General features: G+C 43.8%; 2 protein-coding genes across 2 annotated transcripts; one reads left to right on the top strand and one right to left on the bottom strand.

Moving 5' to 3' along the window:
* Window positions 1–6,801: 6,801 nt before the first annotated feature.
* On the bottom strand, window positions 6,802–75,716 carry LOC128946099 (ubiquitin-associated protein 1-like). The gene is made up of 7 exons (XM_054290002.1): window positions 75,683–75,716; window positions 39,031–39,155; window positions 19,806–20,732; window positions 11,547–11,582; window positions 10,917–11,114; window positions 9,374–9,475; window positions 6,802–6,942 (listed from the first exon to the last, which is right to left on the bottom strand). The coding sequence occupies exons 1-7, from the start codon at window positions 75,714–75,716 to the stop codon at window positions 6,802–6,804; spliced, it is 1,563 nt and encodes a 520-aa protein (XP_054145977.1).
* A 19,042-nt stretch (window positions 75,717–94,758) lies between these two features.
* On the top strand, window positions 94,759–134,648 carry LOC128946105 (DDB1- and CUL4-associated factor 12-like). Its single transcript, XM_054290009.1, has 9 exons — window positions 94,759–94,830; window positions 95,561–95,815; window positions 110,244–110,450; window positions 111,638–111,698; window positions 113,360–113,553; window positions 114,196–114,261; window positions 120,909–121,071; window positions 133,552–133,736; window positions 134,490–134,648. Exons 1-9 carry the CDS (start codon window positions 94,759–94,761, stop codon window positions 134,646–134,648), a joined length of 1,362 nt encoding a protein of 453 aa, XP_054145984.1.
* The last annotated feature ends 9,531 nt before the right edge of the window (window positions 134,649–144,179 follow it).

Here is a 144,179-nt window from a genome sequence, read left to right on the forward strand (position 1 = left end):
AAGATGCCCAAGGATGATCATCACCCTACTGATACCATCGATCAAGATAACAGAAGTCGCCAGAAAAATACATCTGAATACGCTACTTCCCCTGACACGATTAACACCGGCTACTGCTCAGGAAACAGCGATTGTCCAGCTCTGCACAGTGAAAGAAACTGTCTTGAATATGTAGAATTACAAAAGAAATTGGGACTCCTCTGCGTCAGTCATAAAAAATTGCATAAAATAGCCCCGCAAGAAGTGGTACTGGTGAACAGGGGAAGGTCTGATGTGATAGAGGTCAGAGCTAGGTTCACCCAGCACCAATCCCAGGCTCGACGCTGTCTCTTTGTCTGTGGGGTTTTTGAGGACTGTATTTTGGTCGTGGGAAAACAAAAAATATCTTTTTCGCATTTTGGTAAATTTGGATTTTCGATTGATCATTTATAACACCCCTGCCCAATGGTTGTGGGCAAATTCCACTGGGGTAAAAATCCCAGTGTCGTCCCGGCGGGTTCGGCTGGGCCCCACGCTGAGGGGGGGAGGGGTGTAGAAAGCAGCTACATGTTAGTAATGCCAGCTCTATTAGGCCCTGGAGCACCCTCCTTTTACTGCCCAGCAGCTGATGGGGAAGCAGGGGGCAGCAGGCAGGCCGGGGGGAAGGGGACCCAGCCCAGTAAGGCTGGCTGGCCCAGCCCTGTGGCAGGGACCGCTCAGCTGTGTTACTTCGCTCCTGGCTGGAAGTAGAAGAGGAAGTTCCCAGGTTTCTTTCATCTTTTAACATGTGTTTTTTCACAGAGGTGTGTTCAGCCTTCCAGTGGCTGGAAGTTTTGTATCACTTCTTTAAATGTTTCTCATGTAAAACTATGACAGGGATCTAAAATAAGATACAACAAAAGTGGGACAAAGAAGCCCTTGGATCAACTCCAAGGGGTTTACCCAGGGGTGAGTTACTGGAGCAACTGACTCTCCTATTGCTTGTACCTGTTAGATATTCTAATTAATTAACCTTATAAAATTGTAGAAATCTTGTGCCAGGTGTGCCCATCACTACCAGAATACCTGGAAGCTTCCAAATAAAGGTCTGCTTTTTACTTTACTATTCTAACGCTGTTGCAAGGGTTTTTTCTCTTTTGATTATAGGCAACAACAGGACAAGGGAGAATGGCTTCAAACTGAAAGAGTAGGTTTAGATTAAATGTTAGGAAGAAATTCTTTACTGTGAGGATGATGAGATACTGGCACAGGTTGACCAGAGAAGCTGTGTCTGCCCCATTCCTGAAAGTGTTGAAGGCCAGGTTGGACAGTGCTTTGAGCAACCTGGTCTCGTGGAAGGTGATCCTGCCTGTTGGTGAGGATGGAACAGGAAAGCCTTATAAATATGATTGCTTGGCAAAAGATTTTGAGAATGTCGAAACTATAAGCGAGATTGAAATGAAAGCAAGTTTTGAGATCCCTTAGTTACTGAACAACTGGAAAACAATGGTGTGGCCAGACGAAGGTAATCCCCTCTTGATGAAACAATACCCTCTGCAAGCAGGCAGGTCCAAGGGTCAGAGCAGACCCTGCAGCTTGGCAGAAGGGGCCCAAAGAGTAAGATTTAGGGTTTAAAATGTAACACAGTATGGTAATGTAGTGATTCTTATAAATTGTATGGAAATGTTATAGGATATGCATGCTGTAGTAGATTGGTTAGTAAGAATCTGAATATTCAACACTGAAGATGATTTATTGTATTGTAACGGGAACTTCGCTCTCTTCCACTTCTTTCCACTTCCCTCTTTCCTCGCTCTTCCACTGCCCTTCCTCCACTCTTCCTCTTCCTCTTCCTCTTCCTCTTCTCTTCTCTTCTCTTCTCTTCTCTTCTCTTCTCTTTTCACGCTCACCTCTGCACTTCTTCACCTCCTCCTTTCTACATGCTCTCTGCTCTTAAACCTTTAATTCTGTTACACTTTAAGCCTCTCTTCTCTCGGGCCTGCTCCGAGCTGCGGCTGGCAGCTCGCAACAGGGCCCTGCACCCACACCCTTTGTAATAAACCGATAGTTTCACGACTTCGCTGCAGAGATCTCTCGTCTCCGTCCATCCCGACCATGCGTGACCCCCGTCACTCCTACAGACACTCCCGCAGACGTTCTTACACCTGCCCATGGCAGGGGGGCTGGAACTAGATGGTGTTCAAGGTCCTTTTCAACCCAAACCATTCTATGATTCTATGATTAGAAAAAAGTTATTCACCCCAAGGGTGGTTGGGCACTGTAACAGGCTTCCCAGGGAAGTGGTCAAAGCACCAAGCCTGACAGAGTTCAAGAAGCATTTGGACAATACTCTCCAGCACATGGTGTGATTCTTGGAGATGGTGCTATGCAGGGCCAGGACTTGGACTTCAGTGATCCCTGTGGGTCCCTTCAAACTCAGGATATTCTATGAATATAATTAACATATACTCTTTTGCAAATCTTAATGTTTCCTGATCCTCATATGCAGGTTTCATATTGACTTCTAGAATTTGAGCAGTATGGTGTGAAATTTCTGCATCAGCCCATTTCTTATAAATCACTAGAAATCTGGAAAGTTATTAGCCTTCAACTTCTGAACTTACTAGAGAAGCATAAATTCATAAAATGAAATTGGAATAGAGAAAATTCTAATATTAATTAAACAAGTCATATTTTGTAGTAAAAGATAAGTGCAACTGTGTCCTGGGTTGTAAGATATGTTTTGGGGGTGTTTATTCTATTTCCCGTTAGAAGTAAGGCAGTTATCTTCTGTTAATTGGGCAGTTTACTTTATCTCTTCCACAACCAATCCTCTCTCCTGGAAAATATCCTCTGTTAATGGGCCATTGAGTCTCACTGCATGACTGATAAAATTACATCATCCCATTGTATGATGCTGTGTTCAGGGGGAAAAGCCAAGCATTCCTACCTGGATATAATCTGAGATTTGGAACACCACAGGAAGCCATTTCCTACTGGATTCCCAGAGGAAGACCAGGCCCATCTACACCACCACTGGATCTCCAGAGGAAAACTACACCCTTCTCCAAGATCACTGCTTCAACAGAACCACATCTGTCACTCCAAGAGGGCTGCAGCCACCACTTAATTGGACTGCTACCAACACCCTGACCAACAGGGTGTCAGGTCATATTCTGACTCTGTCAGTATTGTTTCGTATTACTGCATTTTTATTTTATTTTATTTTTATTTTAATTTTCTTTCCTAATGAAGAACTGTTATTCCTACGCCCATATCTTTGCCTGAGAGCTTCCTAATTTCAAAATTATAATAATTCAGAGGGAGGGGGTTTACATTTTCCATTTCAGGGGAGTCTCCTGCCTTCCTTAGCAGATGCCTGTCTTTTCAAACCAAGACAAACTGAAAAACATAAGTAGTGCTAGGTACATAAATCAATCTGGTCCAAGAACCTAAGGAAAAGCTCTAAGGCTTCAAGTGTCACTGGGGATGCAGTCATCATCTGTGATTCTGTGATCTCACGAGCTAGCAGCAGGGCAGAGTCCAGTCTCACACCAGTTATCAGCAGGACCTCCCCACATCCAGGCTGAATTTTGTTCATAACTTGGCAGGAGAGAACAATAGTACCCAAGTAACCAATGATGCATAGTGCCCAGAACAACATTCAAGTCTCATTACATTGTGTCATTTGTTACATGTTTCTTCAGAACTGCCTCTCCCCTAATCCACCAGGATAATCACCCCCAAGCTGCTCTATCATTACCACTCTTCAATGGAACAGGGCAGGAGAAAATACAACAAAAGTCTCAAGGGAATAAATAAGGACTGTGAGATCACTCAGCAATTACAGTCACAGGCAAAACAGACTTCACTTGAAGAGATTATTTAATTTATTGCCAATCAAATCATAGTAGACTAGTGATAAATAAAAAACAACCCTTAAAACACCCTTTCCTTTTTCTCAGGCTCAATTTCACTCTCAAATTCTCTACCTCCTCCCCTCCAATCAGCTCAGGGAGGATGGGAGTTCATCACATCATCTCTGCTGCTCCTTTCTCTTCACTCTTCCCCTGCTCCAGCATGGGGTCCCACTCATGGGAGACAGTCCTCCACAAACTTCTCCAGCATGGGGTCCTTTCCACAGGGTGTAGTCCTTCAGGAACAGGCTGCTCCAGCCTGGGTCCCCCATAGGGTCAAAATCCTGCCAGAAAACCTGATCCAGTGTGAAGTCCTCTCCATGGGGCCACAGGTCCTGCCAGGAGCCAGCTCCAGCATGGGCTTCCCACAGGGTCCCAGCCTCCTTGGGGCACCTGCTCTGGCATGGGGTATTCCACAGGCTGCAGGGTGGATATCTCCTTCACTGTGGCTGCAGGGGGACAACCTGCTTCACCATGGTCTTCACCACAGGCTGAAGCAGGCTCTTTGCTCCAGTCCCTAGTGGACCTCCTCCCCCACCTTCTTTACTGACCTTGGTGTCTGCAGTTTGCACAAATATTCTCAACTCTTTTTTGGCTGTTGTTCCAGTTTTTTCCCCTTTCCAAATATGTTATCACAGGTTATCACCATTCCAAATTGACTTAGCTTTGGACAGTAATGGGCACATCTTGGAACCAGCTGTCATTGGCTCTATGGGACATGAGGTAAGATTCTGGCATCTTCTCACAGAAGCCATGCTCATAGCCCCTCTACTACCAAAAGCTGGCCATGCAAACCTAATACAGATGTAAATAAAAAAATCTCACTGACAAAGGAAGAGCTGTGTCACCAGGGAAGACACAGAGGGGTACATCTTTTTGGAAGGAGACCACCAGCTTTACAGGTATCAGTTTCCATCTTCACCTCTCTGCTCTCACCTCTACAACAGTCTCCATAAGCAGAGTGGTTACTGTAGTGGGAAGACCAGAAAAACAACACACATTAACACAACTGAAGAGATGATTTTATTCAGAAGTTTGGTCTAAATAATTGTTTCTTTGCTGGCAACACTTCTTGCCCTTTCAAGATTGTCTAGTACCAGACAGATTTGTTTGGATATTAATTGTGAGAAAATTGAAACAAGCAACACAACTGAATGCTCTCAGCAGTGACAGTAAAGAAGTTCAAGTTTTGTTTTCCAGCTTTTCTGATTAATCAGGAACCCCATTTCTTCATTTCAAACTGTCACATTTCTCACCTGGGAAGGAAAGCTGGACAACTGCTTTACCTGCACCCACAGAGGCAGCAGCTGCTGATCCACCAGCCGATGAATGTCCTTCTTAGATAAGTTTTAATTTCAGTCCCACTAATAGAAGCTGGTGAAGCTCAATACTATGGGATACGTGCAAGGCAATCTGTCCTGGTCCTATTCATCATTCATCTCCACACTTCCTAGATACTTACCAGGTACATATTTTCTTAGCATCATTTTGTTTTAAGAAAAGGTAATTAATGTAGTTGAGAACTACACTGACAACTCCAGGCGTTAACACTGGACCCAAATTACATGTTTTGGTCATATAAAGTTAACAACATAATAGAGACAAATGTCATCTCCTTCAGGGTCCTGATGAGCTAAAACCTCCTACTGAAAAACTTAAACTGAGGAAATGAGGCAAGTCATTTTTCCCTGCCTAAGTTCTCAATGCTCCCAGCTCCATGCCGTAACACTAGTTTGGATCCCTAGATGTGGTTTTTGTACCACTGCAGCTGTCTGCCTGGAGACCTCTAGTTGTTCTGCCCAACACACAGTGCGCATGTGTGCCTACAGGACCAGGCAGGATCCATCAAATTGTTCATTTTTTGAAGCTAAAGAGCATGAGAGATGGGAACCATGACACTGGGAGTTATATTGAGGATTTTGTTAGTTTTTCTTCAACAGAATCAAAATATTTAGTGAATTACTTTAAAGATTCCTCAAGACTGTTGATATTTTAAGGATTTAGAACTTAAACTATCAAAACCAACCAAAAACCTGATTTCTAGTACTAGATGCTATTATGCAATTCTATAGCAGTGTGAGAAATGGAACTAATGCAGTGAGTATATATCTTTTAAAGAAAGTGCTTGAAAGGAACCTCCTGCATCACACTGAGTATTATTTAAAGCAAAAAGAGAACTGATTTCCTAGCAGAGCTTTGCCTTAAATATCCTACAAACATGGAGGCTTAAGAATACTAAGCTCCAGCTCTCTGCCTTCAGGTTCAAAAACCAACATAAGTTGCAGGTCCAGACAGAATTCCCAATTTACCCGTTTCAAGGGAATTTACAGACCACTCAGCATTGAACGCTCATGTCTGGCAGAAGTGTTGGATGCATGGGTAAAAAAACCCAAGAGGAACAGGCTCTCTCTTTATGCATAGCAACAGTTTCTGAAACAGTATTTTACTAAGTTGCCGACTAATTTTTGCCCCCCAAAAATAAAACTCCATTGCACTAAAGGTCAAATGTAACCAGTTAATCTGGACTATGACACAATCGAGTAATTCAGTACAAGTAGACACCATGAAAGCAGCTTCAAAGAACCAAAGAATCCTAATTTCAGAACCAAAAGTGTTCTGTTCAACTCCTGTGCAAAGGTGAGTGGGAGAAACCACCCCATCTCTACCTACGTACAATTCCAGTAGAGACTGGATGGTCTAAACTCTCTGTGGCCAAGCTGGAAAAAAGGAAACTTAGGAAATGACACTTTAAAATTTTAATTTAAGAAAGAAAGTTGGCTTTCAGTGGAAAGAGAAATGCTGGAGTGATGCACATGGGTGGGCTTGCTCAGACATTCTCCCTTATATGCAAAAAGCCAAACTCCTTGCTGAGATTAGGTCCCCCTGGTCTTGCTCTGCTGCATGATGAGAATCCCGGACTATGTTTTCAGCTGGCTCCTGCACGGGCCATCAAATCTTCCAAAGCCTTCTGTTGGTCATTGTTATGTAGTAATAAGACCTCATTAATGTCTTTTAGTTCAAAGCCCATTTCTTTAAATCGACTCATTAGTTGGAGAAGTTCTGTCATCTGAAAGACACAGACAGTCCATTATTTGCAAGAGAAAAGAGGATCAGTGTTCAGTGGAAGTTTAGCACACAGCCAGTCTTCAGTGACTGGGCACCCCATAGGGTGGATTTCTACACCCCAAGTACAACCCATTCCAATGGTTGGAGAAAGTCTGCTCACACCACAGTTGGCCGAGCTCTGGGTGCAGTAGCCCAAGGAGCCTCACCTTCACTTCCCTGGGTTTGCAGGCCTGCATTTCCAAACGCCTCTTCATCAAAGGGCACCAAAGTTCAGTCTGCGGGGGTGTCTCTCCCAGTAGGAAATTTATCAGCCTGGCTTAACAGACTCATATTAATGTCACCATGCTCCCCCACATCTACTAACTACTGTTGCATCTGAATTTTTTTAAAGTTACGTTGACTTTGAGAACAGCACAGTAGCCCTTGATATCAAAAGGCTCTTCAGATCTAGGACAAACTTGTGGGATTAGCACAAATCCTATTGGACACACTGTTTACAATACTACCAACACAAACCACATAGCCTCCCTGAATTAAAAAAAAAAATAAAGTAGCAAGAAGTGAATGACTGATCAGACTTTTATGAATCCTCTGTGATTTACAGGACCTCTGTTCCACTTTGGGGGAAAGGATGCCAAATGATGACAAAATCAAACCAAAATCAAATTGGTTGAGATGGACGATCAGGAGATTAGCCATTTCCAGTTTTGGGGTTAAGCCAGTAGCAAATTCATTTACTGAACTACATCACTGCTCCCGTCTTCACACTGTTGTTCCTTTGTTTGCAAGCACATCACAAAGTCCAAGAAAGGCAAGAAGGCATATATATGACATCAGTAGCAGCTGACATCATCTACCTGGACTTGTGCAAAGCATTTGACACTGTCCCACATGACATCCTTGTCTCTAAACTGGAGACATGGATTTAAAGGGTGCACCACACGGTGCATAAGGAATTGGCTGGACGGTTGCACTCAAAGAGTTGCAGTCAAGGGCTCAATGTCCAAGTGGAGACCAGTGATGAGTGGTGTTCTTCAGGGGTTGATATTGGGACCGGTGATGTTTAACATCTTTTTTGGTGGCATGGACAGGGATTGAGCGCACCCTCAGTAGATGAGACCAAGCTATGTGGTGCAGTTGACACACTAGAGAGAAGGGATGCCATCTAGAGTGACCTTGACAGGTAGGCCTGTACAAACTTCATGAAATTCAACAAGTCCAAGTGCAAGGTCTTGAACCTGGGTCAGGGTAAACACTGGGATCAATACAGGCTGGGGGATAAATATATTGAGAGCTGCTCTGCTGAGAAGGACTTGGGGGTGCTAGTATATGAGAGGCTGGACATAACCCAGCTGTGCGCACTTGCACCCCAGAAAGCCAAGTGTATCCTGGGTTGCATCAAAAGCAGTGTGAGCAGCAGGTTAAGGGAGGTGATTCTCCCGCTCTGCTCTGGTGAGACTCCATCCAGAGTACTGCATTCAGATCTAGGGTCCCAAGCACAAGAAAGATGTGGACCTGTTGGAACGAGTCCAGAGGAGGCCATGAAAATAATCAGAGCGGTGGAGCATCTCTCCAATGAAGACAGGCTGAGAGAGTTGGGATTGCTCAGCATTGAAAAGACAAGGCTCTGGGAAGACTTTGTAGCAGCCTTCAAATACCTAAAGGGGCTACAAGAGAGCTGGAAAATTATTATTTACAAGGGCATGGAGTGATAGGACAAGGGGGGATGGCTTTCAGCTGAAAGAGGGTAGATTTGTGTTAGATATTAGGAAGAAATGTTTTACTGTGCAGGTGGTCAGACACTGGAACAGGTTGCCAAGAAAAGTTAGGGCTTTGAGCACCTTTCATATGTCCCTGCCTATGGGGGAAGGGGGAGTGGTTTGAACTAGATGATCTTTATGGTCCCTTCCAACTCAAACCATTCTATGTCTAGGGGGTTGGGTTGCACATCTAAAGATTTCATAAAATAACTGGGCACATAACAGACAGCCAAACTTTAAAAGATCCTGCTGTCTTCTGAGCTGGCTACTTGCTCCTGTCTCTGTACTTTTGGTGTTTGTAAAACAGCCAAACAATTAAAAAATTTCACAGCCAAGGGAGGCTGGCAGGTTTTAAAAGATAATTTGCTGCTTCTGAAATTGACCGTTTCTGTACCAAGCACCTCGCTCACAAGAGAACTCTGGGTTCAAAACATTGCAACCAGAAGAAGCAGGGTCTTGAAAAAATCCTGTCTCCATAAAAATGCACACAAGTGAGAATGATAAAGGAACATGGTATAATTCTAATGCTTTAACACATAGTCACTTTATCACATCCGGAATGCCCTTCAGCAGTCAGTTTTGGAAGCAAGGTGGCATTACCACAAAAGCCAGAATTACATCAGCCAGAGGAACTGCACATTGTCTCTATTCCTGTACACATTGTGTCCTCACCTTCTCTTCTGAACACTGGTACATTTCCAAAGCTGCTTCAACAAGAAGTGGATCAAAGCCCTTCTCACAAAGCTGTCCATGTACAAACAGGTAATCCAAAACCTGTGGGAATGAAGAGAAGAAACTAAGCTTGCAGAGCAGCATCTGCAACACGTGGCTGAATACCGTCTTTGTACATGCAGAGGTGCTCAGCATGACTTTACCCCAGGCTTTACCAGGAACTCAGATAAAATTCTTCCTAGTAGATCTGAGACAGTCTTTATGCAAGAACTTGTTCAGAGAAAGCAGATGAGCTCTTTTGTCCTCCTGTATTCTCCCACCAGCTCTGAACATCATCTGCTCTAGTCAAAACAGTCTCACAAGCCAATTTTTAGAAGTTTAACTGTGCTTTTTATACTACAAGTTTTTAAGATGAAACTGTAGATTCAACAGTCAAGATGTCTCAGCTTTTAGCTTTCTCTCAGTCAGTCACAAGAGCTAATGCAATATGAAAACATTCAGTCTTTAAAGATCAACTCAGCATACTAGTGAGTGAGCTGCAAATCCCAGCTCACATGCACAGAAACCACTGCCAAATTTCTTATCTGTCCTCAATTTTGAGAGGTGGGGGAAATGTCTGATAGGTAATGCTAGGTCCAAAAAATAACACAGCTTGCAAATACAGCAGGATTTAAAACCACCATCCTAAGGGACATTTTTTAAATTTGATACTACAGTTCACTCCAGCACACAGCTTAAATCACTTTTGATATGTAGGTGGTGGGCAAGCAGATCAGCTCCGCAAGGAGTCACTGGGACGCTCCTCCTCCCCAGGCAACTGGCACAGTCCTGCCAGGCAATGCTCTGCACACAGTTTACCAAGGGTTTCCCACACAGAAAGTTTGGCCACACTCTTCCTGCTTTAAAATGTTTGAAGCAGATCCAAGACACAGAGCCACACTTCACCCTGTTGCACTTAATGTTCAATGACCTGGTTTTAGCAAGTGTTTGAGGCAACACAATGAGGCAGGAAGCAACACAGCACACTTAAAGAAAGTTGGTCAGTCGTGCCTTGCAAGAGGCTTTCAGGGATGTAAGCCTGCAGGGGCAAAATCCCTCTCTACAAGTATAGACATCAGCATTGCAACCCATGCTCAGAACAAGGGAAGTTGGCTGTTTTTTGTCACATGGCACAAAGCATGGCATAGAGCCATGCTAAGCTTCCTTTGGATGGTTTTGTGGCTTCTGGGAAGGCCCAGTACCTCTCCCAGCTTAACATGGAGCAAAGGGCCCATCCCAAGCTCAGTGCAGCTCTTACCCAGCACCCACAGGTGTGGTTGACTCAGTTTCTCATCAGAAACAAGTGTGGACACTCTTTTCTTTGGTTTTGGGAGCCTTTATTACTAGCTGACAACTTCTCTAGTGGTTAACACCATGGCAGTTACAGGCTGCAACCCTTTGTTAGAATAAATATATTCCCCCTATACATTTTGTAAACCTAGGTTTGTTTCTCAGCAGAATCAGCATCCAATCAAGGGTTTCTTCCCACTGCACAAGCTCTTACCTGGTCTATGTTCTGCCCCTTCTTCTTCATGGCTTTCAGGACGTCCTCAGGTGCATATCCCATGTTGACAACAGTCTCTATGCACTGCCTCTCACTAGCAGAGAGGGCCTGCTGTAGTTCAGGAGCAGGGTCACCTGACAGTTTTGTGCAGCTGATATTATTGGGCACTTTAGACACTGGGAAATTTTGGTGTGTTACCTAAAGGGGAAAATCCAGAGGCTGAGGTGATGGCCATCTGCATCCCTTCATCCTGTTTCTGGCTAGTGCAGAACCAGGATACCCCATATAATTAATCCAAGAGGCTTTCTAGACTGCCCTTGGGAAGTTACTCACTGTTTGGATGAAACCAACAGTGCACAGTCTGATTCCCACCATACTTTTTTAACCCTCAAAACAGCAACCAGCAACTCAGATTCTTGCCAATTTATCCTTTCCCACCAGTGGATGAAAACCTTTCAGTGCCCAACCATATGATATAGTCAACCCTGTACCTCAGCAGAAGCATGCAGATTGCTTCCTTTACCCCCAGTTTACTCATCACCTATGATTTTCTGTACTCAAAGGCACACTACTTCTGGAGATTTTCAGAAACATGATCCAATGCAAGCACACAGGTATTTGGGAACTTACCATAAGTATTTTTGTTTCCTTGTAGTCTGGGTGCACCTGTTGGACAACACACAAATAAGATGAGTATGAGCATTATGCACCAGTGAACAGAATTTGCTACAGCTGTGGAGGAAGGGTTTTATGGGAGAGATCTGGGAATAAGTCTACTATACTAGGGAGACTTGTGGTCTGATCAGGTTTCCACATGTGAGATGCAGACATTACACAGTTATGTGAAGTTATAGAATAGACATCATAAGGATGATTTCTTCTTTCAGCACTCTATAAAAACAGATTATATGTCAAGAAGGATGTGTCCCCTCTCATAATAATTGTAAGCTTTTTTATTCTGTCACTGTGACTTCTACATGTTCACAAAGCTCAGTGTAACACGCTGGCTGAATGATAGTGATAATTTTAAAATCATTGCCTAGAGACTTTCCTTAATTTTTTTTTACCATGAGGAGTAAGAGAAACACGTACCTCTTTTCTACTCTCAAAGCACTTCATTTCATACACCTGTGATGGATGCACTCAACCCCCTTAACTAAACCTGCAGTAGTTTGATACAGGCTCCAAAGGAAGTAAAGGTCTGAGCTGCAGTTCTATGAAACACAGGAGCAGAGAGCATCGATGCATATGAGCTTGGAACATGATTTTGCAATTAATACATGAATTGTGTGTGACTTTTCAAAGATGCATTTATCAAGGACCAAAGAAAGTTGTGGGTTTAAGAAGTCTCATGCATGCTTTTCCCATCATATGCAATTTGACAACGAGCCAAACACTTTATCCCATATATATGACAGTCTAAGTGAGCCACCTTTGAGCTCTCCCTGTTAGGCAGTGTGGCTGCAGGGCAATTGTCTCTTCTTGAGCTGGGATGCCTCTCAAGGTTGCTCCTGGAGGCAAAGACACTTTTTATCAACAACAGATCTTTTGATGAGTCCAATTTGAGTTCTCTCTAAATTGCAACTGGACTGCACACCAATGACTTTCCCCTTGAGCTGGGATGTCTCTCAGTTTTTGATATTCTTTGCCTGACGTGGAGATACCCTTTATTTCACAACAGATCCTTGGCAAGTGACTTGTTAGCATGCTGAATTAATACTAATGAAATCCATGTAGCTAATTCCATTAGACATAAACCATTGTCCAAGCCTGATACTAAAATTGGACCTAGCTGCACCTAAGCTCTGTCAGGAGTTGAGAAACCAAGGGGGTCCACTATGAACCTTGTGATTCAACGGGAGGGTCTCTCTTACCCTTTTGCATCTTTGGTCTCTGTGTAAATGATTCTAAATCAATTTTAATTTGATTTTCTTTTGTATATTTCATCCATGTAGGAAGTAATAGAGCGAACCTTGCCATCAAACTTTGTTAAATCGCACTTTTATAAATTCATATTAAAACCACTTTTGCTAATACTTTTGATGGTGATTCTTTAAGTGACCTAAATCACTTATCCACACCACCACCATATACGAGCAAAATGGCACACTGGCTAAAAAGAATATGCAATTTTTCTACCAGTGCCCAAAACTTGGTCCCATTCTCAGTACACCAACAAGGCTGGATAATGTTCCTTGCTGTACACCTCCTCCATTTCTGCAGAACCAGGCTGCCAGAGGGCAGAATCAACCCTCCACTTTATATTACTTTACTCAAGATAACAGCAGTGCAAAATCAGAACTCTGCCCTTTTCAATTAATCCATTTCAAAGTCTTTCTGTATTTTAAATCAAATTTTAAAAGACTGCAAGAAATTACTTTGGACAAAGGGCCTATGTTTATTGCCTTTCCTTAATATCTTTTAAAGCCAACATAGATTGCTTGAAAGTTTGTCTACATCTTTCAGAAAGGCCTTCTTTGGGCCCAAACTGAAAAAAAGCAAACAAACAAAAACCCCAAACAAACCAAAAAACCACCACAACAAAAAAAACCCTATTCACAGAAAAACAATTTTGAGACTATATGTTAGGATTTTGGCAAATTCTATCTATTGGGGGAGGGAAGGAGAGAATAAAAAGAGGGGAGGGGGAAGCCTTGTTCTGCATTTCTACCCATTTTCATCTCCAGGGTAATAATTTATCTTCTAGGACACAAAGCCTGAGAAATCATGTTTGGTCTGATGGACTGGTTTGTGCAAGAAACTGTCCTCATGGTGGTAGAGGGGTTCAAAGCTCTTCACACACACCCTTCCTCCAGATACTTTTGCCAAAGCAAAAAGCACTAGAATATAGGATACACTGAAGTGAGGTTCTAGAGTAGCCCTGAAATCAGCTGGTTATCAAACTGAAGGATGATGCTTTGTTATAAATGCTGCAGCCAGGAAAACCAAGACTGCTTCTTAGACTAGACATTCAAGACTCCAGGACCAACTCCTCTTTCTCAATGTATTTGAGCTTAACAGCCTGTGTTTGAGGTCAGCAATTTCCAGTGGAGGAGGGAAACAGCTAAAGGAATTTTGGGGGACAAAGCTAGGACTGGTCATTCATCAGTCATGCCCCCTTACATCTCAAACTTGCATTTCAGTGCCTTTCAAGAAGCAAACATACATTGCTTTCAGTGTGAACTTGTACACTGTGCCTACTTTTAGGGACTTTATAGGCCAGGAGCCCTGTCTGCAACTGGTGTGACTGCATACATCATGCTACTGCAGCAATATATATTCTGAATGGTCTACCAGGAACGCCCCATTCTCCAGCAACCTGATTTCTTTAAATGCATCATACTAATCAGGTCTCTGATCAGCTTTGTTTAATTCCAATCTGCTGACTTCACTAATCATTTCTCCCCTCTGCCAATGCTGCAAAAAGCAAACTAGTGAGCTTCAAAAAAAAAAAAAACCCAAACAAAACCAAACAACCAAGACAAAAAAGAACCCACCATAAACACACTGAGGAGAAAGGACCACTCAGAACAGAATCAATGCAGTCTCAGAGAAATCACAAGTTTATTTCTATCCAAAGAACCCTAGATCAAATTCACTGGTAAAGTATAAACTCCAGTGGAAACTCCAAATCCAAAGTTACAATTTCTAGTCTTGTGAGAAAAAAAATAATTATATTTCAAAGCCACTGGGAAATACACTGGGACATATAATTGTTCTGAGGCTTTCTAAAAAGGACAGGCTTATTCTTGTGTAATCTTGAAGGGAAACATGCCCCTTCTACTCCCAGTAACAGAGATGACTGTGACTTCCTTCTATCATTTTCACATTCTGAGGAATTTTGTTACATTTACTTCAATTACAATTTCAAAATTTTGTTACATTTAAAAATCACGTCCAAGGAAGAACTGGACATGGCACTCAGTGCTCTGGTCTAGTTGACAAGGTGGTGATCAGGCAAAGGTTGGACTCAATGATCGTAAAGGTCTTTTCCAACCTAAATGATTCTGTGATTCAATTTCCTGCAACTCAGCTGTCCTTTTCCAGCCATTGGGACCATATTGTGGAAATATGAAACAAGTACATTCTGAAGTCTAGTTCTGTTGGCATACCTATTTCTTGGTTTGCTACTTCCAAAATAGAAACAGTTTCAAATTAAGATCTTGATTACTTCTCCTAATAAAACTATTTTTTGTTTATCAGTTTGTATCTTTCCTTACAGCATTCTTGAGAATATACCTTTGCTCCTAGTCTTTAATAAGTTCTAATCCAGCATAGAGATTGGAATAGTCAAGAGTGAAAATGTGGTCACCTAGTTGTAAGTGATCTTTCATATTAACCACTAGAGATGTGTCATACTTCAAGTTTTCACCTCTGAGCTACATACGAGGATAGTCACCTCTCAAACCTGTGATCTGTAACAGTGGGCAGTTGCTCAGCATGCTGCTGTTTCTGCCAAATTTTACTGTATTAAATTTGTTCTAGTAATCAATAAGCAGCTGTTCTCTTGTGCTGAAAAATACACTAGTTGTCAGAATACTGTAATTCACAATCAATAATGCATTCACCTAAGTCTGAAAAGAGATGAGAGAGCAGGAGAGTAGCAGTGTCACTTGTTTCAGAGCACATGGTGTCACAAAACCTTGTAGTGTGTCAGTAAGGCCACAGAACCACTGAAACATCATTTATATTGGAGAGAAATAGTCAGATTATTTTAGAGCCAGCTAGAGGATTTCACCATACAGCTTTCACTAGGCTTCATGAGTACTGGTGTTCAGATGTTAGGTTCTTTGGGGAAAAAAAAATAACAAGCTTACTGATGTGCTGGTTTTGGCTGGGGTTGTTAGCTTTCTTCACAGTACCTAGTATAAGGTTGTGTGCTGGAAAGACTGTTGATAACATAGAGGACATAGAGGGGGTTTTTATTATTACTGTTGAGCAGGGTTTGCACAGTGTCAAGGCCTTTTCTGCTTCTTGTACCGCCCTGCCAGTGTAAAGGATGGGGATGCACAAGAAGTTGTGAGGAGACACAGCTAGGACATCTAACCACAACCGACAAAAGGGATATTCCATACCCTATGACATCATACTCAGTATATAAAGACAGGGGAAGAAGGAGAAAAGGGGGAGACATTTGGAGTGATGGCATTTATATTCCCAAGTAACTGTTATGTGTCATTTCACAGCTGTAAAATAGCTGAACACATGGGAAATAGTGAATTAATTCCTTGTGTTGCTTGGCTTGTGCACACAGCTTTTGCTTTCCCTAGTAAACTGTCTTATCTCAACTCACAAGTTTTCGATCTTTTACCCTTCCAATTCTCCCCACAATTCCACTGGCAGGGGAATGAGCAAATGGCTGTGTGGGGCTTGGTTACTGGTTGGAGTTAAACCACAACAGTCCTTTTTGGCACTCAACATGGGGATCAAAGGGTTCAAGATAACAGATTTGATTGGAATGTGCTAGGACAAATTTATAGCTGTTAGTGCTGTTTATTAATTGGCAGGGTCCTGCGCTTGCCATGGGCTTGCTTGCCTGACTGTTTTAGAGTCTAGTGCTCACTAGTGGCTGGTTTTTGCTTCCTCTGCTTTCTGTAGTGCTGTGCTACTCATCACCTCAATGTATTGTGCCTGGGAGTGTTTAGATAACAGCAATGGTGATATGCCTGGGCTGGCAGATTGCCAGGGCACTGCTGCTGTAATGGACAGGCTGGAACTCCAGTGTGAACTCAAGTTGAAGGGACTGTGACCTATGGATGAGTCCACACAGGAGCAGAGATCCACCTGCAGCCTGTGGAGGAGCCTCACAGAGGAGCATGTGGATACCCAAAGGAGACTGATCCCATGAGAAGCCAGCACTGGAGCAGGCTCCTGGCAGGACCTGTGGAGAGAATAGCCCATACTGGAGCAGGTTTGCTGGCAGGATTTGTGAGCCCATGAGGGACCCACACTGGAGCAGTTTGTGAAGAACTGCAGCCCATGGGAAGGACCCATATTGGAGAAGTTTGTGGAGGACTGTCTGCCACGGGAGGGACCCCATGCTGGAGCAGGGGAAACAAGGATTCCTTGCAGTCTGTGGTGCAGACCATGGTGAGGAAGCTGTCTCCCTGCAGCCATAGAGGACTATGATGGGGACTAATAATGGTGGACTCTAGCAGGAAACCCCTTGTTGCAGCCAGGCTGGAAACAAGGGGAGTTCATTGCAGTGTTAAACGCTATAACCTGGCCCAAAAGGACCAGGGGTGGAGATTGTAATGGATATACCTTTAAATTGTTGCCAGACATTATTTGAATTGTATGTTACAGGAATTACTATAACAGTGTCATCGTTTAAGCCCAGCTGGAGATTAAACACCATACAGCCACTCGCTCAACCCCCCCTCTCCTGTTCCGCCCCCGTGGAATGGGGAAAAGAATCAAAGTAAAACTTGCAACTTGAGAAAAGAGCAGTTTAATTATTGAAAATAAAGTAAAATACAGCGATAATGGCAAATGATGATAATGATAATAAAAAGGGAAAAAACAAGTGATGCAAAATGCAATTACTCAACACCTGCTGACCAATGCCAGACACCCCCTTCCTCCTTCCTTCCTGAACCCAGATTGGCTGCCCTTCTGGGTAACTCCCAACAGTTTATATACTGAGCATGACATTCTAAGGTTTGGAATATCCCTTTGGTCAGTTTGAGTTACCTGTCCCAGCTATGCCCCCTCCCAGTTTCTTTTGCGAATCTCCTTATTGGCAGAGCATGAGACAAGGAAAAAAGAAGTCCTTGACTAAGGATAAACATGACTTAGCAAAAAACTGAAACACTGCTGTGTTATCAACACCATTCTCATTCTGAATCCAAAACACAGCACTGTAACAGCTACTGAGAAGAAATTTACTCCAGCTGAAACCAGGACAAACAGAAACCAAATGAACCAATGGAGGAGAGAAGCCTTAAAAGCAGCAGTGTCCTGATCTGCAGAATAAGGGAATGATATCTGTGTATTATATCAAAGAATGGGAAGGAGTGGGGTGGTTAATGAGCTTGTATTGGATAGTGTAGGACCTGCACATTATGTAAACACTGTGGAATTGTCTTAGGATAGAAATGGAAGATATGGCTGGGGGTATGTATTCTATTGCCTTCTGTTAGAGGTGGGGCAGTTATCTTCTGTTAATTGGGCCACCTGTTAACACCAGGTGGGGCAGTTTTCTTTATCTCTCCCACAACCAATCCTCTCTCTGGGAAAATATCCTCTGTTAATGGGCCATTGAGTCTCACTGCATGACTGATAAAATTACATCATCCCATTGTATGATGCTCTGTTCAGGGGGAAGAGCCAAGCATTCCTACCTGGATATAATCTGAGATTTGGAACACCACAGGAAGCCATTTCCTACTGGATTCCCAGAGGAAGACCAGGCCCATCTACACCACCACTGGATCTCCAGAGGAAAACTACACCCTTCTCCAAGATCACTGCTTCAACAGAACCACATCTGTCACTCCAAGAGGACTGCAGCCACCACTTAATTGGACTGCTACCAACATCCTGACCAACAGGGTGTCAGGTCATATTCTGACTCTGTCAGTATTGTTTTGTATTACTGCATTTTTATTTTATTTTATTTTAATTTTCTTTCCTAATGAAGAACTGTTATTCCTACGCCCATATCTTTGCCTGAGAGCTTCCTAATTTCAAAATTATAATAATTCGGAGGGAGGGGATTTACATTCTCTATTTTAAGGAAGTCTCCTGCCTTCCTTAACAGACACCTGTGTTTTCACACCAAAACAGGAATAAGGGGTGGAATGTACTGGTTTTGACTGTGGTAGAGTTAATTTTCTTCACAGGAGCTAGTATGGACTAGTATGTTTTGGATTTGTGCAGAAAACAATGTTGATAGCATAGAAATGTTTTTGTTATTGCTGAATAGCATTTGCACAGCATCAAGGCCTTTTTTGCTTGTCTGCTTCTGATTGTCTCTCCATTCCTGCTGGCAGGGGAATGATGCAAGTGGCTGCCTGGAGCTTTGTTGTTAGCTGGGGTCTAACCTCAAAACTTACTCAAATTTCTGCTCTTATTCCTAGACAATAACTGGTGTGAAGTTGTGTCCCCAAAATAATTTTGGAACTTGCTACCAGTTTGAAGAAATGAAACATAAAATTCCTGTCTCAGAGCTGTACAGCAACCAACTGTAATGTAAGTGATCCAAGATTTTCCTCCAGACTGCTTTTAGTATTCAGAAAGCAATCCTTGCCCCCTCCTTTACAAGGAAGACGGTAAATTAAAAAAATTATCTCACAAAGAAAATAAATAAATTAAACGTTAAAAAAAAAAGACAATTCTTTCACTCCAGGTTAACTGCAAGCACTTTTTCTCCCAAGTGAAAAAGCACATGTGTTTTTTAATTTGTGATTGCATCTATTCCTTGAAAAGCTAGCATTTCCATTATTTCCAGGTAATATATAAGCAAACTGAAGAACAAATCTAGAAGAGATTTAATTCAAAACCTAAGAGCAGTTCAGAATCTTATATATCTCAGTTGGATAAGACAAAACACAAGATTGTACAAAGATCTCATATGCTTATCTCAGTGGTGTGCAACTATGAACAAGTACCAAAAAGGTGAAAGCAAAATCACCAAAACTGGTCTAAAAATATTAGATTTAGGGGAACGTGTGAAGTAATAATCTGAGGTTCAGAACTGCCAGCATGAAGAGCTGTTTAATTGATAAATTTGCAACATAAATGAAGAAGAACTACCGCACATGATCTAAACATCTCTCCCATTAAATGAACGTAAAACCACAGGACATTTTAGAAGCAACATCTGTCTCTGCACCTTCAAAACTCCACATCTCCCCAGCAACCCCAACTCTAATCCACTGTGTTTACCATAATCGCTGTGCTTTGAGATGATTCTTCTGTACAAACTGTTGATGCAGCCAGGGAAGGCAGTCTGGATGAAGAGGATAATGTTGATGTCTCCATGCCACTGTCCTCATTTAGAGCAGAAAGACCCACCATATGGTGTCCATTCAGTTCACTGGTTTTACTCTGAGCACAGGTCTGCAAAGAGCTGAGAAAAGTGTCGTTGTGGAGACAGGTAGTGCTGTGGAAAGTGCTCATAAGCTTTGATGATTTTTGATCACTCTCATCAGAGTCAAGTTTAGGAAAGGACAGGGATTTGATGTTGCTCACTGAAGTGATAGGGGACAGTGACACCTTGGAAGACAAAGACATCTTTTCACAGTTTCCCAACTGTGGTAAAGTGATAAAGCCATTTGGTTTGTGAAGGGGTTTGAAGTCCAATGTAGCCCTTTCTATGGATGTCAGAACTTTCTCATCTTGCAACACAGACTCAGACTCTACTTTGGGAAATGTATTATCAAATACCTGGGCAATAATAGGCCTAGTAGTACCAACATGAATTTCCAGGATATTTTTTAATTCTTCCTTATCATTGATAGTTTTTAATTCCAGTTTATCAAAAGGGTCTTCTTCACATTCAAAATCAGCTGGGTTGAAGTCTGCTTTTGGATGAGGTGGACTGAGAACCTTTTGCTTCACAGCACTGCTGTTTGCTGGTGTGGGAGTAAGAATATTATTGTGCTGCAGGCTAGCAAGGATGGGGTTAATAGGAATAGGTGTGACTTCAGGGCAAGGTCCCTCTGAGAACCCCATTTTGGTGATGTCCTCTGAAGCTGCTTTTGATTTTGCTAGTGCTTCTTCTGCCTTGTGTGCAGCTTCTCTCTGGGCAGCTTCAATTCTTTTGATATCTTCAGCCCATTCAATTGTTTTCTTTTCCAGTGAGAAGTCATACTGGGCAGGGGTGGAAGGGAAAGGAGAAAAAAGATAAATTATATCATGATCATAGCCACTACTTCTAACAGCAACATAAGTAAGAGAATAAGAGCTACATGAATTACCATGGACAGACAAATTTTTCCCAGCACCTCTTGTTTCCCAGAATATCTTGTCTGTAGGTTTAGAGACTGACAAAACCAAAAGACCTCAGAAATAGTTCATTTTGTCTCTAGCACTAAAATCTGTCTATAGTCTAGATTAAAGTATCATATTTTGCCTCCTTCTTACACTTAGTTTTACTGTAGAGCTACTAATCATCTGTTGGAAGTTAAAAGTTTGGGGTTTTTTTTCCTTTCTCTCAGGGAATTTTCTCTCATCTGTTGCCTAAGAGAAAATAATGACTGGTACTTAAGAGAGACAAAATAAGTGGCCAAAGTGGGGGGAAGGGGTGCAGCTAGCTGCAGCCTCTTAGATGAGGGGCTTTCTTTGGGAAGGGGAGAGATACCAGGAGGTTTTGGCTGAGGGGTGAGGGGCTAGGCTCAGCTCTTCTCTCTCTCCTGCTCTTAGGATTAGAGGGAAATGGTCAAGTTGCTCCTACCGCAGGAAGAATTCGCTGCCACCATGTCCTGGAGTGACGTTATGATGCTTGTATCCCCAATCGTGTGTTTTGTTTATGCTGGATATTATATTCTGTGCTTTCAAGACTGGCTCTGAGAGCGAAGGCAGGGAGAAGAAGAAGCACAGAGTTTTGTTATCAGTCTGCTCTCACTCCTCCACTGTGGTGTCTGGGCATGGATGGGGCAGAACATGGCACTCTGTTGGTGTTTAGTTAGTTTAACTAGCTGAGGCACAGAAGTTCCCTGGACTGTTTTTCTTTCCCTTTTTTTGGAACTGTTCAAACCTGCTCCGGACTGAGACCCGGGGAAACACTGAGAGCTTGCACTTTGTAGCCTACCAGGGCCTTCTCTGGTCAGCAGCCTTTCCCAGTGCCAGAGTGACTGATAAGAGAGTGACCACCCACCGGAGAGATTTTCTGAATTTGTCATCTCTTCAGAGCAGCGAATGAGTTTTGTCATCTGCTGTTGTTCATTTTGTTGTGTTAGAGAGTGCTTTGCCTGTTAAATAAACAGGTTTTTTTCAACTTCTCTCTGAGGAAATCCTTCTCGAACCGGTTGGGGGGAGGGGTCATGTGGGTTTGCTTTCTTGGGGGGGCCCCTTTTGAAGGTTTTCTCCCACATTTGCCTCAAACTAGGAAAAATTTTTGGCGCCCAACACGTGGCTCGAGAGTGGAAAAAACCCTTTTCTAATTGTATTTTGGTAGCAATTACTCTCTGTTGGTATAGAGCAGTTAGTAGCCATGTTGTTTGAATTCATAATGTCTCTTGGGGTGAAGGCTTGCATGTGTTCCTGGTCCCTAGGTTTTTTTGAGTTCTTAATATGTCTATGGTCCCTAGGTTTATTTTCTTATCCAGAAATAGCTCTGGTATTGTCCCCAATACATAGTTTTTACAGTAGAGGAGCACTGATTAGAATAGTTAATGGGCTGGGCTTGGAGGTAATGACTTGTAGGAAGTTTATAAAGGTGCTAGGGTCTGTTCCAGGTATGAATGGTTCATAGCTATGGTTATGCACCCATTTGGTTGGAGGAGGAGCAGGGGATGAGGCTTTTCAACCTTTGCTTTCCTTCTTCTCCTCTGAATCTGTTACCTCCCTATTGGAGAATGTTCAGTTTCCCCTAAATGTTAAAGACACCATCTTTCTGGTATTTAATCTGGTAAGCTTCTTCTATACAGTCTGCAGCTTCTCTAGAATGAGGGCTGAGATTCTAGACAGGCTGATGAGACCCCTGACCCAGGAGTAGACCCAGGTGTGGAAAATCCTGGGTGGTGTGGGAAATAGGAGGATATGGGCAAAATCCTGAAGGAATTTTCTGACCTTATAGTCTGGGACTTTCCACGTGAACAAATTCAGAACCCAGCTGAGGTGGGGAAATACCTGAAAGAGAAGTGCCATGATGACCCTAAGGAGAAAAAGATCATTGCAATAAGCTGGGCCCTGGCCTGTGCTTATTGCACAATTCTAGATACTGTAGGGCAGCAGACAGAGGCAGGGGGGCAGGGAGATAAATCAGCAGCTATCCCAGTCACTCAAGGTGCAGCCAACACCCCAGTTACGAAGCCAGTAGCTAAACCAGACAATAAGCCTAAACCAATGGCTGTTGCTACTAGCACGAGAAGCAGAAAGTGCACAGACAAGACCGATTGACCAGTGGATGATGATGATGATGCAGGAGAAGGATCCTTAACAATCCTGACATAAAATCAGGAGTCAAAGCAACTGGCAAAAAATCAGAAGCTAATATTGATTCCTTTTCCCTGAAGGACCTTCGAGGCCTAAGGAAGGATTACACTCGACGACCTGATGAATCCATAATTAGTTGGTTAGTCCATCTTTGGGATGTTGTAGGTGAGGCTACAATTCTGGATGTCACTGAAGCGAGGCATTTGGGATCCCTGTCCCATGATCCCATCATTGACCAAGGAATGATGAGGAGGGCTAATCCTCACAGCCTCTGGGCACAGGTCTTGGAAAGTGTAACACAAAGATACCTGTGTGCAGACGATCTCTATATGCAGCAAACCCAGTGGAAGACTATTGTATTTGCTGGGATTGCCCCGACGAAGGCAGGAATGATGCATCTGACTCCATGTTCTCAGAAGGCTAATTTATTATTTTACAATACTATGTTATATTAAAGAATACTATACTATACTAAAGAATACAGAAAGGATACTTACTAAATGCTAAAAAGATAATAATGAAAACTCGTTACTCTTTCCAGAGTCTTGACACAGCTTGTCTCCGATTGGCCGACGAGTCAAAACAACTCACACCAGAATCCAATGAAACAATCACCTGTGGGTAAACAAACTGCAAACACATTCCACATGAGCAAAACAGAGGAGAAGCAAATGAGATAGGAATTGTTTTCCTTTTCTCTGAGGCTTCTCAGCTTCCCAGGAGAAAAATCCTGGGCGAAGGAATTTTTTCAGAGAATGTGAATGCCACAGAAGACTATTGAACAAGGGATCCAACACCTGAGAGAAATGGAGTGGCAGAGATTATCTTCTCAGGTGACATAACAACTAGGAATCCAGACTTGGTACCATGTACATCTGTGATGTGGAGAAAACTTGTATGACTTGGGCCACATGAATATGCTTCTGCTTTAGCAATAATGAAGCGGCATGACAGGGATGAGACTGTGCTTGATGTGGCGAAGAAGCTCCAAGCATATGCAGATGATGTACATGGCCCAACACATGCCAGAATCGCAGCGGTGGAAATATGTCTGCAGAAATTAGAAGACAGGATAGAGGTGAATCATAAGTAGCTCGGAGATGAGATTAAAGAAGACCTTCTCCAAATCTCAGCAGTACAGATCAGAGGTTCTGGTATGCAATGCAGATGGTTCCCAGATGGAGAGAGAAGGTACACCCCACGAGCTGAGCTGTGGTTCTTCCTGCGTGATTGCAGAGAAAATATGAAGAGATGGGATGGGATGGAAAATCTACTGCTGCTCTGGCCCAACAGGTGTATGAATTGAAGGAAGGCAAAACTCAGAGAGGAAGTTCAGCAAAAGGAAAGCAGCTCCAGTTGCCCATAGCTGAACTGCCAGGTATGATGATGACATGTCAAATCCCCTTGAAGGAACCTCCAAGACATATGCCCAAGAAAAGAGGGATAACCAGGCTTAGAGGGGCCCTGCCTCTGTCCAGGGAGAGGCTAGGGAAAACCGTGTTTTCTGGACTGTGTGGATTCATTGGTATGGCACATCAGAACCACAAAAATTAAAAGCCTTGGTCAATACTGGTGCGCAATGCACATTAATCCCATCAAGACGTGGGGGCAGAATCTGTCTCTATCACTGGCACGATAGGAGGATCACAGGATTTTACTTTGGTGGAAGCTGATGTGAGCCTGACTGGAAATGAGCAGAAGAAACATCCTATTGTGACTGGCCTGTCACAGTCATATTTTCTGAAAAATCCCTTCGCCCAGGATTTTTTCCTGGGAAGCTGAGAAACCTCAGAGAAAAAGGAAAAAAAAATTCTTATCTCATTTGCTTCTCCTGTGTTTTGCTCACACGTGGAATGTGTTTGGAGATTGTTTATCGAACAGGTGATTATTTCATTGGTTTCATGTGAATTGTTTTGACTTATTGACCAATCAGGGTCAAGCTGTGTCGAGGCTCTAGAGTAATGAGTTTTCATTATCATCCTTTTAGCCTTCTGTAAGTATCCTTTCTGTATTGTTTAGTACAGTTTAGTTAAGTAATCTTTAAAATAATATAGTATCATAAAACAATAAATTAGCCTTCTAAGAACATGGAGTCAGATTCATCATTCCCTCCTTCATCTGGGCATTCCGCAAATGGTGACCCCAGACGTTGGCTGTAGCCTGGAGCTGAAGAACCAAGACCCTGATATCGGGCAGAGTTCACAGCTGAGGCTAAACACGCAGAAGATCTGCTGAATTTTCCCATACAGCATGTCAGGAGACCTTCACAGAATTCCTGTGCTGACCAGCTTGCTGAAACTGGACACTGTCGCAAGGTACTGCTAACTCTTCCCCTCCTGACAATACTGTCCTACACAAAATGTGGGGGCACAGTTGGGAAGAGGTGCCTTCAGAAACAGAAATTCAATTTTCTCAGTCAGAGGAGAACATTATTTGGATGTGGAGATTTTGGGCTTTGCAGGACAGAATTCATATGGTGAAGAGACATATCTATGAGTTTTTCAGATAAGCAAAATTTAATGGGTTTTTCACAGATAGGAGGTCCTCACTGAACCTGAGAGCCTGGCAGACACTGGATCTCTATTTTGGGGAGAAATATGAGCGGGGTGAGGGCATGTGTCGAATTTTTCCAGCGTATGCAGCTCTTTTCTCTGTTCTGAGGACGAGAACCCCCTTGGGGGGGCAACTCGTCTTATGCGGGGAGCTACCAGCCCCCTCGCCAGAGCCAATAGGAGAAGAATCCATCCAAGGACAGGAACTGCTGGTTCCAGCTCCCCCGCACGGTGGGGGGGTGCCGTTTTGCCCGCGTCTCAGAAGATATTTTCTGCCTCTCTGGAGCATGGGCAAAAGGAGCTGTTTCCCCTCCCTGCTCCCTTCCCCCGTGGGGCGTGTGAGCCATCTTTGCTGGTCTCGCCCCGCCCGTGGAGGGAGGCGGCCGCCGGCCTCCAGCTCGCAGCACCGTCTCTTGCTGTTTCGCCCGGGTTGCCAGGCAACGCAATCGCCAGCAGCGGTGTGCAACGGCATCCTGTCATCAAGATGGGGCGTGCCTCCGTCACTGTGTGTGATCCTGAAAACACTCCGGCAGGTATGAGAGAGCTGCCCGTGGCCCCGCCACCTCCCACACCGACCCGAGCGCCGCTCCCAACCATCTCTGGAACTGCCCCTCGTGGATTCCAGTGTGTTGCTAAGCAACAGTTCAGCGGCGATGCAGACCGCGCCTGCCCTGCCGCCTCCGCCGCTCCCACTGCATCCGGAAATGCTCCTCGCAAATTCCAGTGTGTTGCTAAGAAATGATTTAGTGGTGCCGCAGAGTGCGCCTGCCCTGTCCCCCCCCGCATCCAGGGGAAGCCATGGCAGCTGCTCCGCGATCCGATTTGGTGCCGGCGCCAAGCCTGACAACCCCTCCCGCAGCGATAGAGATCGCGCCAGTGCTGCCCCGCCCGGAACCAAGAGAGAGCGTGGCAGCGCTTCCTCGCGGGCCCCGCCGCACCCAGCCGCGGTTCCGCCGCCTTCAGGGACTCTGCCCTTCGCATCAGCGTCTGTGTCGGAGCCTGCCACTGGCCTGTCCCTCAGTGGAGGCAGCACAGCTCGACAGCTGTATGCAGGCGCCTCCCAGCTGAACACTTTGAAACTCACTGTTTTTCTGGGACACAGTTTTTTGCAGGCCGATTTTCGTGTGGTTGGGGGCTTCTCATTGGGGCTCGGAACGCCTGATTCCCCCTGCGCGCCTCAGCAGTGTGGGGGAGGTGGCTCCCAGAGGTGCTGCCTCTGGCCTCAAACCTGGAGGGGGTGGAGATGGTGCCGGGAAGCAGAAAGCGGGAACACTATTGTTTGTACCGCGAAGGCGAGAGGTGCAGTAGACAACAGGCATTGCTCGCTTGTTCTGGGGAAAGAAGACCCCCAGATCTGGGATGGAGATCCCCGGGAAAGCTTCTCCTTCCCAGCTGCCAGCATGCGCCAGTGGTTCTGGGGGGAGAGGGAGGAGGCGTTCGGTCACTCCTGTTGCCAAGGCACTGTCAGCGTGGTGGGGGCAGGCTGTGAGAACAAAAACCCTGCCCTGCGGGCCGGGTCTGGGCCATTTGGCCCACTCACTGCCAGGTTTGGGGTCTTTGATCCCCAGGCCCAGGCCACCATTCTGTGAGCCAGGTCTGGGGTCCTTGGTCCACCCACCCGGACCAGGGCCAGGGACGCCGTCCTGCCCAGTGGCGCAGGGTCCAAAACACCCTCTGCTGCTGCTGTTCTTTCTGAAAAGAAAAATAAAAAAAGGGAAAAAAGAAAAAAAAAAAGGTGGAAAGAGCTACAAGATCAAAGTGCTGGAAAGCCACGAGTCAGCCTCAGCCCAGGTGGTTCAATTAAAGGTTTCAAAATTGTTTGATAAATATCAATGGATTTTTGATAATTGTTGGTGACATTCCTTGGCATTTCTTTGTTTCAGGATTCTGCAAAGCTGTTTCAGGACCAAGAAGGACCTTCAGAGATGTCAAAGATCAACATCTACAGTCAATGGACCTTTTCCTGAAACTCAGCTGTTTGGACTTGAAACAATGAAGATTTTTTGCATTTTTTTTGCATTTTCTTATATTGTTAGCCTTGTTTTAGTGTTATGATAGACGTAGATGTTCTACAGGAAAAGAATCTGCTTGATCATTCTATGGAAGCACTTGACTGACATTTTGATTGGCAACGGATAAACCTCTCGACATGTGTCTGTTCTCTGTTCTGCATGGGCCCAGCAGAAGAATTACAAATGCAGTCTCTTTTTATTTTCTTTATACTAAAAAGGGTGACATGTCACAGTCATATTTTCTGAAAAATCCCTTCACCCAGGATTTTCTCCTGGGAAGCTGAGAAACCTCAGAGAAAAAGGAAAACAATTTCTTGTCTCATTTGCTTCTCCTGTGTTGTGCTCACATGTGGAATGTGTTTGGGGATTGTTTATCGAACAGGTGATTATTTCACTGGTTTCATGTGAATTGTTTTGACTTACTGACCAATCAGGGTCAAGCTGTGTCGAGGCTCTAGAAAGAGTCACAAGTTTTCATTATCATCTTTTTAGCCTTCTGTAAGTATCCTTTCTGTATTCTTTAGTATAGTTTTCTTTAAAATAATACAGTATCATAAAAAATTAAATTAGCCTTTGTGACGGTGTTCACAGGGGTTTTCAGGTGAGGGACGAGACGAGAATGTTGACTCCATGTTCAGAAGGCTTGATTTATTATTTTATGATATACATTACATTAAAACTATACTAAAAAGAATAGAAGGAAAAGTTTCATCTCAGAAGGCTAGCCAAGCTAAGAATAGAATAGAAAGAATGATAACAAAGGCAGCTGCCTCAGACTCTCTGTCCAAGCCAGCTCTGCTGTGATTGGCCATTAATTACAAACAAGCACAGGAGACCAATCACAGATGCACCTGTTGCATTCCACAGCAGCAGATAACCATTGTTTACATTTTGTTCCTGAAGCCTCTCAGCTTCTCAGGAAGAAAAAATCTTAAGGAAATATTTTTAATGAAAAGATGTCTGCGACATGTCACCTTCTTTTATTTAGTTAAATTAAAAAGAAAAGTGTTTGTAATTTTCTCTGCTGGGCTCATGCAGAGGAAAGAACAAACACTTGACAGGTTATCTGTTGCCAATCAAACCTCAGTCAAGTGCTGGTGTGGAATGAACAGGGAAATTCTTCACCTGTAAAACATAAAATTCTATCATATTACTAAAACAATCTTACAATATAAGAAAATGCAAAAACAATGCAAAGAAAATTCAAGTCCAAACAGCTGAGTTTCAGGAAAAGTCCATGGACTGAAGATGTTCCTCTTTGCCATCTCTGAAAGTTTCTTTTGGTCCTGAAACAGGCTTGCAGAATCCTGAAACAACAAATTGCTAAAGAAAAATCCATCAATAGTTATCAAAAATCCATTGACAGTGATCAAATAGTTTAGAGAAAATTTCTGGAATGTTTTGGCCACAGCCCTTTATTGAACCACTTGGGCTGAGGCTAAGTTTTTGGCTCTTCAATGCTTTTGAGCTGCTGCCAGCTCTTTCAACCTTTTTTATTTAATTTTTTTTTTTTTTTTGAAAGAGCAGCAGCAGCAGACAGCCTGAGAGGTCCTGGGGGACCCTGGCCCTCTTGGAAGGATCAGGAACCGCAGACCTGGCGAACAAAACAGTCGCCCAGGACCTGATGGGGGAAGCAAAACCCCCAAGCTCAAAAGAAGGCCAGGCGGAGGCCCTGGCCCAGGGAACTGAGCCAAACAGCCCAATCTGGGCCCACGAGACGGGCTCTGTGTTGCAACAAACCAGCACCCTACTGCCAGTGCAATGGCAGAATGAGTGACTAAACGCTTCCTTCTCCCCAAACCACCGACCCACATCGGCAGTGGGGGAAAAGAAGCTGTCCCAAGAATCTTCATCTCAGGTCTGGGAATGTTTTTTCCCCACAGCAAGCGAGCGATGATCGCTTCCCGCTGTTTCCTCTGCCTCTGCAATGCAAATGCAAAAGATGTTCCCACCTCCTGCCCCACGGCACCATGCCAACCCTTTTCAACCTGGTGACCAGAGGCAAAACTTTCAGGAGCCACCTCCCCCTCGCCGCTGGGGTGTGCGAGGGACAGCAGGCATTGCAACCCCCAAGGGAGAACCACCGACCAATCCGCCAAAAACGCTGAATTTAAAAGCAGGCAGAGAGGCTGCGCCTCCACTCAACTGTCGGGCCATGCCTCCTCCACGGAAGGAGAGGCCGACGCCCCCTTCCCCTGTCCCAGTACCCCCCGCAAGGGCAGCCCCGGGGGAGCCCGAAAAACTCGGGGGGGAAGTCACGCTGGATGCCAGAGGTGCTGCTGGGGGCGGCAGGACCGCGGGCAGCTGTGATGAAGGTCCCGCAGGCTCAGCGCCATTGTCAGCGTCATCCTGAAGTGGGATCGGTTTGGCAGAAGCCGACGAGGCTGCTGGGGGGGCCGGTGGGGGCAGGGAGGGTGCGAGAGGTGTGCGGGAAAGTGCCGCCATTGTCTCACTTGGCTCCGAGAGCGGCAGCACAGGAGCGAGCTCTGTCCCTGCGGGAGGAGGCGGGACAGCTGGGGAGAACAGCGAGGGCGGCGCTGGGTCGGCCCTGAGTGCATCCGCAGGCGGCGCAGCCTCGGACACACGCTGCCGGCAACTGCCAGTGTCTCCAAGTGCGTTGCCTAGCAACACAGGCAAAGCCGCAGGAAGCGGTGCTTCTGAGATCAGCCGCGCAGGCGCAGAACCAGCTGGGGCCACAGGCGGGGCTGCTCGGAGAAGCGGCTGCAGGGCGGGTGGGGTGGCCTTGCGGGCTCGGGAGGTGGGGCCCCGGGGACCGGTGCCGCCCGCAGCGCTGGGTGGGGCGGGGTCCACAGGGCTGGCCAAGGCAGTACTCACGGCGCTGGATGGGGCAGTGCGGCCCACTCAGATCCCCCCCGAGAGCAACGAGGGGGGTAAAAAGCGGCTCTGTCTGAGCATGCTCCAAAGACACAGAAAAAAAAAAACTTCTTCGGCTGCGGGCAGAACTTCGCCCCCCCCCCCCCCCCCCCCACGTGAGTCAGGGGGGCTAGGAAGCAGCAGATCGTCTTCCAAAGGATCTTCTTCCGTGGGAACTGGGGAGAATGGGGCCTGCCCCCTGCAATCAGCAATCCACGGAAAGGAAGCTGCTTTCTGTTTCAAGACTGGGAAAAGCGTCCTGAATGATGGATGAATCCGTGGGTACCCCAGCCCACGGTTGATGGCAGCTTCGAAAATGGATTCCATGCATTCCCATGTGAACATATCAAGGGCATAGAGCATATCCGTAAAAAAAACCCACAGAATTTTGCTCATAAAAAAAACTCATAGAAATGTCTCTCCACCATAGGAATTCTGTCCTCTTCACCCCATTTTTGCCAGAGGGCAATAAGTTTCTCCTCTGAGCGGGAGAATTGAACCTCTGCCTCTGTGGGGACCCTCCCCCACATGTGCAGCCACAATCTGCATAGGGCAGCATTGTCAGGAAGGGAAAAGCTAACAGTACCTTGTGACAGTGTCCACCAGGCTCTGGCAGGTTGCGTGATGCTGCTAGGCTTTCTGGACATCTTCCCTGGAGGCTTTTCAAAAGGTTCTCTTTGTGGTCAGCCTTGGCTGTGAACTCTTTTCAAATCAGGATCTTCAGTTCTTCAGCTCCTGGCTAGAATCCACTTCTGTGGTCACTTGTGAGGTGAATCATCAATGCCACACACTCGGGATTTACCCAGTGTAGCAGTGCCCCTCTGGGGTCTCACCAAGTGATGACTCTTCCTCACTCACTCGAGGGTCACCATCTGTGATGGTGTTCACAGGGGTTTTCAGGTGAGGGACGAGACAAGAATGTTGACTCCATGTTCAGAAGGCTTGATTTATTATTTTATGATATACATTACATTAAAACTATACTAAAAAGAATAGAAGGAAAAGTTTCATCTCAGAAGGCTAGCCAAGCTAAGAATAGAATAGAAAGAATGATAACAAAGGCAGCTGCCTCAGACTCTCTGTCCAAGCCAGCTCTGCTGTGATTGGCCATTAATTACAAACAAGCACAGGAGACCAATCACAGATGCACCTGTTGCATTTCACAGCAGCAGATAACCATTGTTTACATTTTGTTCCTGAAGCCTCTCAGCTTCTCAGGAAGAAAAAATCTTAAGGAAATATTTTTAATGAAAAGGTGTCTGCGACAAACCTTCTAATAACATGGAGTCAGATCCATCATTCCTTCCTGACACGAGGGACCCCGCAAAAACAATACTAGCCCAGAGACCCCATGCATTTTGGGCACAGATTACCTCCGAAGTGGGTATTTCAAAGACCCAAGAGGACTCAGGTGGGCATTTGGGATAGCAGCTGTAGTGACAGAGGGCATCCAGCAATTGAACACCTTGCCTGGACTGTCCGAGAATCCATCTACAGTAGGACTTCTGAAGGGGGAAGAGCAACAGGTACCAATTGCCACTTCCAGAGTGCATCGTCGACAGTATAGAACCACTCGAGATGCTGTGATTCCCAGCCATAAGATGATCCAAGAGCTGGAGAACCAAGGGGTGGTCAGCAAAATCCACTCACCCTTCAACAGCCCCATTTGGCCTGTGCGTAAATCTGAAGGAGAATGGAGATTGACTGTGGACTACCGTCCATTGAATGAAGTGACTCCACCATTGAGCACTACTGTGCCAGACATGTTGGAGCTCTAGTACAATATTGAGTCCAAGGCAGCAAAGTGGTATGCCACTATTGATATTGCCAATGCATTTTTCTCCATTCCTCTGGCAGCAGAATGCAGGCCTCAGTTTCATTTCATGTGGTGGGGAGTGCAGTATACCTGGAACCAACTGCCCCAGGGGTGGAAGCACAGTCCTACCATCTGCCATGGACCGATCCAGACTGCACTAGAAAAGGGTGAAGCTCTAGAACATCTACAGTATATTGATGACATCATTGTGTGGGGGAACACAGGAGCAGAAGTGTTTAAGAAAGGAGAGAAAATCATCCAAATCCTCCTGAGAGCTGGTTTTGCCATCAAAAAGAGCAAAGTTAAGGGACCAGCTCGTGAGATCTAGTTCCTGGGAGTAAAGTGGCAAGATGGACAGCGTCAGATTCCTACAGATGTCATCAACAAGATCATGGCAATGTCTCCACCAACCAATAAGAAGAAAACACAAGCTTTCCTAGGCGCCATAGGTTTTTGGAGAATGCATATTCCTGAGTACAGTCAGATTGTGAGCCCTCTTTACCTGGCCACCCTTAAGAAGAATAATTTCCACTGGGGCTCTGAGCAGCAAAAAGCTTTTGCCCAGATTAAGCAGGAGATTGCTCATGCAGTAGCCCTTGGCCCAGTCAGGACAGGACCAGAGGTGAAGGGCATGCTCTGCTCTGCATCCAGGAACCATGGTTTGTCCTGGAGCCTTTAGCAGAAGGTGCCTGGGGAGACTCGAGGCCGATCACTAGGATTTTGGAGTCAAAGCTATAGAGGATCTGAAGCCAACTACACCCCAACGGAGAAGGAAATCTTGGCTGCCTATGAAGGAGTCAGAGCCACCTGAGAGGTGACTGGTCCAGAAGCGCAACTCCTCCTGGCACCCTGACTACTGGTGCTGGGATGGATGTTCAAAGGAAAGGTTCCCTCTACCCACCATGCCACCAGTGCTACATGGAGCAAGTGGATTGCTTTTATCACACAGTGCGCCCGTATAGGTAAAGTGAATCGCCCTGGGATTTTGGAAGTAATTACAAATTGGCCCAAAGGTGAAAATTTTGGTGTCATGGATGAAGAAAAAGAACAAGTGACATGGGCTGAAGAAGCTCCAGCATACAACCAACTGCCATCAGAGGAAACACGCTATGCTCTTTTCACTTATGGTTCCTCTCGCATATTAGGGATGAATCGGAAGTAGAAAGCAGCCATATGGAGCCCCACACGATAGGTCACAGAGGCCACTGAAGGAGTAGGTGGATCAAGCCAACTTGCAGAATTCAAAGCCGTTCAACTGGCCCTGGACATTGCAGAAAGAGAGAAGCGGCCAAAGCTGTACCTCTACACTGATTCATGGATGGTAGCCAACACTCTGTGGGGATGGCTGGAGAGGTGAAAAGAGGCTAATTTGCAGTGTAGAGGAAAACCAATTTGGGCTGCTGAAGAGTGGAAAGACATTGCTACCAGGGTAGGGAGGCTACCTGTGAAAGTCTACCACGTAGATGCCCATGTCCCCAAGAGTAGAGCTAATGAGGAGCACCAAAATAATGAGCAGGTAGACCAGGCTGCAAAGATAGAGGTGTCAAAGATAGACTGGTAACACAAGGATGAGTTATTCCTAGCTCGATGGGGCCCATGATGCCTCAGGCCATCATGGTAGGGATGCCACCTATAAGTGGGCATGAGACTGAGGAGTGAATTTAACCATGGACAGTATTTCTCAGGTTATCCATGACTGTGAAATGTGTGCTGCCAGAATTTTCCAGTACACGCTAACCCAGCACCCCATGTCCACCTGACCACCATGGCTCCTGCTAAGGCTGTGGAGTTTTGTATTATATTTTGTTTGCCACCCTGGGGTGTGCCTTCCTTTGCTGTTCTAGCCGCTGCTCAGAGGTTCCTGCTACAGCTCCTTTCTCTATCTGGAGGGGCACCAGGCCTGTGGTGAGTTTGTAAAGGAAACCCCTTTTCTATCTCTCCCGCTTGTGTGTCCGCCATTGCCCACATGGAGAGAGGCAGCGGAGCTCGTGCCACAGCGACCCCTGGAGCTGGGGGGAAATCATCGCACCTGTCCTGCCCTGCTCAGCTGGGAGCCACCAGCATCCCTGCTGGCTGTGAGCATAAATGCACTGAAGGGGAAGTGCCTGCAGCCAAGATAGAGATGTTAGTGGGGTTCTGTTTTTGTTTCTTATTGCTGCCGTTGTGGTCGTTTTTTGGTCCTTATTATACAGATATGTATACAGTCCAGGAAGTTTTTAGAGTGTATGGAGGATAACTTATTGTCACAGCTGGTGAGTGAGCCCACCAGGGGAGGGACTATGCTAGACCTGTTGTTTGCAAATAGAGATGGGCTGGTGGGAGATATGGTGGTTGGAGGCTGCTTGGGGCACAGTGATCATATAGTTATAGAGTTGTCGATATTTGATGAAATCAGGATGAACGTTAATAAGACTTTTACATTAGAGTTATGGAGGGCAGACTTTGGCCACTTTAGGAGACTTATTCAGAGGGTTCCTTGGGAAGTAATCCTTAAAAACAAAGGAGTCCAGGAAAGGTGGGCATGCTTCAAAACAGAGATGTTGAGGGCACAGGAACAGACTGTCCCTATGTGCCGAAAGATGAGTCGATGGGGCCAACATCCAGCCTAGATGGGCAAGGAGGTTTCAAAGGAACTTAAGAATAAAAAGTGGATGTATCATCTTTGGAAGGAGGGTCAGGTCTCTCAGGAAGTATTTAAGGGGGCTGCTAGAGCATGTAGAAAAAAATCAGGGAGGCCAAAGCTCAGTTCAAACTTAATTTGGCAAATTGGTAAAGGATAATAAAAAATGTTTTTACAAATATATTAATGGTAAAAAGAAGGGTAAGACCAACCTTTGTTCTCTACTGGATGAGGGAGGGAACTTGGTAACTTCAGATGCGGAGAAGGCAGAAGTGCTTAATGCCTTCTTTGCCTCAGTCTTTAGTGGGAAGACAGCTTGTCCCCAGGACAACTGTCCTCTTGGGTTGGTTGATGGTGCCAGGGAACAGAATGGTCCCCCCATTATCCAGGAGGAGGCAGTTAGAGAACTGCTGAGCTGCTTGGATGTTCATAAATCTATGGGACCAGATGGGATCCATCCCAGGGTGATGAAGGAGTTGGCAGATGAGCTTGCAAAGCTGCTCTCCATCATTTACCAACAGTCCTGGCTCACTGGTGAGGTTCCAGATGACTGGAAGCTGGCCAATGTGACACCCATTCACAAAAAGGGTAGGAAGGAGGATCCTGGTAATTACAGGCCAGTTAGCCTGACCTCAGTACCCAGTAAGGTAATGGAACAGTTTATATTGAGTATCATCACACAGCACTTACAGGATGGCCAGGGTATCAGACCCAGCCAGCATGGGTTTAGGAGGGGTAGGTCATGTTTGACCAACCTGGTCTCCTTTTATGACCAGGTGACCCACCTGGTGGATGCAGAAAAGGCTGTGGCTGTTGTCTATTTGGACTTCAGCAAGGCCTTTGACATGGTCTCCCACAGCATACTCCTGGAGAAGCTGGCAGCCCGCGGCTTGGACAGGAGCACTGTTTGCTGGGTTAAGAACTGTCTGGATGGCTGGGCCCAGAGAGTGATGGTGAACAGTGCTGCATCCAGCTGGTGGCCAGTCACCAGTGGTGGCCGTCAAGGGTCTGTGCTGGGGCCAATTCTGTTCAATATTTTTATTGATGACATAGATGAGGGCATTGAGTCTTTCATTAGTAAATTTGCAGACGACACTAAGCTGGGAGCATGTGTCAATCTGTTGGAAGCTAGGAGGGCTCTCCAGAGAGATCTGGAATGGTTGGATGGATGGATGGATGGATGGATGGATGGAATCCAATAAGATGACGTTTAATAAGTCCAAGTGGCGATGCCTGCATTTTGGCCACAATAACCCCCTGCAGTGTTATAGGTGGGGAAAGTGTGGCTGGACAGTGCCCAGGCAGAAAGGGACCTAGTAAGAATGAACAACCTCAAATGCTCTTTAAATAACCAAAAAATGTTCAGAAAACACAGCCTACAAGTTAAGTCCAAGATATAACCCATGAGTCACAAGAAGTTATGAGATACCCTTGCCAGGATAATGGCACATAACTGGAGTGCTCTTGCCATGGGACTGCTAGGTCATATAAATTCTTGTCTCTAAAGAGCAACAAACCAGCAAGGCTTGCTAGGCTTCTACTAAGTTTTTCTGGGACTTGCTATGTGTTGCACCACATCTTATCCTATAGCAGGCTCCAGTGAGATCCTGGAGACCTGTTGTCTTAACTGCATAACAGTTTTCCATTTCCTTAGCTCTAAGACTCCAAGAGACATGATACATAATTTATCAGCAAGGCAACTTTGAAAAACAAATCACTGGTAGAAGTACCGAGGACTACTCATTATACATTCTTTGATATCTGAGCAGAGCTATCAGGGTTTTGTGTGTATGTGTGTGTGTGTGTATGACTATATACATGGACCAAAACTGACCATTTTTTAAATATATTAAAAAAGGGTGTATTTATATAAAAATATATAGTTCTGGGTAATTTTCCTTCCTTGCACTTTTATTTTTTTAACAGCTCTCACTACAGCTGTAAAAAAAGTCAAATTGCACTGCAATATGCATATTCTACATAGTTGCATCCTATTACACAGGATACTTCAGTCCAATTGGACATATTATACTTGAGCCTCAGCATGGCGGGAAAATAGAAACATAGCACAATGAAGCCGGCAATATGACACTAGTTGCCTTTAGCTCTTCCACACCACTTTAACTGGGTGGAAATATGTATATTAAGATAATCAGGTACTCATTTAATGGTTATAATGAAAAAGCCATGATGTAGGGTAATTGAGATAGTCTGCTCTCCAGTGGATGAGTTGCAGGGCAGAAAAAAAAATTAAAAAAAGAAAAAAGGGAAGAAAAAAAGCAGAACTATCTGTCCCAACTGAAATGAAAATAAACATCAGTTTGGACTGCCAAGGAAAATCATGAATCCAAAATGAGAAAATATAGTTCAATTAGACTTCTTGTATCATAACCTGCATTTGGAGATTAGATTTTCAACATTTGCTTTAAAGCCATTGATTTTATGCTACTATGAGTTTATAGTAAGAAAGACCTGCTTCTCAAAGACCTGGAAGCCATCTGTGTACCATGCTGTAACCTGTTTACCCTACAGCTGGAAAAGAATTCCCACTCAGAACTCCACAAAAAACAAGAACTGAAAATTTATTTCTTCATTCTACAATTGTGAGAACACATAAAATATGGTTATATAAACACTTGATACCCTCAAACAAGATTCTGTAAATATACCATAGCATGGGTGTATCAGTTCTTAGCCTTTGCCTCTTAAAAATGCTATTCAGATTTAGTCGGGGCAACATTTAGACCTGTTAGAGGTTAGGCCTTTTTTTTTCTTTTTCTTTCTCTCAGGAAATTTTCTTCCCATTTGCTGCCCCAGAGATGATGAATGAATGGTATTTAAGAGACAAAAGGCCTAGCTGGAAAACTTGGAATAACATTGAAATGGTCCTGGGGGAGGAGAGAGGAAGGGGTGCAGTTGTTGCAGTCTCTTAGCTGGGGAGTGACCGCTCTGACTGGGGGGTTTCTGTTGGGAAGATGAAACTTGGCTGGGGGTCAGAGGCTGGGCTCAGCCCCTGCTCTCTTGGCAATCAGAGGGGAGAGCATGTGGTGTGGGGAGTGGGCATCTCTCTTTCCCTAGATGGGGCTGTGTTGTGGTTTGCTGCCGGAGTCTGGGGGGGTTTTTTTGCTGTTTGTAATGGCTGCTGACATTGATTGCTGCCTGATCAAACCTGCCTGCCTCCCGCTGCTCTGGGGTTTTTGCTACACTTGAGCTCGACCTCCCCCCCACAGATCCACCCAGCCCTCACTGTTTCTGCCACCGCGACAGGGTTATTGCTACACTTTGATTTGCTGCCCCAGGTCTGCTTGCCTCTGCTATCCAGCCCACTGCTCTGAGGCTAGTGCTCCAGTTCAGCTCACCACCCAGAGGGGTACTGAGACTGGCTGCTCCTTGTGAGTTTTGCAATGGGAGTCATCTCCCGTCTACCCCCTTGCCCAAGCTGCCATTGCCATGAGGATGCTGTGCTCGCGCCACAGCACCCCCTGCAGCCGCGGGGGGAATCATTGCACCTGTCCTGCCTCACCAGGACCCGGTAGTGTTCTCTGCTGGCTGCAAGAAAGTCACTGAAACCGTCACCTCGCCAGGGCCCACCAGCACTCCTGCTGGTTGTGGTCGTAACTACACAAAAGAGGAAATTGTTTGATGGATGAGGGAAGGCTGTTATTTGGTTTCTGGTTTTGTTTGTTGTTGCTGCTGTTGTTTGTTTATCTTGTTAAATATATTCTAGTAAAGAAATGTTATTCCTTTTTGCATATCCTTGCCTGAAAGTGATGTAATTTCAAAGTTATAATAATTTGGAGGGAAGGGAGTCATATTTTCCATTCCGGGAAGGTTCCCACCTTCCTTGGCAAACACCTGTCTTTTAAACCAGGACTCCACAAAAAAATGCTGTACTTTTTTGAAGTAGATATGCTAAAATAAATGTTATTAGGTTCTTTTAAAAGTAGAAGCTTTTTGCACAGCCTATCATATTTTAGTTTTTCTATACATTCTAACAGATCTTCTGCAACTACTGCCTGGCATACAAAATTACACTACAGGACCGTCAAGACTAGCATTTGAACATGTGTAAACTGTGACTACTTTCAGTTTACAGCACCAGGGGGAAGAGAGCAGAAAGGCAGAACACATCACTTACCTGGGCTTCTCTGACAAGCTGAGAAGAATCAGGCAGGCTGAAACCAATGGGTAATCCAACCTTTGCTGGGGTTTTGAATTTGTTTCCTATCTTAAATGGGACATCATCAAGATAACTGAAAGGACCTAAGATCAAAAGTAGAAATTGTATAAAAAAACCTTACAAGCTTAATGCATTCAATTAAGACTCACATTTCTGTATTTGGGAGCTATTTATCTCTGATGCCCAAACTATACCAGGTGACTCAATAAAAAGGAAGTTGCTTGATCACACATTGAATCTGTTTGGACTTCATTGCCTCACTTTTGGTTTTTTGGTGGTGTTTTGTTTTGGTTTTTTTTAATGTTTTAGCTCATAACTACTAAAGAAAACCCCAAACACACAACAATCCAACAACTGAATAGATTTTGAAGTCAATACACCCAATGTTTTAGCTCTCCATGTGACAAGACTATCGCTACACAATTGGAAGTTGAAGCTCTCTCCTGAACATTGTATTCTGTTATTTCTCTAAAAAGATCCATCTTTTTTATCATATTCAAAACAGGTTTTAAAATAGCCCAGCTTTAGAGCAGCTAAGCTGAAGTTAAATCCAAGTATTGGCATACAAGTGGGAAGTCACAATTATACACTAGTGGTCACAAGGGCAAAGTGGCCTAAAGTCTAGACACTCCACTTGAACCAAAACAGTGAAATAGCTCAAGATTATTTAGCATAGCAAGTTTGATTTCTGAAACAAGGCACTATAACTTAATTAGCTGTCTGATTTGTGATCACTCCAATGAGAAGCCTCAGACTTATTTCATGGTCCTCCATCTGTTCTTTATATTTGTCACTCAGGTGGTATTTAAAAAGTATTTTAGGATTAAACTCTTTCTTCAGGCATCCTGCAAACTCATAAGGCAGAATTACTTGAAGCTCAACCACCTCCAAGCAGCCAGACTACAGGTTTGCTTTCCTTGAGCTGCCGTGAAGAAGTATTAGAAAACACACAAAATAAATTGCACTCACTTTCTTGGGTCTCCAGTCTAAGTTTTTGGAATTACAAGTAAGGTTTCCAGTTGTGTATAACAATCTGAAGCATTCCTCTAACACTCATTTGTAACTTTGCTTTGAGTGATGCAGATCCAAAGAGACATGAGTGGCATCACTATGATGGTGTTCAGTGACTAACCTCTTGTTCAGTGAGCTGTGACTCACCATTTTTATCTGACTGTAGCAAGGCATCTCACTACCCACATGAGCTTATCTATTGTTTGTTAACCAGGCAGATAACTCGAACAGGACAAGCTGTCTTGTAGTGAGTTATTTTGGCACCATGGGGTTAACACTGGTCTGGTATCTCCCAACTGCCGATAAGCATCTTACTTTTGAAGTGAGATTTGACAAGATAAGTTGAATTTCTGGCTGACAGACACTCACTTTACAACTGTAAAAGCCACACCAAACTTCAATAAAGCAGAAATGTTCTATACATTTTCCTGGAAATGGATGGAGTTTCTCCCATGAGTGGGGACACCTATTTCATGGTAACTTTCCAAGAGATCAAGTGAAGGAATCTGTTTACATTATTGTCATTTCAGTGGTAAGTTATGTTCAGCTCCTAATCAATACTATTTATTTTGCTAGCTTTAATATAGGTACTTTGATAAAGTGCACTATTTTATGTTATACTATAATCTACTAGTAGTTCTTTTAGTTTTATACTGTGCAGTAATTCTGATTAAGATCTTTCATCAGTTATCTTTTGTCTGTTCATTTGTCTTAATAAATAATTAATTTTTATACAAATATATCTGATTTGCCATCATTAGAACTAGCAGGAAAAAGTTGCAAAACCCAAACTGTTGATAGTCTGAGGCTAAGATGCCATGCTCAGGCTCCTCTGTCTGAGGAGTTTTGAAAGCAAAGGGGGGTCTTCTTGGCACGTTGTGACTCAGTGGCAGGGCTTCTTTAATAAACTTTGTCTGAAGCTTCCACTCTACTCATGACACTGACCCATTTTCATACTCAGATGGCAGTTAAGGTACTGTTTGTGTTCCTTCACAATTGACAAGGCAATCAAAGGCTCCAAAAGGACAAGAAGCTGTTAAAATGAGGAACATCTCATTAATTTGGAATTCATAGAATCATAGAATAATTCTCTGAGTTGGAAGGAACCCACAAGGATCATTGAAGTCCAACTTCTGGTTTGGCACAGGACAGCCTCAAGAATCCCACCATGTGCCTGAGAGTATTGTCCAAACGCTTCTTGAAGTCTGTCAGGACTGGTGCTGTGACCACTTCCCTAGGGACCCTGTTCCAATGCCCAACCACCATGTGGGGGAAGAACCTTTTTCTAATATCCAACCTAAACCTTCCCTGACACAACTTCAGGCCACTCCCTCAGGTCTTGTCACTGGGCACCAGAGAGAAGAGATCAGTGTCTGCCCTTCTTCTTCCCCTCACAAGGAAGTTGTAGACTGCAATGAGGTCTCCCCTCAGTCACGTCCAGGCTGAACAGACCAAGTGACCTTGGCCACTCCTCAGTTTCCCCTCAAGGCCCTTCACCATCTTCACAGCTCTCCTCTGGATGCTCTCTGTAGAAGGACTTGCGGTCTGCCACAGAAGAGTTTGTCTGTTCTGTCTATCAGCTGGTGCATAACTCAGGGCATTTTCCCCCTCACATGAATTGGTGAGATAACCTAGGCCAGACATCTGTCTGGTAGCCAGTTATCTCTGGAGTTATCCAGGGAGGTGAGATCCTGACCTAACAATAAACATCTCACCTTGAGAGCAAGATTGTCTTAGGTTACAATGTAAGATGTAACCAAAAGTATGTATTCTATCACCATCTTCATAAGCTGTTAAAAACAGGTGGGGCAGTGTTCTTTATTTCTTCCATGACTTATCCCTGATAACATCCTTCAGGGTATTAGGGCATAAGATGGACTGTATGCCTTATAAGAGGAGGAGGGGGTTGGCTACAGAGCCTAGTCCCAGATATGAATGCAAGCAGGTAGCTATTGGTCAATAGCTGGGTGCTAACAATTAAGACTCGAACACAGAGTCTTTTGGATAGCCTATAAAAAGGGCTATGTACACCAATAAAGTCTCTCTGCTGCATGAAAACCCCAATGTTTGTCATCTCTCCGTCCCCAAACACTGCGACAATTGGTGACCCCATGTGAGGAAAGGAAGTAAGCCATGAGAAAAGGAATGAGACAAAACAGCAGAGAGCCACAGCAGAGAGCTGTGAGAAAATGCAACCAGAGCTAGCAACAGCCAGAACTGTGAGAAAAGGACAGCTAAAGAGCTGTGGGAAACAAAAGACAGAAGAGCTGGTAAAGCTAGAAATCCAGATGGTGTAAGAGTCAAAGAAACAAAAAAGCTGAAAAATAGAAGGAAAATCCCACCAAAGAAACAGGCAGATTTATCTCTATAAAAGAACAAGAAGTCATTAAGATATGAACTTTTCCCTTACTTCAATGAGGAGTAAAGTATGAACAATAAGCTCTGAAAGCCACTATGGACATTTTAAAACTTCTGATGTTTATCTCAAACTGGCTGGGGCACTTAGATGCCGAACGGGATGCAGAAACAGCAGGATGCTGCCCATACCACAGCTGAAAAAGCCATCTTTAGGCTCCATGCCCCTTACCACCAGTAATGCACTGTGGACACAGCCTGCAGAAAAACCTCAACATGGCAGACACCATGCACTTTGAACGCAGATCACCCAAGATGGCGGTCAGCACATGGTGCGTGAGTCACTCACCCAAGATGGCCATCGCCATGTGACGCAGGACCTGACAGCCAAATCATCTCAAAATAGCAGAGCACGGACAGCATCCCATGGGAAAAGAGATAGCACGCTGAACACGTGGAGGCAGCAGCCAGGATCGCCTCTGTCATGGCATCCAGGAATCCACCCCATGCACTCACCAGACCCCAGAAGCATCATCACAGCACCAGAAACCAGAAGAGAAGCCGGCAGCCTCACCACCGGAAACCCCTGTCGCCTGGCAACCATAGCACTGGCCGTGTGGATGCCTTCTGCACCATCAGTGGACAACCGTGAGTTTGCCGGGACTAGGGGAGGAGGGCCAGAGGGTGGCCCCTGGTCCCCCAATACAGGAGGGCCCCTCCTAACACTGTTTTTCCCCCTTTCCCTGTCCTCTGTGAAAGCGGAGCAGCAGCGACAGAGGCGACTGGAAACTGCAAAGATGAGTGAGACGGCAGCAAAAGCGGCAAGAGACGGAACCTGCGTAATCTCTGCGGCAAGAGCCCAGTACCAAGTGCATGGCTGCGACCACGTGGCCACGCTGCAGGACAATGGTGAGCGGTGAGCCACTTTCTCAGCAGGTCCAGAGGCACCAGCAGCCCCAGCACCAGCACTCACTCCCAGCAGTGACCCAAAAACCCCAGAGCCTAACACAACGCCCTGAACCAACCCTGACTGCACCGAAAGTCACCATCCACCCTGGGGGGAGGGGGGGGTCTCCCAAGTGCCCTTCTCCTACCCTGGGGACAGGGATCAGGGCATGGGAAAAGCCCATATGGGCTGAAAGCAGTGGTGAGGGCAGGGGGAGGAGAAATGTGGGGGCGCGGTGCTGTGAGGGTGGCCCGGATGCATGCCGCTCCCACCGCTCCTGCAACAGCCCAAGCTCCATCTCCTGCAGACTGTTATAGATACATATTATAATATTGGCTTTTCACAGATATTAAAATGGATTTTATATGTGTGGTGTTAAGTAACTTTGTTATAAAGATATAGTTTGTATTTCTGCTGTTACTTAAGCTTAGACATGGTAGTGAAATAGCTATGCTTGTGTTAAAATGCCTGCTTTGATGGGATAACATTCAATGAACACAGGATGAGGACACCTGCTACAGATATGCCAACTATCAGCACTCATCGTCTGAAGATAGTGTGGACCAAGGCCCAAACTGGAAGTGATAAGGAAGAACCAAAACCACAGCCAAGAAACACGCATGCTCTTAAAAGACAGACCCAAGGATGGGCCATGTAAAATAGTTCCTGGAAAATGTAAACTAGTTTTTGCATATGCATAAGGGTGTATGAATATGCAACAGGATTATGTAATGGAAAAGGTATTTAAGGGGTATCCCCTAAGGTGACAACATGGTCTTGACTCAGTGCCAAGATGCACCCGGCCATAATAACCTTTGCTCTATGGTCCTTGTCTCCTATTGTCCTTTATTAAACTTTTTAAATTTTCGCAGGAGAGTGAACGTGTTTTTCATAGGACCCTCGTAAACTAACACTAAAACCTAGCTGGACAGGTAACTTGCTTGGAGTTGCTTGCATTGAGAGCCATTCAGGAATGGGAGGAGGAGCTTCTTTTGTTCCTGAGTGACTGATTATAAGAGGCCCCTGGGGAGCACAGCAAACGGGAGTGGGCAAACAGGGGCGTGGCACGGCTCTGGGGCGTGGTCATAGCAGTTTGCGCAGCAGTTCGCGCAGGTAGGGCAAGCAGGCAGGGTTGCAGGTTTTCTTGCTAATAAGGTGTGCTGCGTGTTGTTTGAGGTGTTTCTGTTGGCTGCTTAATTTTGGGCTTTCTGATAGTAATGGTTTTAACACGGTCGAAAACTGTGGCTGGTACAAGTGTATGTGACCAAGTGGAGCCCTCCAAAATGGATCTGTCTGTACAGACCTATTCCTGCCAGTAGTGTTTGAGCTTATCGGTGGTTTCGGGGGGTGTTGTGGAGGAGGCCTGCCTATGGTGTGAACAGGTGAACGACCTCCTTTCGCTGGTAACCGAGCTTAGGGAGGAAGCTGAAAGATTAAGGAGTATCAGGGAAAGTGAAAGGGAAATAGACTGGTGGAGTTCAGCCCTTACATCTTTAAGGGAGGCCCACCAAGGATAAGAGGACTCATATGCCTCTCACTCTCAGGAAATAGAAGGGCACCTGGTGGATGAAGGGGAGTGGAAATGGGTCCCTGCTCAGGGAGGTAATAATAAAAAATTCCTCCTGACCCCCATCCCCATGCCAGGTGCCACTTCAGAAGAGGTATGAGGCCCTGGATCTAGAGAGCCAGCCAGATGATTTAGAAGAAAATTATCTGCTCAGTGAGTCTCCCAATTATGACTCATCTGTAAGATGGATCACTACCTCTAACATCAAGAAGAAAGGAAGGGTAATCATAGTGGGTGATTCCCTTCTGAGGGGAACAGAGGGCCCCATATGTCGACCGGACCCATCCCACAGGGAGGCCTGCTGCCTCCCTGGGGCCCGGGTATGAAATATCACTCAGAGACTTCCTGGCCTGATTCAGCCCTCTGATTATTACCCACTGCTGATACTCCAGGCTGGCAAAGAGGAGTGCCAAGGCGATTAAAAGGGACTTTAGGGCACTGGGTCAAGTGGTCAATAGGACAGGGGCACAGGTAGTGTTCTGGTCAGTCCCTTTGATGGCAGAGAAAAATGATGAAAGAAATAGGAGAACTCACATCATTAACAAGTGGCTCGAGGGTTGGTGTCATCAGCAAAATTTCGGATTCTTTGATCATGGGGCAACTTTTACGGCACCTGCTCTACTGGAACCAGATGGGATACATCTCTCTGTTAAGGGAAGAAGGTTTTTAGCTCATGAACTGGCAGACCTTGTTGAGAGGGCTTTTAACTAGGTCTGAAGGGGGAAGGGGATGCATCTGGGCTGTCTGGAAGCAGGCCCAAGGGTGGTAAGCCTGAGTTAGGAGAGAAATCAGTAGCCAAGCTGAGGTGCATGTATACCAATGCATGCAGCATGGGTAACAAACAAGAAGAGCTGGAAGCCATGATGCAACAGCAGAACTATGATGTAGTCACCATCACAGAAACATGGTGGAATGACTCACATAGTTGGAGCACCGCACTGGAGGGCTACAAGCTCTTCAGAAGAGACAGGAAAGGGAGAAGAGGTGGAGGGGTGGCCCTTTATACTAAGGAGGCTTTTGATGCCATAGGTATTGAAACTTACAAATATGGACTTGAATGCCTATGGGTAAGAATTAAGGGGAAGACCAAGAAGACTGATATCCTACTGGGAGTCTGTTATCGTCCACCCAACCAGGAAGAAGAGGTGGACACCTTACTCTATAAGCAGCTGGAGAATGTTTCAGGATCACCAGCCCTTGTTCTTGTAGGTGACTTCAACCTACCAGACATCTGCTGGGAACTTAATACAGCAGAAAAGGGGCAGTCCAGTAAATTTTTAGAGTGTATGGAGGACAACTTTTTATTGTAGCTAGTGAGTGAGCCCACCAGGGGAGGGACTATGCTAGACCTGTTGTTTGCAAATAGAGATGGGCTGGTGGGAGATATGGTGGTTGGAGGCTGCTTGGGGCACAGTGATCATATAGTTATAGAGTTGTCGATATTTGATGAAATCAGGATGAACGTTAATAAGACTTTTACATTAGAGTTATGGAGGGCAGACTTTGGCCACTTTAGGAGACTTATTCAGAGGGTTCCTTGGGAAGTAATCCTTAAAAACAAAGGAGTCCAGGAAAGGTGGGCATGCTTCAAAACAGAGATGTTGAGGGCACAGGAACAGACTGTCCCTATGTGCCGAAAGATGAGTCGATGGGGCCAACATCCAGCCTAGATGGGCAAGGAGGTTTCAAAGGAACTTAAGAATAAAAAGTGGATGTATCATCTTTGGAAGGAGGGTCAGGTCTCTCAGGAAGTATTTAAGGGGGCTGCTAGAGCATGTAGAAAAAAATCAGGGAGGCCAAAGCTCAGTTCAAACTTAATTTGGCAAATTGGTAAAGGATAATAAAAAATGTTTTTACAAATATATTAATGGTAAAAAGAAGGGTAAGACCAACCTTTGTTCTCTACTGGATGAGGGAGGGAACTTGGTAACTTCAGATGCGGAGAAGGCAGAAGTGCTTAATGCCTTCTTTGCCTCAGTCTTTAGTGGGAAGACAGCTTGTCCCCAGGACAACTGTCCTCTTGGGTTGGTTGATGGTGCCAGGGAACAGAATGGTCCCCCCATTATCCAGGAGGAGGCAGTTAGAGAACTGCTGAGCTGCTTGGATGTTCATAAATCTATGGGACCAGATGGGATCCATCCCAGGGTGATGAAGGAGTTGGCAGATGAGCTTGCAAAGCTGCTCTCCATCATTTACCAACAGTCCTGGCTCACTGGTGAGGTTCCAGATGACTGGAAGCTGGCCAATGTGACACCCATTCACAAAAAGGGTAGGAAGGAGGATCCTGGTAATTACAGGCCAGTTAGCCTGACCTCAGTACCCAGTAAGGTAATGGAACAGTTTATATTGAGTATCATCACACAGCACTTACAGGATGGCCAGGGTATCAGACCCAGCCAGCATGGGTTTAGGAGGGGTAGGTCATGTTTGACCAACCTGGTCTCCTTTTATGACCAGGTGACCCACCTGGTGGATGCAGAAAAGGCTGTGGCTGTTGTCTATTTGGACTTCAGCAAGGCCTTTGACATGGTCTCCCACAGCATACTCCGGGAGAAGCTGACAGCCCGCGGCTTGGACAGGAGCACTGTTTGCTGGGTTAAGAACTGTCTGGATGGCTGGGCCCAGAGAGTGATGGTGAACAGTGCTGCATCCAGCTGGTGGCCAGTCACCAGTGGTGGCCGTCAAGGGTCTGTGCTGGGGCCAATTCTGTTCAATATTTTTATTGATGACATAGATGAGGGCATTGAGTCCTTCATTAGTAAATTTGCAGGTGACACTAAGCTGGGAGCATGTGTCAATCTGATAGCGGAACCCTGGAAAAAGTTAAAGATAGAATCTAAAATGTTAGGCTTTGTGCTTTCCCAGATCAACTGCACCTGCGTAAGCAGTATGATAAATTATATAATTGTTAGATGTGATGATTGTTTAGTAATTAAATGTAGTTATTATATAACCATAAGAAGAATAGTGAGAAACTATGTTGGAAATTCAGAGAGGGGCTAAATTTATGTAAACAATAGAACAATATAAGTTTAATAATTAACATGAAAGTTATGTAATGATAGAGTATAAAACATGATCATTTCGGATGTATGGTCGGAGTCAGATTTGGGTTGAATATACCCCGATTCCCAGAGCTCTTAATAAAAAGCACCGCATATAATCCCCCGTGATTATGTGTTTTTGAACACTAAAATTTTGGTGAACCCAGATGGGACCCTTGTGAGTGCTGCTGAGCGAGTTCGCGACTCGATCACGCTCCAGCCGGCACCGAGGGATTCTCGGGAAGCCCATCGGCCGCGACCGCTTCCGCCACTCACAAACGTCCCCGGGAGAAAGGTAAGGTGCTTTTTACTTTGGTTTGGATGCCTGCCAATAAGACACAGCGAAAGCAACGCTTGGTTGGGCTAAAGGAATTCCTGTTGGTGTAAGCCTAGGCGCCGTTCCGTAAGACAATCGCAAAAGCGTTGCGGGTTCGGCATTTGTGGTATTTTTGAAATGGAGAAACTTAAAGGGATTTTGGGCAGTAACACCCCTATTCCGCAAAATTCTCCTTTGGGGTGCTTATTAGCACATTGGAAACAAGGTAACTTTGGGGAAGGATTACGTAAAACTAAGTTGATTGATTATTGTAATTCATGGTGGCCAGAATATGCCTTGGAGAATGGTGAAAAATGGCCAAAATACGGTACTCTGCAATATAACACTATTTTGCAGTTAATGTCGTTTTGTAAACAAGAAGGAAAATGGGATGAAGTCCCATATGTTGATCTGTTTTTCTACTTATGGGGAAAGCCAGAATGGCAGAATGAATGTGGATTATTAATGGTTAAAACATTTGCAAAGTGTGGGGTTTGTGAGGAACGTTGTTTAGAACACTTGGCGTTAAGAGAAAGCTTGAGTAGGGAAAATTACACAGATATTGATTTACAAGTAGCTCCAATAGGAACAAGAGAAACTAACCCTATCCCACCTGTTTCGTCTGTCCCTATCCCATTACCTGCTCCTCACCTACCTACCCCTGAACCTGTTTCATCTAGTACACCTTTCCCTCTTTATCCTCCTCTCCCATCATCACCCGATCCCTCTTCCTCGGAAGATGAGCAAAATCTAACATTGATAGAAAGGGGAAAGAGGTATGCGAGTGAAAAAGATAGCAATGGTAATGAATCAGTGACCCCAATAGCCCATAGAACCCGGGGTCGGGCAAAGCTTGCTCCAGTTGTGCATAGAGATGGCATAAGGAAACAAAAACAGACTGTGATTGCCCCCTTGCGACAAGGTGTCGGAGTGGAAGGGCCAGTATTTGTAAAAGTGCCTTTTTCCCCGGCAGACTTAGTAATTTGGAAACAGTCAGCTGGAACTTATAGAGAAAATCCTGACAAAGTGGCACGCGTAGTAAAAATGGTTATGAAAACTCAAAATCCTGACTGGGATGACATACAAGTAATATTAGATACTCTGATGGATTCTACTGAAAAAGAAATGGTACTTAAGGCAGCCAAAGAGAGGGCAAGAGAAGATATTAGAAATGGGCGGGTAACAGGGAATTTAGATGTGAATTTCCCAATTGAGGATCCAAATTGGGACCCTAATTTATTGTGCGATATGAGGAGGTTACGGAAATATCAGGAGTGGATCCAAATAGGAGTTCAGAATGCTGTGCCCAAAACTATAAATTGGTCCAAACTATATGAGGTTAGACAGGAAAAGAAGGAATCTCCCACTGCATTTTTGGAGAGGCTTAAGGAGGTAGCAAGGAAATATACAGACCTCCAAATGGATACAGAGCAAGCAAAGGTTCAGCTCACTCTCATATTCTTGGGCCAATCACAGGATGACATTCGTAGAAAATTGCAAAAATTAGAAGGGGAAGAATTAAGGAATTTGGATAAGTTACTCGAGGTCGCTTGGAAGGTATATAACAATTGGGAAAAAGAAGCTAGTAAAAGGCAGCAGCAGAATCTTTTGGCAGTAATACAGGGGAGAGGGAACCCAAATTTCAGGGGGCGTAACAGGAATGGTCGGGGTAGGAGACCAGTTACCCAAGGGTTAAGCCTGAATCAGTGTGCATATTGTAAACAGGAGGGGCATTGGAAGCGAAATTGCCCAAGTTTGAATAACCAGTTTGACCAGGGCAATAAGTTCCAGCAGGCTACCAAGGAGATGGTCCTGGGGGAGTATACCAGCTGACGAGACGTAGAACCGGTAGAACAAGTTAAGGAACCTGTTGTAAATATACAGTTAGGGCATAAAGAGGTCAGATTTCTAATAGATACAGGAGCTACTTTTTCTGTATTGAATCATTTGCAAGGACAAATTGGGGACAAGGAAACGACAATAGTCGGCGCTACAGGGAAAGAGGAAAAACAGCCTTTCCTGCAACCCCTAGATTTGTGTTTTGGAAACAAGATTATAACACAGGAAATTTTTATATGTACCTGAGTGTCCAATTCCGCTTTTAGGGAGAGATTTGCTAGCAAAACTTGATGCGGTAATAACCTTTGAAAATGGAGAGCTTATAATGAAAATACCTGAATCAAAGACGGGACAGATATTAATGATCAAAGAAAAACATGTCCCCTCTATTCCTAGGGAGGTAGAAGATGCAGTGATTCCCTCTGTATGGGAGACAGATATACCAGGGAAATCAAAATTGGCACAACCAGTGCATGTAGAGTTTAAAGAAGGGTCAAGGGCTGTACAAGTCAAACAATATCCCATAAAACCAGAAGCACGGCAAGGAATAGTAAAGATTATTGAGAAATTCTTGAAATACCAAATTTTAGAAGAATGTGAATCAGAATTTAATAGACCAATATTTCCAGTAAAGAAGCCAAATGGTGAATATAGATTAGTGCAGGATTTGAGAGCAATAAATAAAATAACAAAGGACATTTATCCAGTGGTAACAAATCCTTATACATTGCGAACATCGGTAAAGGAGATATATAAATGGTTTACCATAATTGATTTAAAAGATGCCCTTTTCTGCATCCCCCTTGACAAAGAAAGTAGGAAACTGTTTGCCTTTGAGTGGGAAAACCCAGGGAACGGAAGAAAGACCCAGCTCACCTGGACACGATTACCACAAGGATACAAGAACTCGCCCACCCTATTCGGAAACCAACTGGCTAAGGAACTGGAGATTTGGACCGAAAATGGGCAAGTACCAAGAGACCAATACTTATTGTTGCAGTATGTTGATGATATACTAATAGCTACAGAAGAAAGAGCAACCTGTATAAAGGTAACCATTGAGATTTTAAATTCACTGGGAATGGGAGGCTATAAAGTATCCAGAAGAAAGGCACAAATCGCACAACAGACTGTGATTTACCCGGGATGTGAAATTTCACAAGGGCAACGAAAACTAGGTACTAACCGTATCCAAGCTATTTGTGCTATTCCAGAGCCCCAGAATTTACATGAGCTGCGAGTCTTCCTCGGGATGGCAAGATGGTGTCGCCTGTGGATCATGGACTATGGACTGATTGCGAAACCCCTGTATGAAGCTCAGAAGACGCAGCCATTCACCTGGGGCAAACCACAGAAAGAAGCCTTCCTAAAATTAAAGGAAGCACTGACAACTGCTCCAGCACTAGGGTTACCTGATCTGTCTAAAGATTTTCAGCTGTTTGTACATGAAAGGCTGCGCCTAGCACTAGGAGTCCTGACACAATGTCTGGGAAGCTGGAAAAGGCCGGTGGGCTACTTTTCCAAACAACTCGACAACATAAGTGCCGGGTGGCCCCCATGTCTGCGGGCAGTTGCAGCTACTGTGATCCTGATACAAGAAGCCAGGAAACTTACTATGGGAAGGCACATAGATGTCTATGTACCACACATGGTAACCACTGTCTTAGAACAAAAGGGGGGCCATTGGCTATCTCCCAGCAGGATGATGAAATTCCAGGTAGTCCTGACTGAACAGGATGATGTCACATTAAAAACAACTAACCTTTTGAATCCAGCTTTGTTCCTAGGTACCACAACTGAAGAAGGCCCATTAGAACACAACTGTGTAGAAGTAATAGAGTACACCTATTCAGCAAGAGAAGACCTGAAAGACGTCCCACTAGAGCAGCCGGAATGGGAGCTGTTTACAGATGGGAGCAGCTTCGTGGAAAACGGAACCAGATACGCTGGATATGCGGTAACAACAGTCAATACAGTAGTGGAGGCAAAGGCATTACCACCAAATACATCTGCCCAGAAGGCAGAACTGGTTGCTTTAACCAGGGCACTAGAATTAAGTGAAGGGAAAAAGGTAAATATCTGGACTGACTCAAAATATGCTTTTGGAGTGGTGCATGTACACGGAGCACTGTGGAACGAAAGAGGACTGTTATCTTCTCGGGGTACGCACATTAAACATCAGGATGCAGTCCTGCAATTGATAAAGGCAGTACAAAAACCTGAACAAGTAGCAATCATACACTGCAAAGCACACCAATCAGGAAACTCCAAAATCTGTGAGGGAAATCGAAAGGCAGACTGGGCAGCCCGACAGGTTGCTCGAGAGGTACAAACAACAATGGCATTGATACCTTTGAAGCTTAATGTATCCCAATTCAATTTGCCTCCAAAACCAAAATATTCAGTAGAAGATGAGAGACTGGCACGTTTGCTAAATGCACAAAAGAATTCAGAGGGATGGTATGTAACGGCACAAGGACAAATAGTGGTACCCTCCTTGATAATGAGAGAAGTTCTACAAATTAAACATAACGAATGTCACTGGGGAGCAGAGGCATTGGTAAAATTACTAAAGCAGAGTTTGATTTCAGTACGGATGTTAACAATGGCAAAATCAGTAATGTCAAAATGTGATATCTGCTTGAAAAACAACCCAGTGGCCAGGCGACAGGCACAGTTAGGAAGAATTCGGATAGGAATAGAGCCAGGAGACTACTGGCAGGTAGATTTTGCAGAGCTACCAAGGACTCGAGGATACAAATACCTGTTAGGGGGGGTTGACGCATTCTCTGGGTGGCCAGAAGCCCTTCCCTGTCGCACGAACCAAGCAAAGGAAACAGTTAAGTGGTTACTACAGGAGATTATTCCCAGGTTTGGGGTACCCCTAGGGGTATCATCAGATAGGGGACCCCATTTCATAGCTACAGTAGTAAGAGAGGTAAGTAGATTGCTGGGGATAAATTGGGACCTCCACACACCGTGGAGGCCTCAGTCAAGTGGACAGGTAGAGAGGATGAATCAGACACTAAAAAGGCAAATCAGTAAAATATGCCAAGAAGCCAAATTGCAGTGGCCCCAGGCTTTGCCAATAGCACTGTTGAGGATTCGGATAAAGCCTAGGAGTGGGATGTCAGTCAGTCCTTATGAGATATTGTATGGGAAACCATATGAATCTCCTGAGCCTAACCCTAATGTACATGTCATAGGAAAGCAGGAAGTGTATAATTATGTTCTGTCTCTTGGGAAAACTTTAGCTCGGCTCCGGAGTATCCTCGTGTGGAATAGACCAGTGACTCTCAAGAACCCAGTCCGTAACATACATCCAGGAGACGAGGTGTACATCAAGAACTGGAACGAGGAACCGCTGAAAGAAAAGTGGAGTGGACCCCATCAGGTACTACTGACCACCTTTACAGCAGTCAAAGTAGCCGGCGTGGAACCCTGGATCCACTATACCCGAGTGAACAAAGTCCATCCTGGATCACAGACTGTATAAACTCTGGAATGAACAAAGGCTGCAGATAAGATGTGTTTAATTGCTTTCAGTATGCTATCAGTAATTGTGCTAATGTTATGGTTATTAATATCTTTGGGACGTGGAATGCAAAATGATCAACCAACCACTCTTCATTCTAGAATGAAGAGAGAGGTACAAATGGAAACACAGGTGATAAAGGTTTCTAATGCAGTTCGGGCTGAGAATGTAATGATTGGATTAGTCAAAGATTTTGCCAAAATGCAAAACACCAGCCGAATAACTGCCTGTCTGCCAATACCAAAGGCAGCAGGAGACCCAGTAAATTGGGGAATCATAACATCAAAACTACCTGAAATACAAAAGAACAAAACAATTACATGTAAACTGGTACCCGAATCGAGGCAAGTTACAGAAACCACTCTGGTATGGGAATGTGAGGCCAAGGATAAGAAAGATCAGATAGAACCTTGGGACAGTGCGTGGTCTGTGAGTATTCTTCAAAGATTCCAATATATGGCAAACACCCCTTGGTGTATTAAGTGGGAAGGCCCCGAGAATGAAACAGATCCAGCAATAACAAATACTGACACTAGTAGCAGAACGAGGGCAGACAAAGTAAGTTGGTGGGCATGTAATAAAACTTACGACTGCACTTCAGATGATAAAGAGATAAAACAGATGCCACCCCTGGCAATAGCCCTACAAATTGGTTGTGCTTGCAGAGGGATCAAACATAAACAAGGCAGAGTGAATTATAAAGTAATTATAGGGTGTACCAGGATTACAATCTGAGGTCCAGGACAATTTGTATGGGCAGCAAGTGATGGTACCTGGACAACACATCTGCCTGTAGATGGGAAAGTAAAGGAGATTACTTTAGGCCTCCCAACCTTATGTCCAATTTGGAAAAAGTCCCCATTTAATGGAAAACATGAACTTCTGCAGATAAGAGCAAGACGAGAAGTTCTAGACAATGAAAATCCAGATGACACTTGGCAAGAACCCTCTAGTGGAGTGAAATTTGGATGGGCCCTAGAGTCATTGCTTGGTCCTATAGCAAACTATAAGAGCAGAGAGATGCTGTACAAACTTACAGGTCAGGTAGGTAGACTGGCAAGAGTCACCCGGGAAGGATTTAAAGAATTAAATATACAGTTACAAGCCACCACAAAAATGACTTTACAAAATCGATTGGCCCTAGATATGTTACTCCTGAAAGAGCATGGAGTATGTGGATTTTTAAAGGGACAAGTTGATCATTGCTGCGTTCATATCCCAAATGTAACTGCAGATGTAGAATATGACATCAATCAGTTGAAACAAATAGATCATGAAGCACAAGAAGAGCAAGAGGATTTGGCTACAAGCTGGTTAGGAAAAATCTTTAAAGGGTTAGGGTGGAATGTGAGTTCATGGATTAAATCTATCATTGAGAGTGTGATAATCTTACTAATTGTATTCTCAGCAATTTGGTTAGTTTACAGCATCTTAAAGGGAGAGATACAGAAGAAAACATCCTGGAACCAGAGGATAATAAAGGCACTGACACGAGATCCACGCCCACCATCTTCTGGTTCTCCAGTTCGTAACAGCATCCACGACAACGTTTACATCAACCCTGGATTTGAAGAACCAAGTACGAACTGAGGAATAAAGGACTGTATCAAGTGAAAACATTTACACCTATAGTGAAGTGAAAATGCTTTCAAAGGGGGGAGAATGATAGTGGAACACTAGAAAAAGTTAAAGATAGAATCTAAAATGTTAGGCTTTGTGCTTTCCCAGATCAACGGCACCTGCGTAAGCAGTATGATAAATTATATAATTGTTCGATGTGATGATTGTTTAGTAATTAAATGTAATTATTATATAACCATAAGAAGAATAATGAGAAACTATGTTGGAAATTCAGAGAGGGGCTAAATTTATGTAAACAATAGAACAATATAAGTTTAATAATTAACATGAAAGTTATGTAACGATAGAGTATAAAACATGATCATTTTGGATGTATGGTCGGAGTCAGATTTGGGTTGAATATACCCCGATTCCCAGAGCTCTTAATAAAAAGCACCGCATATAATCCCCCGTGATTATGTGGTTTTGAACGCTAACAAATCTGTTGGAAGCTAGGAGGGCTCTCCAGAGAGATCTGGAATGGTTGGATGGATGGATGGAATCCAATAAGATGACGTTTAATAAGTCCAGGTGGCGAGTACTGCATTTTGGCCACAATAACCCCCTGCAGTGTTATAGGCTGGGGACAGTGTGGCTGGACAGTGCCCAGGCAGAAAGGGACCTGGGGGTACTGGTCGACAGCCAACTGAACATGAGCCAGCATTGTGCCCTGGTGGCCAAGAAGGCCAACGGCATCCTGGCCTGTATCAGGAATAGTGTGGCCAGCAGGAGCAGGGAGGTCATTCTCCCCCTGTACTTGGCACTGGTGAGGCCGCACCTTGAGTACTGTGTCCAGTTCTGGGCTCCTCAGTTTCAGAAGGATTTTGAGAGGCTTGAGCACAACCAGAGGAGGGCTATGAGGTTGGTGAGGGGCTTGGAACAGAAGCCCTATGAGGAACAACTGAGGGAGCTGAGGTTGTTTAGCCTGGAGAAAAGGAGACTCAGAGGCGACCTTATCACTCTCTACAGCTTCCTGAAAGGTGGTTGTAGTCAGGTGGGGGTTGGTCTCTTTCTCCAGGCTGCAACTGACAGAATGATTGGACGCAGTCTCAAGCTGCACCAAGGGAAATTTAGGTTGGACATTAGGAAAAAGTTTTTTACAGGAAGGATGATAAAGTACTGGAATGGTCTGTCCGGGGAGGTGGTGGAGTCACCATCCCTGGAAGTGTTTAAAAAAAGGCTGTTTGTGGCATTTGGTGCCATGGTTTAGTTGCTTTGTCCGAGAACGGGTTCGACTCGATGATCTTGAAGGTCTCTTCCAACCTAGTGATTCTGTGATTTTGTAACCACTTTCTTTATATAGAAAAGGTTATCACTGACATAAAAACCCTAACCCTCTCTCATCTTAAAGCAAATCACTAAAAATGCCTAAATTCTTCTGTTAAACATGCTATCCTTAAAACATAATAACCTAAAAGTCTCCATACACTCCACAGCTTTAAATTAACAAGTTTCAGTTGCAGAGTTTTCTAAGTACTTGACTCCTGTCACTTCTGTTTACAATGTCTATAAAATAATTTTCAAACCAAACAACACTAACTACTACTTTTCATATTTTTGCATAGCTAAATCGTTCATACCAACTCCTGTTGAAATTAATAGCAAGTTTCTAAATATTCCAAGTCTGTCCCTGCTATCACCAACTCACCATAACCAGATGTACTAACACAGGTAAAGTGTGCCTTTGACAAACAGAGAGGGGGAGATGCATATATTTCCACAAATGCCAGTATTCAATGGGTAACAACACTCTGTACCGGCTAGAAACCTTAGGAATAACAGCTCACCTGTGATTTCACCTAGACCTCAAAAATCAAACACTTAAAAAACATTAAATACTACCCTTAGCAGTTTTTAATGTTACCTCTGATAGTTTTAAAGTTTTGTTTGCAATGCTCTAGTTATAAGTTCCAAGTAATTAACCTGCAGCGTGCCACCTAGTAACATTGTACTTTAATAGCTCCTAGACATGATAGTAAAAAACTTATGGAACACACCAATAGCTAGAAAGACTGAGTGTAGCAAAAAGTTTTATATTTTAAAACAGAAAAGGCAAAATTGTCACGACATAAGATGGACTGTATGCCTTATAAGAGGAAGAGAGGTTTGGCTACAGAGAGCCAGTCCCAGATATGAATGCAAGCAGGTAGCTATTGCTCAATAGCTGTGTGGTAACCAATGAGTCAAACTCAGATTCTTTTGAATAGCCTATAAAAAGGGCTGTGTACACCAATAAAGTCTCTCTGCTTCATGAAAACCCCGATGTGTGTCATCTCTCCGTCCCCATGCACCACGACACCAGGGGATATCTTCTGCTAATGGACCATCAAGTCTCACTGCATGACTGATAAAATTACATCACCCCATTGTGAAATGTTCCACCCAGGGGGAGGAACCAAGCATCCCTACCTGGATATAATCTGATATTTGGAACACCATGAGCAGCCTTATCCACAGGATTCCCAGAGAAGAGCTCCATAATCACCACTGGACCTTCAAAGGAAGAGCAGACCCTTCTACAGTATCACCGCTTCAACAGAACCACATCTATCCCTTCAACAGGACTGCTACCACCACCCTGACCAACAGGGTGTCAGGTTGTATCCTGACTGTCAGTTTAAGCCAGTGTTCTTTGCCTTTATTTTAATTTTCCTATTAAATTGCAGTTCTGACTTGGAATCCTCTGCTGGTTTGTTTTCAAAGTAGTACAAAGATGTAGGAAGATAAGCTGCTGGAATTTCTGACTGACAGACATATAATTTTACAAACTATAAAAGCTACACAAAACTTTCACAAAGCAGAAGTTTTCTGCACAGTAATATGTAGGGCTTCTTCCCAAAGTTTGGATGCAAAGTCCATGGTTACTTTTCCAGGAATTGAGTGAAAGGACTTTATGTGTACTCCATCATCAATTTGGTGGTAAGTTACATTAACTCCTAATCTATACTAATTCTTTGCTAGCTGTAATATAGGTACGTTTTATAATGCACTGTTATTTGTATCTACCAGAAGTTCTTTGTTTTATTCTGTGTAGTAAGTCTGTTTAAAGTCTTCTGTCTGCTAATCTTGTGTCTATTCAACAAATAATTCATTTTACAATAGCGTTAATTGGCCATTCTTAAGAACTTGTGAGTGAGATCAATTTGAGGTGCAGGCCGCCTCAGAGCCACTGCCAGAAATCTAAGCCTAAGGCAGGATTCGTCTAAAAGCTTGTCTCCATTCATAACACTGTCTAATAGTTTATTATCTTTCTTTTATTGTGGTGACCAAAACTGCTAACAATATTCAATGTGAGGCTGCACCAGTGCAGAGCAGAGCGTGACAATCCCCTTCCTTGATTGGCTGTCTTGGTGCCCCCCAGGACACAGTTGGCTCTCCTGGCTGCCAGGGCAGTGCTGACTCATATTCAGCTTTCTGTTGACCAGGACCGCCAGGTCCTGTCATTATGTGCTATCATCACTTAAACTCCCATACTATGCACCAGTGTCTGGTCCCAGAGTCCTGTTGGACAAAAGTATTATTTCTTCCAGCTTTGAAACCATCAGGCCAAATAACCTATATCCTATCTACACCATCAGGATGAAAAAGTGTTCCAGCAAGAATATAGTAGTATTTTCACTGATCCTTAGTGAGAAGCACGTATTCAAGCATTGCACAACACAGCATCCAGATGGCACCTCACTAGCCACCTGATGCCTTAAGTTTTAGCTTTCATATTTTTCAGATTCTGTGCTGCCTTGGTGTGTAACTCTGAACTTCATATTAAGTGTTAGTAAGTTCTCTTCACAGGGTAGTTAGACTAAACAATCCTTTTCCAGCTTGAGAATAAAGGACAACTGTTACAGCCTCAGGCACAAAAGCATAAACAATGGCAAATTGAAGAGAGCAAACCAGGAAGATGGGACTTCATAACATGAAGCTGTAATTGGACAATTAACCCCAATATGTAAATGGACCAAAACTTATAAAAGTGTGAAAACTCATGACCCTTTGTCCATCTTGTGACCATCTTGAGTCCATCTTGGGTGTTAGCCCTGGCCAGGCTCTTGTACTGCCCAAGGTGTATCCTTTAAGGCTTTTTGATAAATACCTACCATAATAACTCTGTCTAGTCTCTGTTCTAGATCAGCCTCTTTAGGCATCACACCAACATAGTTATTTGAAGCATGGCATCCAAATTGCATTTGAACTGGCAATTTGAGAACCTGGATATGCCAAAGCATTTGCTTATGTAGAAATAACAACTCTGACAGCCTTTGCATTGAGACTGATAAATCATGACCAGGCCACAGACCACTAGATCTCTCATCTGCTCAAAGTCTGGTGCGACTGCTGCTACTATGCTCTGCTTAGTCCCCCTGGCACAAGTCATGCTCTAAGCAGGATGATTCAAGTGAAGCAGTATTGTGGAATGCCCCTGTTCTTAAAAGACAGGAATTTGATCTTACCCTTCTTGTGTTGCTAATAACTCCTCCCTTGACCCAAACTCTGAGTCTACCCCTGTGATACCCTATAAAAACCCCACCACCCTTCCTTTGCCCCATCTTTCTGTCTACATCCTGCCCTTCCTCCCTGGGGGTAATAAATGGATTCTTGAGCTTTCTGAAATGAGGACCTGTCTCGTTTGTTCCCATGCCTGACGCCGGCAGCTGCACCCTCCCTGTACACGACGAACCCAGTTGCAACGCACTGCAACAAATGGTGGAGAATGCGGGCAGCCAGTGAGAACAGAACTACCAGCACCCCGTAAGTCTTGCAGGACTCCCATCTTAAAAGGAACATGAAGGTAAAAAGCTTATGGGGACGGGAATCCCCAGTAAGGGCACCAGCTTACTGGGACCGGGCAATGGGACTAACATCTACCGTCACTCAGCGAGATGCTTATGAACGGTTTAAGTTTTTTCGTTTTTCATGGGACGGAGTTTTTAAGAGCTACAAGCGGCTAGTCTGCCTGCAAAAAGGAGCATTCTGTGGACTCTTGTCAACTTTCCCGACACATCAACTGCATCTTATGGATGGTAAAAGCCCTGGAGGGTACTTATGGACAGGTATGGATGATTGCATACAGCGTGGTGATGCTCTGAATCTGTAGTCCCCCCTCCTGTAAACCCCCATGTTTTTCAGTTTCTGTGAAGCTGCCCATATGTGATAGGTGAGTAATGTGATGATTGACTCTCACAATTAACAGACAAATATCATCTGTATAGGTTAAGAAAGGTTTTATAGATTTATAGTTATGTTTTACCCCTTCATGTTGTTATCAAGAGACAGCCAGGGTTGGGACATCTGGGAAGGTCAGCTTGTCACTATGGCGACAGCTGACCTCCAATCAGGATTTGAGGAAGAGAACTCCACCACTGGACAGCGAAGAAGGGGTTGATGGACAGAACTTTGGGAGGGGTTAAAGGGTTAAAAGGTGAAACCTCCATTGTGTGGGTGAGCACACGGTCAAGAAAATCCTTTGCTCCCGGCACCGTAACTTTTTCTCTATTCAGTCTTCTGTTGTATTTTTGATAAGGTTTAATAAACCTTTCTAAAATTATGAAAAGCGAGTAGCCATTTCTCATACATATCTTTCCGTACCCTTTTGTTCCTAAGAGTGCGGCAAGGAGTGAAAACTGCCAGGATGGCATGGAGTTGCTACCGTCTCTCTGTCATTCTGTGTCCCTCTCTGCCACCCTATCCCCCTTTCCCTGAAGGCAGAACAAGGGACGGAATCCGTCCAGAAGTGACACAAAACTGCTACCGTCCTTTCGCTGTCCTGTGTCCTCCTTCGCCCCCTGTCTTTCCATATCCCCTGTTCCCTACTCTGGAAGGTGATGGCTGCGCTGTCCTGGGCCCTCTTTCTAAAAATGGCGCTTACCACGCTGTTTAAGAGTTCCCTTTTTCCCACTTAAGTCCTTCTTTTCCAATCCTGAACCTCCCCTTCCCCCCTACCTACCTCCTCCCTCTTTGTGCCACCCCTCTGCAGTTGGCCCCGCCCCAGGCCCGCATGGCAGGGCTGCTCAACCCTGTGAAGAAATCAGCCAGCCTCGCCACCGCACCCCCAGCGCTGGCCCTGCTCCAAGCCCTACGCCTGGGACCCTCGCCGCTTCCCTCGCTTTGCAGTCATCATCATTCAAGATAACAACACCCATAACACCAGTACTAAAGCCGAGACCAAACACTAAAGACTGTGCCCCTCATAAAGAGAAGATCAAAGAAATGCACCCCTTCTGGTGAGAAGATCAAAAGCTAGAAGAGATTAAACTGTTAACTCATTAAGTAAAAATGCCTTCATTTAATCAAGTATCATCATTTCTGTTACTTTATCCTTTGTGATTAAGTCTCAAATGCTTTTCTATTCCTTGTTAATTTAGCTTAATACTATTCAGTTTGGTTGTGTAAACTATTAAGTCATATTCCCGAGAATCCCCTTATGATGAGTTATTCAGCATGCATTAATCAGTTTAAAAATGGGGAAATTGTGGAATGCCCCTGTTCCTAAGAGACAGGAGTTTGATCTTACCCTTCTTGTGTTGCTAATAACTCCTCCCTTGACCCGAACCCTCACTACACCCCTGTGATACCCTATGAAAACCCCACGACCCTTCCTTTGCCCCATCTTTTCGTCTACATCCTGCTCTTCCTCTCTGGGGGTAATAAATGGATTCTCAAGCTTTCTGAAATGAGGACCCATCTCGTTTGTTCCCATGCCCAGCGCCGGCAGCTGCACTCTCCCTGGACATGATGAACCAAGTTGCAATGCACTGCAATACAGGATCACCTCTACGCACTCATCTCACAGCCCAAATTACTCAAGTGTTGCAAATACTCATCTTATTAGACCTACTGACATACTAAGTGGTGTTGTTCAAAACAACACCTCCCCTTATAAGACATCTCCCCTTGAAGAGACTTCTTGTTTGTCTTAAATTGATACTAGCCACTGAGAATACAAACACACATTGTGGTACTTACATAGCAACACTGTTTTGGTACAGAAATGGACTCACACTGAAGAAGTTTGCGGAGAACTGTCTCCTATGGGAGAGACCCCACAATGCAGCAGGGGAATGACTCCTCTCCCTGAGCAGTGGGAGAAACCACAGGTGATAAACGGACCATAACCCCCATTCCCTGTCTTCTTGCCTGGCCGGGGAAGGAGGAATGGTGGAGGGAAGGCGTTTTTAAGGGTTTATTTTACTTCTCATTACCCTGCTCTGATTTTGTTAGCAATAAATTCAATTAATATCTTTAATTTTTGTCTGTTTTGTCTGTGACAGAATTTGGGGAGTGATTTCTCCCAGTCTTTATCTCAACGCACAAATCCTTTGTTAGATTTTCTCTCCCCTATGCAACTGGGTAGGGGAGTGAGCGAGTGGCTTTGGTGCGTGCCAGGCATCTGGACTGCATCAATCCACTACATGAAGTTAAAATCTGACCTAGAAAGACAAGAATCCTTTTATTTTTGTAAACCGATGACCCTTCTGCTTGAACACACTGATGGGTAAGAACGCAAATTGTTTTTAATGAAAGATTCTAAAGCAATAAGAAAAACCTATGTAGAGGAAGTATTATACAAGCTACAGTTGTATAGTCACATCTTAAAGTGGAGCAATGAAATGGGGTTTTTTTAACTGTTATTTAATATGGCTGTTACCCACTTCATCTTTTGTGTTAGTTTAAAACAATCTGGGTTTTTTTTAGTGGGCAGGGGAAGCCACAGAGGCAGCTTCTGAGAGAGATGCTCGAAACTTTTACTATGTCCAGTAGAGCCAATCCCTGAAGGTTCTGACAATAGACATGTTGCTGGCCCAATTAGAGAAGTTGATAAAGCCTCTGTGATGGCATGTTTAAGAAGGAAAAAGATGTGCACAGTCCTTTTCAACTAACTAACTAATTCAACTAGTTGACAGGTGTCTGTTAAGGAAGGCAGGAGCCTCCCTTGAAATGGAAAATGTAAAACCCCTCCTTCCGAAATATGATTTTGAAATTAGGGAGCACTCAGGAAAAGATATGGGAATAGGAATAACAGCTGTTTATTAGGAAAATTAAAAATACAAATGCAATAGTACAAACAAAAGAAAAACAACTGACGGAGTCAGAATACAACCTAACATGCTGTTGGTCAGGATGTTGGTAGCAGTCCAATTAAATGGTGGCTGCAGTCCTCCTGGAGTGACAGATGTGGTTCTGTTGAAGCAGTGATCTTGTAGAAGTGTGTAGTTTTCCTCTGAAAGTCCGGTGGTGTAGATGGCCCTCGTCTTCCTCTGGGAATCCAGTGGGATAAGGCTGTCTGTGGTGTTCTAAATCTCAGATTATATCCAGGTAGGAATGCTTGGCTCCTCCCCCTGGGCAGAGCATCTCACAATGGGATTATGTAATTTTATCAGTCATGCAGTGAGACTCAATGGCCCATTAACAGAGGATATTTCCCCAGAGAGAGGATTGGTTGTGGAAGAGATAAAGAAAACTGCTGAATTAACAGAAGATAATTGCCCCACTTCTATCAGATGGCAATAGATTACACACCCCCGGCCACATCTTGCAACCTAAGACATTATCCACCCCTTATTCTATTAATATCTGCATCATACCCAAATCAATAAACTCTACACAATGAAACCTTATACACAGTTCTCACTTAAGACTTGGTTTCCCTGTGGTACACAACAGGCTTCTCCATCTTTCTGCATTACCCACCAAGTGTAACCAGGTCCTTGAGAAAAAACAATGCCATGGATGGGTTTACATTTGCTTGAGGTGGGACTAATCCAAACAGTCTTTCCTAAAATACCATTCATTAGTACATGGACTTTATCTCCATCTAATGTGTGCAAGGGTTCAGACAGGACAGGACCAGCTCAATTGATGGACCCTTGGGTGTTGACCATTCAGGTAGCTTTTGCTAAGTTCATTTCCCAATTCCTAAAGGTACCCCTGCCAAGTGCCTTCAGGATAGTCTTAAGTAGTCCATTCCACCGTTCAACTTTCCCAGCAGCTGGTGCATAAGGGATATGATATACCCATTCAATACCATGTTCTCTTGCCCAGGTGTTTATAAGGCCATTCTTGAAATGGGTCCTGTTGTCTGACTCAATTCTCTCAGGGGTGCCATGTCTCCACAGGACTTGCTTTTCCAGGTGCAGATGCTGTTCTGAGCAGTAGTATGAGACACAGGGTAGGTCTCCAGCCATCCAGAAGTGACTTCCAACATGGTCAGCACATAGCGCTTGCCTCGGCGTATGTGGGGCAGTGTGATGTAGTCAGTCTCTCAGGCTTCCCCATACATATATTTGGACCACAACCCCACCATACCATAGGGGCTTCACCTACTTGGCTGTGGGATCTCAGTCTCTCAGAACTGGGGGGCTCGGGAGTCCTGGAATGTTGCCAGAAATGTCTGGTGGCTGGACTTTGATCCCACATGGGAGATGACATCAGTATGAGGACAGGAGGATTTCACCGGGGTGAATGGTGAAGGGACAAGTTAATTGGAGTGTGAGATACAGAGTTTAAGATCCCTGTACAGGGGGGTCTAGAGAGGTAAGATGGAGGAATTGGGGCGTGCCCTTCTCCTTCTTCTTCTTCCTCTAGGCCTCCATCTTCTGTGGTGGAGTTGGCACTCCAGGATTGGACCTTACTAGGGGAACACTGGTTAATAAGGGTAGAGGGTATTGGAGAAAAATGATAAATATTGTATACGTAACTCCGGGTATAAAGATAGGTGGCCGCCCCAGGGGCTCTCAGTGTGTGCCCATGGCTGACTGCTGAGCAGAACTCTGTCAGGCCAAGAGAAAATCTTTTAGATAAGCAATTAATAAACACCGAGACCGAGAACAATTCTGAGGCTTCCTCTCGTCCTTTCGAACCCCGGGGGCCCAAGGCCATCTTTGGGCTTTTCCCAGACCATCTAGACAGCACCAAAATCCGACAACTGGCGTCCGCTGTGCGGGCTATCTCCCACCAAACCTTTCGGGGGGGGGGAAAAGCCCTGAAGAGCTGAAGAGCCAAGAGGACAGCACTGATAACTCCAGAGGAGAGAAGCCTGAAGAAAGAAAGAAGAAAAAGAAAAAACCGGCCGGGAGAAGCTGCAAAAATCAGCAGTAACTGAGAAATCCCATCTCTCAGCTTCTGCTGAAGACAGTTCGTAGCAGAGCGGCCTGGACTGGGACCAGAAAGGCGCCTCTGGATCCATCTTTTGTAATCTGCTGGACGGAGAACAAGAGCCTCCAGACCACTCTGACGACAGATTCGCTAAGAAGGCCAAAATAATATCATGGGGGCCACACTCTCCCAAGAACAACGGGAAATCTTATCCACCTTACAAAGTGTAGCAGAATTATATACAGAAGGGATCCCAAAGAAAGAATTAAAACAGCTGTTATTATGGGCAAGGCTTAATTATCCACTTGCGGAGACATGTCTGCTGTTCGAAGTGGGGTTTTGGCAAGAAATTAATAGGCATTTATATATTTTAGCAACAAAAAAAGATGAGACAGCGTTAAAGCTACTCTCGCCGGCAAGAATCATGTTACAAGGTATTTCAGTGCAGTCTAAAAGACTGGAAAAGCAGCGAGAAGCTGCGGTACCCTCAGAGAAGGGGGCGGAGCGGCAAAGCTCCGGGAAAAAAATTGCTCTGGCTTTAAAAAGCCAGGGGGAAAGGGCTCTCGAAAAAAGAGAGCAGGAAAAAATATTAAAACCCCCGATCAAAAAATGCAACAAACCCCAAGGGCGTCCTGAAACTCCAGAGAGTGTGGAGGAGTCAGGAGCGGAAGGGGGGGAGCAGGAAGATAAGGGATCGGGGGGGGGGCCTGTTCGCGGTGAAAGCGGTGACGCGGCGGCGGCGGCAAACGCGGGCAGCGCGGGTGAAGATGAGGAGACGCGCGCGGAGGGCGAAACTCGCAAAAACCGGGGTGTAGACTCACACGCGGGCGCGGGAGCGGCAAACGCGGAAGGCGGGCTGAGGGAAAATGTGCAGGCTCAAAGGGCCGCCGCGGTGAGACGCAGGAGGCGCGCGGTTGTGACGTCAGACCCGGTGCGACGGTCAGCTCGAATCGCGGGGAGAGCCGGAGTGCCGGCGGGAGAAGTGAACACAACGTCAGAGGAGGAGGGGTTGGACTCTGGGACAGACCGAGGGGCGGGAACCTCGGAGGTGGTACAGGGGGGAGACGATGACGTCAGCTTGGGGGACACAGGGAGCAGCTCGGAGAGTACGCATGCGCAGAAAGTAGGACGCGGGCGAACCCGAGCCCGGTCCCCTGTGACGTCGCGGGTGAGGAGGGGCCGTGTTAGGGATTCTACGTCCCGGGGCTCCACACCGTTTTCAGACCTGGTGCCTTTGGTTCAGACCCTCGGAGTCCCAGTCCCTTCCCTTCACGGGAGACGCCGAGCAGGAAGAGGAAGTGGGGCAGTCGAGATCGCTCCGTCATCCGAGCCAGGGAGGCCGGTGACAGCGCCACCTAGTGGCAGGAGGGCGGAAGTGCACGACATGCCGGGTCGGCTCGGCGGAGCCACAGCGCCATCTCGTGGCGAGACTGCAACAATGCAGCAATTTTTTCCAACAATATATAAAAAGAAAAGCGCCTCGAAGAAAACAATGTTAACACAACAAAGGGATTATCCATCCTCGGAACCTGATCCACCGATCGTGAGACATTTTCTAAACAACACACAGGCAAAGCTAAAGGGAGATCCTTTGGTTTTGATCAGAAACCCAGAAACAGGTCAAATAGAGGGTCCTTTCAAACTAATCTCTTGGGGAAAGGGTTTCGCTTGTATTTCCACAGATCGAGGTCTGAAGTGGGTGTCGGTGCGGCATGTGAAGCCATTCCGAACGCGAGAACACGAGAATGCTGATCCGAGAAACAAAGAGACGAGTACTCAGACAGAAGTCGAGACTCAGACTGCGAAAAACGACCCGGAAGAGAAATAAAAAGAAACTAAGGACTTTGGGGGGTTTTCACATAAAGGCGAAAAAGGTCTTTTGGTGCAAACAGAAGGGGGAGATGTGGGATCTCAGTCTCTCAGAACTGGGGGGCTCGGGAGTCCTGGAATGTTGCCAGAAATGTCTGGTGGCTGGACTTTGATCCCACATGGGAGATGACATCAGTATGAGGACAGGAGGATTTCACCGGGGTGAATGGTGAAGGGACAAGTTAATTGGAGTGTGAGATACAGGGTTTAAGATCCCTGTACAGGGGGGTCTAGAGAGGTAAGATGGAGGAATTGGGGCGTGCCCTTCTCCTTCTTCTTCTTCTTCCTCTAGGCCTCCATCTTCTGTGGTGGAGTTGGCACTCCAGGATTGGACCTTACTAGAGGAACACTGGTTAATAAGGGTAGAGGGTATTGGAGAAAAATGATAAATATTGTATACGTAACTCCGGGTATAAAGATAGGTGGCCGCCCCAGGGGCTCTCAGTGTGTGCCCATGGCTGACTGCTGAGCAGAACTCTGTCAGGCCAAGAGAAAATCTTTTAGATAAGCAATTAATAAACACCGAGACCGAGAACAATTCTGAGGCTTCCTCTCGTCCTTTCGAACCCCGGGGGCCCAAGGCCATCTTTGGGCTTTTCCCAGACCATCTAGACAGCACCAAAATCCGACACTTGGCCTGCTTGATCTCAGCACATGTCTCACAGTCATGGAAAACCTGAGAAATACTGTCCATGTTTAGATTCCCCCCTCGGTCTCATGCCCACTTACAGGTAGCATCTCTGCCCTGATGACCTGAGGCATCATGGGCCCATTGAGCTAGGAACAACTCTCCCTTGTGTTACCAATCTAAGTCTATCTTTGACATCTATATCTTTGCAACCTGATCTACCTGCTTGTTGTTTCGGTGTTCCTCGTTAGCCCAACTCTTGGGGACATGGGCATCTACATGACGGACTTTCACAGGTAGTTTCTCTACCCTGGTAACGATGTCTTTCCAGTCATCAGCAGCCCAGATTGGTTTTCCTCTACACTGCCAGTTGGCCTTTTTTCACCTCTCCAGCCAGCCCCAAAGAACATTGGCTACCATTCATAAATTGGTATAAAGGTATAGCTTTGGCCATTTCTCTCTTTCTGCAATGTCCAGAGCCAGCTGATCAGCGTTGAGTTCAGCAAGTTGACTAGATCCACCTTCTCCTTCAGTAGCTTGTGCAACCTGTTGTGTTTGACCCCATACGGCTGCTTTCCATTTTCATTTCACCTGTACGATGTGACAGGAATCGTCAGTGGAAAGAGCCTATTGTGTTTCTTCTGCTGGTAGTTGGTTGTATGGTGGAGCTTCTTCAGCCCATATCACTTGTTCCTGCTCTTCTTCATCAGTGAGACCAAAGTTTTCACCTTCAGGCCAATTTGTAATTACCTCCAAAATCTCAGGGCAATTCAGTTTTCCAATACAGGTGTGCTGTATGATGAGAGCAATCCACTTGCTTCAGGTGGCATTGGTGCCATGGTGGGTAGAGGGAACCTTTGCTTTGAACATCTACCCCAGCACTGGTAGCCAAGGTAGCAGGAGGAGTTGTGCTTCCATGCCAATCACCTCCGAGGTAGCTTGAACTCCTTCATAGGCTGCTAAGACTTCCTTCCCTGTGGGAGTGTAGTTGGCTTCGGCTCCTCTCTAACTTCAGCTCCAGAATCCCAATGGTCAGCCTGGAGTCTCCCCAGGCACCTTCTGCCACAGGCTCCAGGACAAGTCACTGTTCCCGGCTGCAGAGTAGAGCACATTCTTCACCTCCGGTCCCGTCCTCACTGGGCCAAGTACTACTGCATGAGCGATCTCCTGCTTGATCTGGGCAAAAGCTTGTTGCTGCTCAGGGCCCCAGTGGAAATCATTCTTCTTGCAGGTAACCAGGTAGAGAGGGCTCACAATCTGGCTGTATTCAGGAATGTGCATTCTCCAAAAACTTATGATGCCTACAAAAGCCTGTGTTTCCTTCCTGCTGGTCAGTGGAGACATTGCTGTGATCTTATTGATGACCTCAGTGGGAATCTAACACCATCCATCTTGCAACTTTACCCTCAAGAACTGGATCTCTCAGGCAGGTCCTTTGACTTTCCTCTTCTTAATGGCGTGGCCGGCTTCCAGTAGAATCTGGATGATCCTCTCTCCTTTCTCAAATATTTCCATTGATGTGTTCCCCCACACAATGATGTCATTGATACACTGCAGACATTTGGGAGCTTCACCCTTTTCCAGTGCAGTCTGGGTCAGTCCATGGCAGACGGTGGGACTGTATTTTCACTCCTGGGGCAGCTGGTTCCAAGTGTACTGTACACCCCTCCAGGTGAAAGCAATTTGAGGTCTGCATTGTGGCCATAGGAATGGAGAAAAATGCATTAGCAATGTCAATAGTGGCATACCACTTTGCTGCCTTGGAATCCAGATCGTACTGGAGTTCCAGCATGTTTAGCACAGCAGCGCTCAGCTGCGGAGTCACTTCATTCAATGCACGATAGTCTAGAGTCAATCTCCATTCTCCTTCAGATTTCTGCATAGGCCAAATGAGGCTGTTGAAGGGTGAGTGGGCCTTACTGACCACTCCTTGGCTCTCCAGCTCACGGAGCATTTTGTGGATGGGGATCACAGCATCTCGATTCCTCTGATACTGCCGACAGTGCGCCGTCAAGGTGGCAATTGGTACTCATTGCTCTTCCACCCTCAGGAGTCCTACTGCAGATGGGTTTTCTGATAGTCTAGGCAAGGTGTTGAACTGCTTAATGTCCTGTGCTGTTGCATTGTGATTTCAGGGTTTACCTCGGAACCTCGGGTCTCTCCCCTGATAATTCCCTGCCAGGTGTGTCAGTCACCTCTCCTTTCCCCTGCTGAGTACTGTCTGTCAATCTTGGCATTCCAGAAAGGCGTCAAGTGATTGGCAGATTCAAAAGATGCCCTCTACCCCTGGGGAGACATTGGGCTATCCAGGTGTCCTTTGTCCCTTAAGACCTCCTCTCATGTACCTGGTTGGTGGGCTTCCTACCCCTTCCCTCCCCATCTCCCTGGGGTTAAAAGAGCCAGCAACCATGTGGTTCGGAGAGTTCTGTTGGAGCTGTTGCTGGATTCCGAGGCCTGTGGGTCTGAATAAAACTCTGGATCAAAACCCTCCATCAGAACCAACTCCTTTCCTTTGCTATCACCTTAAAGCTTCTCCGTCAGAGGTAAACTTGAGGAGCAGACCCTGTTACGGGGGAAGCTCCATCCCGCAGCCACCGGAGTTCCTGCATGCCTGGACTTGTCTCCAAGCACCCAGCTGCAGCACAGAGCTATCCAAAGGTGTCTCTGGGGTGAAACACCACAGTTACCACTATTTGGTTAAGCACCAAGGGTCAGACAAGCTCAGGCACATCCCATCCAGTTATATTGGTATTATTCCAATACTCTGCCTCTACAGTAGCTCTTCCAAAAGCCCACCTGAGTCCCTTTGGGTCTTTGTAATAGCCATTCTGAAGGAAGACTATGCCCAGAATACATGGGGCCTCTGGGCCGGCCACAATAGGATGTTTTTGCCACTCCTTCCCAGTCAGGCTCACCTCAGCTTCCAACAGGGTCAATTGCTGTGATCTCCCAATCACCCCAGCAATGGAAACAGGTTCTGCCCCAACATGTCCCGATGGCATTAGGTTACACCGCGCACCAGTATCAACTATGACTTCATATTTTTCTGGCTCTGGTGTGCCAGGCCATCAGATCAACACAGTCCAAAAGACCTGGTTTTCCCATGCCTCTTCCTGGCTAGAGGCAGGGCCCCTCTAACCCTGGTTATTATTTCTTTCCTGGGTGTACATACTAGAGGTTCCTTCAAGGGAATCTGACAGATCATACCCAGCAGCTCAGTCATGGGAGTTTGAGGCTACCTTTACTTTAGTGCAACTCCTTCGATTAGTGTTTCCCTCCGTGAGTTGACGCACCCATACTGCCAGGACAGAAGTAGGTTTCCCATCCCATCTCCCCATGGTCACACAGGAAGAACCACAGGTCAGCTTGTGGGGTATATCCTCTCTCTCTAGCTGGGGGACGTTGGGCTCTGACTTTGGGGCCTGTGACTCGCACTGGTGCCATATGGGAACTGTTCCTCCTCACCTCCTCCCTCACCACCTCTCTCCTCCTTTTTGAGGTCCTTAACCATGTCAGAGACATGAGTCTGCATTGGGCCATTGATCATACTCTCATAATTTCCAAGCTTGTTGGCAACAGAACCTACTGTCTCTCAGTTGGTATTGGAATCAATCATTGCAATGAAGGTGGTGTATTGAGATGGCCCTAGATTTGCCATATTCCACAAGATATGCCCTGTGCACCTGGCCTTGTCGGTCATTATCATGCTGTCCATCTCTCCCAAAGCATACCTCCAATACTGCCACCTCTCTCAGCTGTTGGATCCCTTCCTCCAGGGTCTTCCAGCACATTCTATGGTGGTGCTCCTGCATTCTCTCCCTGTGGACAAACCTCTCTCTGACACTCATTAAAAGCCGCTCCCAGAGGGAAAGGGACCCTGGTTCCCTTACAAAAATCTGATTAATACATGAGTCTGGGGTCAAGGGTCCCAAATTCCTTGCCTCACCACCATCCAGTTGCACACTTGCACCCATAAGGTCCCAGAGCTGGAGTAAGCCGGTTGTATAAGCCTCACATCCCTGTCGTACAGTGTCTTGGTGCAGATTATGGAGACTTTCATACATCAGGGACTTGGTGATGATCTCAACTGTTGGCTCCCCTGTGGGTTGTGAGGGCCCTCTTTTGTTATCCTTATCTGGGTGCTTTGATTTCATCTTGGACTTCCTCATTTCCACAGGGGCAACTACTGCTGGCTGTGACTGCCCTTGCGGTTCAGCTGGAACCTGGATGGTTGTAACATCTGTGGGTTCTACTGCTGCACCATTAGACTCTCCTTCTTTGAGGTAGGGGAAGTGTTTCTCACCAGCTGGGGAAATGTACTCCTTCAGCATTTGGCTCATTTCACGTATCTCCTTCACCAGAACCCCCACTCAATCCGGGTGGTTCATTTCTGAGGTGGGCTGTGGGGCAGGGTAGGACTCTGGGACAGCAGCATCCCTAGTCCCCAGGGCAGTGTCAGGTTCTGGGGCAGCATCCCTGTTTTCTGGGGTAGGTGTCAGGATGGTTATTCAAGTCAATCTTCACTTATCTCTGAATGCTAAATAGAACAGGCCTATCAGCAACACTAGTCATTGTATATCATTAGCGTTTAGAGAAGATTTGAACCCTTCAAAAACTGGTGGGGCAGATGCAAAGAGCTGGGTGAAGGGTTGGGAGAAATTTTCACCCAGTGCCATTTCCTCCCAGTAAGTATCATTATTAAAGTAACCCCCAAAAAATACAGTTAGTGTGTGATAGCGCTGAATCCATGTGCCCGCCTTCCAAAGGAAGTTACAAACCCATTAGTTCCTCACCTTAGTAACGCATAAAGCAAAGTGGATAACAGCCACAGCAGCCTTAGTTATAGGACCCATGTTTAGATAAGGGCCTGCAAATGGGAGAAATATAGCCACAACCACGTGCCACCCAAACCAGGGTAAGCTAGACCACATGGTGACACTTAACGAGGTTTCTATATCAGCACAAAAAATTAGATTATTTAAGAACTGTTATTCCCTTTTTGTTTCTATGCCCTCGAGCCCCACATTGGGCGCCAAAATCTGTCGTGGTTTGAAAAGACAGGTGTCTGCTAAGGAAGGAAGAAGCCTCCCTTGAAATGGAAAATTTAAACCCTCTCCCTCCGAATTATTATAATTTTGAAATTAAGGGGCTCTCAGGCAAAGATTTGGGAATAGGAATAACAGTTCTTTATTAGGAAAATTTAAAATACAAATGCAATAGTACAAAAAACCTCAAAACAATACTGACAGAGTGAGAATACGACCTGGCACCCTGTTGTTGGTCAGAGCATTGGTAGCAGTCCGATTAAATGGTGGCTGCAGTCCTCCTGGAGTGACAGATGTGGTTCTGTTGAAGCAGTGATCCTATAGAAGGGTGTCGTTTTCCTCTGGAGACCCAGTGGTGGTATAGATGGGTCTGGGAATCCAGTGGAGAAGAAAGCTGCTCCTCTGGGAATCCAGTGGGAAAAGGCTGGCTCTGGTGTTCTAAATCCCAGATTATATCCAGGTAGGAATGCTTGGTTCCTCCCTCTGGGCAGAGCATCTCACAATGGGATGATGTAATTTTATCAGTAATGCAATGAGACTCAATGGCCCATTAACAGAAGATATTTCCTGGAGGAAGGATTGGTTGTGGAATAAAGAAAACTGCCCAATTAACAGAAGATAACTGCCCCACCTCTAACAGATGGTAATAGAATACACACCCCCAGCTACATTTTGCAACCTAAGACAGGTGCTCTAAACCTTTTGCCACAGTTCTCTGATTTTCTGAAGTTGCCAATAAAGTTTTTCTTCTTGTTTTGACCTCTTGAGACTATCTTGTTGGTATTTCTCCCATGCATGTAACTCAGAGTACATGAAAAAAAAAACATAAGCCCTTTTAAGTGCCTCATCAAGTGACAATTTTGTTGTCTTAAAGTAGCAGAATTGAAACATTTCAGATAAAACCAGTTACTAGTTATAAATGGGGAACAGTTTTGAAACCAAGTGGAACTTAGTTTTCGTGGTCACAAAACACACATAATTCTCAGAAATTGCAAGTAGGAGCTTTCAAGTTATATAGTGACAGTGAGAATACAACTATATTAACATACTGCACTTGATAGAACAAACCTTTTGTGCAATAGATGAGAGCTGTATTTCTAGATGGTACCTATTACTGAAACTTAAGCTTGAATTTCCAATTATTCAAATGACAAGAGCATTTGAAGTTACACACTTAGGCATAGTTATAGGTTTATGCTAAGAATACCTTCCAAAACAGGAAAAGTGTTCCTTCCTCTCCATCCATACCTTATGTTCCCATCTTCATCTCCATCTGAACACAGTCCTGAGTAGGTGCTTTAGGTGGCTCTGCTTGAGCAGGGTTTTGGACATGACCATCTCCAGAGGTCCCTTCCAGCCTCAATCATTCTGTGATTCAACAACAGTCCTCTAACCTCCAATAAGCAGCTCAATAATAAGTATAAGAGATACAGCAACTATATTGACTGATTCTATCAGCCTGCCAGAGACACTGAACTGATAAAAACCAGGTAGCTGTTCAACTAGATGCTTTACAGCAAGCCAAAATTCACTCGGTCAAAATAATTCTTAACAACCCTGGAGAAAACTGAAAAGAATTGCCTTGCTAATTACTTAAGACATAATAAGCCAAGGAAGTTGCTCTACTACTCCTCAGAAACAATACCATGGCAGTGTCACTGGTATCATTAGGAACAGAAAGTACACAGAAGAGTAGACAAGTTAAGCAGCCAGCTTACAGTACCATTTATTTTGATTTTGTTATTTTGAAGCCAGGAGCATGTTCCACCACAGCATACTGTTTTGAGAAATATTTAAGACAGATTGAATTCTAGCTCTGAGCAGTGTCTTTGCTAGTCTGGTTTAGGAAGCAAAAGAGAAGTAAAAATAGGCTCAGAAGACAAGCAGATCAGAATGTTCATAGATACAAGAGAACAAGTGGTAAAAAGCCGGCAGATAGTAAATAAATAAATTCATTATCTTGCAGCAGGATCACTGGGCCACAAAGGAGACCATATAAAAACTGAGTTTTGATTGGTCATTTTTATTAATCCTTAACCACGTATTTAAGTGAGGCATTTCTTATTCTGTAGTTCAACTTTTTACTTGCAAGATTGAATAAAAAGCTGAAAGAAAAATGGAATTCCCCAGGACTCTCTTATCAGAAAAATTACCCAGAAAGATCAATGCTAAGTTTCTACAGCATGAAAAATTGTGTTAGAAATTTCACATGAACTGCCCTGTACTGCATTGAATGATTGCTGATTTGAAGAAGATACATGACATACAACAAACTGGACTTTAATGTTCCACAGAAATATTAATCCTCAAGAGATAAGCACATATACAGGTAAATAATTTTTATTATACCAATCATCTTCATGACACTATGCATCTCAAATGTGGAAGAAAATATTCTCTTCACTTGTCTGCTGAACCAGATTAGTCTAATTTAGGAAAAAAATCACTGCTGAGCAAAAAGCATAGTTCTATGATATATTAAAAGCTTCACTTTCAATCCAACTGTTCACGTGACTTCCATAGAAAGGAGCTACAAATCTAGTGTCCACTTCAGTAAACATCAAATCAGTATCACAACTGCAGTTCAGCTTTGATTTTGAAGGGGGAAGTGAGGGGAAGGAGAAGGTATTATTCTGTCATGAGCAGAACAGATTAGTTTCTATGGACTATCTAGGCTGAGACATGAGTCAGCAGCAATAGTAGGATTCATCTTATTGAAGAGACAGGAATACCAAATTTTACTTACCATGAGACTCAGATCCCAACTTCTTAGAAGCCATTTAGAACCTGAAAAACATTTTAAAACAGCTTTAACAACATGTAGTACAGCATAAGCCTATGCAATTCTACACTGTCTTATCTCTAGATTAAGGGACATGTTGCAGACACTTGCTGTTTATCCTGTTCCCAAGACAGATAAGAAAAAATATTTTATAGCTCTGAAAATTAATTAGGCAAATAACTTAGCCCAGGGTATGACAATCTAACTGGCAAAATGAAGAAGAAAGGTCAAAACAGAGCCAAGAAGCAGCTAGGTTGATCAGAAAGGCAGTTTTCCAGATCACAGTGCTCAGAGGCTGCTCTGTCCCAGCACCATAAAGCACACCCTGCCTCCCCTAGCATTAAGACTAGCCCTTCCTACCGGAAATACCACACTTATTCTCTTCAGTTTAATCCTCACTACTCTAAAAAGGGATACTATCATACTAGGTATGCAGTCAGCCAGCATGGCACTTGTCTTGACACACTGAATAATGCACAACAGAGCTATATAATAAATGGTACCAATTAGGAAGATATTTTTGGATACACACAAGAAAACAATGTTAACAAGAGGCCTCATTCACTGCCCACAGAATTTTATTAGCAGCTTAAAATTTGGATGCAAATCCTACATGGTCAAGATGTTAAACACAGAAGCGCCTAGCCAGCTTTTAACAGTCAGCCTGTCCTGCGAAAGAGCTGATCCAGCATAATTGGTTCTTTTGCTAGATTAGAAATACATCACAATACCTTTCTTAAGATACTACAGCATAATTCTTCAAATAAATTATTTTTAAAGTCCTCCTTGTGGCATTATACGTAACAAAGAATCAGAGTTTCCCTTTGTTTCTGAAGCCTTCCAGCTATATGAAATATCCAACAGCCATTTTTCCAAAACATTATCTGGTTGTTGTGGTTTAACGTAGTTTGGTTTTTAGTTAAGGAAAAAAATCCATGAGCTACAGAAGTGATTCCTTGTAAGGACCTTGGCAGCTTCCTTCAGACCTGAAAGAACCAACCAGACAGCTAGTTTTGAATATTGACACCCTGTTAAATCACTTAAGAGAGCTGAATATGGTTCTGTGAAATCACATTTAAAAATGAACAAACGCCGGGAAAAACTCTCTTGCTTCCAGCTTTTGAACAGGTAACTGGACGCTGGCCGAGCTAGGCTCTGCTCCGCGGCACAGCCTGGCCAGCTCAGCCCGTGTCACAGCTCAGCTGAGATTCTGCCACGAGCAAGTTCCAACCACGGGTGATGGGCCAGGCCGGCTCTGCTCGGCTTCGGGTGGAACCAAACCGGGGCCTGTTCCAGCCGCGAGCTGCCGAGCTATCCTGTTGGCACCGTGGAAAATCATGCGGCTAAGAACAGAGGCGGCCCAGCAGCCCCACGCAGAAAGCAGCCCCGCGGCTGGAACTGAACGCGGCAGGGGCCGGAAAACAGCCATGCAGTCAAAGCAGCCGCTGCCCGGCAGAGATCACATGACCACCCACAGGGCTGGGTGAGACATTAACTCATTCAGTGCACAGATGAAACTTGCAGACATCAATCCTCTCTCGAGTGAGAGAAAAAGGACATGGGGAAGACACGTAAAGAAAACAAAATGGAGACACCGAGATCAGTGAAGAAGGAGTCAAATCCCAGATGGGAGGAGAATGAGGAGATGCCTTAGTCTTGGGCTGAAATTCTCTTGTAAGGCTTTGGTGAAGATATAATTAATACACATTTTTTTCCTGTAACTCATGAAATGCATTGGGGGGATGTAGCATTCTAGTCATAGCCGTGAGCAGAAGCACCAGTGTTGAAGCAAGCAGATGTTGAAGTAGCTGTGATCTAATGAAAAGCTTGAACAGAGAGAGATGAGAAACCTGGCCTCAGGGATGGGAGAAGAAAACCTCTGTTCCCAGAGATAAAACAAAAAAACTTCTGTTTCTATACTAGAACAGCTCATCCTTAAAATTGCACCCCAATAAGCTGAGATAACCCATGGTGGTAGTTGCGGGAAGACTACCAAACCATGGGAGGGACTTCACGACTGCAGGTTTCTGGCCGGCTGCTATTCGTGAAAATTAAAACCATGAGAGAACTGTTTCTTGTGGAAAAGTCTCCATGGCATGGCATGAGAGGCTGCTCTCCCTAAGTAAACTGAAGAAAGATTATTTTAGAAGTGGTAAACTGACTGAAAATACCAAATTTTGTCTCTTTACGTTGTCAGTGGGAAAAGAAAGAGGAGTTGGGGGGAGAAGAAGTGTTCTGAAGGTTTATTCTGATTTACTATTTTTCTTTTAGTTCTGTTAATAAAGTTTTCTTTATACCCTTTAAAGTTTTGAGCCTGCTTTGCTCTCCTCCTAATCCTTATCTCGCAGCAGAAAATGAGTAAATAATTCTAGTGGGTGCACTGGCGTTTGGCCAGTGCTAGACCCACTACACTGGTACACCCCACCAGCAGCAGACAGCACTCAAAGCACAACGTGGAGCAGATCTAACATTCACATCCATCATTCCCCTACCAAGATCTTACTCTTAGCCTCATTGTTTCCATTGCTGATTCTAACTACTTATGTTACCTTAAAGGGTGTCATAAGGTGAGGATTATACAGACATCTTAGCTATTCCTCCTGATAGCTGCTGACACATCTGGAGGCAGGAAGAGCCAGTTTCAAGTACTTTAGGAAAGCCCCTTTTGCTGTGCTCTGCGGAATCCTCTGAATCCCTCCCCCTCAGGGAAATCCCCAGGGCCTTGCCTTGGAATAATATACCATAGTTTTCCTCACCTAGGCTAAAGAGAGGACCTAGCCCATGGTGGTCTGCAGCACTACTGCAGATCTACATTAGATTTCTTCCCTCATTGGCCAGTTGACACTGCCCACCCCAATTATTCATCTCTCATTCCCCCTGCAGGTTGCTGCCCTTTACCCTGCCCTTTGCACTGCCCTGTGCCCTCAGGTCATTGGTCACTGACCCCATACTTAAGTCTGTGCAAACCACATGGTTTTGTCTTTGCCCTTGATCCCTTCAGCACGCTTTGGAATAAACCTTCACTGGAATACATTATACAAAGATCCTTCTTGTCTTTCCTCTGCTGAGCCATCTGTGGCGTGTGTGTGTGCATGGACTTGAAATGGCTGTTCTGGTGGTCTTACTCTGAGAGGCTTCTGAAGGAGACGCTTCAAAGAAGGTTGCAGCATTTCTACCACCCTGCCACTCTGCAACAGTGCTCAAGTCCCTTTCAACATTTTGTTGAAATCAATAGGTGAACCAACCATATTGGCTAATGGAATTTCAACACACAGCTAAAGCCAAAGCTGTATGGAGATTACCTGGGTGCAACCAGACTGTGAAACACAGTGAGCAGGAGCTGGGCCATGGTCAAGTGAGTCATGCTGGGCAGCTCCAGGTGTACCTTGTACATAAAAGTGTCATTCTGCTCAACATTTGTCAGGTTCCTCTTAGCACATCTCACCATCTCGGTCAACATTGGCGTTATGTCCAAAACCAATCCACTAAAGCCAGAGAACTGGTTTCAGCACTAGCTGGCAACTGCTTCTCAGAAGCAAACAAAACATAGCAGTTTCAAAGGCAGAAGAAAAAGGTGGTGAAACAGTGCTGAGCCTGCCACCTCAGGAAGGATGTTAAGGGCAAAGCCACAAGACCACCCAGTACAGTTGCATGTCAACCACTAGAGATGAATGGGCTTTATTAGTCCCAGTGCCACAGAGGGGGAGATCAGACTGCAGACTACAGCATCCTGAATACCTTGAATACTACCTACACATGAAATAGGCTTCACCTTTCAGACACAGATCACACTGTCAGACAAGCTGCTACATTGCTAGTTCCTCTGTATGAGAGTAGCAATTAAGATGCCAACTCGATATGTTATTATCAAAAAAGCCAGGCCACATGTGAAATCATACAGACTCCATGTACCTCACTGGTCTTCTGTATGTCATTGGAGACTGTGAGGCACTGTCTGCAAGCATGTACTATGGTTGCCAATCGTTCACTACTATTACAGCAGAGTTGAACTTGGGAGAAGGCCTCTACACACTTTCTTTAATTTTTCCATGTTTGTCTTGCTTCTAGTTTTTACCTCAGACTGAAAAGCAAGTGCTACTTTTCTAAAGGATTTCATTTTTTTAATGAAAGTAACCTACTCACTTTGGCAACTCAATTGACAAGGAAGTTTTTTCAATGCAGAACCAGTTATCTACAGGCAATAGGGTTTATGCTGTCTACCTCATTTACCAGAAGTCTCTTACTCCAGACTGTACCTACATAAAGGACATTGAAAAGAAAATTCAAAGAGATAATTTTTACAATGGTAATTTATAACCCTTCTCCAGTAGGCCATTGCAAGGACATTTTAAGTTTACCATCTCACACACTGATCTTGGGCAACAGAACATTAAGTTACCACGACAAAATCAATTTACTCCAGGGACACTAGTAGCAATGCATAAAAATCCTGCAAAGATAAAGATGTGCACATCTAGCATCCAGGGAGGTTTTAAGTAGTATATCAATCTGGAGCTGCATAAATCCTTGGATGCATCCTCAGTGTCAAAATATCCCACATAAACAATAAGTATCTTGCTTTTGTCGGCAATCTTGTAGTAAAATCCTAGTGCAGACCAGGCATCTGCATTAAGTTTAAGGCACAGTGGGAAAAAATTATTCCTCTGCCATATTCAACACCTTATTTTAACTACAGAACTAGCTAAGGCACATAAATAGCAAGCTAATCATGAAATGCACCATTTCCAGAGAGACAATCACACTGTAGATTCAGGTAACATTTGAGTTTATATCACGCTAGCTCTTCCTGATGCGCTGTGTGTGTACTTCTTGAGAGACCATTACTGCAGAAGGCACTGTCAAAATTGTTAAACACTGCACACAGTAACACTAGAACAGGCTGCTAGCCACATTTCATCACATTTCCAAAAAACTTTTAGTTAAAATAGTGTCTTACAACTAATCAGATTTGATAGGCTATTCAGAGACCACTATCATAAGCACCTTGCTGTTGCTCTGTCTTGCTGGCTTGGAGGGGAAAAAAAAATTAAAAATTGCAGCCAGTTAGAAAGTTACTGATGTTGCTACTATGCTTCTGGGTCTGAACTATATTTGCTTTAGTCAAAGTTGCTACACTGTGCAGTAAAGGTTTGTTTACATTTGTTACTGCTCTTTTAGAAATTTAAAGGACTTGCTCCCAAAGCCTTACTCCAAATGAGTTAATGGAAGACTGCAGCCCTATCATTGTTGCCTCTGGAGAACAAAGTCCAGAACAGGATGCTGAAGGGCATCTGTGGGAATGGCACATAGGGGAACAAATTTTGGTCTGATGCTTTACTGCATGTTTTAAGTTGACAAAGAACATAAAACACCTTTCCTGATCTAGGGAAACAAGTTAGCTGCATAGTACTACAAGGTTTTCTTAAAGCCACCTACAAGCTCACTCCTATAAATGTAGACATCCTTAGCCTCATTCTCTCATTCTTGGTTCTGGCTAATTATCTGAAGAGGAGATCAGGACTACAGGTGCCTAAAATTATAAGCAACTTTAATGTCAGCAGCCACCAAGGCAACCTCTTCCCTTCCTGTATGTTCATTTTCCACTTAACACTGAGTCAACAGGGCAACATTTTTAAAACCAGACAATCAGAGGAACATGGCATACCAAAGCCCAAGATGAGAGCAGAGGATCTCAGAGTTATGATGATAGAAGGGGAGGAGGGGGACTCATACAGGGAAGCAACCACAAAAACAAACAAAAAACATACAGATGCAAAAACAGAGAAGTGACAAGACAGAACTGATGACAGAAACAACTGTCACAAAGAGAGATGACAAGTTGGAAAGGCTTGAAGGGACAACGCAGGTAACCAAGACAGCCCACCTGACATGTCACCACTTAAACCTGAATGACTATTTACTTGTGCTGCCAGATAACAAGGAGAACATAGAGAAGTGTGACTTGGTACAGGCAAGGTATCAAAGGGAGAGTCTCATAAACAGATGAAGAAAAAATTTACTACCACGAGAAGCTGCTAGGAAGTTGGGGTATTTTTCAATTATAATTTTATTTTGATGTTCTTTCTACTGGTGTTTTCCTTGAAGTTTATATCTACATTCCTTTCCTTCTGAAAGAGCTCTGACTGGTCAAATTGGAAGCATCCTATTGATAATGGTACCTGAAACACCTTTCTCAGTGATAACTCAAGCCAATTTAACTATTTGTTGAGAAGAATTGGTCTTTTGTTGCTATATCCTTCACTTTGGGGTGCAACTGTGTCTAGATTCCAGACCACATGAATTTTCTGAAGTAACTCCCACCTTCTGAGGAAAGTATTATGGGTCAGAGGAAATCAAAGTGCCCCAAGTCATCAACTATAATCAATGTAGCACGTCTGTGATTTTCAGAGAAAAAAATCTTGCAATTTCCATTTTGCCTTCTGATACTCATTGTGTAGCCTAAGAACACACAACTGAGGATGCACCATTCACTCTGAAAACTACAAAAATACCCAAAAAACCCCAACTTTAAAGAGATTAATTTTTGCTGCCTATATTACATTCATTAACTATTACTGATTGTACAGTGAAAAGCACTTTAATTCCAGTGATTGATTTCTAATGCACCACAGGTATTTCAGATTTAGACAGTGGTTTAAGTTTTTACTGCAACTACTTGTTTCAGTGCAAGTGAAAGGCTAAACCAACATCAGCATTCTGTATATAATGCAAGACAGAGCAACAAGATGTTTGTAACAGTGGTCCCTGAATAGCCTTTCAAATCTGATTAGTTGCAAGACACTATTTTAATTAAGTTTTTTGAAAAGGAGGTGATGAAATGTGGCTGGCAGCCTGTTCTAGTGTTACTGTGTGCAATGCTTAAAAATTCTGTTTGCTGTATATAGAACAAAACCAGAAGTAGACAGTGCCTGTTGCTAAGATAAAACAAAAGTCAAGGTTCTATCAAAGCTTTCCACCTATGTATGCATTCCATTATTGCTACACAATTGAAGTCTCTGAGACCGACAGTAAAAAGCTGATCAGTCTACTACAGTGCAAAACGGATTCTGTTTTCATTTATTGCAGTCTCCAAATGGATGACATCAGCCCAAAATCTGCAGCAACTGCTTCTACTTTGTACCTCTTACAATTCTGCAAACAAGCAGAGTCATCTACATGGAGATACTCCCCTTTCATAAAGCAGTGATATTGAGCCACTGATAATAGCTCTTTGGATAAAGTAATTGTACAGGTATATTTGACACATTGCAACTACACCTCCTGCAGAAAAAAAAAGCAAACATCACTATGACCAGTCTTAACAGAAAAAAAAAGTTTAAAATACATTTACTGCAATCCAAGAGATAAAGTACATTAAGGTTCTTGGTCTATTTTAAGATCAACAAGAACAAACCAGACCGTCCTTGAAGCAAATGCTGGTAGGAAGTTTCCATTCAATTTTCACTATTTGCTAGTGTGGAGCCCCTAGGGGGCATCCCCTAAGTTAGGGAGACACAAGAAGCTTCCCTCAAAGCTGTTACATCCCATTGGATCCTTCCCCTGTTTCTATGTCTGTTATTATGTCCCTGAGCCACTCCTCCCTATTCCCTGATTGGCCCTTATCTTTGTACTGCCCCCAGACCAGGGTCAGCTCCCGGCCCCTCGAGGGAGAGAGCTGGACCCTGAATGTGTGTGCCTTGGACCCAAACATCTCACCGTGTGGCTGAAATTAAACATCTGTGGATATTATGCAAAGGCCCTTTTTGCTTCTTTACCTTGGACTTTACTAGCAGCAATTCAGGCTGCTACATGCTGGTTGAAGCAAATTTAATGACATGTCTCCATCTTATGGGATACAAGTGGTCACCTTACATTTAACCAAATGCAGAGTAGGGGTTACACTGACAACAGTGGAGTAGGGAAGGGATTAGATCTCTGTGGCATACACACTCCATGGATCAAAAACCCAAGCAACTGTAACAAGAGATCTAAGTTTGAAGGACAGTCCATAACATCAAGCTAATTCAGTTATTTCCAGTGCAATGACTGAGGAGCAGAAGCACAGGAATCAGTAAAATAGCACTTTTAAAAATGTTTCCAGAATACATGAGTAGGAAAGACATGGAGAAAAGAGCCACTGAAGAGTAGGTCTGCATGCAGATCACATTATTGGATTACAAGACGACACTCTAGTGAGGGCAATAACATCCATATATAGGACTTCACATGCAGATGTTGGATAGCATCTTCCTAGCAGTGACAAACATTAGGAGAAATCAATTCTTCAAATTGTGCCATTGCTTAGCATGACATAATGGGCAACTAGATCTTCTGCTTCAGTACATATTGGTCAATGGGAAGTTAAAGCAGAAGGCAGCCCTTCCATACACTCTCAGAGAAGCATGGCATCTCTCACTCTCTTGTTCCATATGGCTTCATTACATTAACGTTAGACACCTGTAGTTATGCAGCTATCTTCATGTCATGTCCCACTTTGGTCATATCGTCTCTCACAGAATCTTTCTGGACAAACTGTCCAGCACACAGCTGGATAAACACACCATGTGATGGGTGAGCAACTGGCTCACAGGTCAGGAACAAAGGGTTTTAGTGAATGAGGTGACATTAGACTTGTGACCTGTCACTAGTGGGGTTCCACAGGGCTCAATTTTAGGCCCTGTCCTCTTCAACATCTTCATAAATGACTTGGACACAGGACTGGAAGGGGTACTAAGCAAGTTTGCATACGATACAAAACTGGGAGGAGCTGTTGACTCCCTCAAAGGCAGGGAGGCCCTGCAGAGAGACCATGACAAATTAGAGGTCTGAGCAATCACCAACTATATGAAGATCAACAAGGAAAAGTGCTGGATTCTGTACCTGGGATGAGACAACCCTGGGGAATGAGACGCTGGAAAACAGAGCCATGAAGAGGGACCTGAGGGTCCTGATTGATGGCAAGTTGAATATGAATCAGCAGTGCCCTGGCAGCCAGAAGGGCCAACCATGTCCTTGGGGTGCATCAGGCACAGTATCACCAGCTGGTCAAGGGGGGTGATTGCCCTGCTCTACTCTGCATTGGTGTGGCCTCACCTTGAATATCATGAGCAGTTTTAGCCACCACAATATAAGAAAGGTATTAAACTATTGGAGAGCATCCAAAGGAGGGCTGTGAAGATGGTGAAGGGCCTTGAGAGGAAGATGTACGAGGAGGGGCTGAGGGGAGACCTCATTGTGTGGGGGCCTGAATATATGTATAGTTATGGAGAGAGTCCCTGTTAAGATCTATGTATTGTAAGATCTATGTGTGGGTCCTAGTTACTCCAAACGAGCTACAGCTGCAAAGTCTTTAGTTGGGCAGCAGCTGTGGCTTGTGAAGGTAACTGGAATAAATACGGGTGGGTTGAGAGCCCAGGAGGAGCCCCTGAGAAAACACATGAAGGACTGTGCTGCAGAGAAGAACAGCTTGCTACAGTATGGGACTTGAGAAATATGAATACAACAAGAATACAACATCATTGCAGTCTATAACTTCCTTGTGAGGGGAAGAAGAAGGGCAGACACTGATCTCTTCTCTCTGGTGCCCAGTGACAGGACCTGAGGGAGTGGCCTGAAGTTGTGTCAGGGAAGGTTTGGGTTGGATATTAGAAAAAGGTTCTTGACCCAGAGGGTGGTTGGGCACTAAAACAGGCTCCCCAGTGAAGTGGTCACAGCATCAAGCCTGACAGACTTCAAGAAGCGTTTGGACAATATTCTCAGGTACAGGGTGTGACTCTCAGGGATGGTCCTGTGCAGGACTGGGAGTTCGATTTGATGATCCTTTTGGGTCCCTTCCAACTTAGCATATTCTGTGATTAAAGACACTGCACTTGCTAAAAGCACGTACTATTTGGGCTGTTTAAGGATTTAAGGCTCTTAACTGATAATAGACAGCTGTATTCCTCCTTCAAGATCCTGACGGCATATTTGGGACATAAGTTCATTTGCCATGCATTTCACCCAAAAATAAGGGAAAATGCTACAAGGGTAAGAAAACACAGTACACTAATGCATCAATTTTCAATCACCTAATGACTAACCAGCCATATAAGTTTCCAATGAAGCTGAAGCTTTTATACCACACAAACCTCTAGAACTACAAGTTTCAGAGGCAAGAACATAAGAAAATTAAAAAATACTTATAGACAGCCTCATGGTCAAAGCAGATAAGTGCAAGCTTTTTCTTTGGCCAGAGACTGATGTGTCGAACAAGAGTCTAGAAGATGCACCTATTCTAAATTCCCATTTAACTGTTGCAGCAAATGGGTGACTTTGTTAAAATGGACCCTTTCCAAAAAGAGAGCCCTGTCACAAGAGAAAAGAATCTGCAACTAATATCTAAGGCTGGCCTGACTTCCAAACACAACATATAAGGAGATAACACAGGTTCTGACAACTCCAAGAACAGATGTGGATTTAGTGTAGTTCCTACTATTGACTGCTACCCAAGCAATTTAAAGATCATCTAAATAGATAAGCAGAAAAGAAAAAAGAGTTTACATCTTGTTTTGGCCTCAAGATCAGCTTCACTTATGTAGAAGATACATCACCACCAAGAAATGGGTGTCATGGTTTAAGCCCAACTGGCAACAAAAGTACCACACAGCTGCTTGCTCACTTCTACCCCACCCTTGTGGGAACGGGAGGGGAATGAGAAAAAAAAAAAACAAAAAAGAAACTCATAGGTTGAGATAAAAACAGTGTAATAACTGAAACAAAGTTTAAAATTATAATTATATTCATTAAAATGGAGAGGAAAGTGAAAGATAAACCCCAAGAAAAATGACTGATGCGCAATTGCTCTCTATCTGCTGACTGATACACAGCCCATCCCTGAACATCAATCAACCTTTGGGTAAATCCTTGTAGTGGGTTGACCCTTGCTGGATGCCAGGCACCCACCAAAGCGGCTCTCCCACTCCCCTCCACACTGGGACAGGGGAGAGAAAATATAATGAAGGGTTCATGAGTTGAGGCAAGGACCAGGAGGTCCCTAAATACCATCATGGGCAAAAAAGGCCCTAATTAGAGATATTAATTGAATTTATTGCTACCAAAATCAGAGCAGGATAATGAGAAGTAAAATAAACTTTTAAGAACACCTCCTCCCCATCCCTCCCTCCTTCCCAGCTCTACCTCCTCCCCAAGCAGCACAGGGAGACAGGGAATGGGGGTTATGGTCATTTCATCACCCATTGTTTCTCCCACTGCTCAGGGAGATGAGTCCTTCCTTGGCTCCACTGTGGAGTCCCTCCCACAGGAGACAGTTATCCACAAACTTCTCCAGCATGAGCCCATACCACAGGCAACAGTCCTCCCCAAACTGCTGCAGCATGGGTCACTCTTCCATGGGGTGCAATCCTTCAAGGACAGGCTGCTCTATCATGGGCCACACTCTCCACAGGCCTCCCACAGGGTCACAGCCTTCTCTCAGGCATCCCCCTGCTCTGGCCGTGGGTCTCCTCCATGGGTTGCAGGTGGATCTCTGCATTCCCATGTATCTCCATGGGCTGCAGGGGGAAAGCTGCTTCACCATGGTCTTCACCATGGGCTGCAGAGGAATCTCAGCTCTAGCACCTGAAGCAGCTCCTGCCCCTCCTTCTCCACTGACCTTGGTGTCTGCAGAGTTGTTCTTCTCACATGTTCTCACCCCATTCTTATTTGTCTGCAATTAGAACTGCACAATCACTTTTTTTCTTTCATCTTAAATATGTTATCATGGAGGTGGTACCACCGCTGTTCCAGCTGTGCTCCCTCCCAGCTCTTTGCACAGCTCCACTCTGACAGAGCATGAGGCACTGAAAAGTCCTTGACTCAGGGTAAGCCCTGCTCAGCAACAGCCAGAACATCAGTGTGTTATCAGCATTATTCCCATACTGAATCCAAAGCACAGCACTGTACCAGCTGAGAAGAAAAAAGGAACTCTATCCTGACTGAAACCAGGACAGGGTGGTAAACTAGACCATTTCCCCCTCCTTGAAATACAATGGCAGCAACACAGATATTTGCATGATAAACCATGCCATAAAATATAAATATGCTGTGCAATTCTTACATTTTAGGGGGAAAAAAAAGGAAGAAAATATGATCTAGCACTCGTACTACTAGTGAGGGCTATAATAATCTAACAATGCAGTAATGAAACAAGTCCTAAATTTGATGAGCACAGCAACTGCTTTTAACTACTATTTTCCTATATCTTAAGTCTTGAATAGCAAATGCTTACCAGTTCTGAGAGCTTAAAATAATCAGATGGAAAGCATTTAGTAATTATAAACAAATTTAGCTACTTCAACTTAATTAGCATAAGACTTAATACTACTCTGAATGAGTAAAATATTTAACAATGCTTTAACAATTTACAGAGTGCTTATAAACTAGGAATCTAGTTTTAATTTAGAGTTCAGAATTGATGAAACAAATCAAGTTAAACAAAAAAGCACAATCTCTATGTCTAGATTAAGCATGCTGCTAACACTTAGCATAACTGGTCATATGCATACTCTTAGAAATCCAACCTCACAAACTCAGGGAACAAACTTCACCAGTCATTTCAGTCATGACTTCATCTGCTGCTAGCCTAGAGATGCCAAATGGTGCAAGCACAAACATATACATTAGGAAAGGGCTTAAATCAAATCTTTCACATAATCTAGTAGATAGTTATCATGAATGCTGATCTTCAGCAACATAAACCAGACTAACCAGGAGCTAACAACTCTTTACTAGCTTCCATGAAAACATCTACTAATAGCTAAGCAGCTTAAGTATATTCAGACCATCTTCCAGCCGAAGAACTGACTGCTTCTTGTATAGGACTCGTTCTTCTGATATGCCCACTTAAAATGTTACTCTGGTGTAAGAATTTCTGATACAAAATGTAGTTGAGAAAACATAAGCTCAGAATTTCCATTTTAACTCAGTTAGTTAAAAACTGTAGCACTACTAATGCAACACTGGCATTTTGAACCAATCTGCTTTCCCCTCCAGAAAAGATTTAAACCAATGTCAGAGAAATTATATTCTGCTTCCCCTTTTAAACACTTCCATGTTTCAAGTACATTGCAAGCTTAAAGGATTCCAAAAAGACCTTGTAGCCTTACAAAAAAGGGAAAACACACAAACCCCCCCCCCCCCCATCATTATCAAGTCTGGACATTAAAGCTGTTCTTTCAAAATTTCCCAACCACAGGAAAGACAGTATTTCTTCACATTAAAGAAAATGCCTTCCCTATGTAAGCAAGGAGTTGGAATAAATCTGATCATTTAAGTGAGGGAAAAGTCCCAACGTTCAGTTTCTCTTAGGAGACCTCATACAAGACTATACTGACTGCAAAAGGTCATTAGGGACACAGAACCCAAGGTTATTCAAACCAAGTCATGGGGTCAAAGCATGAAGCAATGAACTTGCTTACTAGAGAAGATTACCTACCTAAGTAGTTAACACACAACAACTGTGAGCTCACCCTTCTTTACCTTTTCTTCAAAAAATCGTTTTCAAAAACCTCTTTCAGAGCTTTTCAATTACAGCTCCATTAGACCTTCTTTACACTGACATTGATCTGAATTGCACAGATCAATTTTAAATAGATAGTCATGCCTTTAGGCATCCTTGTAAAACAACAGCTGAAGCTTTGGAATTTATGATTGAAAAGACTGGGAGTTATTATGTTAGAAACAAAATGCCAGAGAAGGCTGGATAGCAGTTTTGTCTAATAAGTAAAACTAAATTTCTAACAGATTAATTTATCAAAATATTTAATCCAGCACTAAGTGTAAAATACGAGAACAAGTTGATGTCAAAAACTTATAATATAGACTGGAAATTGACAACAATATTGAATGTCCTGAATTATCAATCCCTAAAGTTTGTGGAAACAACACAAAATCATAACCTTATACAATTAAAAAAGAGACTAACTAAGATGATAACTTCTGTGACATTATAGGACTTTTGCCACCAGCACCAGCCAAAACAGCTATGGCTGCCAGTGTGACAGAATTAGATGTAGTCTGCTGGATTGGTTCAGAAACCCGACTCCTATTCTGTTAGAGATTTTTGTCTCTAGGATAAGTACCAGGCACTGCAAAACACCATGTAAACAATGGAGATTGAACTTTTCCACGTGGTTTTGATGATTTTTTTATCATTAATTTTTTAATCCATCAACATAAACTATACAGTAAGTCTCCCACCTAATCAGTGTACTCTTACAGTAGTCTGAAAATTGAAGTTTAATTCACTAAAGAGAAACTAACATTTATTCATTCACATATCTTATACATAAGATTTCCTTGGTTTTCCCTTTGAAGTTTCAAGTATTATAATAATGATGAAGAAAAAGAGAAAGGGGAATAAAACCCAAGAGAAACTGCACGGTTCAATTACCACCCACTGACCCATATCCAGCCAGTCCCCGAGAAGCGATTGGTAGCTCCCAGCCAACTCCCTCAGTTTATATAATGAGCATGACATTCTATGGAATGGAATATCCCTTTGGCCAGTTCAGGTCAGCTGTCTTGGCCATGCTCCCTCCCAGCTCCTTGTGCACCCACCCACTGGCAGAGCCTGAGACACTGAAAAGCCCTCGACTCAGGGAAAGCACCACTTAGCAACAACCAAAACATCAGTGTGCTATCAGCATTATTCCCATACTGAATCCAAAACCCAGCACTGTACCAGCTACTGAGAAGAAAATTAACTTTATCCCAGCTGAAACTAGGACAGTCTAAAAAGTTTAAATCACCCAATTGCAATGGTAATCTAAAGTACCAGTGACACTTTTGAATCACAGCTCTGCATGTACAAAAACCTGAAGTCAGTACAGTTGGTGGTACTGTAACGTAACGCCATCCTGGCACACGGCCTTGAAGAAATCGGTCCAACGGTGTTGTTACCACACATACCATCTCAGTCTCATTCCCTTCCCCATAGCTAGTACAGCACCTCCATTAAAGGGTAACTTCAAAAGCAATACTGAGAGGCCGTGAGGGCGGAGCAAGACCATGCAGTAACGCAATGCTCACAGGCTCGCCCCCCTCCACAGCCAGGGGAGCAGCCCCCAAACATGCAAACCCCGGTCCTGAGAGGCCAGCGGCCCCGTAGCCGCCCCGCCTGCACGTCACATCAGCTAAATCACGGTGGGGTCGCGGATGGTCCCTCGCCCCGGACAAGGAGAAGCGGTAGCGACATTTAACCCGGCAGCGGGGCGGAGGGCCCGAGGAGCGGCCGGCTGCGCCCCTCACCCAGACCAGCATCTGCATTTCCATTCCCTACCGGCCCGCTCGTTACCTGCGCGGCACCTGGCGGTTCCAGCTGTCCCTGCGGTCACTGCCCACCACCCGCCAGTACGAAACGCACACCATATCACCACCCCCAACCTCTCAACCAGGAGAGGCCATGTTGTCTACCTACCCTCCACCTCGCCTCCTCAACGACACGCTGACGTCACGCCGCGAGGTCACCTACTCCTTCCCAGCCAATCAGGAGGTACTCACGGTGACATCGCCTCAGCGGAAGAGGGGGTGGGACGAGGATACTTTTATTTCCTTCTGCCTAGAGCGGTGTGGAGGTTTTTGTGTCTGTTTCTGTCTGTTTCCGGCTCCGGCCCTGTCCGGGCGTTCCTCTAGCACTTCCTGTCCCTCTCCTAGCTGGGCCCAGCGACAGACTCCTCCAGGATGGATGAAGGTGGCGAGCCGGGCCCTAAGGGGGCATTTTGCTCCATGCGTCTCAGCCTCTTTCTTTAGCAGAGATGGCTGCCTCGACACCTGCCCTTGGTCCCGTCACGAGGGGCTTCATGCCCGCCCGGCAGAGCTGAAGAGGCACTCCTGCTGGATGCCCTGGAGCATAGCACTTTCCCCTAAGAGCAGCTTTGGCAGCAGGTGTTCAGTCTTTTGAGAGGGCCTTGGTACAAAATTCAGGGTTTTTGTTCAAAATGGAGGCGGTAGTTATGTGTGTGAGGGAGGATGTAGAGAGGAGCACTAATCATGGTAAATCACGACTGAAAACAGCTAAAGACTATTATCCCTTACGTGGTTTATCCTCAGGGAAAGCTAGAAAAGCTAGAAAGCCTGATAGGTTCTTTTCTAGGTTGTGTTTTTTTTTTTTTCAATTTGACTTTTTGCAGCACCCTTGTCTTTGACGTTTGTTAGGTGAAATGACACCCAAAAAAAGGCATAAAAGAAATGCCATATTTTTCAGGAAAATAGTATGTTTACTGATTTTGTGTGACTTGAGACACCAGAGGGTTTCAGGTGGTCAGGAGCTGGCTTTCTTTTTAGTCTGCCTGTACATCACACTTTATTTCCCTGTTTTTCTTTTCTCCACAGTGTTGCTCATTGGTGATCATTTGGTTTGGGTTACTCTTAATTTTTGCCTCTATAAGCATAGGAAAAAGTTAATGATCCATGTGAACATAAGGAAAAGCACACATCCATCCACATCAGTTTTAAGGCAGCATAATCATACAAATATTTGTATGCCCTTTATTTCCCCTATAATAAGGGAGTTTCTTGGTGGAGAAGAGCACCTCAAAGTTTGACTAAGCACCTCATTGTGCACTGGGCTCTTGTATTCACTCAGAGAAGCCAGATGATAAAGCCAAGCTACTTAAAAGGGTCTCTTTAAGGGAAACCTGGGATGAAGTTTTGCAAAGTGAAGCCAGTGCCAGGCATTATTTCCTCTGGTCTAGCTGTGGAAGGGGAGGAGGAGGTGTTTTATGATTGTTGTATGGAAAATCATGCTATGAAAAGCCAGTGTCCATAAAGGAGACAGAGGAGTCTTGCAACTTTATTTGAATAAAGAGAGAGAGTCCACTGGAGCACATGCCTGTTATAGATACAAGTTATAATATTTGCAAATATTTGCAAATTTGCTTTTTGCAAATATTAAAATGGATTCTATGTGTGTGATGTTAAAGTAACTTTGTTATAAAGATATAGTTTTTATTTCTGTTGTTAATTAAGCTTAATGAAATAGCTGATATAAGTATGCTTGTGTTAAAATGCCTGCTTGGATGGGATAACATCCAATGAACATATGAAGAAGACACCTGCTACAGATATGCCAACTATCAGCACTCACTGTCTGAAGACAGTGTGGACCAAGGCCCAAAAACGGGAGATGATAAGAAGGGACTAAAAACCACAACCAAGGAATATGCATGCTCTAAAAGGGCAGACCCAAGGAGGAGTCATGCTGAACAGTTCTTGGAACATGTAAACTAGTTTGGAGAAAAAGTTTAATATGCATAAGGGTCTATGAATATGTAACAGGCTGATGTAATTAGAAATTAGAATATATAAAGGGTGTTTCCAAGCTAGCAGGTGTGGTCTTGGCTAAGTGCCAAGATACACTCAGCCGACCTAATACCCTTTGCTCTGTGGTCCTTGTCTCCAATTGTCCTTTATTAAACTTTTTAGATTTTCACATGCCCGTGGGGTTTTCTCTCTCAGGGTTTTGGTGGGCACAGCCTCCTTTTATCCTAAATTCCTGGCTACACGTTGCCCCCTCTTCCTTTCCCCACTGGCTGAGGTACTAGGAAGGTACTGAAGCAGAGTGGAAATTTTTCAGAGTAGAAATCCATTTCAGATTTAGGTGAAATGTGCCTCTTTGAATTATTAAGTCTGTAGCATAGCTGTTTGGTCTGCGTTCAAGACTGCCTGTTCTCGCAAAAAAATTATGCTCGAAAAACTGCTTCAGCCGAAGGACTGAGATAAGAGGGGGACCCCATGAACTTTGAAACAGACGGAGACCAGGGCTGAGGCTGCAGGAGACTGGGCAGGATGACCCAGGAGTTCTTTCTGTACTTTCTGAAAAAAAAAACTAGCTGCAAGTGTAACGTGAAATCAGTGAAATGAATATGTATAAACCTATTGTGAAATTCTATGCATATGAATCAGAGTAAGGGAGATAAAAAAGGATTGGGAGTTCTCAGGGGTGTTCATGTCCTTTAGGGGGAACAACGATCCCCAGTTCCGTCCAGCACTGTAATAAACATACTGGCTTTACAACTTTTACAAAGTTGTGGAGTTAGATTTTTTCTTTCTGCAAATCAGTAGAGCCTTCCCGAACCACCTACCACATATCCCCCCTTGAACCTACTGTTTTACCCCAAAGTTCAGAAGTTCAGCCTTGTGTAGACCCCACTTGTCTGTTTCAGGAGCCAAGCTGTCTGGGCCCTGTAACAAACCTGCTGCCCAAAGTTAGTAGAGACATAAAGACCCATTTCAAAGACGTTAACACCCACACCTTCACCCACAGAATTGTTTGTAAAGACATTGGCACACATCTTCCCGATCACTGTGGTCAGATTTTCCCACAGGAGATATGTAGAACTTCAGATTGTGCATGTTACAATCAACAGGAATGTGCTCACAGGCTGTCTCAGTAAAAGATCACTGTGCTGGTTTGGGCTGGGGTAGAATTAATCTGCTACACAGTAGCTAGAAACAGTGTTGATTATACAGGGCCTCTCCTATGCTTAAATTGACGGGGCCCGGGGAGGCCGCCAGCGAGAGCCACCGATTCGTGCAGGGCAGCGGGGAACGGACAAGTGGCGAAGCTGGGAAGCTTCGCTCCGAGCTCCGCTGTGGGCGCCGCCCCGCCCCCGACGGGGCCACGCTGCCTGGCAGCCACAGAGGGTGGGCAAGCTCGCCGCTATCCTTCCTACGGTTGCTAGGAAACGAGACTCGGGAAGGGTGGGACAGCCGTCGCAGAGGCATGGTGTGACTGTCGTAAAAACATCTCGGAGAAAATGTCGTGAAGCGCAGTCGGGACGGTCTGTGACGAAGAGAGTGACCGGGCCTGGCTCCCGGCACTTATTTGCCCCGTACCCCAGTGGCCCCCTCCTCCTCTTGCTCCATGTGGGGCCCAGGTTGGGCTCTCGGCTTCTCCTCCTTCTCCTTCTCCTCCTCCTCCTCCTCATCCTCTTCCTCCTCCTCCTTCTTCTTCTTCTTCTTCTTCTTCTTCTTCTTCTTCTTCTTCTCCTCCTCCTCCTCCTATGGCCCGGAAAACAGTTAGCAGGAAGCGGAAAGCGGCGACGGCTGCCGCCGGGGGGCTCCAGGGGGAGCAGGTAGGCTGGGGGGCGGGAATGGGTGTATGAGGGCAGAAGCCTATATGGCGGTGCCTGGGGTGACCCTGACTGGGGGTCGCCGTGTCCCGGTGCCCGGTTGAGGTAGGGGCAAAGGGCGGGGTCTTTCGGTGCCTTGGGAAGGTGTCCTCGAGGGGAGATGGTGGGAAGGAGTAGTCCCGGCCACGGTGGCTGTCGGTGCGATACAGCGGGCAACCTCCCCCCGTCTCTGCTCTCTGCCCCGGTAGCTCCGGGAGCTCTCTGTTCGGCCCGTAACCGCCGAGTCCCCGCCGCCCCAGAGCTGAGCGTTACTGCGAGGCCACCCCAGGCCGGGCCGGAGGAGGCCGATGAACGGCGCGGTCAGTATCAGATGGCCCCCGCGGTGTCACCTCCAAACCTGCCGAGCTCACGCCAGGAGGCTGTCGGGGCTTTTCCGTTTAAAGTGCTTCTTGGCTTCCTCTTGTTTCTATAAGCTTTTGGTGTCCCAACGGTGCCGAGCCGGGGTGGGTTGTTTTCAGTATTATGGCAGTGTTACTTCTTTAGCAAATATTTATGCTTGATTTTATGTTGCTGAAGGCTTTATCACAATTTATGAGTTAATCTTCGTGTATGGTATTATATGGGTAGTTTGGAAGGCTTTAGTATTTTGCTGAGAATATATTTGAATTTAGATGGCTTGTGTCTTAAGTTTGTTCTAGTCGCTTTATCTAAGTTTAATGCTTCTTTTCCACAGTATGGGTGGGATCACTCAGTTCACAAAAGGAAAAGACTCCACCGGGTGAAAAGGTCTGTGGTGTACTACCTGAAAGGTAGAGAGGTCAGGATGCAGAATGAGTCCAGCTATCACCGCTTGTTGCATGGATATGCAGCCCAGCAGCTTCCCAGCCTCTTGAAGGAGAGAGAATTTCACCTTGGAATCCTTAATAAAGTATTTGCCTCCCAGTGGCTGAACCATCGGCAAGTGGTGTGTGGGACAAAATGCAACACAGTAAGTGCCACCTATCTTTTGCTTCTTGCTGTTAATTATTCTACCCCCAAATGACACCATAACTGAAGTATGTAGATAGCCAAGGAATAAATTAGGAAATAATTAGGTGTGGATTCCAATTTGTGCACAATTAATTTTGAATAAAGGTAATGCTTAATGATCACCCATTCTCATCTGAAAACATGGCATTATGCGTATGGTCTGAAACCTGAACATGAGGCCTATATCTCATGCAGGATCTGTCTAATCCACATAGAGCAATTTACATCTCTTTGCAGCATGGCAAGCAACAGTAGGGTTTGATCTTTCTTCCTGTCCTGCAAATGTAAAGTTAATGAATGATGTTAGCTTTGCTAAATGGTACCTAACATGCCTAGCAAAACTTGCTAGTAAGACTCTATTTTTATTGTGCTCAGTCTTTTACCATTTGGTTTTATGTATGGTTCTGTGCTTCTGACTTGGGTCTGGAGCATCTCTCTTATGAGGAGAGACTGTGGGAGCTGGGCCTGTTTAGTCTAGAGAAGAGAAGACCGAGAGGGGATCTCAATTAATGCATATAAATATCTCAAAGGCAGGTGCCAAGAGGATGGTGCCAGACTCTTTTCAGTGATGCCCAGTAACAGGATGAGGAGCAATGGCCATAAACTACAACACAAGAAGTTTTACCTCAACATGAGGAAGAACTTCTTTATGTTGAGGGTTGCAGAGCACTGGAACAGGCTGCCCAGGGAGGTCACAAAGTCTCCCCCTCTGGAGACATTCAAGACCCACCTGGACATGTTCCTGTGTCACCTGCTCTGGGTGGCTGTGCCTTAGCAGGGGGTTGGACTGGATGATCTCCAGAAGTTCCTTCTATCCCTAATGATTCTGTGACTTCAAAAAGTTGCTACAAAACTAAAAACTATGGTTAAACTCCAGATATTCTTCAAAGTAGCTAGAAATGTTCCAAACTGAAAAAAAAAAATTTAGATCTTCAGGAATATTCTTCTGCCTTTCCAGTTTGTAATTTTTTTTCCCACTCTAAATCTGTTTTTAGTGTTTAAATAACTTCCCTTGCTGATGTATCTTTACATGCTTTAGCAAAATTGGAAATCTGTTCGGACTCTGTTATTGTGGCAGGGCATCCTCAACACGGGGAATAAAGAGCCTTGACTCCATGATTGCAGAAGGCTGAACAAATCATACTACACTAATACTATATTACTACTATACTAAAGAGAAACCCGTGACCCTTACAAACAGTCACAACACAGCTTTGACCTAATTGGTTTATCAATCAAAACCACCATCACCAGAGTCGGATTAAGAAGCTTCCTTTTGGTAAACAATCTCCATAACACATTCCACATGTGCACAACAACAGGTGCAGAGATTAAGATAAGAATTGTTTTTCTCTGAGCTTTCTCACAGCCTTCCCCGGGAAAAATCCTGGGAAAGTTGTGCCTGCTGCTCTCTGTGAAGAGAGCTATGGCCACACTCTGTCATGTTTCAGATTTCATATTTCCAAAGCATCCCTTTATAGGAAAATATTAAAATAATGTAGTATGTGATTAATAAATGGAGGACATCATGCTCCTTAGGTAATGCTCTCTCTGCTGGAGTTAGTGGCCCAACTTCATTGGCTGAGGTTTCAATGTCATATATGAAATTCTAATTGACTAAGTGCAAAATCCCAAACCTGTTCTTTGCAGGTTCATTAGTGCCACAAAAATGAATTGAGCATTGTAGAGAATGTATAGATCAAGCAGCTCTAAAATCTCAAAGTATATAACTAGGTGTGATTATTTCTTTGCCTAAAGTTTTGGTTATTTGGGGTTGATTTGTTGATATTTTTTTTGTGAAAGCCACACTCAATGATCTGACCTGCAAGGGACAGTGTTTTTTGGTTTTGTTTGTTTTGTTTTTTCATTTCAGATGTTCTGTTATTACTCATAGTTACATACCAGGAGGCTTTCATGCAATAGGTCTTGAGAAGCAAGGCCTAGCTGTATAAACCAAACAGTCTTTTGACAGGAATTAAGTCTGAAATAGAATCTCTGCCTTCAGTTTCCATGTGTGTTCATTGCCTCGGTCTCAAGAGTATTTGGTTTTCTGTGAACTGCATGTGATACCCATGTCTATCTTCATAATCTGGTAGTTTCTGTGCCAAGTATAGTGTGGGTGGTAGAGATGCCCTTTAGCAAGCAAAGTCTCTCACTTCTCCATCCTTTGTCATCTGTCAACATGTGCTGTCTCCCAACCTCCTGAAATTAAATGTGGAGGGTAAGACACAAAAACTGACAAATGTGATTTTGGCACTGAACAAATTCAATTATATCAAAGTGTGTGCCCATTAGATAGTGCTTCAGAGTTTCACATCAAGATGGATTGTCTGATTGTGTGATCTTGTCTCCAGAAATGTAGTTCACTCAGTCAATTTGTTACCAAATGTCTGAAAACCGGAATGAGATTCCTTAACACCAGCTTTTTGTGTTAAAGAGGGCATCATTTATTCCTTCCTAACATGCCCCCCTGATTTCTACAAATGTGTTGCTAATATACAGTCACTACATGCATATTATAATTTGCCCATTACCATAAAAATCCTCCCCATGTTCCCCAAGTTCCCAAACTCAGTCCTTGTTTTGGCTGTAGCTGTATTCTTAAACCAGATGTCTCCTCTTTATCTTCTAAGGTCCTTGCTTGGAGAACAATTTCTGCATGCCTTGCTTCTCTGCTAAAGATCCACAGACTGGCCTCTCTGCTAAAAGTTAACAGTCACAGTGTCTTTCTACTAAAAGCTCACAGTTACAGTAGAAATTGAATTAACCTTCTTGGTATCAAATTCACTGGCTTCTTTTACCACTGCCCACTTCACAGACATTTCTTTATATCATGAATTGTTTCTCTGCATTCTTTCAAGTACGACATGTGAGGCCATTACCCACTTGCATTACCTGTTCAGCACAACCTGTGAGTAGGTTTTGTGCTAAGATCAGTGCACGTTTTGATCTCCACCAGAAAGCAGGCATACGTTTGATATCTTAGTGTTTAAAGAGTCCATGTTTCTTTTGGGCTTGGCATTTTATCAGTAAATATGTATTGCTGCAGAACAGAAGCCAAGCATTCTGTTAACGTAGAAAAAAGAGGTGTTTATTGTTATAAATGATCAAATTGTGAGCCAAAATTATCAAAAATTTAGCAAAGATTTATTAATTTGTCGGTGAGACCAAAGTTTGGTCTTCGAAACCACCACAGCCAAAGAGACAGCGTCGAGCCTGGGGTCGACACCAGGTGAACCTGGATCTGACCTCCAGAGTGTCAGAGTCTCCCCCTCGGTTCACAAATGCTGCCTCTTGCAGCGAGGTTTTATACAGTTTATTTTGCCCGAGGCAAAGATGACCAAATTTTCTTTGTATCTCTTCACATGCATGGCTGTTTTTTTCCATGTGCAGAGCTGGACAAAAGCCAGGTCCAGGTGTATATTCAGTGACAATAGGCTCCAGGAAGCCATGTATTCAGATGTATCAGGGTGGAGTAGCTGACTATCTTGATAGATGCAATCGGCAAGGCGATAATGGCTTTCGACTGGCTCCCAACAACTCGGGAAACCAATGATCATCATCGATCATCGCCTCTATTCTTACATTAAGGTGTCGATTGTTATCTCAACGTGCTTCCGGGAACTAGTTGAATCTGAATAAGACAGCTGCTCCCAGCCGAGGTGGTCAAAAGACATGGTTTGGATTTCACAATATTTTATACATTATTAGCATGAATTATCCCTACCATATATTACATTTATAATCTAAATAAAAGTAAAGACTAGGAAAAATCAAAAAGTGCTACTCAGTGTGACCAGTGGGGGTATTGATATAATGACACTGTAAGCGTTGTCTTGCTTCTGTTAGCAAAAAGCAAATCTGAAGGAAAACAATAACATCATTTTCCAGCTTGGCTGAGGGTGAAATTTTTGTCTGAAGTTGTACTTTTACAGAAGAGGATGTTCCCACATGCTAGTTCTTGCTGGCACCAATGTGTGTGTGTGCCTGGGGAATCAGCTGGATCAGCTTCCTGCTTTGTGCAGATGGACTTTCTTGTAGGGTTAGTTTTATTGAGACAGATATGCAGCTGATCTTGTAGCTATCTGAGGGCTAGTTGCTGTCATAGGGGTCATGAAACTGTTTGGGTGGATGAAGAGGCAAGTGGATTCTCAAAGATTGGCTTAAGCTAATTGTGAAACTTCATCACAGTTGATTTTCTCTTAGTGACTCAATTTTTAGAAGGGCAATGTGTTATTCTTGGGTTTCTTTCAAATGGTAATATGAATGACAAGAATGTGCCTGTGATTTCTGAGAGCTGTGTGTGAGAGCTGGGACACAGAGCATGTAAAGTACTTCCTGTATGAGGACTAAGCAGTCTTTTTCATGCATGTTCTTTATGTTTTGTAAATCTATGTCCATCCTGCTTGCATAATAAAAAATGCTGTAGCTCAAGTTGACACCCTTTGTTTGGTTGATTTGTATGATCAACTAAAAGATAGGGCTGCCTGTTCATCTGCTGTTCTGTATGCAGGGGCAGCAACAGAGGACACAAGAGTCTTAAGTGCTGCCTTGAAATGACATTTAGTAGGGTAGGGTTTAATTTTGCTGTATAAAGTCAATGCTTTCAGTTAAGGATGCATGGGAAAGGCGCTTATATTTAATTAATTGGTAACTTTGTTGGGTTCCTGTTTCTCCCCTCCCCCAAACTGTTGTCTCCAAAAGGCAGGTCATAAAATGGAATTATACTTGATGAAAGAGCCTGGCAAACTGTTCTGATCACAGTATTGTATATAAATTAAGGATGGATTTTCCAGTTCACACTCTGGTTTATAGATACTTGATTCCTTGCCACAGTCTTTACTTTTGGCAAGCTGATTAAGGAAGTTCCTTAGTTAATGAAGCAGGGCAGTTTCTAACTTGACTGTAAGCAGTTTGAACAGGGCATAGCTGCCGTGTTGCCTTTTTCCCAACCTGGAAATGAAACTCGAGATAATTTTAGTAAGGGGGAAATATAAAAAGGGATCTTTATTTGAAGGCCTTCAGAGGCAGTTATGGAAAGATGTCCACAAAAGCCCACCCCTCCCAGGGGTGAGTACCTATTTATACGTTTTAGGAAATTAGCATAATTGATAAAAAGCACCAATTAGGAGGGCAAGTGGTATAGGGGCCTGAGTAAATATATGTATTGCAGTAAAAGATCTCTGTATTGTATAAGCGACCCTGCCCCGATTCTAGTTATTGTAAATGGGCTGCAGCTGTGATGTCCTTAATTGGGCGGCAGCTGTAGCCCATGGGGGTAGCTGGGATTAAAGGGGGTGGGGCGGTCAGGGAGAGCCTTGGAGGAGCCCTGATGAAGAAGCAGGAGCAACACTGCTGTGAAGAGCTGCTGGTAAGAAAACCACTCAGAAGGTATGGGACTCTAAAAATATGATAATAACAATATGAATACAACAAAGCAGTGATTCAATTTCCCCCCAGGTTAAGCCTCTTCTCTGGAGTTCCCCCCTCAGCACTAGCTGTACTTTGTTCATGAAAATGTATCTCTGAGAGTTGTTCTTGACCTTGATTCCCAGGAAGAACCAAGATAGCAATGGGGCCTTGTCTCCCCTGGGGCTTGGAGCTCTGGAATTTGTTTTGTCTTTCTGCCTAGGGAAAGGCCATAGAAAAGTACTGGGAAAACAAGTCACTAATACAATAGGCTACAAAGCTACAAATATATGTGTGAAGAATACAGAGAACATATAAAAGAAAAAGGGTAAAACCCAAACAGCATCAGCAGAGTAATTGGATGGGGATCTGTAGTGGTTTGACACAGGCACCCATGAAAGTCACTCGTTCACCCTCCCCTGCCACATCTGGGCAGAGGAGAGAAAATTTAATGAAGGGTTCATGAATTGAGATAAGGACCCAGAGAAAACAATTCAAGGGGAAAAACAGGCTCAACTTAAACTTGCAAAGTGAATTTATTACTAACAAAATCAGAGGAGGATAATGAGAAGTAAAATAAGCCCTTAAAACACCTTTTCCCTCCAGCCCCTCCCTCCTTCCTACCAACAGTGCAGGGAGACAGGGCAAGGGGGTTTTGGTCAGTTCGTCACCTGAAGATTTTCTTCCACTGCTCTGAGAGGAGTCCTTCCTCTGTAAGGCCATGGGGTCCCTCCCACCGGAGACAGTTCTCCGTGACCTTCTGTTGCTATAGGACATGAAATAAAATGACACACATACTGGAACCTCCAGGGTAAAAAAAAGTCTTATAAATGATCAATCGAAAAGCCAAATTATCAAATTACCAAAGATTTTGTTTTCCACAACCAAAATAGGGTCCTCAAAAACCTGCAGTCAAAGAGACAGCATTGAGCCCTGGATCGGCACTGGGTGAGCATAGGTATGACCTCTATTGCACTGGACCTCCCTCTGTTCACAAATGCCATTTCCAGCGGGGCTATTTTATACAGTATTTTATGCCTGAGGCAGAGGTGCCCCGATTTCTTTTGTAATCCTGCATATGCATGAGAGTTTCTTTCACTGTGCAGGGCTGGACAATCGCGATTTCCTGAGTAGTGGCAGGCATTGATCCTGTCAGTGGAAGTCGCGTATTCAGGTGTATCTTTCTGGTGACTTCTGTTATCTCGATCATCTCGATCAATGGTATCAGTTGAGCGATGATCACTCTTGAGTGTCTCCTGATTACTCCGGAGCATGACGATCATTGCATCTATACATCTATTCATGGGTAAACGGGGGGGGGGGGGGGGGGGGGGGTATTGTTCTGCTGCCTTCAGGAATTTCAACATTCCGAAGTAGATATCTGTCTCTGGGCTGCTTGTGGACTCGTTTGGATTTTACAGTCTTATAAAATACATTCTCTCTTGAAGCATGAATTATTTCATAACATATATTACAGAAGGGAAGTTTATTTTCTGACTCCAACATTTATAGACTTTCAAAAGTGACAGTGGATTGGAGGATGCAAGTGCAGCCTCTCCAATGACACTGGACAAACCAAGTCCATCAAATTTCTCCTCCTCCAGAAAAGAATGTAAAACAATAATTATTTACAGAAAATTGCGTGAGAAAGTCCATTATAAGAATGTAAACATCAGAAGGCTTAGAAGAACTTAGAACAGGGCGACAACCTTCTTCAGCGTGAGCCCACTATCCCGAGTAGCAGCCGTACCGCACCTACTGCAACATAAATTGTCCCCTGCGGGCAGACAGTCCTCCCAAAACTGCTGCGACGTGGGGCACTCTTCCACAGGGTGTAGTCCTCCAAGGACAGGCTGCTCCAGCTTGGAAGCAGGGGCCCCCTCTCTCCACCAGGTCTTCCACTGGATCACAGCCTCTTCCAGGCATCTACCCGATCCAGCATGGGCACCTCCTCCATGGGCTATGGGTGGATCTCTGCATCCCCTGTGGACCCATGGGCTGCAGGGGGACAGCCTGCTTCACCATGGTCTTCACCATGGCCTGCAGAGGAATATCCGCTCCGGTGCCTGGAGCACCTCCTCCCCCTCCTTTTTCACTGACCTTGGAATCTCCATGCTGTTTTCCCTCACATGTTCTCACCTCCTCCTCTTCTCTGACTAGAAGAAAAAAACTATTGTGCCCACTTTGTTTTGGCTTTCTTCTTAAATATGTTATCACAGAGGCATTACCAACCTCTCTAATTGGCCCAGCTTTGGCCAGTGGCTCATCCATCTTCAGAGCCATCAGGGATTTGCTCTGCTGGACATAGTGGAAGCTTCCAGCAGCTTTTCACAGAAGCCATCTCTATGGCCCTCCTGCTACCAAAAACCAGGCCAAGCAAAACCAACACAGTGGTCTTCAGATCCTCTGCATCCCCAACTCTAAAATCCCAGGGGTCAACCTTGAGTCTCCCCAGTGCTTTCTGCCAATGGCTCCAGGAAGGATCATTCTCTCCAGCTGTGGTGTAGAGCACATTTTTTTTACATCTTTCCCTGTTCTGACTGCCCTGAGAGACTACAGCATGAACTGTCTCCTGTTTGATTTACTCAAAGGCTTTTTGTTGCTCAGGGCCCCATTGGAAATAATTCTTCTTCCTGGTCCCTTGATAGAGAAATCTTATTATAATTTGGAATATACATTCTCCAAAATCTCGCAATGCCTAAGAAAGCTTGTGTTTCTTTCTTGTGAGTTGGTGGAGACATTACTGTTATTTTGTTGAGCACATCTACTGGTATCTGGCAATGCCCATCTTTCTATTTTATTCCTAAAACCTGTATCTCTTGGGCAGGTCCCTTGACCTTACTTTGTTTTATAGCAGAATAGGCTTTCAGAAGGATTTGGACTATTTTCTTACCTGTCTCAAAAACTTCTACTGTATTTCCCCACACAATGACTTCATCAATGTATTACAGGAGTTCTGGAGCTTCATCCTTTTCCAGTGCAGTCTGGATCAGTCCATGGCAGATGATATTGCTGTTTCCACCCCTGGGCACTTGGTTCCAGGTGTACTGGAAGCAAACTGTGGCCTGCATTCTGCTGCCAGAGGGATTGAGAAAAACCCACTGGTGATATCAGTTGAGACACCACTTGGCTGCCTTTGACTCCAGCTCTTACTGAAGTTCCAGCATGGCAGCACTCAGTGATTGTGTGACATTGTTCAGGCCATGAATATCCACTGTCAGTCTTCATTCTCCATTAGACTTTTGCACTGGCTAAATGGGGCTAATAAAGGATGAGTGGGTCCTGCTCATCACTCCTTGGCTCTCCAGTTAAGAAATCAGCTTATGGGTTGGAATCAGGGCGTCAGTTATTGCAATATTACTGCTAGTTCACTGTTGTGGTAGCGATCTGCACCTGCTGTTCTTCAACCTTTGGTAACCCCACCACTAAAAAGTTCTCAGAGAGACTGGGCAGGGTAGACAGCTGATAACTTTCCTCTGTCTCCAGGGCATCTATACCAAAAGCCCACTGGTACCCTTTTAGATCCTTGAAATACCCTCTCCTGAGGTAATCTATGCTAAGGACGCAGAGAGCCACTGGGCTGGTCACAGTGGGCTGCTTTTGCCATTCATTCCCAGTCAGGATGATTTCAGCCTCCAATACAGTCAGATGTTATGATCCCTCTGTCACTCCAGAAATGCAAATGGGTTATGCCCCTCTATAGCTTGATTTCATTAGGATACACTGTGCACTGGTATGTACTACAGTCTTGTACCCCTGTGGGTCTGATGTGCCAGGCCATTGCATCTACAAGTCCAGTAAACCCAGTTTTCCTTCTCTTCCACCTGGCTGGAGGTAGGGCCCCTCTAGTTCTGATCATAGGATTCTCTACTTACTTCTTGTAGAAATGGATTGGAATTTTCTTCTGTAGGATCGGGAGTAAGATCAGTCCTTCCATTCTGCCTGAGAAACTGCCCACTGTAGCTTGAAGCAGCAGCTTTCCTGCAAGAACCCTCTTTTGTGATTGTTTTTCCCTGCAATTCCTCTACCTGTGCCTCTAGGATTGAGCTAGGTTTTCCATTCTACTTCCTCATGCCCTCTCTGTGGTCCCACAGGCAAAACCACAGGGTACCCCATGGTGTGTACCTTCTATATCCTCTCTTTTGAGTAAGAGGATGCTTAATGGTAATAGTTGAGATACTGGTCCCTACAGGTGTAGAGTAGGGCATAACCTCTTTGAGTTGGTGGAACTCCCAGGACAGTTTTTCCACAGCTGACATGAGAGAGGGAGAGATTGTCTTTGTATTCCCAGAGCTGGTGTTGTGGATTTGGGTTCTTCAGGGAATTTTTTTCCCATCTCAAAGGAGGACCCTGTGAGGAGAGGGGGTTGCCTGAGAAACAGCAGAATAGGCAGCTGGAATGACCATCAGGGACTCCAAAAATATCCGATGACTCATAGGACTACATCAATCCATTGTGAAACTCCCTGCCCTAGGGGAGGTACCACCTGAACCTGACCACGTGTAATCTCAAGGTCTAGGGGCTTGGGACACCACCACCACCACTGGACAGATCCAGAGGAGAACCCGAACTTCCACAGGAGGACCAGACTTTCCATAGAACCACCGCTTTAAACAAGACTGTGAAAAACGCCAATCACTTGTTTTAAAATTTTAAAAGTTTAATAGTAATAAAATGGTTATAAAAATAGTAATACAAATTAGAGCAATAAGAATTTGGACAATCAGAGTTAGGACAATAAAGGACAATAAAAGCAAAGAATTACAAACATTCAGATGCTTTCCTCTTGAAAGCATAGCTTGCTAACAAAGCATTAACTCTTAAAAGCAATAGCCTGTTGCATATTCATATATCTCGTACAAGATACATACATTCCTTTCAAACTAGGGATTTCTCTGGTTATTGTCAACTTTCCCCTCCTTCATCTTGTTGGCTCCTCAGTGTCTGGAAGGAGGTAGAAGGCGACTAGTTCTTTATGATAAGGAGACAATAATTCTTCTCTTTGGGATTTTAGTGTCTTTTTGCTGTTATCTCTGTGTGAAGAATTTCTGGAATATCTCATTCCTTTCTTGAACTAGTTAAAAAAAGTATATTGCATAGCATAGTTTCTATTTTAACATTATGTTATAGCCTAAAACTGTATTTAACACACTACTGAAAAGGATTAATGTCGTTGCTGAGGCGGTCACGACACAAAGCAGAGACCACAAGCAGTCTCAGATGGCCACTCTTTATTATTGAACATGGCTGACCTTTTATACACTTTCCAATTGTTTATGCTTCTTCTACCCTAACTATTTGCTACAATAAATCAACATAACACTATTGGTGAAAAGTTACAGGGACTTCAACTAACTTTCTAAAAATACTTCGTCCAGCTGCAAAGTTGTCTTATCTTTCTTCAATTCGTCACTTCTCTTGGTCTCCTTGGATACAGCCTTGGAGAGAGCTCCTTATCAGCTTCTTTTCGCTCCTTTAGCTAACAGGCCCGCTGTTAGCCCCTTCCACAGATTAATACAGTATAACTTTTTAACATAACACATATAATAATAATTTTAATATTTGCAAAAAGCCAATCATAAAAAAGCATTTTTCACAAAGACTGTGTACAGAAAATCACGCTATCATTTCAGAGGAGTAATGAGATGGTTGGCTCTCACAATTAAGGGGTGAACATTAGATGTATGTTAAAAGAAGGTTTGTAGATGTATAGTTATGTTACTTTAATATGTCATTCCCCCCCCCCCCCCCCCCCCCCCCCGCATTGTTATCACAGGATGGCCTTGGTAGTTGGGGCATTTGGGGAAGGTTGGCTTGTTACTATAGTAATACCTGACCTCCAATCAAGATGTAAGAAAGTGATCTCCACCACTAGATGGCAAGGAAGGAGCCGACTGACAAGACACTAGGAGGGGGTAGCAGTATAAACGGCAGACCATCCATTTTGTAGGGGAGCATGAGGCTGATAGTCACGGGGGCTCCCAGAGCTGTAATTTTTCCTTATTTCATCTTTTTGTTGTATTTTTTGTTAAGGTTTTATAAACCTTTAAAATTTTAAAAAGCGAGCAGTTGTTTCTCACACTATGAAAAGCTAGTGTCCATAAAGGAGACAAAGGAGTCCTGCAACTTTATTCAAATAAAGGAAGAGAGTCCACTGGGGCACATGCCTGCAGGGTTTTCTCTCTCGGGATTACAATGGACACAGCCTCCTTTTATGCTAAACTACCAGCTGCATGTTGCCCCCTTTTCCTTTCCCCACTGGCGGAGGTACTAGGAAGGTACAGCCTTCCCGAACTGCCTACCTCATATTCCCCCTTGAACCTAGTGTTTTACCCCAAAGTTCAGAAGTTCAGCCTTGTGCGGACCCCACTTGTCTGTTTCAGGAGCCAAGCTGTCTGGGCTCTGTAACAAACCTGCTGCCCTAAGTCAGTAGAGACATTAAGACACATTTCAAAGACATTAGCACCCACACCTTCACCCATAGAATTGTTTATAACGACATTAACACACATCTTCCCGATTATGCACTTGTTCAGGGGTGAGGTTCAAAAACATTGGAGGTGCTCACTGTCCTAGGCACTTGCCCATATTATCCTGCATACCCCATCACTCAGAACTATTCAGCCTCAGGGCAAATCTCTGGGTGATGTTCTTAAATAGTTGTTTAATCTGAAAGAAGACCTGAACTATATGCAGCAACATGCTGGCTCCTAGCAAAAGGGCCAGGTTGGTTGCAAGTGTATTAAAAGGTTATTTAAAATCTTACACATTCTCAAATACTACTGTAATCATCCTGGAGGAGAAGGAAAGCAGGAAGGCAGGATGGATGTTGGAAGATGTATTCGAGGAGAAAAGGAAGAAGATGTAACTGTTAATAGTTCCCAATAGATGGCTCCTGAGGTACAGATAGGGTGGCAATGGTGAGGACACATACCAGGTTAGTTTCATGACCAGTGGTTCTATCATATCATAGGCAAGTATTACGAAGTACAACAAAATTATAACCTTGGTCCAGGCCTCAAGGATGATAAACATCACCACAGGAAGACATACTGCAAGTAAAGTGTCACACAACACAACTCTGAGAAAAAGTGCAACAACTGTGAGAGTAAATAAATCAACATTGTGACCCATGACTATTAAACTAACATAATGAATGCTTATAAGAAATTTGTTTTAACATGCTCTGGTCAGATCTGTCATTGTCTAAATGCTTTGAGCCCCATTTTGGGTGCCAAAATGGACTGTTGTGGTTTAACTCCAACTGGTGGCAGCTAAGTACCACACAGCTGTTCACTCACTTCCCCTCCCCTTCCTTGGATGGATGGGGAGGAAAATTGGAAAAAATGTAAAACCTGTGGGTTAAAATAAGAACAGTTTAGTAATTGAAATAAAGTAAAATATTATTGTTATAATAGGAAAAAAAGAAATAAAATCCAAGAAACAAAAGTGACATACAATACATTTGCTTACCACCCACTGACCCATGCCCAGCTGTCACGAGCCATCCTCATGGATGGGTTTCGTGATGGTTTGTGATCTCAGGGTGCAAAAAGAACCGACACGGTACAAGGGGGGTTTGCAGCGATAATCAAAACAAATGCACCTTAATTGAAATAACCACAGCCAAAATGTGTTGGGGAGGAATTGGGGAAAAAGGGAAAAATAAGGGAAAAGAGGGAGGAAAAAGAAAAGGGTGAATAGCTACCAAATGTAGAACGGCGAAGTCCTTTGGTGTCTAGCCGATGGAGTTCACCAGGTCACGTCCGAGGAGATCTCAGGGGTGCAGTTCATCTGGACTCTAATTATACTCTTTTTTGATGGGGGAAGGGGAATAGATCTTGAAACCGAATCAAAGGTAGTCTGTTGTATCTTCGGAGGAAAGAATGGTATTTGGAAAGGGTACACAGTCCATGTTCTCAGCAGTGAGCGAGAGCCATTGTCTTTGTGTCCACTGCTCACACCTGCAAGATCCATCTTGCTTTGGTCAGCTTGCCTCCCCCCGCACACCTCCCCTGGGTTGGGGGTTTCAGTCCCAGTCCTTGGAAAGCATTGGAGGGGGCCTTCTCACATAGGGATTTCATGTCTTGGTTTTTCTCTGGTGAAAAGGCTTCTTACATCTCAGTTTGGCTGTCACGGTGGTTGCAAACAAGCAAGAGGGGTCTTCTTTGGGGGACCACCCCGAAACTCAGGAGAAGTCCAGCCAGGCCGAGAGGTGGGGAAAAATCCCAGAGCTATTGTTGCAAAAAGGTCAGAATGTCCTTCTTTCTTCTTGTTGAGCTCAGTGTAGCATACAATAAATACACCTGTGAAAACAATAACTTAGCAATGCTCTCAGGTCTCAGGGCCCTGCTTGACATGTGACTTTCTCCTACAGGGCTAGACAGGGGGGTCTTTTCTTCAGTGGTCCCCCAATGATGATCGTGAGGCAGATGAGGGATATTTCGGACAGACTCTCACACCAGCCCATCCCCCAACAGTGATTGGCAGCTCCCAGCCAATCCCAACCCCCTGCTTTATATAGTGAGCATAATGTTCTATGGTATGGAATATCCCTTTGGCCAGTTTGGGTTAACTGTCCTGGCTATGTTCCCTCACAGCCTCTTGTGCACCTGCTCGCTTATACAGAATGGAAAACTGAGAAGTCCTTGATTTAAAGTAAGCACTATGAAGCAGCAACTAAACATCAGTGTGTTATCAACATTATTCTCATACTAAATCCAAAATACGGGACTATACCAGCTACTAAGAAGGAAGTTAATGTTATCCTAGCCAAAACAAGGATGGATGATTAAAGTAAAACCCACAATTATTTAATTTAGTTGTTTTAAGAAGGAATGTATACATTTTACAACCATATTTGCAACATTTGTGGATTCTACATTTAAAAGAATGTTAGTTCAAAATAGAAAGGATATTTGACCACCTTGGTTTTCTTATCTGTGTGATAATGATTTGTATCTGCTTTTTTCCTCCAGTTATTTGTAATAGATGTCCAGACTGGTCAAATTACCAAGATTCCTATTCTGAAAGATCATGAACCTGCCATGGTGAACCAGCAGGGATGTGGTATTCATGCCATTGAGCTCAACCCCTCAAGGACCTTTCTGGCCACAGGTGGAGACAACCCCAACAGTCTTGCAATTTATCGTCTGCCTACACTTGATCCTGTGTGTGTGGGAGATGTAAGTGGGAGTATTTGGGGAAATTGTATTCTGTCCCAAGAATTGCTACTTTGAAGTGCGTAAGGTCAAAGCAAGTGTAAAATTTGGGAGCTTTGTAGTGGAGAGTGAATTAAATATGAATGAGTACATAAATATATGAGAGGATTCTCAGGGTTCTAAGTCAGATTTCTTTCTTATCCTCATTCAGGTCTACTTAAGATTACTTTTAAGCACTGAAAATGTAACAAAATCTTTACTGTCAAAGTCTAATTGGGGTGATGATGATCTCTGAAACTTAGCTTTAGTGAAAAAGCTCATTTGAGAAGTTGTAAAGATGATTCAAGGCTTTCTCTTCTCCAGTGCGGCTTATATATGTATTATTTCACAGGTGGAACTTGGCTTTGAGGAGTAGTTCTAACCCAGTGGCTTGTGGCACTTTGATAGACTTTGATACTGGTTTTATTTTTGAAACATCATGAGGCCTTTTTAAAACAGCCAATCTTAAAAAGAAAACGGCTGAAATGGGTATAGTGGTGTCCTGTAAGCACTTCACTCTTATTTTTCCTTTTTGATTCAGGACTTCGCATAGACATTAACAACAACAGCAGAGCTCAGGTCAGAGTTTCTGCAGTAGCAGATAACCAGCTGCAGAAAGGCTTGAATCTGAAGATCTGCATGACTTGTTATTCGTGTGCCACTGTGACTGCAGTTTTTCAAGCAGAACTAGACCCTTTTGGTCTTTTTTTTATACACAGGCTTCTCACCTTCTGAGTAAAAGATTCTTGAAAATTTAATCAGTAGGTCATATATTTCAAACATAATTTTTTTGTTTCTTTTTAGGGATGTGCCTTTGAGGAAATAAAAGTAAGCAGCTACTTTATAGAAGTAAAGAACACTGCTTTCAAAATGGAAAAAACCCAAGTCCTTAGAACTGAGATTAATTTTTCCTTGGTCAGAGATCTGTTTTTCTATTGCCTAATTGCTCTCTATTAATTATACATGTCAAAATCAATAAAAGTTAAAATTACTGTTAGGTACTTAAACTGCTACAGCTGGATAGTGGAATATTATTTATATGTTTTTAGCATAGGTCTTCTCTTTCTGAGTTTGCACTTAAGTATTCTTCACTTTGATATTTTTTTGTCTGCCTTGAGACCACTGCAGAATATAATGGCACAGAAAATCTGTCTTTTTTTTTTTTCTTTTAGGATGGACATAAGGACTGGATATTTTCAATTGCATGGATAAGTGATACTATGGCTGTTTCTGGTAATGTTAATTTTTAGGTTTTTTTCCCCAGAATTTTATACTGATGTACAGCACTTGATAGGTCTTAGGGAAGCACCTTTAGAAGGGATTTGAAACCATTTGGAGCTACTTTGCCTATTTAACCCATTCTTGGTCTTAGTACAGAACTTAGCTTTTTTAATTTTTTTTTTTTTAATTTGTTGAGCCCTGGTCTAGATTGTACTTTTTTTTCCTAGTATTGGGGGGAATGCTGTTGTCTTTACAGTAGGTTTTGACATGAGAGGGTGTCTTAACACAGTAAGTTCAAGGCAAGGATTCTACACCAGAATAATTTCAAGATACAGCTGAACAGTACTAGTTTCCTGAAATTCTATGGAAGACTGATTAATGAAAACTCAGTTTGTTTTATCAAGCTATCAGCAAAGTTGTGTGTGTGTGTGTATGTATGTATATATATAGGCACACATACTGTGGGAACTAATACAGAAGGTTCTAATAGTAAAGGTCAATTACTGACTTTTTAGTCAGTGTAGTTGGATAATCAGTGTAACGTCATAAATTATTACTTACCTTGAGTAAAGGCAGCAATATGCCATTGAATTAATGTATTAGTTTACGGTCTTTCTGTGCTGAGAAGGTTTTGTATTCCATTCAAGGAGGTGTCAAACTGCAGGTGACAGAAAATCCTAACAGTCTCATATAAAAATCAAATGCTCCAACTGATGATTCAGTAATATAAAAAAAAACCAAAAACTAACCCTTGAGTTGATCCTTGCAATTCTCTAACCCAAATATCCGCATTAAAAAAACCCATTAAGTGACATTGTGTAGGGAAGAAATGGAGGTACATGTCAAATCTATCAGAGCTGACTTAAATGGAAGTGAGTTGCCTAAACACCAGAAGGGATGGGTATAGGACCTTGGATTAAATCTGTATTGATCCTTGAACCAAAGACATTTAACTTTCTTCGTCCAGTATTGTTGGTCTTACTGATTCATATTTTGTATCATTATCTTCAAATTCAGTCAAAAAATAAAACGAATTCTTGCTTGTTTGGCCTCAGTTCCTGTGTTACATTCTTTAAACAAGAGGTTGAATGAGTTGAATTAACAGTATATTTTATTTAAATTGATGCAAATTGTGGTTTTAAATATATGTTTCTGTTCAGTTCACTAATGTATGTGTACATATCCATAAACATACTGTCAGAAATCAAACTGTCTAGAATTGGTATAAACCCCACTGAGTTTTCTTGTAGGTTTTTGTATTGGTTTAACAGACTGTCAATCTCAGCCTCAGTAAGCCAGGCTCAGGCTGAACACATAGGCTATTCAATTGCCTCTGAGTTTATTCTACATGTGAATCTCTAATGGTGATTGTTGTACAGGATCATGGTTTTTTGATGCATCTCAATCAGTTTGAAAACAGATGAGGTGATCTAGCTGATTGGAAACCATGTAGACAAGCCAGTTGACCTTAAGTTCACAATGTTATGAACTTAACACCTCAGTAAAATCATGATTTTGTTAATAATAATTAATACATAGGCACCAACAGTGTGTTCAGTTAGATTAAATAAATCTAAACTATCTTCTTTTAAGACCTCATTGTTTATTGCAGTTCATTTTCTAAAAAGGATAATTATGTATATTTGAAATGCTGTTATGGACTACTTATTCAGGTTCCCGGGATGGTTCGATGGGTCTCTGGGAAGTTACAGAGGATGTGTTGTCCAAAACTGATGCCAGGCATAATCTCTCTCAAGTTCCTGTCTATGCCCACATAGCATACAGGGCTCTGAAGGATATTCCTAAGGAGAACACCAATCCTGACAACTGCAAAGTCCGAGCATTGGCTTTCAACAATAAGAACAAGGTCAGTAAGATAAGCAAGACAGTTGAGTAGTCCTAATGTTAGCGTTCAGGAACACATAATCACGGAATGATTATATGCAGATGCTTTTATTTAGAGCTCTGGGTGTCAGGGGTACACAGACCCAAATCTGACTCTGACATGGTTTCGGGCCGAACATGTTTTATATTCTATCGTTATATAACGTACATATTAGTTATTAAACTTACATGATTCTCTTGTATACATTGATTTCATCTAAGCATGGATTTCTCGTGATCCCCCTCAAACCTCTAACATAGTTTCTCATGATTCTTTAAACAATAATTATATCTAATCACATCTAACAATTATATAATTTATCATATACTGACTAGACAGATGCAGTTTCATATGATCTAGCAAATACAAGGCCTAACATTTCCCAGGCCCTACCTTTAATATTTTCCCAGAGCCTACTAAGCCTTTCTTTCTAGCTCCCTGAATTTTCTGTGATTTTAAAATCTTTTACTATCACTAAAACTGTCCATACATATTTGAAAAAAAAGTCATATAAATAAAATATACTAGAGAAGCAACCTGGAGTGTGAGGTTGTAAGGATATCTATAATACAAAAACTAACTCTTACTTTTTTTCTTCTTTTTTTTTTCTTTTTTTCATAATAGGAACTGGGAGCTGTGTCCTTGGATGGGTATTTTCATCTTTGGAAAGCAGAGCACACACTATCAAAGGTGCTTTTCTGTTGGTGTAAAACTTAAAACATTGCTTTGCATTGAAGGCTATTCACTATTCTTAATTTCCTATAAATGCTTGATGAAAGAGCAGCAGTGTTTGTAAAACACTGTCCTGGTTTTGGTCAAGACAGGGTTAATTTTTGCAGCAGCCAGGAGGGGCACAGCCTGGACCCTGGGGTTATTAACTACCACCTCACACCAAGTGTAGAGGGAATGGAAGGGGATGGCATTTTTCCAGTTTTACTGGGGTGTATGGTTGGGTGGTGCCAGGTTCTACAGAGTGAGCAATCACTTGTGAATCATTCGCTTGTGTTGTGCACACTGCTATCAGTATTGTTCTTATTTGTTTCTTTTTTTATTTTGTTGCTGTTTTTAGTAAATTGTTTATATCTCAACCTGCGATCTTTACCTTTTTTTGCCTCAAATTCTCCTCCCCATCCCACCGCAGGGGGAAGTGAATGAGTAGTGCGTGGTCTGGGGTGATTCAATGGGAACACTAAATTGGGAAATACCATTCCTAAACTGACAGTCAATTTGGCACCCAATGTGAGGCATGAAGCACTGAGATAACAACACATCTGACCAGAGCAGGTTGGAAACAAATTCAATCTAAGCATTTGTATTAGGTACAGAGCCACTGGTCACAACTTTTGCTTGATCTGTTCACATTATGGTACCTAACCCTGTATATGTTCCCCCATGTACTCCTCATGGTGCTCTTTTTCAGAGCAGGGAGAGGGATCAGAATTGCTTTATTGCTGTACTGTGGGATATCAGTTTATGACATGATAACATCAAGGGCAATGAGGGTCATTTAGGATGTGTCTTGAGTGCTGCTCTCCTGCATTTGCCTTGGGTGCTACCTCTGGGATTTCATTAATAATTGTACTGTCTGTAGGGAGAACAGGGGAGGATGATTTGCCCCAGCTTTTCACATCCTTTTCCTCCTTCAGGTTTGTTACAACAGCTTGTGAGAATTTTGAATTTCCTTTGGATGTTAAGGAAGGCGCATGTTCTTGTTGCTATGTCTACTCAGTACATGTTTAGAATTATGAAAGAGACTTCTTGTATGGTCATTCAGAGATCTACCCGGAGGGTGGATAGTCATGAGTGGCATGGAATGTGGGAGAAAATGGGACGGTTTCGGAGGACTTCTGTTCTCCAATGGTTTGGAAGTTCACCCCTTAACAGGACCCTGATAAAGTGGCAGAATATCTGAAAGGAAAATGCTGTGGTGATTCCAGAGAGGCACAAAGTAATGCAGTGTGCTGGGCCCTGGCTACTGTTTACCAGATACCACTCCTCACTAGACAGCACCCTCAGGGGGAGGAGGAGGAGGAGGAGAAAAGCAGAGCAACTGCCACTGTGGCCACTCCAAGTGCAACTGAACCAGAGGAACAACACATGCCAGTAGCAGTCATACCTATACAGAAAAAGAAATGCAAGACCAAACCAGTTTGCATAGTGAAGGATGAAGAGGAAGTAGGGCCCTCAGAACAGGAGGAAGAAGCAGGGACAGAGGTAATCACCCAATCCCTATCCCCAGGTGAGCTGCACGATATATGAAAATATTTCAGCCACCAGTAGGGTGAGCCCCTGGTGACCCGGCTGCTCTGATGCTGGGATAGCACAACCCACAGTTGGAAATTAGAGGATAGTGAAGCCAAGCAACTGGGATCCCTTTCCAGGGATGCAGGCATTGACAACAGCATTGGAAAAAGGACAGAAATCCTCAGCCTCTGGAGGTGATTCCTGTCAAGTGTGAGGGAAAGATATCTTTTCAAGGAGGATCTGTCAGTGCACCAAGACAAGTGGAACACCATGGAGCAAGGTATCCAGTACCTGAGAGAATTAGCTGTGCTGGAGGTACTCTATAGAGATTAAAATAACAAGCAGTCCCCTGTAGATCCAGATGAAGTTTAGGGCACACAACCCATGTGACACAAGTTCATATGGGAGCATGCCATTGTCATATGCCAACTCATTGGCAGTGATGTCATGGACAGAACAAGAACAAACAGTGGATAATTTGGTTGCCCAACTCTGGCAATATGAGGAAAGTCTCTCTTCCTCCCTTTGGGCCTGCATCTCAGCTGTCCAAGGACTTCCAGCAATTTAAAGAGAAAATGTCCTGTGCCCTGCCAATACAGGCCAGAGTCTCTGCTATTAAGAGCAAGCATGCCCCTTCTCAAGAGAGAGAGGGAATACACCACAAGGTAGGTAACCTGTGGTTTTACCTGCATGACCACAGAGAGGACATGAAGAAGTGGGATGGAAAACCCACCTCTGCCCTAGGAGCTATGGGTACGTGAGTTGAGAGGAAGAACAACCACCATGGGTTCAAGGAAAATTCTGCTTCAGTTTCCAGTGAGCAGGTCCTCCCTCAGACAGAAGGGAAGGTGCTGATGTTACTTTCAAACCTCTTGAAGGGACCTGTGGTTGATCATATTTATAAGAAGTGAGCAATGAGTACCATGACCAGAACTAGAGGGGCCCTGCCTCCAGCCCATTGGAGGAAAGGGATAATCAGATCTACTGGACTATTTGGATATAATGGCCTGACCTGTCAGACCCACAGGAGTACAATGCTTTAATTTACACTGGTGCACAATGTACCCTGATGGCATTGAGATATGTAGGGTCAGAATCTATCTCTATTTCTGGGGTGACAGGGAGATCCTAACACCTGACTATACTGGAAGCTGAACTGAGCCTGGGTGGGAATGAATGGCAAAAACACCCCATTGTGACTGGCCCAGCGGCCCCGTGTATCCTTGACATAGATTACCTCAGGAGAGGGTATTTCAAGGACCCAAAAGGACATTGCTGGGTTTTTGGGATAGCTGCTGTGAAGACAGAGGAAATTAGGCAGCTGAATACCTTGCTTGGTCTCTCAGAGGATCCTTCTGCTATGGGACTGCTGAGGGTCAAAGAACAGGGTACTGATCACTATCACAACAGTGCACTGTTGACAATACTGCACCAACCAGGATTCTGTGACCCTCATGCACAAGATGCTTCATGAACTGGAGCACCAGGGAGTGGTCAGCAAGACCCACTTACCCTTTAATAGCCCCATGTGTCCAGTGCATAAGTCCAATGGAGAGTGGAGACTGACAGTGGATAATCATGGCCTGAACGATGTCACACCATCACTGAGTGCTTCTGTGCCAGGCATGCTGGAACTTCAGTATGAACTGGAATCCAAGGCAGCAAAGTAGTGCCGCCATCAATATTGCCAATGTGTTTTTTCTACATTCCTTTGGCAGCAGAGTGCAGGCCGCAGTTTGCTTTTATCTGAAGGGGCATCCAGTACACCTGGAACCACCTACTCCAGGGGTGGAAGCACAGCCCCACTATTTGCCTGGACTGATCCAGACTGCATTGGAAAAGGGTCAGACTCCAGAACACTTGCAATACATTGATGACATCATCATATGGGGCAACACAGCAGAGGAAGTTTTTGAGAAAGGGGAGAAGATAATCTGGATTCTCATGAAAGCGCGTTTTGTCATAAAGCAAAGTAAGGTCAAGAGACTTGCCCAGAAAATTAAGCTTTTAGGAGTAAAATGGCAAGATGGACAATATCAGATTCCAATAGATATGATAAGCAAAATAGCAGCTATGTCCTCACCAACCAGCAAAAAGGAAACAAGCTTTCCTAGCACTGTGGGTTTTTGGAGAATGCATATTCCAGATTACAGTCAGATTGATTGTAAACCTTCTCTATTGCATGACCTGGAAGAAGAATGATTTCAAGTGGAGTCCTGAACAAGCTTTTGAACAAATTAAACCAGGAGAGTGTTCATGCAGTAGCCCTTGGGCCAGTCAGGACAGGACAAGATGTGAAAAATGTGCTCTATACCACAACTGGGGAGAATCATCCTTCCTGGAGCCTCTGGCAAAAAGTACCCAGAAAGACTCGAGGACGATCCCTGGGGGATACAAAGGATCCAAGGTCTGTTACATCCCAACTGAAAAAGAGATACTGGCAGCTTATGAATGGGTTTGAGCTGCTTCAGAAGTGATTGGCACTGAAGCACAGCTCCTCCTGGCACCCTGACTGCCAGTGCTGGGCTGGATGTTCAAAGGAAAAGTCCCTTCCGCACATCATGCCACTGATGCCATGTGGAGCTAGTAGATTGCTCTGATCACACAATGAACTCAAATAGAAAACTGCAATCATCCAGCAATCTTGAAAGTCATTACAAACTCGCCTGAAGGCAAAAATTTCAGAGAAGAAGGTGGCATGCTGAAGAAGCCCCACCATATAATCAGATATCAGAAAATGAAAAGCAATGTGCTGTCTTTACTGATGCTTTCTGCCATATTGCAGGGACACATCAAACATGGAAAGCAGCCATATAGAGCCGTACATGGCGAGTTGCAGAAGCTACCAAGCAACAAGTTGGATCAAGTCAGGTTGCAGAGCTGAAAGTCATCCAGCTGGCTTTAGGTATCACTGAATGAGAGAAGTGGCCAACACTCTACCTCTACACTGACTCGTGGATGGTAGAACATACTCTGTGGGGGTGACTGGACCAATGGAAAAAGACCAATTGGCAGCATAAAGGGAAACTTATCTTGTCTGCTGAATTGTAGCAAGACATCACTGTTCAGGTAGAAGTTGGCTTTTCAAACATTGGTATACACATTTAGCGAAGTCCACCTGGTTAGTTAACTAGAGCCTCTACCACTCAAGCTGGCTCTGCCCTATCAAAACTTTCATATACCATAGAAAGGGATAAAGTCCCTGTGGTGCATATGAGAAATGTGTTGGGGAAGACAGTTTGGATCAGTCCTGCCTCAAGGAAAGGCAAATCCATCTGTGGGATTGTTTTTGCTCAAGGACCTGGGTGCATTTGGCACGTAATGCAAAGAGATGGGGGAATGCAATGTGTACCTCAAGGAGATTTGATTTTTGGGTGAGAACAGCCTGTAATGTTGAATTGTTTAATATTGGTTGCTGAATGCCACAGCCACTGTGTGCCATAACTACCATGGACAATGAGGATCGATTGCTCCAGATACACCAGTCATGAGCTCCTGATGCAGCAAACAGCCAACAGCACACCAGTCCTCCTGTCTTGGAAGACATTTTGAATGGACAGCCATTGACTAAGGGAATGGTACCCATGCTTGTGTGTTAAGGGGCTTGCAAGGGTTTTTCAGGGTGAAGAGAGAGACGAGAATGTTGACCTCATGTTCAGAAGGCTCGATTTATTAGGTTATGATATATATTACATTATAACTATACTAAAAAGAAAAAGAGAGAAAGTTCTCAGAATGCTAGCTAAGCTAAGAATAGAAAAGGAATGAATAAACAAAGGTCTGTGTCTCAGCACAGAGTGAGACCCAGCTCTGCCGTGAGTGGTCGGTAAATCCAAACATTCACCCAAGACCAATCACGCATCCACCTGTTGCATTCCACAGCAGCAGATAACCATTGTTTACATTTTGTTGCTGGGGCCACAGCTTCTCAGAAAGGGGAAAAATCTTAAAAAAGGATTTTTCACAAAAGATGTCTGTGACACTTGTGTGTGTGTATATATCTATAAGATGTAGGATCTGGGTGTGATTTAGATGGTATAGAATAAGGGTTGGATGAAGTCCTGGTTCTGTCCAGGACAGGGTTAATTTTTGCAGCAGTTGGGAGGGGCACAGTCCAGACCCTGAGATTATTTAATACCACCTCATGTCATGGGCAGGGGGGACAGCGGAGGGTGGCATTTTTTTGGTTTTTCTGGGGTGTATGGTCAGGTTGTGCTGGATTCCGTGTAGTGAGCAACCGCATGTGAATCGTTCACCTGTCTTGTACACTCTGCTTTTAGTATTGTTGTTGTTACTGTTCATTTTCTTATTTAATTGCTGTTTCTAGTAAATTGTTCTTATCACATCCCATGACCTTTACCTTTTTTTGCCTCCAATTCTCCTCTTCAGCCCACTGCAGGGGGAGGTGGGGGGGAAGTGTGTAAGTGGTGTGTGGTCTGGGGTGATTCAGTGGGAACACTAAATTGGGGAATACCATTCCTAAACCATGACAAACACATAAATCTTTAAGTAAAATGCAATGTCCTAAATATTAGAACTTGGGGAAAGAAACTTCCCACTCACCTTATTTTTAAGGGTGAGAAGTGCTCTTAACTTTCTGCCAGTTCTGGGTGAGCTGAAGTGAGCTGTTCCATAGAGAGTATAGTTGATACTTAATTAGTAGCCTTCATAAAGGAAGTTGCACTTATTTAAGTGTAATTATAGATCAAACCCACAAATATCTATACTACTGTATGAAGTAAGCTTTTTCAGCTGAGATCATGTCTCTGTACACCTGCTGAAGAAATAACAGCTTAGAAAGATGTAAAACAATATGCCAAAATGTCCATTGTTCTTTGCATAATACATGGTTCAGCCTTTATCATCTCACTTTTGTTCAGATAAGGCATCTAATCTTCAGGGGTTGTTTTTTCTCTGAGTCAGGTTGCTTTTCTCTTAAACTTCTATAGTTGTGATGAACTTATTTTTAGCTGCATTTTGGGTTTTTTCACTGCAACTCCCTTGAACATAGTTTACAGAATTACAGAATTGTTTTATTAGTGTTTTTTTTTCTCTTATCATAATGTGTTGATTTGTCTTTCCTTTGTTTCTAGTTACTTTCCACAAAGTTGCCATACTGCAGGGAGAATGTGTGTTTGGCTTATGGTCCGGAGTGGTCAGTGTATGCAGTAGGATCACAGGCACATGTCTCCTTTTTGGATCCAAGGCAGCCTTCTCACAATGTAAAATCCGTCTGTTCCAAAGAACGAGGCAGTGGTAAGAAACTTGTCAAAGGGTGCTTCAAATGGTTTGCTTGCAGAAGTAGCTTTTAAGACTGCAGTAAGATAAGCTTCCAATAAATATGAAGGCTTTTTCATGTGATAGACTAAATTATTAATACCATATATAGGTTTTGTTTTTATGACATTATTCCTTGAGCAACCAGCAAACCAAATGTAAAATCAACTCTGAAATCTAATGAAGGACAACATCAGTGTTTTTATGATCAACTAAATTGCACGCCATCTAAATATTACTGAACTTCTAAAAGTATGCATTTTACTTATTACTGAACTTCACTGTGCATTTTACTTCTGCTTATTTTTTACTGCGTCTTATTCTGTTTTACTTAATTTCAAAGCAAATCCAGTCTTTGCACCACCTTATACTGTCTATTCTCACATTTTTCTCTGGGGACAGAAAAAAACCCATGTTGTCTGCTCTGTCCTATCATATTGGGAGTCAGTGCTGTGAGTGAATGCTTGCTTTGTCATTTTAAAGTCATGAGTAAGGCACTTAATTGTCAGTGTGTGTTTATTTGCTTTAAATATACAAAAGCTTACTCTTAAAAAAAAAGTTTGCAGATTTTAGTGCTGCTTTCCTTTTCTGATGTGAATGTAGCATGTCCAATTGAACCTTACACCTGGGTCAAGCCTGGAGGTTTGTAGGGTACATGGCCACATATGCTTCTTCCCATACCCTTTATTTTCAAGCATGAGAAGGCACTGTGTTGTGATGCCCATTTGAAACCATATTAATCCCAGAGTAATAAGTTGCTAGTCCTTATTTAACCTAACTCTAGGCATTCATCTCTTCATTGGGCAAGTTTATTTTAAAAAATGCATGTAGGCAAGGATTAGGAAATTTTTATTTATGTAGTTACTGGACTTTGAACAGTGCTGTCTAGATAAATGTCAGGATCTGCTTCTTTTAGATACAGAAGTTTCTATAATATGAGAAAAGGTCATTTACCAGCTCATGTTTGTCACTTGAACATCTTGCCAGCAACACTCCTGTTGGAACTCTAGTTTGGGAACCCTTCATCACTCCTCTATCATCTAACAAAAATTCTACAATACCACTGATTTCCACACCCATAAAGAAACCCAAAGTCCACAATCTTCTGTGGGCGAAACACAAGGGTTGGAATCTCTGTGCAAGCCACATCTGTGTGACTTCTTCTCTGCTTGTGGAGTGGTCATAGTTGCCTTGCACTTGATAGAGTTTCACATTCTTCACTGAAATCCACCTGGACTCTGCACCTGTTAAAACACAAGCAAACACGTGTCCCTGCAGGGACTGGAGGATTTTCTCAAAATCCTGGAAGTGCAGAACAGGCCATGCTATGAGAAATAAAGTATTGATCAGTTCTGTTTTGCAAAATTGCATAGAGACATGTAAGATAATGACATAAGTTGCTATTACTAACACTCTTTGGTTATGAGCATGAGGAAACAGAGCAAAACAATGCATGTAGTAAAGAAGACACTAACAGTAATTAGGAATCAATCAGATAATGCACATAATCAATAACACATGTGAAACGATATAATTACTAAGCACTGCAACACTGAACTGTCATCCCAGAGTCTGCAGCAGCTGATAAACCTCAGATCAGTAGAGAATTGGAACATCATGTCCAGATAATGATTCTCCAAGCTCACTTTAAAAGTAGGTTCAGCTGTCATATAGAGGGTCAAATTTCCAAGCCAAAATGACTTGAATACTTTTTTATGCAGAAAACATCTGAGTTTATTGTCAATCATCCCATCTGAGTAGAGCTAGAGCTTGGCCAGAGCCCGAACTCTAATTGGTGAGTGTCACTTAAAACATTTTAAAACAAGGCTCTTAAAAATAGCAGTTATGAGTAAAAAACCTTAGGGTTAAAAACCAATCAAACCATCAAGTAATTGAATCCCTCCCAAGTTTCCTTCAGGATAGAGGTTCTTTGAACACAGCAAACCTGTTCTTCAAAGATTTGAAAGTGGTCACAGGCAGGATTATGAGCCTGGATCTGGACACTGAGAGTGTGAAGGTGGAGGAAGTGCAGCTGAATGAGAGACTGATTACCTAGTACGAAACCAAAACCCAAAGAAAGAAGTTAATGTTACAGCTGGACTCTCTGCTGGAGTACTTCTGTAATAATAACTGAAGAAAGCCACGAGACTAGCAGTCTGGATAAAGAAAATGTATAAGCTGTTAGAAAACAAAAAGCAGGATCCTGAAGAGACATGTGTCTTGTAGGTGATCACACAAAGAGATGGTAAAACATATGAAAGCCGGCTGTAAATACCACAACAATACTTTAATAATAATTCTTATTACAAAAATCAGTAAATTCATATTACATAATCAATATATTAGCAGCAAATGTTCAAAGGGGTTAAGACAATGCTTTTTGAAGCATTCATGTAATATTAACAACAATCACTATTTATCAGTATTGCCTATAGAAAACAGAAATAACAGAGGTTACAAGTTCACTACCAGCAATCCCCAAACATCAAATCATTGGGGAATCAGCTGATGACCCCGCAGATAGGATGTGATTGAAGTTTCCCAAATGTTCTGTCTTCAGAGAAATTTTGGGTAGTTGAATCATTACTAATACTTGTATCTTTACACAGTGGTTTCACTTGCTGGGAAACACTTTTCACGGTAAAATATGTCCATCTATGTCATATTTGGAATACCACTGATTTGCATAGTGTCTCCCTTTTCTGCATCTTGGGCAATGATTCAGTGCTGTCGCATTTCCTACAGACTGGGCAATATTTTGTTATATGTCCAAATTTCCCACTCTTGAAACATGGCCTTTTGGTGAGTTCTGCTGCTATTATTTCTGTGGAATTATCTTGTTGAGGAGTTACATGGAGAGCTGCAAGAGTTCTTGAAAGTCTTTCATCCTGTGCTTGAAGGAGTTTCCTGACCTGTTCTCCCCAAATACCTGCTTGGATTGCTGCGATGTACTGAGGTGTGCCCACCTTACTGCATGCCTCTATCATTTCAGTCATGGTTAGTTGACCAGGCATGGCACTAATTATATGTTTGCATTCTGCATTGGCATTTGCGAAAGCAAGGCTTTGAAGTAGATGTGGCTTCGCCACTTCATCACTTACTTGTCTGTCCACTGCTTGCATGAGATGATAGATGAATGAAGTGAAGGGCTCAGAAAGACCTTGCTTTATTTCTGTGTAAATGCCTTCTGGAGTTCTAACTGGTTGAATTTGCAAAATTGCCTTTCGTGCCGCCTCTTTAATGTCCGCAATCGCATCTCGAGGCAACACGGCTGACTGATCTTCATGTTTGTCATGGGATTCATCTCTTGCTAATTGAGCCTGTGTGAGAGCTGCATGTGGTCCTCCCGCATAACTATTTCTCAGTTGAAGGAGAGCCCTCTGCCATCTTGCATCCCACAGCAGGAGTTGTGAATCTGTAAAAATTGTCAAGGCAATGCACCTACAATCAAAAAGTATCAAGTCATAATTGTTGAATGCACCTCTCAAAAGCTGTTTGAAGTATGGGGATCCCAAACCATTATTTTTCACTGCTTCCATCAAATCTTTGACAACATCATGATCCAGAGGTTCCCATCTAGGATTTTCATTTCATCTCGCATATCTCACTGGCAATGTGATGCTATCTGTGTCTGCTATATCAAAGTTTCTTTCAGTGCTTTCTTCCTGATGTCTGCCCAGTTTGTTGAACCGGACGTATTTCTTGAGACATTTCTGTTAAATGGAACCATATCCATGCCCGTATTCTGTGGATTTGTAATCTGCCAGGATGTACCTTCTGGCCTGAAGGTTGCATGCATTCCATGCATCCCTCACCCTCCTGTTTGAGGCATGGGGAGGGACATTTGTGGTGGTGCACACAGGGGAAAAGAGGGTGCAATGGCTGAACCTGCCATTGGTGACATTGCAGATGGTACCGATATAGATATGTAGCGAGTATTTACAAAGGATGCAGAAAGGGTGTTGCCATCTTGCCCTGGAAAGGAGGTTTGAGGAAAGTGTGCACCATGTTGTGGTAGGAATTCCTGAGCACATTCCCTGACCTGGAGGAAGAGCTGCCATATGAAGTATTTTGAAAATGGGAAAAGGTGAGGGCGAGTCATGGAGCTGGACTGTTGCCCTGGAAACCAAGCTGTTGGGGCAGGCATGTGAAGTACTGGAGTGCTGCCTGTTGTGGTCCAAAAGTCGGATGAGGCCTGTGATGGTACAGGAATGCCTCGTGAGGCTGTGATGGTTATATTTTCACTGCTGATATCTTGAGCTGGTGGGTTTTGTGCTCCTAAATCACTCATGGCTTGAGCTCTGTTCTCCTGACCAGTCTTTGGAACGTATGCTGCAGCTGTTGTGTCTTGTCCCGACACTTCCCATTTACCTGGGAATATATTCATCATATTCTGTCCACCTGGGAAGGGAACTGGAAAAGGTACTTAAGGGGCTTGGCCTAACTGTGTTTCAAAGAGGTTCTGAGACTATGATATTTAGTCTGTAGTGTGGTTGAACTTGCTGCAGTGGTATTGTTGTTCCACTTGGTGGCGCTGAGTCTGCATAGTTTGGTTGCGAGGATCCCGATCTGGGTCCAGGCTCCGCTCCCTGGATTGCAGAGGGACTGGTTGTTGCAGCTGCAGTCGCCGCCGGTGCCGGCGCTGCTGAGCCGTGCCAGGGCTGTGTTCGGTGCCGCAGCAGGCAGTCCCGAATCTGCAGTGAGCAGTGACGAGTCCAGGGGCACAGCCATAGCTGTAGGTTCTGGCAGCCCCCACAGCGCAGCTGCCGCTTGGACGAAGGAAGGAGAGGCCCCGAGCACACTCAGGCTGCGCAGTCTGGCGGGAAGGGGGGGCGAGGGCGGGATGACGTCGGACCCACTCGATCCTGCCCATTGTGCCGTGGGTTGGGGCTCAGAAGCAAATGGGGATGGAGCTAAGATGATGTCATCGGGCTCCGAGCCCGCCCCTGCTGAACGGGGAGACTGGAAAGACGCCTCTGACGTCATTTTCAGGGCATGGGAGGGGGCAGGAGCTGTGGGTGGACCGCGAAGTGGCAGGGGCGTTGCCACAGAAGCTCCGGAGGCAGGCTTAGCTGCCTGGAATGTCCCCCAAGGTGGGGAGGGGGGTGGAGAAATGTGTGTTCTGGATCCCGCTGCTCCCGAGACATGTGCAGTTGTAAATGATTTGAAAAATGCCATATCTGCCTGATCCGATGGTCCCAAGAGCAATTTGAGTTTTGAACGGCCCCGAGGTCCCTCCTGAAATAAACAGGGCAGAAGACTTTTTCTCCTTTCTAAAGCCTTTATTAAAAGTGATCAGCTCAAGGTTGGGAGGCTCGACGGATCTGCAGTCTCTCCATCGTCGATCTGGGGGCGACTCGGAGGAGGAGGAGGAGTGTGCAGCTTTGTCCACTAGGGGGCAGAGCTGGGGGTCCCATCCTCACGAGAGCAGTGAGGGTATACTCCGTCTTACAACTTTCGGGTTTGCTGTCCTGCGGTCCTGGCTCCAGCTGAGGTCTTTGCTCAGGGCGACGGGCAACAAAGGTTCTCAGCATCTCTGCAGGCTCGGTACTTTGTTCCTCACGTCCAGACATCACTTTGATCACTTAATTCTGTCTTGGCTCATTGTTTTTGGGGTCCTTTGGTAAGTTTGGTGGGGTGGCTTTCCCATGGCATGCTGGTTCCGAGGTTATTTTGCATGCCCTCTGATGTCCCTCCCTCATGTCCCCTCCTTTCACTGTCCGAGAAGGCCTATCAACCTGGCTTTTAGGCAGGACAGTACTGATACAAAAGGAGTAGTTAACGAAAACAACTGGTGATTACAATATTTAACAGGTAGAACTCCACCTTATCCATCGGGAGGACTCCGTGCCTGCATTCACAGGGATAACGCATAACGCATAACGCCTTCCTCTTGTGATTCAGGGGGGACAGTTTCGCCCGGGACTAAGGGGAGGGGGGGAAGGAGGAGGGGCTGTGGAGGCTCCTGGAGAGTCTTTGCAGCTTCGGAGGAAGGGGCTGTGGGCCCTGGCACTCCCGCCTGCAAGGGAACACCCTGCAGCCCCTGGGGTGTTTGCAAAGTACCTTTTGAAGGAGGTTTTTGGCATTTTGCCTCACGAATTACCTCATAAACAACTCTGCAGATTGACAGAAGGCAGCCTTCTGGTCTTTGTGTGTCGCAGAATGATAGAGTTCCATATTAACATCCTCCCATAGATCTGGGTCAAATAAATCTGTAACTAACATTGGGGAATTCCTCCCTCACCCAGGAGAACACAGTTTCCAGTTCCTGTCTAGAGACCCGGACTGGATGCTACCTCATCATAATCTCTAGATCATTAATGTTATAAATTATCAAATCGGTAGCCAAATTTATGAAAAATTTAACAAAGATTAATTAGATCAATAACAAAAATAGAAATTTCGGAAAAAAGGAAAAAAAACCACCACAGCCAAGACAGCATCAGCCCCGGGTATAGGCGCTGGGTTGAAATAAACAGGGCCAGGAGACTTCTTCTCCTTTTTAATGCCTTTATTAAAAGTGATCAGCTCAGGATCGGGCGGCTCGGCAGGGCTGCAGTCTCCCGTCGTGTCTCCCAGGGTGACTCAGAGGAGGAGGATATGCACAGCTCTGTCCACTAGGGGCAGAGCTGGGGGATCCGGTCCTCATGGGAGCCTTTAGGGCTTGGTGATCCCCTTCCGTTGTTGTTTCGGTCTGAGTCTCGCTTCCTCCCAGACCTGGCCCGGGGGCTCTCGAAGACAGGGTGAGGAACAATGAAGGCTTCCAGCATCTCTGCAGGCCCAGCACTCCGCTCCTCACATCCAGACATCACTCCAGTCTCTCAACTCTTATTTGGCTCGTTGTTTTTGGGGTTTTCTCAGTACATTCGGAGCGGGGGACCCACACAGCATTCTGGTCTTGGAGTCACTTTGCATAACCCCCCTCACCCTCTCAGGTGTCTTCACTATTCTGGGAAAGGTACAACTTAGCCTCGGGCAAGGCTCTGCTAATACAAAAGGAGCGATTAGCCACAATGACCCGTGATTACAATGACAAAACACGCAGAACTTCGGCAGCTACAGTGATCTGGCTGCCTTTTTGTAACTTTTTTCTCACAAAAAAAATATTAACCGAATTTTTGTTCATAACAGGTGACCTAGGGTTGCGGCTGACAGAGAGACAGCATTTCCCCAGAGGTACCCCCGAGTGCTTCCAGTGGCCAGCTTATATACAGTTTATTCTGCCTGGGGCAGGGATGACCACATATTTCTTTGTGTCCCTTTACATGTAGAGTTGGATCCATACAGGTGTAGGAACAGACAAAGGCCAATCCAGAGATGCAGATGAATATCTGAGTATCCAGGCAGAAGCTGCATTCACATGTACTAGGATGATACCAGTTCCTGAGTACCGCGATGAAATCATGTCCAGGCGCAGGTCGCGTGAGCTCCTCAAGACATTCCATTCCAGGAAGGTCCAGATGCTACCTCCCAGGTGTAGGTGCCAGAGGAAATCCTCTGTAATAGCCCGGGGTCGTCCCATTCATACGGTAACAGACCTGATATTATCTTAATGCTGTCCTGGAACTGGTTACAATAAGAATAGAACTCTTTTCCCAGCCAGAGTGGTCAGAGGCATAACTCTGAATCTTCACAATATTTTATACACATATATATCTACTTCTACAGCATTAATTATCTCTACCATATACTACAATTAACGACATCTGCCTCTGTTTTCGAGACGTTACCCCCCATTTTGGCTCCTTGACAGCTTAGCCGACCCTAATGGGTCTGTCATCCTTGGGTATCTGTCCGTGCTCCAACCAGCAGCTCACAGAAATATGGCTCCCTTGTACCGGGTTTTCCAAGTGTCCAAGACGCCAAGATATTCACCTCCGGAGGAATTTTTCTGGCTCCTGGCTTTTGTCAAAGAGAGTCCTGGCACAATCTCTTCCTGCCGAGTTCGCACTTTTACATAGGGGCACCAGTTTGTGGAAACCCTCCCCGAGGATCCCCCTGATGGGGAGACCCCTTCAAAATTCTGTGCCAGTATTGAGAGACAGATGGGACTTCTGTTTTTTTCAGTCTTCAGGTTGTTGTTTATTTTTCTCTTATCAGAAGTTCAGCACGCTGTCTACATCTCAGACTTAGCATACAAAGAGAAGGCACCAAAAATCACAAGACACACAGGTTTGATATAAAATTTTGATAGCTGAACCGAATTTTATTTCTATATATCTTTTATTTTAAAGAAAGCAAGCAAGCAGCGCTGGGTGGCTGAGGAGTCACTGCTCCACTCACAGAACACACCACTACAAGTTCACCAGAGTATATATACTGTTTTTAAGTCTACAAAGCATTTTCCAGTGTGCTTGTATTAGTCCAAATCAACAAATAACAATAAGCTGGGGTCAGCAATTTCATAACCTTTCCAGGTGGTCGATGACTTCCTGTCATTCTTGTGGTTGTCTGGAGGGAGGTCTTACTGGTGTCTGCTACATGATTTTTGTCAAGTGCATCAAGGTTTTTATTATACATACGCATTTAGTTGCTTTGTTACAATATCCCTTAGCTTTACCACAACTTCCTCTATTTTATTCTAAGCATCAGTCATCTTGCTACCTCATCTCTTTACTCTACTATACTTCTGTTTCAATGCTTTATTTGGCTATTCGGTCAAAAAATTTCAAAACTGTTCTTTTTAGTTATCCCAGGGAACACATCCATTTTCGACACAGCAGATACAAGCATTTGCTGATTCCATTGCCAATTGACACAAATCACAAAAACATTTTTCACAGGTTCAAGGTCTTTTAAAGCTATTTTGTCCAATTAACTCTTAAAACGTACTTTATTTCTACCTTTCTACCAATTACTAATTACTTGTCTGTCCACGCAACATCTGCATTGCAGTTCTTTCTAACCAATCACTCTGTGCCACCAACACTGCAGAAAATGGAGTAGATGAAGAACAAGAAGGAGATCAGACAATGCCCAAAATCCCCCATCTTGTCTTCTATCTACCTCCATACTAAAAACCCAAAACTCTAAGTTTTCCACCCTGTGATATTACACACTTCTAACCAACTACACACCCGTAGTCTCAGTGCTATCAATCAATTTTGGAAGCCAGTTCCATGGCCTCAGGTCAAATGCAATGCTCTCCTGGGGATCAGTGCCTGTCAGCACAGAAAGTCTCAGCATCCAGGGTTCCAACAGTCACCCTTCAGTATCATAAGGAAGAAATACCAGGACAAGGGAGTGTGGTGCTCAGTGGTGACTGGTGGCTAAAAACTTCTGTCTTTAATTATGTGATCATCCCTGCTGAGGGGATGACCTATGTGTAGAGAGTATCTCTGGGGTGCTAGTTCATGTCTAGAGAAAACCTTTGTTCAATACTGTTTTCTATTCTGCAAAGTAGATTTTTTTGGTGTGTGTGGGTAGTGGTGGAGGCACTTAAGTAATATTAATTCCCAAAATACTGAGTGTTTCAACTTTCTGTTGATCTCACTGGGACTTGAAATGGTGCAACACCTCTAGAAAGTAGGCTGTTTATTGATTTGCAGACTAAAATCTGGGTTAACTTTTAAAGTGTTTTGAAGTGTTACTTGAATGTGCTTTCAGCTTCTAAATGCAACTGCTGGACATGGTAAGTCCATATTAACTTCAGTTCATTAATGTTGTATACAAAAGCAGATCAGAGAAATGTCACTTAGTAAGACTGAAACTGAGGGTGTTTTTTACCTAGTATAACCCTGTCTCCTCTATGTGAGAAGGTAGCGAATGTTTTTTAGTGCATCTTGTAAGAGTTGCTTTTCTTAGCAGCTATACAGGAAAGTGCAGGCCCTGGACTGTAGTTCTTGATCTGTGAGAGTGACTTCTTTCTGCTTGATTGGCCTGCAGAGCAATGTTGTGTGCCTGTGACTTTATAATCCCGAAGGCAGCAATGTTAATGCAGTGGACAAAGCTTGCACAGCACAGACTGTGTCTACTCTTTGTGTAGGACATGCTACTGCATCTTCATTTCCTTCTGGGATTTTTAGAGCTCCCTGCCTCTGAGGAGTAAGACTCAATTTGTTGACCCAAATAGTCCAGGCCTACAGGTGGTAGAGTGCTGGAAATGTAGAAGAGCTTACTGTGATAAGTTCTAGGCAAAGGTGGTGCTTTTAGTTTGATGGGAATGATTAATCTGAGGTACTTCAGCCCCTTAGGAGCCAATTTGAAGTGCTGTTCTTGAAGGCCTGTCCTAAACATCCACTTAGTAGTGAGTACAAAATGGATTCCTTCAGTTTTCCTTCAATTTTTTTTGTTAGAGAAAGATTCACAGTTGGTTTGTATTTTATAGCTTTATTAATTAATTGCATTGAAAAGTATATGCCATCTCTTTCATATTCCATCCAAAGCAGTTAAGCAATAGAAGCAATAACCATGGGAATATAGAAGACAGAAAATTGATCTACTAAGTCCTTGAAGAGGAGGCAAAACAAAGAAGATAATACCTTTCTTATACAGGATGTTTAATGATGAGACAATCAACCCCCAGTTTTGACTGGTTCTGTGATGAGAACTTGCCATAATGGTGAACTTTGCTCATTATAATAATAAAAAACACATCCCTAGCTCAGGCACCCTCTACTCACAAAAAGACCACTACTCCTTGAGCATGTGCCATGATTTCTTGGGACACTATGCCTTTAAATCGCAACAGAGAAAGGATAAGCCAATACAAACTTAGGCAAGTAGTGACTTAAGTAAGATGTACTAATAGCCTAATGTTGTAACTTTTTAAGTAGGCCTTTGTGTGCCTCAGTGTGCTGGTTTTGTGGATCTACAACCCAGTACCCCTTTCTGGTCAGAGCTGTAAATAAATCAAATACATTGACTGTGAGGATTGGCTTCTTGCACACCAGGTGAAAGAACCTGGTTCAGGACAACAATGAAGAGGAAGAGATGTCTCCCAACTTGCTCAGATGCATTTGTAGTTCTCTGAATTAGAGATTCAGCAGGTGTGAGACTTGCACAATGGTTTCCCACCTATTAAGCCTGCAGCCAAGACTTCACCTCATATCTAGAACACAACAATGTGACCTTGTCTGTTCTAAGTGTGTTTAACAGATGCTGGTGGCTGTGGATGTAACATCAGGTTGTGGAGATGGAAGAATGAGGATGTGTTTCTAGTTAGGACTCTGTACAGAGGGGAAGGGTAAACTACATCTACACCCCTTGGATGTCTGCTGTCACATGTACTGCTGGTTATATTCCAGTATGTCACAAGTTTTGTGACATTTAGCCCCACTTGGTACAGTGACAGCAGTTGACACATGGATGTATCTGGCCTAACTCACTCTTTTCCCTTCCTGTTTGAATGCTTGTTTAGGCTGTAATTCAGTGGAACTTTAAAGAGGGCTTAAAAAGCTGCCGGGTTTATAACCTGCCTTTATGTTGTACAACAAAGAGTAGCATAGATGTGGTGGGGTTTAATCTGCATAGAAGAGTTGTTTGTGTTAGAGTACTTATACTGAACAAACCTTTTGCACAATAGAGATGACAGGACATTTTGCAAATACATTTTCCTACATACAGAATCTCCTCAAGACTATTTCCAAGGGAAGGAAGCTTAATCTGAATCTTAATCTGAAGATGAGGCTTCAGATTAAGATTTTGTGAAAACAAAATGTATCATTTTGCTCAATTTAATGGCATAACTGGATTGTGTTAGAATGTTTTGTTTGGATTGGAAACTTGTAGCTTCCCATGTGCTGGTGTAACATGGTGGTGCTTTGCTTGTAGTATTCTTAGTCTGTTTTTATTGCTGGGTAAAGTGCTAAAAGTACTAGCTATGAAGTAAGGTGTGCTGGTATGAGATTATTTGAGCAGGGACAGCCTCAAAATTATTTAAAATCCTGATCTGTCTTAGCAGCAAAGTGACAAGTGCTTATACTTGCTTACAGCTAGCCTCTTGACCAGCAAAATGCACTTGATAGCAGCTGGAACAGTAATTTTTCTCACGTAGTCACTTATCACACCTTGGCAGATAGCTAGATAGGGTGTGAGCTTGTGGAGGGAACCAGTGTGTTCTTTCCTCTGTTTGCTGTTCACATACTCATGGTGTGTTCACTTAGAGGCTTGTGAGCAAAACAAAACTACTTTTGATCCTAAATGGCTTGTGATATTTGTTTATCTGTCAGAGCTGGGGCCTGCTGAGAATTAAGCTTCTTACTATACATCATCAGTGTATCTGATGGCATCAGAAAAGAAAGGAAGTAGTATATGTAATTGAAGCTGCTGTTTCAATAGCATCAATGAGATTTGTCTGCACTGCTCCATAGCAGTGTGTGGCCCAAATTTGTGTGTTATGGAGAATACTATTAGTAGGTAGTTCCTCTTAAAGAAAATATTAGACATCAAGAAGCAGCACCGCAGAGCCAAAGCATCCATTTTCATTACTGCATTGTATGTCCCTTCTCTTTTTGACAGGTATTCGATCGGTGAGCTTTTACGAGCACATCATCACAGTGGGAACGGGGCAAGGTTCCCTATTGTTTTACGATATCCGAGCCCAGAGGTTCTTGAATGAAAAGCCCTCACATGCCTGCTATGGACAGAAGCAAAAATTAGGAGGAAGTGAAATTTTAAAGTTGACTACTGGGAAAGGTTGGCTGGTGAGTATCTTGTAGTTGTAGGAAACCCTTTACACAGGAGTTTACACTGATTCTTTTTGTAGTAATGGAAGCTATTATATGAAATTTGTCCCAGTCAAACAGTGATCATGTAACTAATAATGGTAATCTTGAAAAGCAAGAAGTGCTGCAGTATTGCTCTCTATAAAAGCTTTATGAAAGGGTATTGAATGATTGGTTGCTCAAGTGTAAGGCATACTGAGTACTTTTCTTATGCACTGATTCATAAATGAACTAGATTTTATATCTTCATATTTTCTAATGCAATCTAACTTCTAGTTTTCAGAACCTCAAACACAAAATTCATTGTCTTCCTTTAAAAATGTGCCACTCTAATGTGGTACTCAAAGCAAGAGAGATTTTATTGTGTGCAGTATTAGAAACTGTCCTCCTGAGGTAATGCCATGGCAGGCACTTGAGTTCAGTTTCCTGTACGTTATCATAAAGCAGTTAATGGATTTGTCTGACTTTTCTCCATTATCCTTGCATCACTGTGATGTAACTTTAAAAACTGATGAAAATATCTTCCCTACCCTTCATCTCCCCTCTCCAATGTTTGGCCCCAATGTCCCCAGAAAAATCTTCAGGACAACATTGTTATTGATCTGTCTGAAGCTTCAGGAGTATTAACAGAGAAGATCCCTTTTTAGGCTCTGGAAACAACCTTCTGCTTTTGTGAAACAAGGTTTTTGGGTTTGTTTGGCAGCAGTAATAATATAAACTTTCCTTTAACAGAATCACGATGAAACCTGGAGAAATTATTTTTCTGACATACATTTCTTCCCAAATGCTGTTTATACCCACTGCTACGACTCATCTGGAACGAAACTCTTTGTGGCAGGAGGCCCCCTTCCATCAGGACTTCATGGGAATTATGCTGGTCTCTGGAGCTAATGATAACTCTTCATAAATGCTGATCTTGACACAGATTTCTACTTTTCTTTACCATTTTAAAAACAAAATTGTGTGATGCCATTGACTTCTGGTTTAAATGCAAGTTATTTTTAGGCAATTTTCTGTTGGTCTCCAACAGTCTTGTACATGTTTTTGAACCATTATTTTTTCTTTAACCTGCTTAGTCTTTTATATGAAGGGGTTTTTAAATCCTTTTTTATTGTATTTACTCCAAATGACTCTTCTCCCACATTTAGGCTGTCTTAGCCACGTGCCTCCTCCTCTTTGCTCTGACATAGGATTCCTTCTTATAGCATGGTTGCTGCTGGACTTTCTGTGAAAGTCTAGGGGCTGTGTGTCTTCAGATATTTTGTCAGTTCCATTACCTGAAGTGAGGACTGCTTGTAATTTAAAAATATTAAAAATATTTGTAAGAGATAAAGTAGTAGCTTATCTATAGAGCCTGGCCCTAGTCTGGGTTAATCTTATTTTTTAAAAGTACAAGTCTAATGACACAGTTTATACATAGAGGAGTATGGTCATTTTAATATGTACTCATTGGAGCCCTGGGATAGATTCCTCTGGGGTATTTCCATCAAGCCCAAAGTGCAGGAGGTTTAAAAAATGCATCTGTATTTGAATTGCAGTTTTCAGCAGTGCCAAAAGAAAATTTATCCATTGTTCCTTTTCTGCTTCTCCCAGTAATCAGCTTGCACAACTGGAGTTTGTATAGGCTGTTCTGCGGTGTGGCTATTGCATGATGACATTACATTGAGGGCCTGCAGAGGTGCTGAGAGGAAATGAGGGCTAGGGACATGAGTATTCTTGTCCTTCAAAATGAACTAAATCGATCAATTTTTCAGATGAGTCAAGATTCCTTAGTATGCTGCTGTGGTAGCTCATGGGTTCTTCATAAACTGCCTAAAACCCAGGACCTCTTTTTGTCCCAGGTTGTGGAAGCTTTTCCCATTTTAGTTGTTCTGTTTGGCAATCTCCTCTAATATGCCAATGGAATAAATAAACTGGGTTTTTTTCTCTGAGGGTAAAGAGTGCATCTTGGACTTGTCTAATGCTAGCTGGAATCTTTCCATGTAGCAAGATAACTTGCTGTTAGCTCACATTGAGCTAGCAGCATCTGTTGTCATCTTGCTTGCTGTAGGAGAGGCTCAGGTTTCCTTGAATCCCCTGCTGCCTTCTGCGATCAAACTCCCACAAACTTCATGTGGGACTGGGTGGGGAGAATAAGTCCAATGCCCTTCAGGTCCAACCATGAAGCATGTGCATTCCAGGGTGATGGTCTTACCTAACACTCACTAAAATGCAGGACTCAAGGGTACTCCTCCTAGCCTTTTGGCAGGCACCAAGCTTGGCTTGTCACTGATACCTCTGTCCTCTGCTGGGATGAATGCCTTTCCCATGCCCTTGTCACCAGTGGAGCAGAGTGTGCCTGTATCTCACTGCTGTGGTACCAAATAGGTAGTTGGCTGAAGCTGAGAAGAATGACAAAGCTGGGACATGCTCTGTTCTTCTGTGTCTGCTGGAGATCACAGCGACCACTGTAGAGTAGCTCTAATCCCCAATGTGCAGTTCCTGCCAGATTGCCTAGAACTAGTCCGCATGTGTCTTTGTGGTCCCTCTCATCTTTGTACTCTATATTTTCATCAGTAATGCCAAGCAGTGAGACTTGGGTTTAATTTCTGGTTGGTAGTGGACACTTGGATGAAAATCCTGCAAGGAATGCAGTTCCCTCCCATCCTGATGAAAAATCCTGTTGTCTCCCAGACATTCACCTGTCTCAGAAGTATAATTTACTCACACTGAGCACTGACATGGGTACTTCACAAACAGATCTTTTTTATGGTGTTTCATAATTCTACTTCCCTTGTGGGTTGGTTGCTTAAACTGAATCAGTTCATGGTGAAATTATAAACTATGGAGTAGCAAAGGAGCTACTATTTTATTTAGAGCTGTTGGTTATTTTTTAAAGATGTAATGGTGCCTGTGTTGTTCTGTGATGGCAATTTACCTCCGGTTATTTTAGGGGTTTTGAAAAGTGGAAGTATACAGAGAAAAACAAATCTTGGTGAAGTATGGCAGGATGTGTATTTCTGGGATTATTCCTCCGGCTACCATGTAAGATCATGCTGTCACAGGGAACAATTTCTGTTTAGTTGTTTTGTTTGGCTTGGTTTGAGGTGCCTTTTTCCCCCCCTCTTTTCAAAAGAAACTAGACACTTGACTCTGAGTGTTCTCTAATTCTGCTGAAACAACTAGTTAGGTGCTTAGTGTCACCAGTGCCAAAGGAAAACTACTGATATGGAAACCCTAGCCCTGATGTTGATCTATAAATCTGACGCATATTCCAGGTCTGGGTGAAGGGGCAAAAAGGGTATTTTTATGGACTAAGCTCTAGCCTCTAAACATGGAGGCTGATCTTTCTGCAGAGTCAGCAGAGTCTCTAGGTTATTGAAGAGGTCACCGTGGCACCCCTGGAACGTGTCCCTCTCTGCCAGCTGATTACAAATACCTCAGTATGTGGTCCTAAAGCTTGGTAGTGTGAGTGCCCTTTTCCTCACTTTTTTTCTGCATAAGAAGCTTTGGACAATTCTCAGAAGAATCTGGGCAATGATGTAAAATTTCTCAAGTTTCATATGCTTCTGTGTATTTTGCTTTCGTGGTGCTTTCTTGCAAAGATAACTTCTCATGGGGAGGGAGCCATCCTTGTTGCTGTATGAAAATCCCCCCCAAAAAACTGTGAACAAACTAGATAAAGTGCTGCAAGAACACAAATTGGGCCAGAGAGAACTTAATTTCTAGCCTGTTTTGTAGCAGCCACAGGGCCTGCAAGGCCTCCCTGGTTGTCAGTTGCCTAAGATAAGAAATGCCTAGTCATGATGACTGGACCAAAGAAGCCCCTCTTCCACCTTCAGACCCTTGTTATCTCTCTGTAAGACCATAGGTCATATTCGCCTTGACCCTTACTATTGGATTGTTTCCCAAAACCCCTATACCCTATATAAACCCCTATTTCTGCCCTGGTCAGCAGAAGAGCTGTCACTGTCACACTTCGCAGAAGCTGCCAATAAAGACACATCTGTGGAACCTCATACAGCCTTCTCCTCTCTCTCCCCATGTCTGCTGAGGCACTTAGCAAGCAAAGAGCTGAAATCACTAAGGAGCTGAATTCACCAAAGAGCTGATCTCACTTAAGAGATGAGCTGCTTGCTAAGATTGCCTGTGGCTGGGGGCCTGCCTGAGGGACCTGGACAGGTTGTGCTTAGCAGGACTTTGATATCCGGACACCTACAGCAGCCAGGGTTGGATAGACCCTGAGAACCCCCTGCCATAATACTGTTTCAGTGGTTTTAAATGCTTGTAGCAATATAGAATTATAGATGTTACGTTTCAGAGTATTTTGTGGTTGGTCATATGTCACTTTTGGTCTAGTCAAGGTTAGAAAAAGAGGCAGAGAAAGGTGATGATATGCCAGCTGTCCAAATAGAAGTCATAGGAGAAATGGGATGAAAAGACAGGTTTTCTTATTTGAATTGATTTTTTTGCCCTACTGGTTTAGAAATCAGTTGAAATCCAGGATCATGGTGTGAGAAGCAGTGGTTTTCCACTGAAGTGCAGGAATGACTGTACTATCTCTCATCTCTTCATGGAGGCAAGTTGAGTGCACCCTGGTGTTCAAATAGCAGATGACATGAAATGCAGTCTGGTGACTGAGTTGTGCTCACTGTGTCTTGCTGTGCTTTGCTGAGACCCATTGGCATTTGCATTTTCAGGCTGTCTTTTTGAATGTTTCTTAATAAGTTCCCTCCCTTGCTCTTTCCCACCCATCTGAATGGTCTGTTTGGGGTTGCCTCTTCCACCCCAAATCATCCCAGCTTTTTACTGTAGCAATATTGTGATGTGTTACTCTTCGAGCCAGGTCTTATGAGCTCTCAGCGAAACCCATCACACCCGAAATAGCTCAGCTACCCAGAAGGGTATAAAATTAGCAGGATGGCTTCTGAGGCAGTGTTGGAAACAGGAAAAGCTTTAATAAAAGGCAAAATAACAAAGCTCTTATGGAGAAAAACCAAGCCAGGGGCAAGAGGTCCTTGCTCCTGCTAAAACACCCCACAAAAGCGATTATTTCCTTTGTTCTCTTCCTTTTCTAGTGAATTACCTAGGTGGGACCTCTTGGCCTCTGTCCAGTCCAACAGCCCCAGGTCTGAGGCAAAGTCCCAAAGGTCCTATGAGGTGTCTTTGTACTTAATTTGGGAGAGAAACTTCTGGGCTTTTTGCCTTTTTAAGCAGACAAAGAATAATTTGGTCACTCCGTCAACAGGGGGCACATTCCTACAATATTGTACTTGCAGAGGTGACCTCTGTTAAGCAGAAATGGGCTTGCTGGCATTTTGTCAAGCCATGCTTGAGACCTTTAATTTGTTGGTTTTTTTTTTAACTGGGCAGACCTTTGAGGCTTGCTCAGACCGGAGAACTGGGTAATTGCCCTAGTACATGTTTCACTAATGGGAGGATTACACAGTAACAGTCTATTTCTGGGGGGGAACAGACTCTAGTTTATCTCACATTAGGCACTTGAAGCAGAGAAAAGATCTTCTGTGCTGCCAATGAGTGTAGAAACTAGTTAATTTTATTGCTCAGCTCTTTTCAGTGAACTACCATGTTAATTTGGGTATCTTTGGGTATTGCATTTTCAGTATTCATAATCACAGGTAATCAAACCCAGTGACTTAACTATGGGTTCAGTAGTAACATTATCCCTGGTTGACTTGACTGTACAAGGGAGAAAGATGGAGAAATTACCAGGAATGAGGTGACAAATAAAATCATAGATTCTACTGGGTAGCAATGTCTCAGTAACAATTGGGTGTTATGTGATAGACCTTCCTAAGGAAGCAGAAGCTACTTTGCAGTACTGGCTTGAGCAGAGAAATGAGGGTGGTGTTCACCCTCTTCACCTTATTTCTGATAATTCCTCCATTTTTTCCCTTGTACAGTCAAGTCTGATAGGGAGAATTGGTAGTGCTCTCCTTGGGTGCTTTCTGGGATTGCGATAATGAAGTGAGTCCATTTGTTTGGTTCCCCTCATCTGTGCTGCTTGTGTTAGTCCAAGGTGAATAAATTACCAAAGAACAGTTAATAGGTGTTGGATCCTAGTCTCATTTGTTCATTTTCTACATAGATCCATTTTTAAGATCATAGCAAGAGTACCTAGTGATCTTACTTGACTTAGTCTGTCCACAAAGGTTACATTCACATTGTGGGCAACTTGTGACTTCTTTAATGAGGGGAACTCCTGAACTGCATTATGGGGCTATATTTGCTGCCTCTATTTTAAGTCTTTGGCTGCTTTTTGTATCTTAATCCTTAAGATATTTATGTTCAGTTACTCTTCTCCAGAATTTCATCCTCTTCCTTCACCTGAGCACTTGCTTTGTATATACCTTGCAGCTGCAAAATTAACAGATTAAAGTTATGATCCAGCTATGTCAAGTGGTGGTTTGGTGTCTTAATTTCTGCCCCTCAGATGAGAGGCACTTACAGACCTTGTGAATTAATATCCCTCACCTGGTGCAGATGTGAAATAAAGCAGGCTTTGATAGAGATCATCTGTTTTCTTTGCTTGCAAGAAACCAAGAACAGATGAACTGTCACTGCATCTTGGCAAAGCAGCAGCATCTTTCAGCAGCCAGGTGGGAGCTCTGAGATCTATTTCTGGTGGTCTGATAACTTTATTTTCCATAAATCTACATTTTCAAGGTGTATGAGAAGTTCTTAGCTTCTATTGCAATTGCTATTGTGACTAAATTACTGAACTGAAGTACAGCTTGTTCCTAGGAACACCATTGCAGAGCTATGTGTGATGCAGGTCAAGCTGATCCTCTGGCCAGCCCATGCTGAGCCCTGGACTCCTTTGCTAGCCAGGCATATGCTCTCTAGCTTAATACCAAGTGAAAATCCCTGTGTGCCTCTCTGGCCACCCTTCAGCCAGAACCTCAACTTAAAATGCATTTCTGAGTGTTGCAGTACCTTCAGTAACTTAGGCTCTGAAGCACAGGCACCAGGAATTTGTCCGTGTTGCAGACAAGGGAGAATGGAAATGAGAATATAGCCACATCTTATCTGAAGGAATCTCCTGTTTATGCTCTCCCTTGCTTCTGCAAGTGGACACTTCAGTGCATGTTGAGGATGGGCAAGGGGCACAAGAAAAATGGTAAAAGTCCAACAGTGTTTGATATTGCTCTCAGAACTCCTGAGGAATTAAAAAATATAGAGGGGATACTTATTCATTGCTCAGGAGGTACTTGTAAAAGGGCTTAATCAGAAACATTTTCAGAGAAATCAAGTAGATATCCCCATAATTCTTGTTTCTTCATCTTAACTTTCAAGGATTTAAATTGGGAAGTATCTTTTTGTTTGTGATGCTGGGTTTCTTAATGTGGTACTTGTGGTACTTGGCTTATTAGGAGAATGCTTTTGACAGAAAGGAATCTTCCCAATTAAAATTAAGTGCCATTTTCTAATGGCCTTTCCCTCTAGTATCCTGCTGGGAGTGTTGTGGTCTAAGAAAGCACAGACAGATCTAAAATGGAGTGCCAGGGTTGGCAGAGTTAAGAAAATCTGGTCTGCCTGACCATTTCTGTACTTAAAAAAACACCAAGTAAAATACTTGATTGTATACAAATTCTGGTCATTGGACTGAAACTGAGAGGGTGTATACAACCCTTGCAACATAGTGTGAGGTCTCTGTAGTCCTAGAAATTGATTCTTTGACCTCAGAACAAAAATGTAGGCATCAATATGTTGTTTTCTTAGGAACTGCTTTTCCAGATTCCCTTATTAAAAGGGAAAATTCAGGTGCTGAATCTTAAAATCTCATTAAACTTATATTTTTTATTTGCCCATTCACCTGGTCTCCTTTCCTTTTCAAGGCCTCCCACAGTCTCAAGGTATATGTATATTACTATGACTCATCCGAATTATGCCAAAACAGTCTAACTAGAGGTTAATGTGCCTTCCTTTTCTAGTACCTTGATCTTTGTAAAGTTATCTCAAACTCATCACTCTCTTAGGGTTGGGTACATGCACTGTCTTTTTCTAAGATGTATGTGTGGAAGTTGCAACAGGTTTGTAGTTACTTGTGGCTTGTTCCATTTGTGTTAGGATGTGGTGTTGACACAAACCAATACACTGTTTTTTCTTGGTATCAGTCTTACCTGTGACATCTATCAGTGCGTGCTTGTTGTCACAATCTGCTAGTACAAGCAGGGGTTGTGATGGTTCATTAACTGATTTCAGAGTGCAAAAACAACACAGGAAGGGGATTTCAGTATTAATCAAAACAAATGCACCTTTTATTGAGTGCCCACAGCAAATGCGATAGAAGGATTAGAAAGGAAATAAAGGATAGAGAGAGAAAAGGGGGGCTGGGGGGGGCTATAGCTACCAACGGAGAGACTAAATCCTCGTGGTCCAGCCAATAGATCTGTCTTGTCACGTTGGGGAGAATCTTGGAGTCTTTGGTTAGCTCAGGGGTCTTTTATAGTCCTCTGCCAGGAGGGGAACAGGTACAGGACAATGGAGAATAAGTCAGTTGAGAGCAAGTACAGACAGTCCAGTTCAGGACCCATTGTTTCAGGACTGCTTTCCATGGGAAACCAGTCTTGGTCTAGCGAACACATCTGCAGGTAACACTTGGCAGACATCCCACTTCAATCAGCCCAGTACCCCCATGTTATAATTTTAAGGGTCTCAGTCCTTGGGAGAGGGGCTTCAATCTCCATCCTTGAGGGCGGTCATGAGGTAGATGAGGAATTTTCTGTGGGGGATCACCAAAGTTACCTCAGAAAGTTAGACTTTCTCTAAAGCAGGTGCTATCTGGCTGAGAGGTGGGGAAATTCATGAGCTATTGTGATGAGCAGGTATCATGAAGCAGGTGTAAGCATACAGAGCAGGCCGGTAATTGCTAGGCCCTGCTCAAAGCAGTGTACGGTGGCAGCACAGCAAGCACACCTGCAAACAATCACTTAGCAAGCATCCACCTCAACCAGGCCAGAACTCCAGTCAGGGTCTTCAGGGTCTTAGTCTCTGTCCTTGTGACAATTGTGAGGCAAATGAGGGAAACTTCAGATCGTCTCTTACACTTGTATGTTAATGTGTACACAAATACTGGCTCTTACCCATGGCCTATGATGTATATGATGCACGAACTACACAAGATGTTTTAAAAAGTGCAGGGGTCACAACTTCTTGCCTGAGGGTATGATGTCTTACAGTGAACTGTTTCTAATGGTTTTTTTCCAAATATATTTAATAAGATCCAAAGCCTTTGGAAAAAAAAAAATCAGGGCTTGCTGACACTTGTTGGCTTTTGTTCTGAATCCAGAGTCTGATGTTTATTAACAACTCCTGAAAATCCACCCATCTAACAGCTTTTCTCAGCTTGTTTTTTCTTTCATGAGCTGTGTCAGAAACAGCACTGGATCCTGAACTATCACAGAAGCTGTCAAGTGAAATAGTAACAACTCTCTTCAAATATTACAGTGTGCATTTTTAATTGTCAGGTAAAACTGTTGAAAATTATTGATGCAACTTGCAAATGGAACAGTGGGAAATTGCAGATATGTAAAACCAGTCTCTGCACATGGGGCTCAGTGTTCAGTTACCTTGTAAATTGTTTCTTCTCTCTGAAAAGCGGGGGTTGGTATTTTTAGTTTTTATTTTTCATACAAAGACATTACATATTTGGCTTTGTTTTCTAAATTGGAAAAGGATATATTTGTTCTTAATCTGACATCTGGAGTTTGGGCTAGGTTTCTGTCTCTTATGCAGATAGAGGATGCAGTGATTGATACAGAATGTCCCTTCCCAGCTTTAAGGGTAATTCGTTCATAAGAACATAGAAAAAGGAACACTTCTTCACTTACTGTGGCCTTCCATGGACATGCATATCCATTATTAACTGAAGTACATTACCACACTCTGTTGATTCGTGAGACTACCTTTGTATTTAGAATCAGCATCATTAGTCATCAGTGTATTGACATTAATAAATGGTCACAGAGCTCTAATGTATGTGTATTTCCTGTGCTAACTGCATCTGTTTTCCCTGTACCCCAATGCAGACTTAATCTGGAGTTCTCTTTTTAGTTCTTGCTAACTTTGGAGTTTCTTCAAATTCAGCAATGTCCTGCTTTTACCACAGTTCCTTTTAAGAGTAGAACAGATTGGTTTAACTTTGTTTTCTAATCTTTAGCACTTTCCTCCCATTTCTTCTTAGTTCACCTTTAACAGTAATTTCAAAGCTGCTCGCCTAGTCTGAAAAATATTGAGTCATAATAAAAAGAAAACCTGTTGCCCTGTGTAGAAAGATCGCTCTGTGCTTTTACCATAAACTTCAGTGTCTGGCTGCCTACCTTGGAAGAGGAGACTCCATTCCTGCATACTCTACAGAAGCTGAAATTCTCTTGCATTCATATTATAAACTGGATGTCAGCAGATCAGGAAGAGGATGTG

The sequence above is a fragment of the Melozone crissalis genome, unplaced genomic scaffold (assembly GCF_028551555.1).
Source record: "Melozone crissalis strain CALT ecotype California unplaced genomic scaffold, PUWL_Pcris_2 ptg000074l_1, whole genome shotgun sequence".
NCBI classification, from domain to species: domain Eukaryota; kingdom Metazoa; phylum Chordata; class Aves; order Passeriformes; family Passerellidae; genus Melozone; species Melozone crissalis.

What these genes read in the sequence shown, in the direction of transcription:
- LOC128946099 (XM_054290002.1), bottom strand. Translation starts at nt 75,716, where the DNA reads ATGGCTTCTAAGAAGTTGGGATCTGAGTCTCATG. An exon ending in AGCTTGTCAGAGAAGCCCAG is followed by an intron (nt 20,733 to 39,030) that starts GTAAGTGATGTG and finishes ACCCCTGCCCAG; the next exon opens with TATGACTTCTCACTGGAAAA. An exon ending in AGGAAACAAAAATACTTATG is followed by an intron (nt 11,115 to 11,546) that starts GTAAGTTCCCAA and finishes TTTCCCCTTTAG; the next exon opens with GTAACACACCAAAATTTCCC.
- LOC128946105 (XM_054290009.1), top strand. Translation starts at nt 94,759, where the DNA reads ATGGCCCGGAAAACAGTTAGCAGGAAGCGGAAAGCGGCGACGGCTGCC. An exon ending in GTGGGACAAAATGCAACACA is followed by an intron (nt 95,816 to 110,243) that starts GTAAGTGCCACC and finishes TTTTTCCTCCAG; the next exon opens with TTATTTGTAATAGATGTCCA. An exon ending in TGATACTATGGCTGTTTCTG is followed by an intron (nt 111,699 to 113,359) that starts GTAATGTTAATT and finishes CTACTTATTCAG; the next exon opens with GTTCCCGGGATGGTTCGATG.